Source organism: Ochlerotatus camptorhynchus, unplaced genomic scaffold (genome assembly GCF_037179485.1).
Source record: "Ochlerotatus camptorhynchus isolate MF236.1 unplaced genomic scaffold, CSIRO-AGI_Acam_v1.1 ptg000270l, whole genome shotgun sequence".
NCBI lineage: Eukaryota > Metazoa > Arthropoda > Insecta > Diptera > Culicidae > Ochlerotatus > Ochlerotatus camptorhynchus.
The window spans coordinates 1,259,518-1,360,880 of NW_027040759.1; the positions used below are offsets into that span (position 1 = coordinate 1,259,518).

The 101,363-nt window shown below is 38.6% G+C and overlaps 1 protein-coding gene across 1 annotated transcript; it reads left to right on the forward strand.

The window, feature by feature from the left end:
* Positions 1 to 2,316: 2,316 nt before the first annotated feature.
* LOC135705595 (juvenile hormone esterase-like) lies at positions 2,317 to 61,407 on the forward strand (the record flags this gene model as incomplete). Its single annotated transcript, XM_065227364.1, has 3 exons — positions 2,317 to 2,835; positions 60,490 to 61,182; positions 61,245 to 61,407. Coding segments are annotated over exons 1-3 (1,057 nt in total), but the record flags the coding sequence as incomplete, so codon positions are not given.
* Between the last annotated feature and the right edge of the window lie 39,956 nt (positions 61,408 to 101,363).

The window sequence follows — 101,363 nt, forward strand, 5'->3', positions numbered from 1 at the left end:
TGCAGCCTGTGAGTACTATAGACTGCAGTATTTCCTGAAATATGTCTGGTGCATTGCACAATCCGAATGGAAGCCTACAGTACCGGTAAACACCATCTCCAGTAAAAAGTTCGTAAGATGGCGGGAGCCTTCATCCAACTCTACGTGAAAAAAAGCGTTGGTTAAATCAATCGTAGAGAACCACTTGGCACTATGAAGTTCAAGGATAATAGAATCAAATCACAGTCAGGGTTTCCTTTTAGGTTTTGAGCACTCGACAAACTGTTGTTTTCGGCATCTTCAGCACTTTAGCCAGCTTGGAAACGGACCACTCCGGATTTTCCATGTGTTTGTGCACAATATTTTTTCTTCTTTCGAGTTCCATTTGACGTTATTTCTGAACGCGTTGGACTACCTTGATCAAACTTGCACCAGTTGTTCTCTATAGAAGTGTGAACAAACCACTGTCAAAGATTGTCGATTCAGAACACTAGATGCGTGCTAGAGGCGCGCGAGGGGTGTACCAATTTACTATTAGTCAGCCTTTAAAGTTTAGCTATGAACTTCTGATTTAATTTTATACGTTAGTCTGCCAATACATCTGAGTTTGTTGGTCATTAATTGTTGGTCAAGATCTTTCAGCAAGTTTGCTTTGATTAATTGCAAATGAAGGTCATTGAGGATATAGATAACTGATGTATGACTGAGTTCTATTTGTGTGTGTGTATAATGTTCTTAAGAGATGATTCATTTTGAAGAATTGACGTCACCGTCAATCTGAACTCGGGGTGGGAGGCTAACATTGTCTTCCCTAGAACCTGTTCCTTTCATATATTTTGTCTTTGATGCGTTGATGGCAAGTCCAATCCGCCTAGCTTCAGCCTTCAGTCTGATGTACGTTTCCGCCATCGTCTCAAAACTCCGTGCCATAATGTCGATGCCATCGGCGAAGTCAAGGAGCTGGATGGACTTCCTTAAAATCCTGCCATTATGCCAGCTATACTGATAACACCTTCTAATTCGATGTTGAACAGCAGACACGAAAGTCCATCACCTTGCCGTAACCCCCTTGGAGATTTAAAGGGACTCGAGAGTGTCCCCGATACTCGAACAACGCACATCACTCGATCCATCGTCGCCTTGACTAATCGCGTCAGTTTATCCGGAAATCTGTACTCGTGCATAGTCTGTCTTAGCTGATCTCGATCGATTGTGTCGTATGCGGATTTGAAATCGATGAACAAATGATGTGTGGGCACGTTGTATTTCTGTAAAACCTGCCGAATCGCGAAAATTTGGTCCGTGGTAGCGCGTGCACCCATGAATCCCGCCTAGTATTGCTCCACGAATCGTCTTGCAAATGGTGACAGGCGGCGGCATAGAATTTGGGAGAGTAACTTGTAGGCGGCGCTCAGCAGTGTGATCGCGCGGTAGTTGCAGCAATCCAACTTGTCGCCCTTTTTGTAGATTGGGTATACGACACCTTCCATCCACTCCTCCGGTAATACTAACACTCCCAAATCTTGGCAATTACCCAGATGAATACCCAGTATGAATACCAAAAGCCGTTTCAAACGTCGCGTTGCGCTGATCGTGTTGCAATTTCATTTTTGACAGTTTCAAATTTTAGAACTGTAGAAGAGATTGAAACAATTTTGAAACTCAGCATTCAAATGGTCGTGGTTCAAATGTTTGTGTGTGTACTGCAATCAAGATACATGGTTTTGCTGGAAACAGCTTTAAGCCAATTAATTTCCCACAACATTCGGTTTTTGACAGTGCGAACCAGTCCAGCAGCAACTCCGCACTGTACTCAACCAACTATCGCTTGAGGCAGGTTTGTAGAATTTCAACCCATCTAGATCGATGCCTCCGCGTTTTTTATAATCTACACATATGTGCAAACATCTCTGGCAAGCTTTAATTGGAGAGCAAACTCGTTTGCGGATATTTTGCAAATCACGACTGTAACAGAATTAGAACTCCTACATCAATTAGAAACCGAACTCGTAAGCCAGAATGATTGCAAATTATCAATTCGCTTTCATTCGGTACCCGTACGAGTCCACCCAGTGGTTGTAGATGAATGAACCTGTTTCTCAATGGGTTTGAAGTTGAAAACAAATCCTTAATCACAAGTTCTACCTTCTACCAGCATATGTTGATCGCTGCCAAAGCTCGAATCATCCCGCAAGTCATTTGCATCATTCAGGTATAAATCTCAGACTTCACCTAGAGACTTCGCTTATTTGTCACCGGTCGGTGTTGTCGAAGCCACCACTCATAAAACGTAGATCATAGCTAGCCGTATAAAACTAGCGAGCCGATCGCGTCGCGTTCGCAGTTCAGCTCGATCCGCTCGTGAGCTTGTCTATTTTCGACGATCGTTTCGGTTAAGCTGAGAGGTGCGTGTTTCCAGTTTTTGGGCTTTTCAGACAGTTAAAGAGCGTGATTAATTAGCGGGTAGACGTGTCAGTGGGGATATCGAAGCAAATTGTGTAATCTTCACACGGGCAGGCGGAGGCGACCTAGTGCCGCTCAGTTGCTCGGTGTCTGGACGAGCTGCGGAAGGAACCGGTTATATTGCGCGCATCGTGGAGCATGGTGATTTTTGCATCAAGAATTTAAGTCGCAAACTTTGAGACAGTGGTTAGAATGAGAGTGATCCTAGTGGTGTTGTTGGCGATCGGGTTCGGTGCCGTTGCGTATGGAAGAACTTCGGAGCGGCTCAAAGTGACGTTGCCCCACGGGGGATCGCTAGTCGGAAGGTATCTGACTTCGTTCAGTGGACGCGGAATTTTGGCGTTCCTGGGGGTACCGTATGCGAAGCCACCGATTGGAGAATTGAGATTCAAGGTGAGTCTGGTGAGGGTGAAGACATTCAGACATGAATGTAAAATTTATCACGAAAAATGCAACGATCTGTTTCTTCAGGATTTAGATAGCGAACAGGGACTTCAAATAGGAGGGTTAGATTCCCTGTCCGGTCGAGGAAATCGTTCGGGTTGAAACATTTCTTGACATACATGGGCAGATATGAATCATTGTGCTTGCCAAATAGGTGAATGGTAAAAGCGTCAAAGCCAGAGGTTTCTAAATTCGAAAATCCGCTATTACGACATCAATCATGTTTTTCTGTTGGTGTGTAAAGCTGTGTGAGTGTATACATTTTATCAACCTCAAGCCAGCCATGTTTATCATCAGCAATCTAAAGGTTTTGATTTGCATCGCAGAAACTGTAGTAGTTATGTAGTTATGGTGTAGAAAATCAAAGTCGGTCTCTCACTGTAAGTCTGGTTGTGGGATTCTTGTTTGTTCGACATTCAACTCTTTTGGGTTGAACAGCTTATGCAGATTGCTGCTACTCAAGATTTTTTTGTTATTGCATTTTTTGAAAGGTGTAAGCGTCTACTATATTGTGTTAAAATGGTTTTTCGATCCGCGCACAAGAAACGTTTCTACAGGCCATTGTTCGAAGCGGCGTACCGGCCACCATGGGACGCTTTAGGCACTAGACCTGTTGTGTTGTTGTTGTTCGCATTTCAAGCTTATTGCTTAGTGCTTATTAGCTTATTGCGTGCTCTCAACTTAGTGTTCTAAATGCACTTTCACAGTTATTAATTGAGAGCTTTCGATGCCTAGACCTGTGCGCCGATCAAAATATTTTCGGCGGCGGTGTGATATGTTATTTTCTGCCGGCGCCGGCCTCACGCCGTTTGCTTTCGGCGGCGGCGGCGTGGCGGCGTGGGTCGGCGTGAGTTTATTTTTAATGATTTCGAAAAAAATATTTTCCATTCGCACATGGACAAAATGTTCAGATTACTCAAAATCGCTAAAACGTAGGTCACTCATAGTTTGAGTAAATTTTCCGACACTTTCCCGGGTAAAACTTTTGATGATGACGATGATGATGATGATGATGATGATGATGATGATGATGATGATGACGACGATGATGATAATGATGATGGTCCCACCTCTTACCCCTACAAAGATTTGAGCTGGACGATTTATCATTAAGATAATTAAATATGACATTTTAACCAGGTTTGCAAACAAAATCGAACTTGTTACAGTTACAGATATAAATTCCCTGTAGAGCTTACAGTTGCTTCACAGCGATATAAATGTGGAAAAGCTCAGGCGTCCACCTATTAGTTCGCCTTTATGTCCACCTAAAATATTCATAAGTATTAAAAGCGATCAAGAGTTAATGAACAATCAACAGAGCATCCTATTACACTAGCAACCCCGAAATCTGATGCTATCATAATTTTCAGCAATGTCAGGAATGCTCACGAACCCCCGACATTTGCATGAAAACTTACTACTAACTCAAGGCATCTTCCAAATAAGCTTCAAAATTGCATTGGTTTTTATCAGATTTTAAATTCAGTCCTCTATATCCGTAATACAAGCGCGAGGCTCAACCCTTTGCAGATTACTTTTTTGACGTAGGACTTCGTCTTTCGGAAAGATGGGGGTACACTTTATAAAAACCGAAAAATGAAATTATGAAAGATTTTGAACGTTAATAACTTAGCTGCCCCTGGACCAATTTCAAAATTTTTATCACCAATCGATTAGAAACATTTCTACGCATCGATAAGATTGCTCTTGACTGTTGGATTTCAAATTGAAACTATTGAAAATGTGGTTAATTTCAAGCATTATCCAAAAGCTTCGAAATAACTAACAAATCCACCAATTACGTACATGCATATGCTGCTTCCCCAACACAGTCATCAGAGAATGGTTCCTAGATGAAACAAGTCGAAGTGACATTCGCCTCCGATTTTCGGGCGTGTACGAATAGGGAGGATGCAATTGCGGAACATGTTGCTGCCAATTCAGAACCACACGCCCCCAACGACCACACAAAATGCTCTCCGTTTCTTAAAGTAATATACACAATGTAATTAATGAAAATAATTTGACTCTTACTTTTGTAATAAGTACTATATTCGCACCCCTCGATTGTAATTGAATGATTGTTGCTGACCTTTTTCAACACTAGATGGTGCGTGAAGCAATATTTTGCGCGTCGCCATTGCAACAATTGGAAAAGGTATGAATGGATCATATTGTTAATATGATATATTGGGTGAGAGATTTTTTTTTTTTTTTTTTTAACTCTTCATTTGTTCCAAATGCAAAATAAATTACATTTCATTTTTAACCTAGGTGCTCCAGTTACTACAGTAACTTACCAGCCTTAATTGTTATGATATATATCTAAGTGTTTTTACATTGTTCCTGTCTTGGCAATTCAGTATTTTAAACAGGTTTTTTAAACCTGCATGTCAGTATAACAATTGATATCTTAAAACTAAATAACTAAAACTAAATCTTATCTAAGTATAAAGGGAATTAATCGTTGCAATTGAGGATTGTAACGATTTTTGCCGGAAATTATTAATTATTTTGTTGGACATTTGTGCTAAAGTCTCAACATTCGAAATTCTATGTACTTCGGTAGTACTGTACCAGGGAGGCAACTTCAAAATCATCTTCAGAATTTTGTTCTGAATCCTTTGAAGTGCTTTTTTCCTGGTAGTGCAACAACTAGACCATATTGGCACAGCATAAAGCATGGCCGGTCTAAAAACTTGTTTAAATATTAGAAGTTTATTCGTCAGGCAAAGTTTGGATTTCCTGTTAATAAGAGGATACAAACATTTTATATATTTGTTACATTTGGCTTGAATGCCCTCAATGTGATCTTCAAAAGTTAATTTATGGTCAAGTATTAATCCAAGATATTTCACTTGGTTTGACCAGGAAATTGGAACTCCGTTCATAGTGACTATGTGACTACTACTAGGTTTCAAAAAGGAAGCCCTGGGCTTATGTGGAAATATTATAAGTTGAGTTTTGGAAGCGTTGGGAGAAATCTTCCATTTTTGTAAATAAGAAGAGAAAATATCTAAACTTTTCTGAAGTCTGCTGCAAATAACACGAAGACTTCTTCCTTTAGCGGAAATGCCTGTGTCATCAGCGAACAAAGATTTGTGGCAACCCTGAGGCAAATCAGGGAGGTCCGAAGTGAAAATGTTATACAATATAGGCCCAAGAATGCTACCCTGAGGAACTCCTGCTCTAACAGGTAGTTGATTAGATTTTGAATTTTGATAATTTACCTGCAGAGTTCTGTCAGTTAAATAATTTTGAACTAATTTCATAATGTAAAGTGGAAAATTAAACTTTTTCAATTTAGCCATCAAACCTTCATGCCAAACACTGTCGAATGCTTTTTCTATGTCTAGAAGAGCAACTCCAGTTGAGTTGAAGGCCACTTTTGTTTGAACGAATTAAATTGGTAACTCTCAAGAGTTGATGAGTAGTTGAATGCCCATGGCGAAATCCAAACTGCTCATCTGCAAAAATTGAGTTCGTATTGATGTGAAGCATCATTCTATTCAAAATTATTTTTTCAAAAAGTTTACTTATTGAAGAAAGCAAACTTATTGGACGGTAGCTAGAAGCTTCAGCTGGATTTTTATCCGGCTTCAAAATTGGAACAACTTTTGCATTTTTTCATTTATCAGGAAAGTATGCCAAATGGAAACATCTGTTGAATAATTTTACCAAGAAAGACAAGGTACTCTCTGGGAGTTTTTTGATGAGGATATAGAAAATTCCATCATCACCTGGAGCTTTCATATTTTGAAATTTTTTAGTTATAGACCTTACTTCGTCCAAATCAGTCACCCAGGAATCATCAAAAATATTTTCCCGAGAGAAAATATTCAGAAAATCCCGAGCAACCTGAGGACTAGTAAGACCCAAACTGAAATTATGGGAACTCTCGAATTGCTTAGCAAGTTTCTGGGCTTTTTCCAAATTTGTGATCAAAATTTTACCACCTTCTTTAAGCGCTGGAATTGGTTTTTGAGGTTTTTTAAAATTTTTGTGAGTTTCCAAAAGGGTTTTGAACTCGGGTCTAATTTAGAAACATTATTTTCAAAAGTTTTGTTCCTCAGGGCAGAGAATCGCTTTTTAATTTGTTTTTGCAAATCCCGCCAGATAACTTTCATGGCAGGATCGCGTGTTCTTTGAAATTGTCTCCTACGGACATTTTTAAGACGGATCAAGAGCTGAAGATCATCGTCTATTATAATTGAATCGAATTTAACCTCGCATTTTGGTACTGAGACAGCTCTTGCTTCAACTATAGAAGTAGTCAGAGATTCAAGAGCATAATTAATTTCATCTTTGGTTTGCAAAGGAATGTTTGGATCGAAGTTATATTCCATAAATGTTCGATATTGCTCTCAATCAGCCCTATGGTAATTGAAAGTAGAGCTGTTGGGATTAGAAATTATTTCTTGAGATATTTCAAAAGTTACTGGAAGGTGATCAGAACCGAAGTCAGCATGGGTAACCAATTGGCTACAAAGTTGACATGAATCAGTTAAGACCAAATCAATAGTTGAGGGATTTCTTGCAGAAGAAAAGCATGTTGGACTGTTTGGATATTGAATAGTGCAATAACCTGCAGAACAATCATCAAACAGAATATTACCATTGGAATTGCTTTGAGCATTATTCCATGAGCGGTGTTTTGCATTAAAATCACCAATAATGAAGAATTTAGACCTATGACGGGTAAGTTTCTGGAGGTCACCCTTGAGAAAATTCTTTTGCTGGCCTACGCATTGGAATGGCAAATAGGCAGCTATGAACGTAAGTTGTCCAAATTTTGTTTCAACAGAAACTCCCAAAGTTTCAAAAACTTTGGTTTCAAATGAAGAAAGAATTTTATGTTTGATTCGTCTATGAATAATGATGGCAACGCCACCACAGGGTGCATCAAGACGATCATTATGAACTTTCAAAAAATTAAATAGCTCGTCTTCATTATCTTTAAGAGATCGAGCATTCCAATTTAAAATGTTTAATGCTTTAAAATCCATTACTGAATTTTAAAGTCATGACAATATTATTAGCAAATTTTACTCCAGTTTGAATAGCATCAAACATGGAGTTAGATTTAAGCATATCAGAAATCATGTCAATTAATGAATTCTTTAAAAAATCCAAAAAAATTATATAAATCCAGTAATGCTTCCTAAGTCAAAATTGTCAAAATTCCCGTTAGAATTACTTTGGTTAGTATTTTGATTTCTACCCGCTGCAATAGCAGCATAGGTAGCTCCATTAACTCGCTGAACATTGTTAGCAGCGAGGGGAGTAGGTACAGATGAAAAATTTGAAGCAGGGGTGATATTTCTACCTACGGGTACGAATGTAGAATTTCTTCCTCGCTGACCGTTGTTAACAGCAGAGGAATTTGTACCTGGTCGGAAACGTGGAGCGTTTCCTACCTGTCGGTTAGAACGAGATTGTAGGATCGCTTTGCGAGTCTTACATTCCCAAAAATTGGATTTGTGGTTTTCACCACAATTTGAACATTTAAATTTCTTAGGATCTTCCTTCACAGGACAGTCGTCCTTTGCGTGAGAGGAATCACCACAATTCATGCATTTAGCTGGCATGTAGCAATTTTTAGTTCCGTGACCCCATCCCTGGCACTTACGGCACTGAGTGAGGTTTTGGAAATTTCCTCCAGTCTTCCTGAAGTGTTCCCACTTCACTCGGACATGGAGCATAAGGCTAGCTTTTTCTAAGGCCTTAAGGTTGTTTAGATCACTAGACTTGAAGTGAACTAAATAAAAATCATTAGAAATCCCGTTGCGCGAATCGCCAGGACGGGATTTCATTTTCATTTTGATTACTTGGAGTGGCACAACTCCAAGTAATTTTGCCAGTTCATCTTTGATCTGATCCAGGGATTCACCACTGGGCAGTCCTTTCATGACAACCTTGAACACACGTTCAGTTTTGGTGTCGTAAGTAAAAAAATTGTGCTTCTTCTCAGTAAGATACTTGAGAAGACATTTAAATCCGTCCAAGGTTTCAGCCAATACACGGCATTCACCCCGACGTCCAATTTGTAGTGAAAACTTAACTTTCACGAAATTCAAAAGTTCCATGCGAAGAGCATGGAAATCGGTAGTGGTTATCACAATAGGGGGAATCTTTTCCTTCTTGGCATTAAGCCGGGAAAGTTTACTAGAATTTTTATTGGATGATGGATCATTCTCATCATCCGTGAGCAAATCAAATTGATTACTCAAATTAATTTCTTCAGAAGGGGGGTCAAGAGTTTGCCCCTTTCTTTTGCGTTTAGGCGCCATGGCGGCAGTAAATTTTTTATCCAAATCGACTTCCAAGCAGATTACTATAAGAATCTGAAGGATCGAAGAGGAATTTTCCAAATCGATATCCAAGAAGGATTACCTCGGGTAGGGTCCAAACAAGGATCGAAGAGGAATAAGAGGAGTTGAACAAGGTAGAAAATTTTTACAGGTTGAGCACTGAAAAGTGCTGTTTAAATTTGTTGTAGCTTTAGGTAGTAGTAACACTTCCTTAAGCAAAAAGCAAATAGATCCGCACGGCAAGAGAGCACGATGCGGACTGATTTGGTGAGAGGTAATTACGCTTACAACTACACCACCGGCGCCGCTGCTCTCCAGAGTTGTAATCTTGTAACCAAACTTGTAAGCAGGGGATACTCTATATAAATTCTATTCTAATTCTCTTCTCAAATGAACTTGGTGTCCCTGTCGCTTCAGAGTGTAGACAACATCCAGGGCCGTGATGGTTTTGCGCTTGGCGTGTTGAGTGTAGGTGACGGCATCACGGATCATAATTTCTATGGACACCTTCAGCACACCTCGGGTTTCCTCGTAGATCAGACCGGAAATACGCTTGACACCACCACGTCGAGCCAGACGAAAATCCACCACGTCCGAACCGTTAAATAATAAAGAGTGCGGAGAGTACAGACTTAGAGTACAGAGAGTACAAAAGGAGAGAAGCCAATGTCGCTACTTGATAGCAAACTACTCATGATGGGAGGAGTCTGTGTACTTTACCGGCATGTTAAAAAGAAAGGCAATCAAAATTTCATTTTGTGATTGTTTCCCAAACACAGACATCATATTCAAAGAGCATCGTGATTATGAATTGTAACATTCTTTGTTAATTCCAACTGGTACAGTAAATGCTTCAGTGTTTACACTCCGCGTTGGATAGAATCAATATTCGAAGCGAGACAAGTGTTTATTGAGAAATTCTGTGCAAATCTTCAAAATGTCTCAACACATGGCTGCTAAATATCTCCGCAATTATCGGAAGCGCGTGAGAGTCTAGGAGACAGGAAAACCTGCGAAACAGACGCGAACCGTTGCTGAAAGCGTTCGAATGTGTCGAGCCAACAAGAAAGCGGTCAAAGATAATGCGTCGCCAACTTTAAATTGGGACTCCGACAGTGTAATTTAGAAAATTGAACGCTAAAATTTATCCTAACATTTCTTTACGTTTTGCATTATATTTATGTGATTTTTATGTGCAACCCTCAGTTTAAAGAAGAAACATTTGATAGAATCTTATATTTTCTATGTTTATTGTTTCAAGAAAAGTTCGTTATAAAAGAATGACATTATTTGATACATTTATTCCTCTCTCAAATTGTATTTTTTGCCAATACTACATATCAATTAAGATACATTGTTGAAGATAAACATTTTTCTCCAAATCTCTTTCTTGTATTACAAATAAAGTATGCAATATTATTAATTTAATTTGATAAAACAGAGGAAAGTAGCAGTCCTCATTGAAGTGGTAAATTATCCGATAAAACAATACAACAACTTCAATTTGCAAAACGAAAGTTTTATCTTCCCAGCTGTAATTTGAACCAGTAAACAAATATAAGGTGATTAAAATATCGGAAGAAGTGTGATGTACACCAAATCACATGCATGAGGCATGTGTGTTGGTGAGTTCCTTGACGTTAATGTTCCCGCAAAGTTCACTATTTTGCTATAAGAAAATGCAAAACAAACACATTTATTGGCAGATTTGGGCAAATTTTGACCTGTTTCATGCCACCTGAAGGTATGCTGGTCACAAATGCCGTGTCAAACTGATTTCCTGAGCAAGTGATATGTATAAACGCGAATGAACACGAGGTCCAGTGATTAAAGCAAAGCTTGCCATAAAGAAACCATCACAGTTCAAGGCCACCACAACTTTCTACAAAAGAGTTGAGTTATGAAATTCACTTTGGAAATCCAAAATAATATCCGTAACAACAAACTTGAAAATCAAACAAAAATTTCGTAGTCGTACGTCAACAATACGGTCGTGTCTTGTACACCAACCCTCCAACTTTTGTTTTTAATTTATCTTCTATTAAATCAAATATTAAAAATCCATCATCACCATCGCGGCGAACAAAAATAGTTTTTGTAGTGCTACAATAATTATTAAAAAGTCATTATAATATATATGAGCTATCCATACAAAATAATCCGTTAGAGATAACTTCGTCAAGATACATAATTTACCACTTCATAAAAAAATCACTGGATAACTGATCAAAAGACAGTTTTAACGTGTGAAATGCAGTGTCTTTTAAATTATGTAAGTGTTGCTGAACGTTTGCTTAGTCTAGGCATCGAATTGAAAACATTGATTCCTTTAAAATATAATTAATTTTGTAAAGCACAAGTCAAGAACTGTGGTGTTCTTAATTCAACCGCGTTTATAGTATTATATCGATGAAAGTCACTTCCTCTTTCAATTCGATCACACAAATATCGAGGCAGTAAACCGTTAACTACTTTACAAATGAACACCATAGTCAAATATACTATTCTTTGCTTCACTGACAACCATTATGAGGCGTCTAGCATCAAAGTTGAGGAAGTGAATCCATTACATCTCAAAATCAAACGCATTATTTTTTTTCTGCAAGCGCTGTAATCTCGATATTTGTATTGCATTGGACAGAAATAAAATGGAAGGGCAAAAGTCAAGATGAGGATAGATGATTGATTTGTTTACATAGTTGTATTTTACTGGCAATAGCTAAATCGTTTTTCAGTCGACATAGAATTCCCTACTTCTTGGAAATTTTCTTGATGACATTGTCAATGTGAGAGTTGAACTTAAGTTGATGATAAGTTTAATCACGCCAAGATATTTAATCTCACGAACGCGATCAATAGTCTCATCATCAATTACAACAGAGACGTTCTCATTTACTCGATTCCGCGAGATTACCATAAATTTAGTTTAACTTGTATTCAATTTCAACTGCTTATACTTCAACCATCTACTTAGAGAACGCAAATCTTCATTCAAGTGTAAAACGGCATCATCTAAATCCTTAGCTGCAATGAATAACACAGTATCATCTGCAAAAAGATGAATGTCGCAAAATCGTTAAACACGTCGCAGGTCATTAATATACATAATAAATAACAGGGGCCCTAATACACTTCCCTGGGGCACTCCAAGGGTATTCCCCACGGGACTGGAAACAGAATCATTAAAAACAGTCCGTTGAGTTCTGTCAGACAAATAGCTTTCAAACCATTTATATGCAGTACTCGTATTTCCAAAGCGCTTGATTGATCTTAACAGTAAGGGCCTAGAAATTGTTTCAAAAGTGCGTTTTAAATCCAAAAATAAACAGAAACAATCGTATCTTTACACTCCAATTTATTTTTCCACTTCGCTAATACCAAATTCAACGCGGTTTCACTAGAATGGCCTTCCCGATATTCCGATTGTTGTGGTATCAACAAACTATTACTATTTAAATACTCCAAAAGCTGGCCTTTAACAACAAGTTCTAGAATTTTCTCTAATATGTGCAACATACTGATGGGACGAAACTCTTCGACTTTAATCGTTCCAGCAACTTTTTGAATAGGGACCACTAAGGATTCCTTCCAAATTTGTGACACATGTCCAGTTTGTAATGATTCATTAATAAGGTCCAGCAAGATGTGGCCAATGACATGAAAGCAATCTTGAACAACTCTAGCATTAACATTATCTACTCCAGCCGATTTTCCTAATGAAAAACAAATAACTCTAAGTTCATCTAATGTAATTGGGTGAAAAACTTCAAATCCAATGGATTAATTAATCAATGAAACACTGTCTACAAAAGAATCATTAAACTTATCTGCAATTACTTGTTCTGACTGTTCTAAAGTGCTATTAAAAGTTATGGACCGCGGTTTGCATTTACTAAGTTTTAATAAAGATTTCAAAATTTTCCATAACTCTTTGCTGTTGTTTTGATGCTGATCAATTTTCCTCTGGACATATTCACAACGAGTTTTCTTTATCGATTGTGAATACTTATTACGCGCAATTGTGTACCTATTCCAATGATTGTCATTATTTGATCTACAAAACTTTTTGTACCATTTGTCCCTTTTCCGTTTAAGGCGCAAAAGATCCAAATTGTACCAGCTGTTCGAGTTCTTCAAAGAAACAAACTTTTGCTCAACTAGTTGATTGGCACACGTTTTCAAAGCGTTAAGAACAGCTGTAGATTAATCTAAGTTACCGAATGCGAATGGAAAATCCACGCTCCTCTTAACGAGATTCGAAACAGCCTGATTCGAATATTTCCTACAGCACTTCAATTTTACGAATTCATCGTTGTTATTGATATTATCTAATACATTAATCAGTAAAGTCTCATGATCGGTTATTTTCAAATCAGTATCCGTAACTGAACAAATTGAATCACAATTAGAATAAACGTGGTCAATTAAAGTTCTGCTGTACCTGGAAATGCGCGTATAGTCAGCTTCCGTTTCCCCCTCTTTATTTCAGTGAATTTTAGCCATTGCCTTGTTCTTCACCTTGAAGGAAAAATATCAGAGGTATAAGGCCTGCCTTGGAAAAAAAAACACAGTTGAAATTTACAGAGTTTTAGTTGGACGACATTTAAAATTTGGCAGAAGAACAAACTAGACCATTGACATTGAGTTAACTTATTGACTAATCCGTACAAGGCAGAGCTTCACCGTAGAAAGCGGTTCCCCCGTCCAGTAGAGATGCCCCGAGGGCCGAAAGGAAGGAATCAAACATTGAAAAACAATCCAGCGTCCTTCAGGAAGGAGATCAGAGTAGCTAGGATCGAAGGTTCATCACCCAGCATGTCGCCGATATTCCCCGAAAGGCCGTAGTGTTGCCGCACGAGCTCGTACTTTGGACACACGCAGAGGGTATGCTCGACGGTGGCTGGAATATTACAGACGACGTAGGTCTTGCGGAAAACTCCTCCACCAAAATCGTGTGAGAGCCGGGTGTGACCTGTGCGAAGCCTGGAGATGACTCGTTGCTCCTTCAGGTTCCCAAGGTCCTTCCATGGACGCGTGCTCTCCTTGATTTTCCTTAGAAGCAGTCCTTGCTTTGCCAACCATTCTTCTTGCCACCTAGCCTGCATGGAAGTTTCGACCCATCGCTTGATGTCCGGAAGGGGAACTTCATCGGTGTACCTGGCACCAGATGGTCCCACCCCGGCCAGTCTGTCAGCGTCGGAGTTGCTAGTGATGCCACAATGCCTCCTGAATCGACGGATGAATGGGCATGTTGGACCGGAGAGCAGAAATTACGCTGTGTGAATCAGTGAGGATTAGGATTGGTCGGTCGGATGGTGTGATTGTTGCTTCGAAAATCGCGGTTGCCCCTGCAGAAAAAAAACAGAGCATTGTGGCAGTAGGCTCAAGCTCGTTGGCGAGATCTTTCCCGCAATGCCTATCCCAACTCCGTTGTGCGATTTCGACCCGTCTGTAAAACGGTGCGTATGCCTGGGGTACCCGGAGTTTAGCATCTCCGCGACGGAATGTCCGACTCCGCCGAGTTGTCTCCTGCCCTATGATGATGATGATGATGATAGTGGTTTACCACCCATTGCAGCACGGAAACTAAGTCCGACAGCAATGGGCTCGCTTCTCTATTTGTCTTGATCAAACTTAATAACCTCTGATTGTCCTCAACATGTCGCTGTGTGAAAAGCCAAAAACTGATTGGGTAGATCGATAGGCAAAGTCTCCTATACGCATCTACGGAACAATAAAGAATTCTTCCAGCAACTTGATCAGCCAATTGGTCAAAAAGACAAGCCCCCCAAACAGGAAGATGCCCCATTGAGTGGGGAGAAGAGCCCGCTTTTTATCCACGAAATGTTATCAACAGGGAGTTGGCATTCCCACTCTCCCCGTCCAAATCGTTTCAATCGGGTGCCCTGTTGGACCGTCCCTTCCCTTTTATATATGTATTTCAATGTACATATTGATTGTTATGATTATTGTCAATAATACTTACATTTCGATGAAGATCGTGCTACTTATTTTACCTTTTTGGTGATACCCATCATCACAGAAACCAATCTTGAATCGTAGACCAGGTCCATCAACGATACACTCGTTCCGAGACATGGCTCTGTGACAAAGCCATCTTCTTCTTCATGCAAACGAAAAAGAGAAACAACCAGGTTCAGTTTTGTTTTTTTTTTTATAAAGCAATAGTTAAGTAATAGTTTTATCCGAATACCCAAGTTACCATATTGTGTCTCAGTGACTTGTCTCACTCTGAAACCACATTCAAAGCTACTTTGTAGCTATTTGGTTACTTGGATACTCATATAAAATGTTGTGCAAGTACCACAAGTTCAACAACGCCCAACTATGGACAGCTCAATGTTTATCCCATCCATTCTTTGAATCAGCGAACACCAACTTGATTATCCGCTAGGAAACACCAAAGAATATATAGAGATACATCTCAAAAACGCAGTTTTAACTGATAGCACTTTATAAACATCAAGCCGTCCCCTATTGGTCCCTGCCAATCCACGGTGCCTGTAGGGTAATATGGACCATCAGAATGGTCCATCGGTTGCGAGTTGCAATATTTCCAAAACTACAGCGATACATCTCTCATTGTTTCAACTTTATCCTAACGTAATATTATCACCCATATGCCCGTAAAATAGCAACACCGCCAGTGTGTCTAGAATGTGATAAACAAGCAGCAACAACATATCCCGGAATACTATACTGATCAAAAGCTTCAGTTTCTACAATATGAGTTTCAGATAAAAATAACTAAAAGAGGACGTTTTTCCCCAACAATCTGAAGTAATGCTATGTAGTTTGTTGACAATCCCGCAATATTCAAATACAAACAAATTGAATATGGGGGAAAATTAAGAAAATTTTACACAGGTCAGAAGTGTACTAGTCAACATACTTAAACCACAGTTAGTTTTCCTCGGAATAGCGTCGAGTTACTTTCAATCGAAAATCATCAAGTGACGATGAAGCTGTCAACCATCACTTTCAAATGAAAGTCATTCTGTCTTCTCTTCGAGCAGATCCCCGCCAACATCAACAGAACCACTTTCGATCACTTTTCATGCAGTTTGTTTTGGCTTGACTCGTGTTCATTTTTTCTTTTATTGTCAATTGAACTTACTTTTCCATTGAAGCGAAGCTGTTCGATCCAAATTCGTGCAGTTTTATGAGTTTTGATGATTGTTCACTCGGTTCATTTAAGCGCATGTGCATAGATCTGTGCATGTGAATGTCAAATTTATTATTGTCGGGTGGTTTATTTACCCATCAATATGGATATATTTTTAATCGGGGTGACGTCCAGAGAATAAAAATTGATTTGTGATGCCATTTTGAAATCCAAGGTGACGGCTTTCAGTTTAAGAAAAAGTGTGAAATGCTGTCAAACACTTATCAATCAAGAATCAAGATATTTTTCGAATCGACGCCATTTTGGAATCGAAGATGGTGGCTTCCGATTTACGAATACGTGGAAATACAGTAATACACATCAAAATTGGTATTTTTGTAGTCGGTATGAAGTCTACAGATCGAAAATTGATATGCGACGCCATTTAAAAATCCAAAATGGTGGCTTCCGACTTCAGAACAAGTGGGAATTATTGTCAAATACCCATCAATATAGGTATTGGAATCTGGATGGTGTCTAGAGGCCGAAAAGCGATATCCGACGCCATTTTGTAATCCAAGACGGCGACTTCCGATTTGCGGAAAAGTGTCAAATAACCTAAAATATGTCGAAAATTGATGTCACGCCATATTTAAATCCAAAATGGCGGCTTTGGTACAGACAAACTGTGAAATACTGCAAAATACCTTGTGGGTTTTTTTAGGAATCGGGGTGACATCTAGAAGCCAGAAATCGATGCCCGACGCCATCTTGAAATTCAAGATGGTGGCTTCAGATTTCAGAAGAAGTGTCAAATAGCCTACGAATGGCATCGAATATCGATTTTCAGCATCTACGCGTCGTCCCCGTTCCAAAAAAACCCAGATCTTAGGGTATTTGACACTTTTTGTGAAACCCGATGGCCATATTATAGGGTATTTAACACTTTTTCTCACGCCCTGTGACCGCCGTATTGGAGTCCAACAGCATCGGATATGGATTTTCGGCAGCCACGCGTTGTCTCCGTTCCGAAAATACCCATATATTAGGGTTTTTGACACGTTTTATGAAACATGATGGCCACCATCTTGGATTCCAAAATGGCATCGAATATCGATTTTCGGCATCTACACCTGTGTTCAATTAATAATTCAATATAATAGCAGCGCATGCCGATTTCCATACAAAATGGTCATGCGCTGCAATTATATTGAACACAACTGTACGCGTCGTCCCCGTTCCGAAAATACCCATATTGTAGGATATTTGAATCCTGATGTCCGCCATATTGGATTCTAACATAGCGTCGGATATCGATTTTTGGCATCTACGCGTTGTTCCCGTTCCGAAAATACCCACATCTATTATCTAGGATATTTGACACTTCATAAAACCAATGGCCACTATCTTGAATTCCAAAATGCCGTCGGGTATCGATTTTTAGCATCCACGCGCCATCCCCGTTCCGAAAATACCCATATTGTAGGGTATTTGAGACTTTCCCTGACCCCGATGGCCGCCATCTTGGACTCCAGAATGGCCTCGTTAAATAAATTTTCGTTTAATATAAAATAATTTATTATTACTACATATAATCCGGATGCCATCCCTATGGGCAACCGATATTGTTCAGATACTATCCGGATACTATATGTTGATGCTTGCGTCGTCAGGTCGTGACAAGTCGAATGAACCCCGAATTGAAATGAAAGTGGAAAAAACGAAGGAAGCAGTTTTCGAGCCATTAATTGCGTCAATTGAAACAAGTTTTTGCTTCAAATGAACTGAACTGAAGCACTTGACGAATGAAACAAGCGATAGTCCAGTCATGTTTGAAAAGAGAAATGTTCATGGTGACTCGATAGCAAGAAACACGACGACTTACACGAACATGATATTGCTCGAAATGAAGCGATTCTGCGGAGAGTTCATTTTCTTTTCTCTGTTTCGAAAATGCAGAACCCTGAAACTTTCTCATTGGCCGTGCATGCGGAATTTGTTTAGAAAAGTATGTCAATTGTTGGTGGAGTCGTATGTCAAAGTGTTACAACTCTTTTATTAAGTACAAGAAAAGTAAGTTATCCACCCCTACGTAGTATTAAAAAGCAATCTGTTGCATTACGTTACATTTTAATAGACCCTAGGAATTCTTTTTTTCATTGAGCATTACACGTTATTAATATGTTGATAGCGATAAATGATATGCTTGTATTATTATTTTTTTATTATTATTATTATAGTCACTTTAACGTTCTTGGGTCATTCGTGACTTGTCTGGAGGTGAGATTTGAACTCGCGACTTTGGCGTGAGAGGTATGGATGCTACCCACTACGCCGGGGTCGCCCCCTGCTTGTATTATTCTGATACATATTCGAATGTACACGCATTGTAGTCCTGTAACTTTTTGTTTATGGATTGGCTATGTATTTCTGATACAGTAGAATCCCACGCAACTTGGACTTGTAAAAGATTAAAAAAAAGCTTAAATATCAACATGTTATTAATAATAGTCAATCATTCACCTTTATGTAAATCCGATTCAAATGATACATTCCTGTGTATATAGAGAATGTGCGACACAAATGTAAAAAACTAAATGACAACCGCTGCCGCTAAGTTCAACGCGTTCGAGATGCATTTTACCGAAAAGGTGCTACGGATTTTTCATTGGCGCCACCAATGCCATTTTCGGAAAGGTGAGAGAGGCCCTTACCCGATGATGTTGTTGGTTTGCGTGGGCGTACTTTGGTTCGCGTGCAAAGGACCGTACAAAGTTTGTTTACAAAAGCTTTTGTGTCGTTATGAAATGTTACGCCTGAAGTATAGTAGTCAAAATGCATGACATACATCAATTTTGCGTGATTCTACGTCATACTGCGGTCGTGTCTGGGACACAACACTTTAATTTTTTCTAACAAACCAACACGATTCAACAACACGCAAGTTTGGACTGATGCCACAACGTGGTTAATTTAGAAAGAGAAATAATGAGTACAGGGCATTGTTACCCTATCTTTGAAGTATACAATGCATGCATCCAGACTCTGTTTTGGCTTATTTTGAGGAATTCAGGCCAGCTAGCGTAGAACAAATACCCCTCCGTGCGTAGCTAACAATTTTTTATCACAGCATGAAGAAATGTTAGCAGCAAATAATAAAAGGAGTTGTTATTAAAAGAGATGCAAAACAACTCTTCCATAAAGATTGCTGACGTTTATCGTACGCACACTACGTCACGTATACGTATACGCAAATTGTTTTCATCGGGAAAAAAAACTTCATAGCGGAAAATTTTCCCAATGAAAACAATGATCAATTATTCAGATGACCTTCTACTGATCAACTATTCAATCAGATAATACCTCACATATTCCTTCACTATGTCAGCTAAATCAGAGATTATTCATATAACCGTATGACTTTATGACGATTAGCTAGTTTGAAGATCTCCAACTGATTGAAAGTGCAAGAAAACGACTCTACTTATCTAAAAAACCATACGAAACTCATGATATGTCTTGCCGAAAATTTCACGCTAAGGCAGCTTGCAGATGACGGCGTGGTCTCCGTTGTTGGGCCAAAGGCACCGGACCGGCAAGGACCATTGCAAGATACCTCGATACCTATTTTTAAAAAGCTGCTTGAGCGAAAGCCGCAGTCACGATTCATGAGCTTGTACTACGAGTACTTGACTCTGGAAATCAGTTGTTTACAAAGCCAATTACGCCCAAATATCGAACAGTTAACTTCGAAACTTCGATGATCAATTCTCTATACCGTGGACCGTGGACTCCTGGTAATCTGACCGTTCTTAATCTGAACACTTTTTAATTTGAACCCTGCTAACCTGCACGCCAGCGGCGCCGGTGGTGGTGCGTGATTGCCTCTCACCCCAGCAGGCCTGGGTTCAATCTCAGTCGGCGGCGCCGGGAATTGTGAAAAGCGAAATGGAACAATGCGGAACGGAACGTAGAATCAAATCAAACTCACTTTTCTGCTCGTCATAGGATTACTAGAAGTTCCAAATAAAAATGAAACCCGTTAATTTGCACGAAGTGTCGTTCGCGGTATCGGTTTTCTATTTGACAGTTAGGTGAAAATATTTTTTTTTCAAAGCTTTTTTACAGTAATCCTTAGGACAAAGTTAATAGAATCAAAAAAAAAAAATAAATGTAAAATCAGCCATGGTATCGGCCATTCGTGGATTCTATCTATTTTGTTCTTAAGGCTAGCAAAAAGAACAATAAAAGCACCGATATATTTTAAACCAAGCCGGGCAAAATTAACAAAACATGAAATCAATGAAGAGCTTTGAGCGTGTTGGTTTATTTCCTTTAAATTCCGTTATATTTGCTTATCTTTTGACAGATACGCGTATTTCGTCTACTACTTGCAGACTTCATCAGTGCCATCAAGTGCCTCCTTTGATTTTCCTTATGAAGAGGTCGCGGGAGTTAATCCAGTCCCTATTCCCGGCTTCTCAAGTGATGCTAAAAATTCACTTTTTGAGGTCTGCGCCAGGGACTTTAAATATGTCTACCGAGGGTTTAGAAGATTTAGAACTCACTCACTGCTGTAGCGGGATCTCCTACGGTGTCGCGACGCTGGCGTTGGCCAACACGGCTGCTCCTGCACTACCGTGTGACGGGATACTTGTAGCGCGGGCTGCAAACAGTGCTGGATTGGAAGAATGGTGGATATCCTTAACCATGAACGGCCCAGCAGGCGTTGTTGGCTCATTTGGATGGCAGGTCCAGGGTTCTGCATTTTCGAAACAAAGAAAAGAAAATGAACTCTCCGCAAAATCGCTATCATTTTCGTGTAAGTCATCGTGTTTCTTGTTATCGAGTCACGATGAACATCCCTCTTTTCAAACATGACAGGACTATCACTTGTTTCGTTTGTCGAGTGCTTCAGTTCATTTCATTTGAAGCAAAGACTTGTTTCAATTGACGCAATGAATGACTCGAAAACTGCTTTAAATTAACGAGGCCATTCTGGACTCCAAGATGGTAGCCATGGGGGTCAGGGAGAGCCTCAAATACTCCACAATATTGGTATTTTCGGAACGAAGACGAAGCTTAGGTGCGCAAAATCGATATTCGACGTTATTTTGGAATCCAAAATGGCGGCCATCAAGTTTCCTAAGACGTGTCAAATACCCTAAGATGTGGGTATTTTCGAAACGGAGACAACGCGTGGCTGCCGAAAATCGATATCCGATGCTATGTTGGACTCCAATATGGCGTCCATAGGGTTTCAGAAAAGGTGTCAAATACCCTACAATATGGTTAGTTTCAGAACAGGGACAACGCGTAGATGCGCAAAATCGATATCAGATACCACTTTGGAATCCAATATGGCGGCCATCAGGGTTCAGAAAGGGTCAAATACCCTACAATATGGGTATTTACGGAATGAGGACAACTTGTACATGCCAAAAATCAATATTCGATGCCATTTTGGAATCCAATATGGCGGCCATAGTGTTTCACAAAAGTGTCAAATACCCTAAGATCTGGGTATTTTCCGAACGGGGACCACGCGTAGATGCTGAAAATCGATATTCGATGCCATTTGTAGGCTATTTGATACTTCTTCTTAAATTTAATTTCAAGATGGCGTCGCACATCGATTTCTGGCTTCTAGATGTCAGCCCGAGTCCAAAAAAGTCCAATTTTTGGCATCTATGCCTTATCCCCATTCTGAAAATACCCACATTTTAGGGTATTTGACACTTTTCCGCAAATCGGAAGCCCTCGTTTGGATTACAAAACGGCGTCGGGTATCGATTCCCGGCTTCTAGACGTTACCCGGATTCTTAAAAAAAACCGTTTGTATGGGTATTTGATGGATTACAAAATGGCGTCGGATATTGTTTTCCAATCTCCAGACATCACCCCGATTCCAAAAATATCCATATTGATGGGATGGCATCAGCATTTCCCATTTTTTTCTGAAATAGGAAGCCGTCATATTGGATTTCAAAATAGCGTCGGATATCGATTTCCGGCCTCTAGACGTCATCGTGATTCCAAAAAATACCTATATTGATGGGTATTTGACAATATTTCCCACTTGTTCTGGAATCGAAAACCGCCATCTTGGATCTCGCATTGGCGTCGCATATCAATTTTCGATCTGTAGACTTCATACCGATTACAAAAATACCAATATTGATGAGTATATGACTGTATTTTCACTTTTTCGTAAATCGGAAGCCGCCATCTTCGATTTCAAAATGGCGTCGGGTATCGATTTTCATCCTCTAGACATTATGCCGATTAATAAAATACCGTTATTGATAAGTAATAGACAGCCTTTCTAACTTTTTCTTAAACTGGAAGCCACCATCTTGGATTTAAAAATGGCGTCGCATTTCAATTTTCGATTTCTAGACGTCACCCCGATTCAAAAAGTACCCATATTGATGGGTAAAAAAACCACCCAACAATGATAAATTTTACAACCACGTGTACAGATCTATGCGCACACGCTTAAATGAACCGAGTGAACAATCAACAAAAGTCATAAAAACAGGGCGAATTTGGATCAAACAGCTTCGCTTCAATGCAAAAGTAAGTTCATTTGACAATGAAAGAAGAAATGAACACGAGTCAAGCCAAAACAAACAGCATGAAAACCGATCGAAAGTGGTTCTGTTGATGTTGGCGGGGATCTGCTCGAAGAGAAGACAGAATGACTTTCAATTGAAATTGATGGTTGGGAGCTTCATCGTCACTTGAAGATTTTCGATTGAAAGTGACTTTTTGGGGCCCTGGGCAGGTCTTCCTTCGTTGGCGGAAATCGGCTGACCATGGCATGGCAACATTGGTCGAGCCGAGAAGGGGTCCTCCTTGACGATTAAGGCCAGTGGCCTGAGGGGTTCGGCCTTTAAGGACAACAAAGGTTTCTTTTGCAATTAGGCTCGGAAGGTACATGTAATAAAGGTCCTGAACGGAGGTAGGTTTTCCATCTGAAACCCCACAAAGGGGGTATGCGATTTGCACTGCTCTTTACAATTAAACTGGTCTTAATCACACGAACGCCTGATTACTTCATATGACAAGAAGACTTTTATTCTAGAAGATGGCCAGTCGCATGCCTTTTGCCAATCATTATGTTTATGCTCTGCTGGTATATAGGCAACCATTTTTGAGCCAGCAAGTCTTTCCTCCCTTCAACAATATTCTCGATGTATTGTAGTGGTACTCACCCTCTCGCTACCGTGTGTTCTACCACTGTTCTTAAAAGTCGTGTATTTTCTAAACAACAACAACTCATGACGAAATCCACGAATTGTATCCAACTGGTTACAAGTGAATTCCGTGACGATATTTTGTTTAGGGAAGTTTATTTAAAGAGTTACGTCTGTTTGTCTGTGCTAGAAGCCTATTCAAAATACTTGATACTATTACTCGATCGATAAACGTAATATTAATATGGCTGGTTTGGATAAAATTAATGACTGTAAAAGTTGACTTTAGTGCTCTCGATCAGAGTCAATGTTATAATAAGAGTTCCGCCAAGAGTGAAGCCAGAAGTACCTATCGAACTGTCAAGCGGGGTACCAAACAAGCCTAGTAAATAAACATTATTGTTCCCACAGCCAGTGAACTACACATATTGCATTCGTTGCTGACAATATTTTAGTAATTTTAGATGAAAAACATTACTTCGCTTTATAAGTTATACCAAGCACTTGTTTGAACATTTTTCAGGTTCTATAATTGTTTTTGTCTCCCAGAAGCTCTGTTATCGACATGAAATTTTTCTCTTCTGAATGAAAGTCATCCGATGCTAGCGCCTAAAATCTGGTTGCCATTTACTCTGACAAAAAATAAATCACAAACAGTGCTGCTTGTTCGCAACATATTCTCTTGGCGGGACTCTTATTATAACTTCGACTCTGCACTCGATGGGCCCCCACATATGTTTGACCCCTGACCCCCATTAAAGCGTAGATTAAGTAGCTATAGAAGTGGGAAATAGAACGGCACTGACACAGCACCGGGAGAGGGTTACCAACTGACTTCCAAGCGAAGTAATTTGCTTATACGACAGACATATTGCCCTTGTATGGAATGACTTCATTATCGTCTGTTCAATTGCATGTTTGCTATTCTCGTTAAACGTGTGAATAGTGTGCTTCACGCAATGACATTTTGTTTGCCACTGGTCAGGAATGCAGTTTCTTAAAGTATCACAGTTTAAGGTTCTTTTTTTTATGGTTCAATAAAAAATAAAGACATCGTCAATCATCTGCTGCCACGAACTTGTGCCCTGTAGGTTGTTTACTATTCTGAATTCTTCCCTTTGATGAACTAATTTAAGGTGAATAATACTGAACTACCAAGCAGTGAGTTTTACAATGTATGAGCAAGATCAAAATCACATTCAACAGTTGTGGGTGCAGATTTTTTTTCCGAAAAAAAAGAACCCTAAATCCCGTACGTATCCGTAGCTGCATGTAACCAAAGTTTGTGGCAGGGCTTTTCCCAACTTTCCAACTGTTTTTCACTTTCAAACGCGATAAAGGCGAGAATCTCTCTTCGTAATTCTCAGCTCAGACAGACAAGGGCTAAACTTCCACTCAGTAGGTGTCTGTGTACGTGTGGTTTCCCCTTCCACTGGGGCTGCGGCCGTCCCTGACTATACCGCAGGAAAATCCCCGTGGCCAACGAGTGAAACTTGTTTCTGGCGTTAATTAATTGAAACTAACCGCACTCTTGCCGCATGCTGCAGTCTACGGAGCAACATCGTATTTACACGCAAAGCAAATGGCATAAACATCAAATGTTAGAGTGGATCTCTGAATTCCTTCGTATGTTTTCTCACAACAAATGTAATGATAGTTCTTGCAATGGATTGGAGCATACAAGCAAGTTTTGCCAGAATATTTTCGTATAAAACCTTCGCAGATGATTTTCTATCCGCATTGCATTTGGAGCAGCGTTGCTTCCAAATGGTTTTTCAAAATAGTGAAATCATTAGATGTTACAAACATAACATTTAATAACGGCACAAAACCATTTGTAAACAAACTTTCTAAGGCCCTTTACATGCGAACCAAAGTACGCCCACGCAAACCACTACCACTTTCGGAAAGATGATAGTTGCCCCTATCCGATGATGTTGTTGGTTTGCGTGGGCGTACTTTGGTTCGCATGTAAAGGGCCTTAGAAAGTTTGTTTACAAATGCTTTTGTGCCGTTTTCAAATGTTATGCCTGAATTAGTACACTCCACCCTCTTCTTACGACATTTTTTTAGAAACACTTTTTACGACCATTATTTTAACGATCAAAAATTTGAATTACTTCTTCTTCTTCTTATTCCTTCTTCATTATTCTTCTTCTTTGCATTTCAAGCTTATTGCTTATCGCATATTAGCTAATTGCGTGCTCTCAACTTAGTGTTCTAGATGCACTTCCACAGTTATTAATTGAGAGCTTTCGATGTCTGTACCATTTTTGCATTAGTATAATTGTGTGGCAAGTACAATCATACTCTATGCTCAGGGAAGTCGATACATTTTCCAATCCGAAAAATTCCAAGACCGAACCGGGAATCGAACTCAGCCACTTCCAGCATGGTTTTGCTTTGTAACTGCGCCTTTACCGACTGAGCTGAGGGAAATTTGAATTACGAAATTTTCAACTACCCCTCTTAAATAGAATCAACCATTAATGTAGAGTACACTAGGCGATTTGTCGAGGAAATGTCATCCGAACCGTTAGTTTACAACACAATGACGATTTTCAAAACTCAAAATAATGGATATTGTATTGCACATGTTGCAAATTTCCGTCGAGATCAGTGTCTGGTTTTATCATTTACCATCACACGCAACGAGCTTCAACACAGTGTAGATTTTTTTTAACTAGTTCATTTATTTGGAAGGCTCAATCGCGTTAGCTTTACGGAGCCGTCAATCTAATCAAAAATAGGTAAAAGTGAACTGACCGCTGGGTACTTTTTTCTTACCGCGTACACTTATTCCGGCAAACCGACACCAGCATCTGAGAAATAATTTGCTCGACACGCTATTTCAAAACTACCCAAATTTGGGTAGATAGAATCCACCCAGAACGGTCAAAACTGAACCTACCCAAAAATTGGTAAACTATGTTGGGAGTGACAAGTTGACAAATGGACAACATCTACATGAATCCGATCGACTTTATTCATTTGTCAACTTGTCACTTCCAACATAGTTTACCCATTTTTTGGGTAGGTTCAGTTTTGACCGATCTGGGTGGATTCTACCAAAATTTGGGCAGTTTTTAAATAGCGTGTGTATCACACGCTATTCTGAATCTATCCAGTGACTGGGTAGATGGCACCCATTCTTGTGTCCAGTAAGGAGTTCAGCAGTTCCATTTCAAATGACGATTTTTTTTTAATTTTTTGATCGACCTTCTATGATTATGTTGAAACTTTGCACAGTTGTTTGTTATTGTCCAACATGCCATTTTACATATTTGGTTCCCTAGTTTTGTACACGACTAATACTTGAAAAGGGTTTATGCTAAAATGATACGCATCAATAGAAAAACATATATCTTGCGAACTATTTGTTTGATTGAGATGGTGTCTTGGAAGAAGTTGCGGACAAGTATTGTGCCTTTCAAGAAAAAATATACACTGTAAAAAATTATTTTTTTTTTTTATAAAAAAATCAAAATTATCAAAAAAATTAAAATTACTCAAAATGAATATTTTTTTTTTAATTATTTTTTTATATTTATTTTGTAGTTTAGAAAAAGCAATACCTACTGACACTGCGCATTTGCTGGGTAAATCATAAACAAAAAAGTTATGAATTATTGAAAAAAATATCTTAACTCATCCGTATTATTAAAAAACTGTGAACAGCAAAGTTTAAGGAAATTAATTGGGCTTTTTGTTAAATTTTTTTTTCAAGATTGAATACTCACGAAGAACATCTCAAAAGAGTGAAAATTGCTCAAATTATGCGATAAGTGAATTTTAACCTACGAGTATCTCGAAAATAAGAACTTTGGGCAATTTAAGCATTATGAGCTTTTTTGTTGTAAATTTAATGTGTTTTAGTATTAACACTATTTCAAAGATATTCGATAACTATCGGTAGTATTTTGGAAAATTCCTATTTTTTCAATAATTCATAACTTTTTTATTTATGATTTTCCCAGCAAATATACAGTGTCAATATGTATTTCTTTATCTAAGCTACAACATAAATATAAAAAAACTATTTTAAAAAGATATGCAATTTGAGTAAACCCAAGTAACATTGCAAGTTTTATCATGGTTTTATAGCATGCTACAAGTCTAATTCATAGTCTACAGAACCCTCATAAAACCCTAATTGTTACTTGGGAACATCTCAAAAGGGTGAACATATCTTAAAATATGCGATAAATGAATTTTAACCTACGAGTATCTCGAAAATAACAACTTTGGGTTATTTAAGCATTATAAGCTTTTTTGTTGTCAATTTAATGTGTTTTAATATTAACACTATTTTAAAGATATTGGATAACTGTAGGTGGTATTTTGGAAAATACTTATTTTTCAATAATTCATAACTTTTTTGTTTATGACTTGCCCAGCAAATGCGCAGTGTCAGTAGGTATTGCTTTACCTAAACTACAAAATAAATATAAAAAAAATAATTTAAAAAAAATATGCATTTTGAGTAATTTTAATTTTTTTTGATAATTTTGATTTTTTTAGTAAAAAAAAAAATTTACAGTGTATATTTTTTCTTGGAAGGCACAATACTTGTACGCAACTTCTTCCAAGACACCATCTCGATCAAACAAATCGTTCACGAGTTATATATTCTTCTATTGATGCGTATCATTTTTGCATAAGCCCTTTTCAAGTGTTAGTCGTGTGCAAAACTAGGGAACCATGCATGTAAAATGGCATGTTGGGCAATAACAAACAACTGTGCAAAGTTTCATCATAATCGTAGAAGGTCGATCCGAAACGATTTGCGAATCTGTGTGGAACTGCTCAGTTGTAAAAATCTGAGTAAACTAACTGATGAGTGAAATATACCCAGATTATTGGTAAATGGTTCTAACCGGAATTTTTCCAAAGTTAAAAATGTCTAACACGCTATTTAAAACCTACCAAAATTTGGGTAGAATTCACCTAGATCGGTCAAAACTGAACCCACCCTAAAATGGGTAAGCTATGTAGGTTCAGTTTTGACCGATCTGGGTGCATTCTACCTAAATTTGGGCAATTTTGAAATAGCATACAGATAAAAAAGGGAGATTGTTGCAATGGCCAGTGAAAGTTTTATTGTTCATAATATATAATTCTGCTAAAAACGTTACACCTACGGATATGTTTGGATGGCGCTAGCTACCAGCGCTCAGTTATAGCACAAACCAGAAACTGGCAAAGAAATCAATTAAAATAATGTAGTTCGCTGTAATATAATTTTCTTAGAAGCTTGTGCCACCAGATGGGCTAGTATTTATGATTTGATTTGAACAAAGTTGATTTTGTGTGCAATGATCTTTGACAGTATGCAAAGACTGTATCATTTTGTCATTTTTTGCACGCATTTCAGTTTTGAGTAGAGTGAAAGAGATAGAACCAAAACATTCTAGTACATTTGATGAAAATTATAGTACAATCCAGTAGTAGTGTTGCCATGTGGTACACCGAAAAATTGCAATACGCCTTTTCAATAGAAACTAAGCGATCGATTTAACCTCTGGTGGTGAATAGGAGAACGTTAAAAAGAGTATTGTGAACAGCGTTGCCAGGTCATTTTCAGTAAAAATCAGGACAAGGTAAAATATAGTATCTGGAAAAATCTGGAAAGCTCCAAAAAATCCTCTTTTTAACATAATGCTATTGAAATCTAAGTGATGTGCCACTCTCCCGTAAAAATAGGTCAGTATGATCATGTGGAATTTATTTAAAGCACTAGAATGGTTATAAATTACATGTTTAAAAAAAATTATGTAGAGCAAATAACTTGTTAGCATTGCTAAAATCATCCAAAAGTTGAAAAGTATTGACACGGTGTGCCCAAATAGTGCAAATATCGATTACGCAGCATTTCAAAAATTGAGTTAAATGTGGGTAGAAAACAACAGAAAATATGGTTAGAATTGTTTTTTAAACTGTTACATTGTTAAAAAGATTGAAAAGCAAAGAATCAAGGAAATTTGATGGGATGGATTTTTTGAACTAATAGTCGATGTAGTCCTTACTTTTTGATGCAGTACCAGAATTTAAAGATTTTATTAGTACTAAATAATTCTGAAATTACTCTGAGGTTGATCAGATTTACATTTAAATTCTTGACATCATACAACACACAACACCTAGCAGACCAGTAGGCAATTTTATGTTGAAGCAAAATTCACCGGGCTGAAGTGGGAATCAAAGCCTAACATCGTGGAACTCACAAACTGTTTACTTAAACTACGGGTAACTCCACTATTCGCATGACCATTATGCCAAAGAATAATTTTATTATATTACTAAAATGAAAATCTGATAGCTTCATTTTTGAATTTTCAGGATCTTGCAATGATTCTGAATTCCGGAATTTATATTTTTCCTGTGTCCCAGATCATGGATTTTTTTGTTAGTCTGAATTTACTTGGAACTCTTCACAGTAGGGGAATTTACGTATTCTCGGCAACCTAAGCAGCGACCTTCTTTCTATAGCCTTTTTCTCTAAGGAACGCACACATATGCAGTATTGGTTTGTTTACAATCTTTTGCTGCCAGCTGCTCTAACAATTTCAGTCGAAAAATGGTCAAAAATTGTTTTGAAACGCATTTACAAAGCTCCAATCTTCTCTAGTGAGAGCGAGTATTGTCGGCAACCAGTTTTTCTTCGGCAGCCGTTCCATTTGAACTGCATGTAAATCTGCTGTTCTATTATCGGCAACTCGAAATCAGCTACAATTTGTAGTGCGTGTGTTGCATTTCAAGAAAACCTTGCTAGATTGTTTTTTCTCAGTGGTAAAAATATAGTCAAATTGAAGCTGAAAGCATAAAGAATCGTTTGCATGCATTCAGCGAAGTGTTTTCGTAAGAAAATCCAGTGAAAATAGTGTTTCAATTAGGGTTGCCGAAAATAGTCTGTCATGCCGAAGCCGTCATTTCCCCTATATCTTCGCCTTTTTTTTAGTTCAATTTAAATCATCCTAGAATTCCATCATATTTCTTTTCTATATTCCCTTAAAATAATCTTGAAAATAACTAAACTTTTCCAGTAACATTACCTCTTGTAATCTCTTATATATCACTCTCCAATTACACAACTCCTTCAAATTGGTAATAGTTCCCAAGAATTGGCTCAATTTTGTGTCCACTTTTCTCTATGAAATTCTTAAAATATTCTTAACAATTTCCTTAGTACACTCTTCAGAATGACTGTCACACTCTTCTCAGACTTATCGATAATTCCCTTTAAACTGCTTTGTAGGTAAGGTCAGAATTGTTTTGAAATCCTTTTCAGTGTTACTTAAGTACTCAAGTACTTTGCCAAAATGGTTTTGAAAGTATCCCAGAAAATTTTGTATAAAAAATAATCTTCATAGAAACATTGGACAGAATTCCATTGAAATTATTCTCACAATTCGTATCAGCATACTCCTTAAGTTTCATCATAAGAATTTTCTATGATTTCTCTTCCGGAATGTATTTCCTTTATTGACAAAATCTCCATGAAATTGTCATCTGAGTTGGCAAGACAATTGACACCGTCTTCAACCAGAGGTCGCACAGACTGAATATTTAACACTGCAAAACGGACAACACACCACACCCATTAGACCAGTAGGGAAATTTTCAGGTTGCTAAAATTTGCTCCGTCTGGAGCAGGAATCGAACCCTCACTTCGTGGCACTCACAATACGCCTAAATGATAGGTGACACCGCACGACCCCGAAGCCCACAAAGATGGATGTAATTTTACTCAGAAGTAGCTTGAAATTCTCCTTTGATTTCACAAAGAATTCGCCTCACACTTAACTGTGAACTATTTTCCGAATTACCTTAAAATTCCAATATTGTCCAACGTTGATGGCCTTTAATAATTAAAGTAGCAAGTTTGGCTTTTTATTTTTTTTATTAGAGGATAAATCAATTGCATTGATATTTTTAAAGCAACATGTTTAAAATATCTGGGAAAATCTGGAACATGTTTAAAAAATCTGGAAATATACGTGATCTGTCTGTGTATCTGGCAAGACGACTAAAAATCTGGAAAATCCAGATAAATCTGGAATACTGGCAACGCTGATTGTGAGCGACATTTCTGCTGTGAGACATAGGAAGTGGTACACTTTTTTACTTTTCTTGATCCAAAACTTGATCTACAGTTGAAACATTTAATTCTGATTCGTTTTTGCAAGGATCCTGCTGGTGTTCAGGAATATATCTGTTTAGAAAAAATGAAAAATTAGAATAATGCCTTAGTGGTTATGTTCTTCCGGATTTCTTGTGTGTGAATAGTTTAGGAGCAAATCAGTTCAGAACTGCGTAAAATCGTAAAATAAGACAATTACCGGTGGAAATTGTCAGATGTTGAATAAAAAAATGCTTTAATTTGCAAAATCCTCATTCTGATGTAAACAAACGGTTTGGCTGACGTTTCCTCTTGAATTCACTCAGCGCACCCTACATTGATGGTGCATTAAAAAGGCCTGTAGCAGGTTCGTCACCAAAGTTTTCGAGCCGCTCCATCTGTCACTTCGTTTGTGGTTATAGTTAGTAAGTATATTGTTAGTTTCTGAACTTTGATCTTTCATAAAATTCTAGTTTCTCCAGAAATTCTGTGCTGCTTTTCTCGATACCAAATGTTTGGTGTCGTTACTAATTTACATAAATTATTATAAATCTCAATGAATGGTTAGAATCACAAACGAAGTGACAGACGAATAACTGGCGAAGAAATCAATCAAAATAATGTAGTTCGCTGTAATAGAATTTTCTTAGAAGCTTGTGCCATCAGCCACCAGAAGGGCTAGTATTTTTGTTTTGATTTGAACATAGTTGATTTTGTGTGCAATATGATCTTTGACAGTGTGCAAAGAGTGTATCATTTTGTCATTTTTTCATGCATTTCAGTTTAGAGTAGAGTGAAAGAGATAGAACCAAAATATTCTAGTACATTTAGTGTTGCCATGTGGTACAATCCATTAGTAGTGTTGCCATGTGGTACAATCCAGTAGTAGTGGTGTTGCCATGTGGTACACTGAAAAATTGCTATAGCAGGTGCGTTACCAAAGTTTTCGAGCAGCTCCGTCTGTCACTTCGTTTGTGGTTAGAATTGCACTCGTAACGATATTCTTATCTGGGGATTGCAATGTCGGCTAGAGGAGCCAGTCGGGTGAGGTTATGTTTGATAGTGCTACCATAGAGGTAACTCTAAGATCAGAAGATCCCGAAGAAACGTGCTCAACTTTTTGGCTCAGCTCTTGTACCAACCGGTGGATACTAACGATTTTAAATTGGCTCACTACTTGACTTACCTATAGGCCTTTTTAATTGAAACTAAACGATCGATTCAACCTCTGTTTGTGAATAGGAGAACGTCAAAAAGCGTGTTGTGAGCAGAAATTTTTGCCTTGAGACATAGGAAGCGGAACACTTTTATTCTTTTCCTGATAAATTGATTCATCTGAGATGCTCCAAAACTTATTCTACAGTTGAAAAATTTAATTCTGTAACGTTTTTGAAAAGATCCTGCTGGTGTTCAGGAATATTTTCGTTGAGGAAAATGGAAAATTAGAAAAGTGCCTTAGGGGTTATGATCTTCCGGATTTCTTGTGTGTGAATAGTTAAGGTGCAAATCAGTTCAGATTTGTGGAAAATCGTACAATAAGACAATTACCGATGCAAATTGGCAAGATTTTGAATGGAAAATGCTGTTATTTACGTTGGGGAAAATATTTATTCTGATGTAAACAAACGGTTTGGTTGACGTTTCTTCTCGAACTCGCGTGGCTAACTCTTCGTTGGTGGTGCATTAAAAAGGCCTATTGGTCCCGAGTACATCTATAAGCGTAGCCCATTCTAGTCAAAATTCTAGTACTACACTATGTTTGTTTTGATAAGCTATGAACTTTTGATAGATAAAATGAGGGGTTCGTGGATTTTGCTATATTTCGAGGGGTGCATCGATTAGCTTGGGACCGAAGATCACAATCAAAGTCCATAACCACATTTTTCCTAAAAACAAGATTTAACAATCTTTCAATAAACCTTTTGATCCAGTCCAGTCAAGTGGTTCAAAAGTTATGACTTTAAAAAATAATAGAAATGGGTTTTTTTTAGATTTTTCAGACCCCGCTAATGGCAAAATAAAAAAAAACGGATTTAATATTTATCGATACGGAACTAAATTATCAATGGATCACATCGTTCGGGCAGTTAAAAAAATCTTTCCTACCACTCAAAATTTACCAAGGAAATTCTATTTTATATAACATCGAGAAAATAGGGTTTTAATTATGCTGAACAAATCATAAATTTATTACCATATTTCCTTAAAATCTCTGGTAGAAGCTCGTGCCAAAACTGCTCGATCATATCATAGAGGTAACTCTAAGACAAGTAGGTCCCGAAGAAACGTGCTCAACTTTTTGGCTCACCTCTGGTACTATCTTCGGTCCCAAGCTTGTCGAATCACCCCTCGAAACATAGGAAAAACCAATAACCCCTCATTTTATCTGTCAAACTTTCATAGCGAATCAAAACAAACATTGCGTAGTTCTAGAATTTTGACTAGAATAGGGTACGTTAATCGTTTGCTTGGGACCAATAGGCTACTAAAGTGGTGAGCCAATTTAAAATCGTTAATTTCATATTGATTGTTGATCATACCCACTCTAACTGTTTTCCATGGAACTACTGGATTATCATTATAACGGCAAACATACCTTTGAATATAAAAACCAATAAATGATCCAGACAAATTTTTAAAACGCTTCTTAGAAACACCCAAATGATCCATAAAATCCTAGTGAAAATCCCTGAAAATGTGTGAATGATCCATAAAAAATATCGATATGATCCATATTTTCAGTAAAATTTAGCAACACAATTGTAAAAATGTACCGCTAAATTTATAATGAATGAGACTTGAAATTGTAAGAATTACCCATACACATATTGCAAATGATCCATCAAACATTCAGCAATGAACCTTAAACTCATGAAAATTATCCATAGAAAATCAAGTTTGCGCTCTTAAAAATATAGGCATGATCCATAAATTATACATATACTGTTCTTGTTTTGGACACTAACTTTATGATTTTGTTCCATAAACCTTGAAATGATGTTCCACTGTTTTTAAAATTAGAAGTGCGAAGCGACGGGTAAGCGTCTAGAATTAGCTTCCGTAAAAAGCTTCTATAATAATCTTCTTAACACTCTGAACACGATGCCTCTGGTAAAATGTGTAACGGCAAACTTGTAATGTTTGAAAAATCATAGCTCAGCTATTTACTGAAGAATTTCAAATCCATGGGCGTTACTTGAAGTTTAAGACTTTAAAGATTTATTCGGTATAAATAGGTTTAAAATCTATTGATAAATTGCTGAGTAATGATTTTTCAAACATTACCAATTTGCCGTTACACATTTTACCGGTTGTATCGTGTTCGGAGTGTTAAGAAGCATTCTAGGAAATATTTTTTAGAAGATGCTTATTCTAGATGCTCACCCATTCTTTAGAAATTTAGCGGTACATTTTTACAATTGTGTTGCTAAATTTTACATAAATTATGGATCATAGTATTATTTTTTAAGGATCATTCACACTTTTAAAGAGATTTCCTGCGGTGTTTTATGGATCATTTGGATGCTTTTTAAAGAACGTTTTTCAATATTTTATGGATCGTTTTATCAATTCTAAAGGTGCATACTTAGGGCTGCCCATTATAACATCTACTGATTTCACAATTCCGAATAACTTTTTTATACCAAGTGAATGGTTTTCGACAAAATAAACTTTTCGAAAATTTTGTAACAGAATCTAACATTTTCCGTTTTGGGTGTATATATAGGCTCCAACGCTTCAAGATGCACTCCAATGCAAGATGTTTGGATGAAGAATTGAAGTAGCACCGAGCCGCGACCAGCAGCAGCGGTTCTTTTCGTCCTTCGCGAGGATAATGTTTGTCCTGAAAGAGAGAAAACAAGTTAAATGTAGAGGCAAATTATATTAACATGGGCAGCACAAACGGGGCAACTTTCCACTCTTCATTAGCGAAACAGCGAAAAACAAGTTGAAAAGTAGTTTATTCTGATGAATGAAACAGGCAGCGGGTGGTAGAGCAGAAGAGCGCAAGGTGGGATGGGAGGCCATAAGAAAGTAGGAACGCCAAGTGCCATTTAGTTGGTCCTGGTCCTGATCCTTGCTCGCTGAGGCTGAACTTTGGAAAGCGGCCGGCAGTGTCATCGTCAACTGAACTGCTAGTGGAGTGTGGAATGGAATAAGTAATAGGAAGACTTAATTGCACTGTAATGAGCGCTGACGTTAGATTGTTTTATTAAACTTGGATAAGCTGCATGAGTAAAGCATAGCGAGATGTCAAGTTTTTGGTTTTGAGATATGATATAAAAATTTAAAGGAGGTTATAAATGGCTTTCCAAACACCGAGAAATGGAGAATCCTAGTTTTTTTTGGTATGAAATTTAGTTTCTGATTACCAGAATCCTGTTTGATAATTTTTTGAATATTTTGGTTCTGCAGAAAGAATTCCTTAAGAATTGTTGGAGTACGAAAGGATTCTGCCGATGATTAAAAGTCTCTTTAGGAAAGGAAAGCAAAGGAATACCTTGGAGGTCTACAAGCCTCCAGAGAAATCTTCTCGTTTAAACTTGTTGTTCAGGCTAGCTGCTAAGATATTGAGATTACTCATTTCAGTTTTAAAACCACATGTAGGAACCTTTGTTAATTATTATAATGTGTTTACGTGAGTCATACTCACTAACTCCTAAGCAGCGTTGTCAGTATTAAAGATTTATCTGACAAACACGATTACGTTTATTACCTGATTTTGTAAATAGTGTGGAGAACTAGTTCGGGCTAATCGCCCATTTTGGGCCTATCGAGCAGAAAACATCATATAAACCCACGATTTCGGCGTAAACAAGTCAGTTAGAAAAATGTTGATGATATATTCGAAAGTTTGAACTCACTTAAACAAAATGAGACTCAGTTTTGAATCTGCTTTCAAAAGTATTACCTCAATTAGGAATATCCTGAATCGCTTCTGATTTAGTCTCAATTTTAAACCAATTTTGAAAAGATTGGATTAAGCTCGGAAATTGTTTAATCACTGTAGAATAGAATTGGATCATTGAGGTTTGTAAGTTAAGGAATTTAGATCGAATGTAAAAACCAGGCGACTACGGTGGGCTGGGCAACATCGTAAACCAATGAAAATGGTTCTTGGTAGTGACCCAACTGGAACAAGACGAAGATGTGCGCAGCGATCAGATTGAAGGCGGCTTACCTAGTGAGTAGCCAAACAAGATTAGGAATGATGTTCGATGAAATCCGTTTTCAACAACTGAAAACGGCTGATCCGATTCCAAGGACATGGCATGCCGTATCGATCTAATACCAATATATGTAAAAATTCAGTAAAAGAACAAGGTTATATTCTACAACATAATAAAATCTAGCAAAGCGAGTATCAAAGGAACGATCCTGTTCTTTTTATCGTCTGATCCGTTTCCTAGACGAGTGTGTCGATGAGAAGCCAAATTGGAGCAGCTCCAGGAGTTCGTGATGTTCCGTGATATTGTCATACGACGCTTTCCGAACGCGAATATTGTTCTACCCAACTTGGTTACAAATAAAAGTTTGTAAACAACAACGTAACAACAATTAATCACTTTTGAATCTACACTTCAACACGAGATGCAAGAGTTAAAGCACGAGATCACACCTCCATGAAATGTTTCGACACTTTGTATAGCTGAATGACTGTTCTGTACTAAAGCCCTACAGTAAAAGTATGGACGTCTGTCAAAAGTTGTTACAATCGAACCGTCAAAATGCACCGCTTTGCTCGATTGGAACAGCTTTTTCAGTTTTGTGGTGACAGTCGTCCATACTTTTACTGTAGGGCTTTATTCTGTACGAGAATCGTTGAGCGTAAAGAGCCTGAATTTATAAAGAGACGACATCTCAAGAGCAAATTTTCATTATGTCGTAAGTAACATTCGCACCAATCCGAGAAAAATAAAGTTTTGTTTTGATGACCGAAAAGTTGTTCCTATCTTCAAGTAAACACATATAATCTCATAGTGATAGCAATGTTTAACATATTTAGCAGGGTTTTAATCATACAAATGCAAATCACTAGCTTTCATGCTAAAAAATACTGGTTTTTGAGTCAAAAGTTATTATACGTCGTTTGGTGGCCCCTATTGTTACTTAAGTCAAAGTGTATTTACCAGGATATTCGGGAGAATTATCAATTACGTCTCCTTACGTGCAGCCCATTCATCATTTTAGGACCACCGAAATCATCTTAGCAACAAACAGTTCGATTTATTCACTTTAATAATGAGAAAGCGAAACGACGAACGTACACTTTTCACGGGTTTCTCAGCGCTGTTACTTAAGTCAAACGGCATCTCCATAGAAATTGGGTGACTTAAGTAACATCGAAAACTATTTTGATCGGAAGGTGATTACGTCAAAAAGCAATTTGACTGGTAAATAAATTTAAAAATGGGATTTGATCCTATATTCGGACAGTATATAGTGTAACAGCAGGAGAATCGATTGACACTGATAGCTCGACTTTGTTTACCTTTGTTACATTCGACGTAATGAAAATTTGCTCTTGATCTTATCCATTTAACAGCCCTAATAAAAAATAACCATAAACGAACGATAACCCAAATTATTGAACTATTCCACAAATGGTTTGGATGATACCCAGAACACGTCGTTAAGCAAATTAACCATACAATTTTTATTAGGGAGGTCTTCTGCTCGATTAGAATTACTTTTCCTATGACTTTGACAGATAATCGATTGTGCCAATTAACGTTGCATGAAAACCTGGGGGGGGGGACGTGCTGTCAAATCAGCCTACTGACCATTCTTATATGAAACTGGTTCCAAACGTAAACAAACGCTATAGGTTTCTTATGGCTTGTTTACATTTGGAACCAGTTATGCGAGGTAGGCGACGTTTGTTCGTATTTGACAGTCACCTCCCCCCTTTGATGAAAACGCGCAAAAACGAATGACAGCGGACGCAGTGCTAAAATTATGGCAATAAAGGAACGAAAGTTTGTAAACCACCCTCAAGGGTGACAAATAAAAACTTGAGATTCCGGCCTTACGTAAAAAAAAAAAAAAACTTGACATGTTTTGGATTTTTCCGAGCATTCTAAATTTAACCAGATGTTATATTTTAACTGGATCGGATTTTGCTTAGACCGACCTGGCACCACTGCTCCTACGTAATACATTTTCTAAAGGAAACCGTCCATTTTCCAGCCGAAATCGTTATCATTGCCCTCTCATTCATCAACAACTGCCTGGTCGATAAACCGTGGGAAATTTACGCTTCCATTGAGCTTCCTTAATTAGCATTCAGCTGCCAGAAAGTCAAAACTATTCGCCCCAGCCAAATTGGGAGTAAATATGTTGTCATCAAAGCCGATGAGAGGCCGGAGAAGGCCGAGGACGACGGCGGTGGCGGGATGAAATCAATTAGGGAAGAAGCAATTAAACTTTTAAATGGAAATTTATGCTAAGTGTTAATGTTTAGGCGCAGAGGGCTGGAGTCGGCCTCCGCATCCGTCGATGATGCGAGACGAGTGAAATCAGAGACGAGACGCTTATTGAGTAAATTAATTCAAATAGGATTATTATTTTCGCTTTCGCCGCCAGGATTCAATTGGCGAGGGCTCTCGTAATGAAACGATAAATTTTCCGAATGTGTCTACGGTGGCCGAATGGGAATCTTCGGCGTCGGGTGCTACAACTCCAACTGGAAATGGTAAAATCATTCAAAGAAAATTATAAACTTGCGTGAATGAATTCCTCCCGCCAGAAAATTAATTTGAAACGGCAACAACCACTCGTTCCACTGTGCAATTTAAAAGTTTGACGCGGTTCTGCATGTGTATTGTGTCAGCCGTTTCCCCCACTAACCAATAATATGGGTGAATAGCACACAGCCGACAAACTTTTCACAAGAGGAAAAGTTCAAGAGCTTTTAAGATGTCATTTTTCTTCAACTCGCAGTTATTCCTGGAAGCGGAGGGTGGGAAGAAATTGCCGGTAGTGACGTAGCAAGGCTCGTTCTTTGATTCAGGAGCCATTTGTGGGGCATTAGGAATAACGGATCCAGGAAGTCCGGCACCATTTATTTGAGGCAGTGGTGCTACATGCGGCACGCCGAGTGATTTTGTGCGGCCCGTGGAATGCTTTCAGTCTTGATAATAGTAATTGTGCCCAGAAATAACTTTGAATTATCTAATGAGCTTCCAGTTAATTTTCTCAGTGTTTAATTTATTACGAACGCGAATTAAACTATTAAAACACTAATTAACTTTATTAAAATACAAAAGAAACATACTTCATCATGATAGAGCGAAATTGAAGATGACAGTTCGTGCTGACGTGGCATCTGTTGCAGTTACAACCCATGAATGTCATGAATGAGCCTAGCCGTAAAGCGAGGAGGCTGGCCGTCTGCTCGCCTCCTTCATAATCGATGGTACACATTGAACTGCGCAGGCATCCTTCGAGGACGCGAAGAACGTCGAGGCTGCTGTACCACAGGTGTGCTGGATAATGTTGATCCTATGTTCGAGGACACAGTTGATAGTGATTGAGTTGAGAGTTTCGGAAGGACTGTTGGACGAGAAACTTCTTCCAGCGACGGTGATAGAGATGGAAGTTTAGAGGCACTGCTGGATTTCGGCGAGGCTATTGGTTGGCTCTACTCTCGGAAACACCATTATTCAAGCAGAACATCCAGTGGTAGTGTATTGGGTTTTGCTGGCTCGCTTGATTCTGGCTTCTGATCAGGACTTGGCAATGAACGATCCCTCAACTGGTTCACATGCGACCGTACTAGATGACGGCGGTTAACCCATACATTATACATAACTTGCCCCAGCTCCTCAACGACAGTGCCTGGAACCCAACTCCAAGAATTTCTGCTGTATATCTTAACGTAGACTAGGGCCATTATTACCGATGTCACTTCACGGTGAAGTGACAACCTATCATTCACGGTGAAGTTATTCCCATTTGATGTACACGACAATCACTTCACTGTGAGTGTCAACTGTGTGAGGTACATGAATACGGGAATTAATATTCACAGATTCCTTTCCCCCACTAATGAAAGTGTTTGTGATACTTTCATACAATGTTGGTACGACTGATGTGGAACATTGGCAACACGGCACAAATGATGTGGCTACGAAAGCTCGTGCTTGGTCCATTGCATTCAGCAGCAGACTCTAGGAAAGGTAAGTCCTATTTTGTGAGCCAACCGAATTCCTGTGTCGAGTGATTTCACAGTAATAAGGTATACTGGCGATTGCATCAATTCACGGAATTCTTTGGGTATTTACAAACTGGTCACTTCACTTCGTTTTCACCGTGAAGTGACACCCGTAATAAGGGCCCAGGTCATTCCGGTTGTTGCTCTTGATCTTGCTGACATGGCATTGGTGGTCGTAGAAGCTCGAGGTTTGTCCGAATCCGTCTACCGAGCATGGCTTCCGATGGCGATTGTTATATTCAGAAAATAAACTGGCAGCACGGGCCGTAGTGGAAGGGAGAAAAACAAGAACTGATATGGAAGGTTAGAGGATAATAAACAGTCAATCAGAGAGGTCGCATTTGCATTTATTTAATTCGTTTCCGAAACCTATTTACGGAGGTAACTGCGATGATCCTTACGATGCGGATGGGTTAGGTGTGATCCTATACGTCAACAACAGAAGGTCTAATGCTTTTTGCATAGAGCCCTTCCCTTCACGAATCTTCTTCATAGCCCTCTTGAACGTGTCAACAAAACGTTCTACCTGCCCGTTGGATTGGGGCTGAAATGGTGCCGTGGTGATGTGCAGAATGCCGTATGTACTACAAAACTCGGCAAATTCGGCACTCGTAAATTGGGTACCGTTGTCGGAGATGACTGTTTTCGGCATCCCATCCTCGTCGCCACTGTTGAATTCGCGTCCATGAAGATGCGGCCGTGATCTTATCCACGTAATTTATAACGAACGCGAATCAAACTATTAAAACACTAATTAACTTTATTAAAATCTAAGAGGAAGAGGTGACAATTGCCTTCTTCCTCTTTTATTTCCATCTCTATCTCTATCTCTATCTCTATCTAACGCACATGAAATCGGCTAATCAGGAGCTGGTTCACGTTTGACAGAAAAGTGGTTCATTTTCGCCATCGTATTGTCACCTCTTCTCTTAAATTAAAATACTAAAGAAACATATGTACTTCATCATTCAGATGACAGTTCGTGCTGATGTGGCATCTGTTGCAGTTACAGCCCACCTGTCATGAATGAACCAAGCCGTAAAGCGAGGAGACTGACCGTCTGAGGCCGTGCTCCCAGATCTGCTCTATTTACCTGAACACTCAGTATTTATTAAGTACTCTGTCTAAATTCGGTGGAAATACTCTTTAATATTCTATTGGAATTTTTAATTATTTCAATAAGCTTATTTTCGAAAATTTGAAATGTTTCCAGAAGTTCTTAGATATTCTTCCAAGTCTCTTGGAATCCCACAAGAAACTAACCTCTAAATTGGAATTTGCATTAGAATTCCGTTGAAACTATTATCATATTGAGATTCACTTGGATTTATTGTCAGAATTTTTAGGAACTCTTTACATGATGTACTTGGAGTTTACGACAGGATTTTTTTGAAATAAAGACTGGAACGCGCAAAAATTAGTTGACAAAAAATCGTTTATTTCATTCATATCACAAAAATCTTCTTATTTTTCTTTTTGTAGTTCAATTCATATATTTCAAGGAAAAAATGTTAACGGCGTCGGTGGTGTAGTGGTAAGCGTGATTACCTCTCACCCCAGCAGGCCTGGGTTCAATCCCAGTCGGCGGCGCCGGGATGTTCTGAGGCATAACATCTCTGATCACGCCTTCCTTCGGATGGGAAGTAAAGCCGTTGGTCCCCGGTTCATGAGTTGATGGGTCGATAGGTAGGGTCCAGGTGTGGGAGCTGCCTTCCTGGCACGTCGGTAGCATTGGTGCTCAGCACGGAAAACAAGATCGACGGAAAAAACAAACCAAAGGAAAAAAAAAAAAAAAAAAAAGGAAAAAATTTTCGTTTATTCATTTGGTTTGCCAAATCCGAACTGCCGTGCCTTCCGCTTAACCCCTTCCATTACTTTTTGCACAGTAGTCTCATCGACCTTATTCGCCGCCGAACGCCAGTTAGATTTATACTGCTGCTCGTTTTCCATGGATTTATTAGTTTTTTTTTAAGATTTCGTTTGACCAAGGCCCAATACCGTTCGATAGGGCGGAGTTCTGGGCTGTTGGGAGGGTTGTGGTCTTTGGGTACCACAGCCACGTTGTTCGCATCGTACCACTCGATTGCCTTTTTCCCATAGTGGCAGTTCGCCAAGTCCGGCCAGAACTGCACAGGTCTATTATGTTGCTTTAAGAATGGTAGCAGCCGCTTTTCCAGGCACTCTAGGCCTCCACTCCTTTGTGAGCAGATTCGTATACAGCTTTCGGGACCGCTGCTTTGCCGACGTGTTTTGTTTGTAATCTCGGTTCGCCACCTTCACCTTCTTAAACGTCGACAACCTGGCTTGTTTCTTGGCCCGCTGCACAGTGGCATGGGAGACATTGAGCTTGCCAGCGACCTCCCGGATGGAGAGGTTAGGTTTCCGCTTATATTTCACTGCCACCTTCTTCGTCGTCGCTGCCACGTCCGGATTACGATTGCCGCCTCTTCCAGGCTTCCTGGCGGTTGACAGACGCTCCCCGAACACTTTTAAAACGTTTGTCACGGTCGATTTGGCCACATCCAGGAATTTTGCCAACTTGGCGTGTGAGAACGTCGGATTCTATTGCTGCGCGAGCAAAATTTTGACATGCTGCTCCTCTTGCTTGGACGTCATTTTGAAAACTGGAGAGTAAACGGTGAAAACTCATCATAGCGACGATTGTATATACACTCAACTTCCAAATGGTGTTTTTTATGCATTTTTAACAGAAATACACCAATTTGAAGTTGACCAACTTTTGCGGCGCGTTACAGACTTAACTCATCAGAACATCTTCTTTTTCATCCTCAGAATTATTTTAAGAATTCGCTCGGGGTTTTTTATGTTTCTCTCGAATTTTTCATGGTTACGTTATAATTTGTATCGCATTTTCCAAAATCCCATTATACAATTTTTTTATTCTGTTGGACTCTCCTCAAAACTTACTTACCACGATCCTCATATGAATCGGCTCCCGCCTTTAGTTTTAAGTAATTTTGTAAAACAAAAACTGGCTTCGTGAAGCTACTGCGAATGAGCCTTGACAAATAAACAAACTTAAAAATAAAATATCCCTAGATGTTATGAGTTTGAATTTCCATGTAATGTAAATCAACTACTGCTAAATAACCTAGGGGGTAAGTCACTCTGCCACCTTGTGTTAAAACCCACAAAAACACACTGTGACACACTCCAAACACCTTGTCATGCAGACTGCCACCCGATAATGTTTCATCAATTCTGGCACCACTTCCAAGAATGTTTACATCATGTGTTGTTTATAATAGACCAATTCATGATCTGATTTCATCATTAACCTTTGACAGTATGATCTGTTTGTTGTTGTTGTTCTGAACCTCTTTAATGAGTAAACAAACCAATCTAACTTGTCAAATTTGAAAATATTTAAAATGATTGGTTTATGTATATGAGCCAGGGCATCAGCTAGTGTTCAAATTTAAAATAATGCAAGTGATCTGGATAAACGTAGCTAGCAGGATTGATGTTTAGACTTTATCTGTTTTTGTTGGCATACTCCAACAGACAGTACATTGGATTGAGCACCTCATGCAAACCATTCTCGAGAAACGCCACCGTAATCCAGACCTTCTTCCCCTCGGAAGATGATGTACAGCCTTTGTCGTAGTTCGTAAGCTGATAGGTGCTTGAGTTTGTGATAGGAGTCTTCAAACAAAGTTTTTCGGGCCATGCGAGGTGCTGAGCTTCCATCATAAGAACCGTTCGTAGGCTCGTAGAACTCCGTAGACAGCTTTTCTACCCTTTAGTGCACCAGACCGTGGGTCTTAAAATGTGTCAGTTTTCGTTGAATCCGTTTTCCCAAAGATTTGTTCCGTATATTGGTGATGATGTCACCGTCAAAACATCGTGTCTTCTTGCAAAGATTGACAGTTTCTTATGGGAATTTTCGTTGCAGTGAAAGCATAGTACTCAGTCCACCATGTATCTCACACAGTCTGATGTTTGCTTACTGGATTTTACCATGGGAGTAAAGAGCTACAGAGTCTCCGTCAACGTCAATAAACAACTGTCATTTGCAGCGTTGTGGAAATCATGGTTGCCAGTAAACATTGTATGGTGCCGCTTAACGTTTTGACAGCTCGTTCGACACAGAAACACCCTGAAACACCCAAAAACACACAAGAAACACTATCAGCACAGTCACAAGGTGGCAGAGTGACTTACCTCCTGATATTACCTCTTCTTGACGTTATGGAAAATAATAAAAGCTCCATAGGATTCGATTGGAATCGAATCAACTTCAAATTTCATTCGAATTCTTATCACAATAATATTGAATTTAACGTCAGAATTCCTCAACTGTTCTTGTCAGTATTTTTTGGAACTCTTGTCAGAAATTGCTTGGAGTTGTGGAGTTTTTGATATTTTTTGGAATTATCCTCAGTTCTTCTCAAATATTGTTTAAAAATGTCTTGGACATTTCCACACAATCCCCTTGGAATTTTCTCCAGAATTACTATGTAATTCTGCTTATAACTTCATTTAAATTATTCAAAAACTTTACCTGAAGCATTCCACACAAAGACTTTGAATTTTTCGTTCAAAAATAGGTTCTAGTCTCCTCGGAATTCCTGAAGTATACTAACCATAACTATCCAAGAGTTCTAAAGGGTGTCCACGATGAAATTGCCACACTATGAAATTGCTCTAACTTTTTAACCGTTGGGTAGAATTTAATGAAAATTTGGGTGGATTTAGTTCATAGTGCATTATTTACATCCTGCAAGTTTTAAAGTCCTGTGATCAAAACTCGCGGAAATGGAGTCGAAAGAACAGCTCGTGCGTGATAAAATCTTGCGCATTCATCACGAGAACAAGGATCTCTCGCATCGTTCCATCGCTAAAACGTTGGGAATCGCGAATTCCACGGTGTCGCGAGTGATTAAGCGGTTCGAGGAACGGTTGACCACCGATCGGAAGCCCAAAAGTGAAGGAAAAAGTATTCCAAACAATACCAAAAATCACAACCGCGTAGTTGGGGCCTTCAACCGAAATCCGAACGCCGCCGTTAGGGATATGGCTAAGAAGCTGCACCTAAGCCGAAGTTTTGTCCAGAAGGCCAAAACTAAGGCTGGGCTTCGAACGTTCAAGGTACAAAAGGCCCCTAATCGCGACGAGAAGCAGAACAAGTCCGCCAAAACCCGTGCCAGGAAGTTGTACCCCAACATGCTGACGAAAGTTGAATGCTGCATCATGGACGACGAAACATATGTGAAGGCCGACTTCAAACAGATCCCCGGCAACCTGTTTTTCACGGTCAAGGATAAGTTCAGCGTTCCGGAGCATGTCCGCACTCAGAAGATGTCCAAATTTGCGAAGAAATTCCTGGTTTGGCAAGCCATCTGCACGTGCGGGAAGCGGAGTGCACCTTTCGTGACCCAGGACACGATGAACGGACAGGTACATAAAAGAGTGCCTCCAGAAGCGGCTGCTTCCTCTCCTGAAGGCCCACAACGTCCCAACAATCTTCTGGCCGGATTTGGCCTCATGCCACTACTCCAAGGACGTGCTGAAGTGGTATGCGGACAATAAGGTAAATTTCGTGCCGAAAATGTTCAACCCTCCCAACACTCCGGAGCTCCGCCCCATCGAGAAGTACTGGGCGATTATGAAGCAGCACCTTCTTAAACGACCTAAGGTAGTGAAGACAGTCGAGGAACTGAAGAAAGTATGGGTTTACATTCAAAAAACGGTTGATTCACAGGTTGTGCAGAATCTTATGGCCGGGGTTAAGGCCAAGATGCGGGCATTTGCGTATGGACTGTAAATAAAATACGAGTAAAATGGTAAAATGAAGTTTAATAGTTATTTCTCAATCCCTGAAAATTTGATGGCAATCGGATGAAAACTCGAATTTTGCGAATCAATTTTGTGTGTGGCAATTTCATCGTGGACACCCTAACCTTTGAATTATGCCAATTCCTTTGTAATATTTCTCTGTAAATTCAAAGTTTTCTTTCCTGCTCAGATCTGAAGTTTTTTTTTCAAGATCAAGGTTTCTTAAATTATTTCTTACTACAATCTGTCTTTCTCAAAAATTCAACCTTGTTACAGCAAACATATTTTTATATAATTAGTGAAATTATTTTTTATCAAGGTCTAAAGGAATTGATGGAAAGTTTTTCAATAGAAAATCGTTGAATACATCCCCATATTTGAGGAATCGAAAACCCACTCACGCCACCGTAAACCTCGGTGATTGTTTCATACTCGCAAAGAAATATGAGACTGACTACCGGCCGACTGACGGGAACGGAGCGCGGAAAAATCCAAAAAGCAAAGCAGAAAGGAAAAGTTATTTTAACATTCCAAAAGTACACATCCCCCCGCCCGACGGAGCTTCCGGAGATTTTTCTCCAAACGCGCGCTTTCCAAGTCTATGACAATGCCGAAAACGAAACTTCACAATGGAATGATGAGCGTGAGAAGGTTGCGGGTCGTGAGACGTGACCCCCCGGGGGCTAATGGTGCAGCGGTGAGAGTGAACGTCATTCTGCGGATTTTTTTTTGTTCTTTCAAGAAATAACAAAAAGACAACTAGTAACGAGGCAAAGCATTTTCAGCACGATATGAATGTCTGGTGCATAACTTTATCTTTAAAAAAAAAATTCGGGTAAATCTTTGCATCATCTTCTGGGAATGCGAGTACGGCTTTTTGCCCGTTTCTGCGGGGTTGGAACTTTTGGTTCTTAAGAGGCAGTAGGACAAGTTTTCGTCATAGAAAATAATCGAAACTTCTTTGGCTCATATATCAGATGAATTTCAGCATTTGTCAACTCATTTTTTGTTTACTTTATGGAAAGCAGAAGGCTTCATTTTGAAAAAGAAACGAGGGGAACGAAAGTCCCAGATTTATTTAAATTTTGCCAAAAATTACTCAAAAGATTGATTTATTGATTTATGGTCGGAGAAAGTCAGTCAGCTGGCACTGAAAACTCCAACAGTAGGCGAGACAACAGCTCACTTTAATATATTACAGATGACATTGCGGTCCTTGCTGGGGGCCCTTACGCAAAAGGACTGGGTTTAATTCATCAAACAGCTCAGTACTACTACTAAGCTGTTAGAAGAAATTCACGTTCTTCTCTATATCACTGCTAGTTCCTGAAAGTCTCCCATGTCATTTCTGATGTGATCCACGATATATTGACGTCCACATTTTTAGTGTGATGATCTTGAGTTCTTAGTTACGTCTTATAAAACCGTAACACGAGCATCATTCCATTTTCGTATCGCATGTGCTTAATTTTGCGGCTCTCCTTATATTTTTACTTTGTCGACTCCATGGTACCGGAAAAGATATAGATATATACATTATTAGCAATGATGTGATATAACTACTACGGGATGACCGTTCAGGATGGATCAACGGATGTGAAATGATGGAAAATTTAAATTCAACACGATTTAAAGTATTTTAATGCAACATTACATTTGTTCACTGACAATTAACACATTTTTCAACTTGTTATCTTAACTTATTTCTCGAAGAATTTACTAGTGTTTTACACAATTAGTATCCATCATATCGTATCTTCAAGTGAGTTTCGCAAGCACCACATTTCGTTCAGGCTCTTTGGAACTACATGTGATAAAAAATGAAACGCACCTTTTAAAGTGAATTGCACATAACAATGCACAGTGGTCCTGAATGCAGATTTAGGTGGAATGATATGTTTTGAGCCTGAAATTGAAACTTTCTAAAAGTTTCTTCTACAAAGTTGTTCCTTATAGTTAGGCCCTTATTTTTATGACAATGAATTCTAGGGTCGCTCTTATTAGCATTAAAATAAAAAATCTAACTTTTTTGTTTGAATAAATTAAGGTATACATTCTTGGACAAAGTTATAACTGAGCTAATTTCAAGCAACTTTGTTGAAATCAACTTTTTTGTATCTCTTAAATTGGCCGATTTAGAGCTATTTTCTTGAATTGAGTTAGGGTGACGCTAAAAAAAATGAAATAAGAAAACTAGAGCAAAATAACTGTTTTTTTAGCGTCACCCTAACTCAATTCAAGAAAATAGCTCTAAATTGGCCAATTTAAGAGATACAACAAAGTTGATTTCAACAAATTTGCTTGAAATAAGCTCAACTATAACTTTGCCGAAAAATATATACCTTAATTTATTCAAACAAAACAGTTAGATTTTTGATTTTAATGATAATAATAAGCACCCTAGAATTCATTGTCATAAAAATAAGGGCCTAACTATAAGGAACAACTTTGTAGAAGAGACTTTTAGTCTAAAGTTTCAACTTCAGTCTCGAAACATATTATTCCACCTAAATCTGCATTCTGGACCACTGTGCAATGTTCATCACTCACTCACACATGAAATCTGCCTCGACTAACTTTAACCAAACTTCAACTTAACTTTAACTTTAACATAACCTTAAATCATCTTTTACATAACTTTACCTTACTTTTAACATAACTTAAACATAACTTTAAAGTACCTTTAACATAACATTAATTTAAAATTAACCTAACTGTTGCTGTCAGAGGCTACTTTGAACTCCGGTTAGGGAGATCAGTTTTCACGACTAGTCAGCGGGGAAGGGGATTACTTCGAGTAGCTACTTGGATCTCTTTATTAGGAAGATCACTTTCACTGGTTTAAACAAAAGGAAGCAAAAATTGGTTTCAAGTTACTTTGAACTCTCTATTAGGAGATCAGCTTTCACTTTACTGCTAAAATGAAGGGTATTCGGATTTATACGAAGACCACGGAGTTGAGTTAGAACTTGTTTATTGATACAAATATTACAAAATTTATCTTGATCCTACATATTAGTCTATCGATGCGTAATTATGTAAAACTCTTATCTGTATATTTTATACTTTTACATATCCCTTTGAAGACCGGGTTTTCTAATTGATTTCCTTACTTTCTAGCTTGAGTATGTTCTAGGATTTGAAGGGTTATTTTCGTATTCTTCAGGCCCTTCCTTCCTTATATACTTTATCCTGTTCAGATCTGGTGTTTCGGATAATTTTCGTTTATTTGTAGTATTTTAAGAACCAGATCTGAGAAGGATCCTATCCATACATTGGCTTACATTTGTAGTGTTTTGCCTATCTTAACTAGGATAAACAGAGAAAGAATATAGGAAGGATATTGCACCATCCATGCGTGGGCGTGTCCCTTATACGTTAATCCTAGCTTATCCGTCATTGGATTTATGATACCTTGCCTTATGTAGATTCTATCCTCGCACTTATGCTCTCCTTTTCATTTTATTTTGTGTCCGTATCTTAACACCGGATCGACTGCGATCCTCGCTGCGACCGACTGTCTGGTTTTGCTCTCGGCAATATGGCTGCAGCCGTTGGTACTTATTTTCTAGGAATAGGTTTGAAAATTAAAATTAACTTGCTTGCAGCGATTTGGCTGCAGTTTTTGGTTTAGATCTTGAACTCCCACAAAGTTGAGAATTGTAATTAATTTGCTCGCGGCGATACTAACATTAGCTTTAAAATAACTTTAACTTAACTTAAACTTAACTTTAACATAAAATATACTTTAACTTAACCTAATTTTAAATGCAACTTACCTTCAACTTAACTTAACTTTAACATAACTTGATCTAACCTTTAATATAATTTTAACTTAACATTAACTTTAATTATGCTTTATCTTTAACATATATATTAGACCTGTTTATTTTAATTGAAATGTTCGGAATGTAACGGGTCAACCGTGATTACTGTTCGTCATGTTAATTTGAACTTTTGTGCAAATTTTCAGCAAAATCGGTGTTGATTTAGAGGTGCTTCTAGTTAATTTTATGTTTTCAAGGTAATTTACGGCTTATAATATTTGTATCTCGAGACTGAAACAACGAAAGCTGCTGTAACAACTTTCATAGCAAAGCTTAATGTGTTATCTACCAACTTTGTGGTCAAAGGTTGACTATTCGAAGTGAGTTTATTGAATTTTCACTTAGTTTCATGCTCGAAGATATCTTAAAATGTGAAGAATTTTAAAGTATTTGTTCTACGAATTTTCCACCCGTATGATATACAAATGTGTAGTGTACGGCATAATGTTCCTCATATTGTTCTAGAAGTTTCATTCCAACATAGTTTTCGTGTTTATTTCATAGATTGAGAGATAAAAATCAGAAAAGAAGCCGTTTTAGCTAAAATTCACAAGACAACAGAACCAATAAAAGTCAATTAGATTGACAGAACATAGTTGCATTGCTTTTCAATGACGACCGATGACTGTTTCATTAATATATGATTTTTTCATAAATATGAATCCTCAGTAGACGTGTTTTTTTTTATCAAAGGCAAGTGTCACTCGAGCCATTCAAATGTTCGTTATTTTATAAATTGCTGTTATGGTTCGAGTGACACTTGCCTTTGATAAAAAACACGTCTACTGAGGATTCATATTTATGAAAAAATCATATATCAATGAAACAGTCATCGGTCGTCATTGAAAAGCAATGCAACTATGTTCTGTCAATCTAATTGACTTTTATTGGTTCTGTTGTCTTGTGAATTTTAGCTAAAACGGCCTCTTTTCTGATTTTTATCTCTCAATCTATGAAATAAACACGAAAACTATGTTGGAATGAAACTTCTAGAACAATATGAGGAACATTATGCCGTACACTACACATTTTTATATCATACGGGTGGAAAATTCGTAGAACAAATACTTTAAAATTCTTCACATTTTAAGATATCTTCGAGCATGAAACTAAGTCAAAATTCAATAAAATCACTTCGAATAGTCAACCTTTGGTCACAAAGCTGATACATGACACATTAAACTTTGCTATGAAAGTTGTTACAGCAGTTTTCGTTATTTCAGTCTCGAGATACAAATATTGTAAGCCGTAAATTACCTTAAAAACATAAAATTAACTTGAAGCACCTCAAAATCATCACCGATTTTGCTGAAAATTTACACAGAAGTACAAATTAACATGACGAACAGTAATCACGGTTGACCCGTTACATTCCGAACATTTCGTTTAAAATGAACAGGTCTAATATATATAACCAAGGGGCAAGACAGCTTTTGATCATGAGTAAAATCAGAGCGAATTTCTAGCAACTCTGAATAGCTCACGTTAATCTACATCAAATACACATAGCAACCTGTTTTTGTGTTGAAATCTGTCATCATCGGTGGGCTGAAGCCGATAGACATATTTTTCAACAGTAATTTCATAAGCAACTGAAAACTGGCGCTGAAGTTCTTGCGGATGTGATACTTGTGGTGCTGTTGCGGAATATGCTGGATTGTATAATTCTGTCCGGGATATCAGTGTTACAGAATGTATGGATACGATGATTCAAGACCACCACTAGGTCTGAGTCATCGGATACTATCACCGAAAGGGTAGTAAAGTAGTTAGCAGTGGTGAGAGGAACACTTTGCTATTAGTAGCATGAGGAATTGAGTCCACCAATGAAGGATCTGTAGCTGACGAAAATGAGAGTGCCCGGAACTATTGTTCAAACTAACATTTTGTTTTATTTATTATAGAGATTTTTAGCCGAATTCAAACTAACAGAAAAAGTTTTGCACTGAGCTCTCCTGGGATTCTCCAGAATTCCTATTGAAACAAACTGCGTTTTAGCTCAAGACCAAATAGTGTCCATACGTCAACATCATTGACTTATACACTGTATATTGAACAGAAACGTCATAGTGTCATTAAGAAGGGCTAGGATTGTCCTACCTGCCAACAAACGAATATCTCGTGGTACAAGCTGAGCAAAGTCAGCCTCAGCATGGCGTTACAAACTACTCAGAAAAACGACGACCATGTGCTACAACAACAGCAGTTCAAAAGGCTTTTATCGATAAGATGTTTGTCACTTTCGATCAACTGCCAACGAACAATCCGTCTGAAATTATTCCTTGGTTCGAGGAGCGCTACAAGTCACACCTTCTATAGCCTATGAAATATCGTAAATCGTAGCCTGGGGGGAATCGCGACCACCTTTGCTGCTCAATCTAACAGTATAGGGCAGGAAAACAAGACAGAATGGATATGCGTTTGAGTCTACCTTCGTTTCAATAGTTTTGTTAATTGGAGTGTTTTATAAAGTTAAAAGCACATTTAGATTAACACATTTTTTAATGTAGGTCTTTGTTTAATTAGTTCAACAATCCAAACCTTATCTATAGCTATTTCTTTTTCTGCGAAATTTTTTAGTCCTACCGTAAACGCATTCTAATCTAATCTAACACCAACACAGCCAGTTCTTGAAAGCATCATGGAAAATGATATATATATGCCTACATCATTTTCTTGTCTATTTGATATATGTTTCACATCGAAGATGCGTCACACATATTAAAACGGCCAGGCCTACTGTGTAGTATTTAAGGGGCAAGATGATTCAGAAAATATTGGGTGTGTTTAAATCGAAGTACGTTCCGATTTTGGTAATTATATGATTGGTTGGTCGTTGGAAGCATCAAAGCTAGAAAGGTTAAGTGATGCTCCATTTTCTTCTGACGGTTGGGGCATGAGCACTAACTCTTGTCCTAGCCTTTTATGACTTATGGTTTTAGCGCCATTACTCGCTTTCTGAAAAGAAAAAAGGGAAAGGAAAAGGAGAAGGACAAAGGGGAAAGGATTATGTGAAATCTATGAACATAAACAATATTTGTGATTTGAAATATACAATATAGAAATTCATAACAGCGGTGGTCACTACCTGATTCTTGTCACTATTATCAAGTCAATTCGGAATATGCTCTTCACCATGCAAACTTGAAAATCACTTATGCAGTTTGACACAAATTTAAAAATCAGTTAAATTACTCATTTGACCTAGTGACCCCTTGGGCCTAGTTACATTCGGCTTAATAGCGCCTGTTGACATCAGGCCATGTGGAACTTGTCTACGCCCTTGCCATCAGGCTATGTTGCCACTCCTCCTCAATGGTGGGTCTTCCCATCTCCTGGTATCTCCCTTAATCCTCCGGAAGAAATGATTTCCTGACTGTAAGCTTTCCGCATTTTCAGCAGTTTAATATTGTGGTCACGAGCCAATGATGTAGATCCAGGGCAGGGACCTCCCAGGTGTAGCAGCTTGCTAGTCTGCCAAAGGCTGCAACATATGCTGTTTCCTCGTTTTCATTTACTCCGATGTGTCCTAGGGATCCATACAAAATAATATACTTCTGAATTCCTTTGATACAGGGTTATTTGACCATGTCGAACAGGAATTTGATTAGTACGCTAGCAGAATCACTTCTTCCTGGGGTCATACACATTCATCCGCAATGTGTAAAAACAGCAGATCTAATACCTGGCCGTGTCCGAATGCAGGTCAAATAGGGAATGGGAAGGAATGTGTTGACATGACACTCGCTGTGAAGGAAAGCCAGAAGTCCTCTGCGAGAAATTACTGGGATATTGAATGTGGGGAAAGGTTTGCAGCATGGATCGCTTTGGTAAACTAATGCTGATTGTAGCGTACACAGGTGACTATAAACACATATGATATTTGTTTGTTTATGTGTTTGCAGTTAAATCAAATAAGTGGAAAGCTCTCATTAATGGAAAGCTTATTCTGCAACTGTTTCTGGCTGTTCAACGCTGTGGACGATCATCATCAAGGGAATTAATTAATAGGAACGAACTCACCAAATGAATCCATGAGTAATGTCAATGATGAAATTGCATGGCGCTGCTGGTCCATCTTTCTTGCTTGAATCAGAATAATATCCACCCTTGACCGCTTCCTCCACCTCGTACTGATGATACTTTTTAACTGAAATAACATGTTGCCTCTCCTTGAATACACCTTGATCCATGGTGATTTCTTTTAATCTGGGGAATTTTCTGTCTGTATATGTGCTTAAAGGAGTCTCCAGGATCACCACTTGTGTGTCGCTTCTCCGTGACGTCGTCGCAAACGAAAGAACGTCGGGGGTTCAGTGGGGGAGTTTGTTTTCAGAACTCCTTCTTGACTCTTTGCTTATCGGCTTCTGGACCGGTGTGATGGCTGGTTTTTTTATACTGTTATAAAAATATGACGACATATATTTTCCTATTTTTTACTCGTCAGATAAACAGCGGAGAAAATGCACGTCAAACTTGTTCCTTAGTCCTACCGTAAACGCATTCTGGTTTAAATATCGTACGTATCCTACCACTTCTAGCACACGGGTACACTTCCTTCCAATCTCCTCAACTGACAAATTTTCGCCAACCCATTCTTGATGGCAGCCCCGACCTCGTACATTCAATGCTAGTGGCTAGTTTCGGAACCGCAAATCGCCGACTGATCATTTTTACGAAATCTTGATGATCAATCTGTTATCAGATATGAGCCGTCTTGCAAGTGATCTTATACAATTTCAACGGTTAGTAAATTTAAAAAATGCATAATTTCATCTCCAATAAATTAAATGTCGGTGGCTAGATGACGTCTGTACGGATTTTTCATTGTAGGTTTGTATTTTTTGAAAAAAAGCGAGACTACTTTGATCAATTTTGAGTAATTATGAGTTGCTCAAATTTACTCCCTGCGAAACTATTCGCTCTGAGTACAGCTGACTTGCCCCTTGTATTTAACTTAAATTTAACTTATATTCAACGTAACTTTAACATAACTTTAACATCGCTTTAACTTTAACATAACTTTAACTTAATTTTAACTTAACATAACTGAACTTTAACTTAACTGTAACTAAACTTTAACGTATCCTTAACTTAATTTTAACTTAAATTTAACATAACTTTAACCTAACATTAAATTAACTTTACATTAGCTTAAGCATAAACCTAACTCTAACTTAATTTTTCCATAACTTTAACTCAATTTTAACTTAGCTTTCAATAACTTTACCTTGAACATTACTTTAACTTTCAAATTATTTTAACTTTATCTTTAACTTCACTGTAACATAACTTTAACTTATCTTTTATTTAACTTTAACAAAACTTTAACTTATCTTTAACTTTGACAAAACTTTAACTTAATTTAAACTTAACTGATAACTATACGGTCACATGTAAATATCTGTAAATATCACCCAACATTTGTAAATATTTAGCATTAAGTCACATTGAATTCAAACCAAAACAAACTAAAGTAGTTAAGCCTAACACAAATTTAAATAACAGAAAACAGATTTAAATCACCAACCGTCACCACAATAATACACTACACTGTTCAATCGACCCACAAGCTATTGTACATGCAAAACCCATTCAATGAAAACAAAGTTACACAATCCCATCAGTACAAAATATAAAGCCAAAGCAACCGGTAGCAAACTCAAGTCGTTCTCTTTATTCCGAGCAAATAAGGCAAACCCCCCCTCAGTGCAGTAAATTCGAGTGATCTTTCAAAATCCGAAACTGATCTCAATGGTGGCCAAAGGTGGTAATAAATCGATCACGGAATCGATTGAGTGCGTATGTTTCGTGCGTGATAATCACAGTGAGTGATTCGTGTAGAACAAACCCCACAACGGTCATTTAAGATAGTGCGATAGTGAAGTGTGCTATAGTGGCGAATTACCCTTTCCTGTGGTTTGGTGTACCGCTTTTTGAAATAGCGGGTAGTAATACCTCCGGTGGCCGGTAGTTAGATCTCCACGATCGAACATTGGTTTTGCTGATTTTTTACTTAACATTAAATAAACTTTAACATAACCTTAATAAAATTTTAACTTAAATTTAACATAACTTTAACTAAACTTTAACCTAAAATCAACTTAACATATATTTAACTTAACTTTAACTTTTACATAACTTTAACTTAACTTTAGCATATTTTGTTTTCCTAGATAACACGGGTTGATATAGGGAAAATGGCTGTAATGTTGGCCTATGGATCTAAGATTGGGCACATCGCTAAAAGTCTGCTATTCACAAGGGGTAAGTCACTCAGCACAGTATGCCGAGAGTTGATTCGGCACAGCTTGGGCACATCCGTCCACAGACCTTCGGCACAATCTGTTTGTTTATTGAATCTGATCTGTTAATTAAATAAAATGGGAGCACTGCTGGACAGCTGTCATTGAAGTTTGACTGCGTATTTCAGAAAAATACTCTAACTATATATACTAGAGGAATTCAGACTAGCAATTCACTTCTCGGTTCACATTTAAATTCTAAATGTAGGCTTCCGAGGGCTGTCGATTGCTATCGATGCCGGTCACAAGTCTTTCAGCTACTACGCAAATGGAGTGTACTACGAACCGGAATGCATGAATAATTTGGATGGATTAGATCATGCAGTGGTGGCGATTGGCTAATCAAGAACTCCTGGTCCAACTCCTGCGGCAACGATGGATATGCTTTGATGGCGGTGAAGGGTAACAACTGTTTCGTTACCACCGATTCGACGTATGTAAATTTGAAGTAAGATTTCTGTTTAAATTAGAATTAAGTAAAAGAGTAGTTTCATTTTCGGATATGTGCCATCTTATACGAGATGAAATAAATGGTTTTCCAATTTCGTAAAATGAAACAAAATTTGTAAGTTAATTAGGTTGAGTGGAAGCAATGAAAATTCCGTGTGATTGTGCCGTGAAAAACTAGTTTGGTATTGTTCAAGTGAGTTTTGTTTGGTAGATGACCAACTAACCGAGTGCTGTTGATTTGCTGCTCAAAAGTAGGGTCGTTACAAGGCCGAACTACTTTTCACGGCACAATCACACGGAATTGTTATTGCTTCCACTCAACCTAATTAACTTACAACATACTCGAATTCTCCCGGAAAGCCAACCCGATGGCAAAACCGAACATCTTCGCTTGGATCCTCCTTCTTGGCATAATCCATTCCGACGTCGAAAACCTCCGAGAGCTTTTCTTGCCCGGAATCATCACCTTCAGCAGTTCCTCTTCCAGATTGAGCAGAAAGGTCTAGTGCTTCTGAATCGTTTCCGTATGATTCATCAGCAACGTTTGGGCGACATTGCATCAGTAGGACTTGTAACGCGCACCCAGAGCACAGATGATCGATCCGAAGTGCAGATAGTTCTTGTCGCTGAATGTACTGAACTTCAAGCTCTAATTGCCACCCGTTTGGATAATCACCGGGCACATGTCCAACTAGTTGGTATCGGAGACGAACCTTTTGTTCGTCAGAGCCTGCTCGACACCCTCCGACAGTTTGGCATATTTTACTTTTTTATCAGCATCGATAATCTTCATGATGTGATCCTTGAGGTACTTGTTGAATACGTCTCCCATAACTAGGCAGGCCTTGATGGTGATAACCTCGGAGTCCTCCTTAGAGCACATGATGTACCCGATTGGGACGCTGATGTCCACCGTGTTGAAGCTCTTGTTCTTGACGAAGGCTCGTCACGATTCACATAATTCACCCGGGAAGTTCTCCTTGATCTCCAGCAGCTTTTCAAAATTGGCCTTGTCTTTGTCGTTCTTATCCCAAACCAGCAGCTTTACCGACGGAATGCCCTCCTCACCGTCCTTCTCGAGCTGCTTCAAGAAGTAGAGTTATGTCCCAGCCTGCCTAAGATCACATCTTATGTGCCAGTCAACCTTACATCGTAGCTCCCACGGCAGGCAAGCCATTCAACCAGCCTACTCATCATTTCCAGGAACAACATCGTCGTTCCTACGTAGCGCCTGCAATAGACCAGACTCAGCCCGAATAACTTCATCGAATACAACCTGAATCCCGGTACGTGACTATTCTATGGAGGACATCGTGGCGACATGGACTGTTCCCAGCTGACCTCAGCAGTTTAACAGTATAGTTAGGTTGTTAGATGGTCGTAAGTAGAACAGGCACTCAGTTCTTAGTTGACTCCCAAAGTGATCGGTTGGTAGTTTTAGTTTGATGAAGTTAATACAAGTGATGTTAGATTAGTTAGATGAAAACGTTTTTTTTAAGTCCTGATGACAATCAGTACATAAGTTTAGATCTTCTAACTGGTCAGGAAAAAGATGGACTTTTCGTACAGCACCTTAATCGTATCGGTCAGCTCGTATCCCAGAAGCGCAGGTGGATTTACTGTAATGGTTTCCTCGACTACGCCAACCGCCGTCAGATTGCAATCCGCCTTCTGCAGCGAATCATCATGGGAAAACTCTGGTTCCTTCCAGTTGGCGTAGAGGCGTTTTATTCGTCGGTAGAAAAAATCCTTATCGAGCGCGATAATCGAAATTTTCGGTGCCGTTGTGAATGCAAACCAAACATTCAAGCTGTCAAATATTCCGGGTTGCCAAAGATACCTTAATATTTGTATTTTACAAAAAATCACAGCTTGCTCTATGACCGGCACTGCCGGCAAAATTGGTACACCTGCGGCACACTTGCTGCACACTGAGAAAAATGGTGACCCAAGATTGGTGTGCGGAGTGACCTACCCCTTGGCTATTCATCAATATTATCTAGATGAACGCGTCATTGGGACGGTAGTAATGGATATTTTTGGTCGCTATTGAAAATTTAGTCGATTGCTGAATTTATGTGTGGGCCCAAATTAGGGGAATTAAGGCCGACATTACATCCATTTCCCCTATATTTATATGAATGGGAGCGATATCCTACGCAGGTGTGGAAGCTGCTTTCCTGCACATTCGATTGCTGTCAATGGATGGCAATCGATGTCCGTCGGTGATTGGCACTAGATTGCGGAACAGAGACCGACGTTAAATAAAGGAAAGAAGATCATTTCCACCATGCGGAAAGTGTCAAAACTATTCGTTTGAAACAAATTCAATATTTTTTGTCGGCACCCTGGATTACATTCCCCCTTTTCCTGCAAACAACAATAAAAACTGACAGCTACATATCTCTGCGGGTGGGTGAAGTATTTTCACGCTGTCGCTCCATGTCAGAAGCTAAAGTAAAATCGCTCATTGGGGAGAAATTCTGAAAACAACTTCGCACGTAGCACCATTGTACAGGGCATTAGCAGTTTCGGTTCGCTTTATTAAACAGAATCGTGGAGCGTGCAGCTGATGGGTGTTTTGTTTGCAGATTCACTAGAATTCTCTCACCATTCCAACTCGTTTGCATTCATTCATTCATTCTCGCGGGAGTACGAGTTGTACAGTTTTATTCGGCATTCTTGACTTGTGTGCTAAACCGGCTGAATGAGCACGGAAAATTAGTTACAGCCATGACGACGACGACGACGACGATGATAACGATGAAGGCGAAAAGTTGCGTGGAATTTGAACAAGCAGGTGGAAATTCGCGTGGTTCGCCTTTACCCACCCCCTTGTGAGATGCTATCTGCGGAGAATAATGAATGGTGCACAAGCTTCACTGAGCACTCCGCCGAAGCGCGCCGGCTCGGTACTCGCTTAGCTAATTCATTAAATTTAATTGCTGGCTAAGTGCTTTCGTCGGATGGAAGCTGAAAATGGTAGCTGATTCTCAAATCTGAGCTAATTTTCGGTGGGTTGGTTGGTTTTCTTTTTCATTAGGACAAGTTTAGCGAAGCTTCATCTGCTCCAGCACTTGGCATTTGAAGGGACAACAATCTCATCATTCTGAAGCATTGTCGATTTGAAAATTTAACTCCTGCTTGCAGAGTTCACAGCATCGTACATTCAATAGAATTTAAACTCTTGCCCCATCCCAGCACAACGCCTATGTAACACTTTCCGGATTTCTCTCTTTCTCCTTAGGCACCTCTTCCATTCGACTCGTGGGTCGGCGAACGGCTCGCCACTGCCGATGCCCCCCTTTGCACCCAACGGGACCCGTACCGGAGGGACGAAGAAGTTTCCGGTGTCGAGGATTGCCTACAGTTGAATGTGTACGTTCCGGAACGACCGGCCCAGGAGGGACCGCTGCCGGTGATGGTGTTCTTCCATGGAGGCGGCTGGCAGTGCGGATCCGGCATGAGAGGCTTCTACGGACCGGACTTTTTGCTCGATCACGACGTAATCTACATTGGAGCCAACTTCCGGTTGGGTCCCCTTGGCTTTCTGAGCACCGAACAGGAAGACTGCCCGGGAAATAATGGACTGAAGGATCAGAGTTTTGTGTTGAAGTGGATTCAGGAGAATATTGCTTCGTTCGGAGGGGATCCCGGTTCGGTGACGATGTTTGGCGAGAGTGCGGGAGGAGCCAGTGGCACCTATCATATGATGTCTCCGATGTCGAAAGGCCTATTCCACCGGGTAATATCGCAGTCCGGAGTGAATCTGGACGCGTGGGCTCAACCGGCACATACGGGAGTTGCTCGGAAGCGATCCGTTCAGTTGGGTGACATGCTGGGATGTCATCAGGGACGAGACGGGAAGTTCCGGGAGATGATGGATTGCTTGCGCAAGGTCTCCGGGGAGGATGTGACGAAGGCGTTCTATGGGTTTTTCGTAAGTAGTGACGGGAGCTACTGATGGTGTGAACATAGTATTGTGATGGTATTTGTTTTTAGACTTGGGACACTGATCCGATGATTCCGTTTCCACCGGTCGTTGAACCGGACCTACCAGGGGCCTTCATCACCAAACATCCCCGGGATGAGTACGAACCGCATGCGCTTGCCCTGCCCTGGATGACCGGCTTGACAATGGACGAGGGAGCTCTGAAGAGTGCTTGTAAGTAATTCTAGACATTTTTTTAGCTTTTTACGGTTGCAGTATACATATATTGACGAATTACGACGAAAAGGATTTAGGCATTGTAGCGTATTTTGGGATCTCGGAAATAGAGAATACAACCACGAATACTGTTTAAAACTTATATTGTCCGGTTATCATAGTCGAACCGACTAAAACGAATAAAACGATTACCGACGAAAAGGTGATACTATATTTTATATAAATCGATATAAAGGTTTGGGAAGTCCACCGGCCGACAAATGAAGGTTTTTGAAATATTTTAAACTGGAAAATTTTGGTATGAAAATTTCGAGCATCTGAACACCCCCCAAATCGCGATTAGAGCCTTAATTAAGGAGATAAATCGATTTAAAGGTTTGGGAAGCCCACCGGCCGACAAATAAAGGATTTTGGTATATTTTATACTGGGAAATTTGGGTATGAAAATTTCGAGCATCTGAACACCCCCCAAATCGCGATTAGAGCCATAATTAAGGAGATAAATCGATTTAAAGGTTTGGGAAGCCCACCGGCGGACAAATAAAGGATTTTGGTATATTTTATACTGGGAAATTTTGGTATGAAAATTTCGAGCATCTGAACACCCCCCAAATCGCGATTAGAGCCTTAATTAAGGAGATAAATCGATTTAAAGGTTTGGGAAGCCCACCGGCCGACAAATAAAGGATTTTGGTATATTTTATACTGGGAAATTTTGGTATGAAAATTTCGAGCATCTGAACACCCCCCAAATCGCGATTAGAGCCTCAATTAAGGAGATAAATCGATTTAAAGGTTTGGGAAGCCCACCAGCTGACAAATAAAGGTTTTTGGAATATTTTATACTGGGAAATTTTGGTATGAAAATTTCGAGCATCTGAACACCCTCCAAATCGTGATTAGACCCTTAATTAAGGAGATAAATCGATTTAAAGGTTTGGGAAATCCACCGGCCGACAAATAAAGGATTTTGGTATATTTTATACTGGGAAATTTTGGTATGAAAATTTCGAGCATCTGAACACCCCCCAAATCGCGATTAGAGCCTTAATTAAGGAGATAAATCGATTTAAAGGTTTGGGAAGCCCACCGGCCGACAAATAAAGGATTTTGGTATATTTTATACTGGGAAATTTTGGTATGAAAATTTCGAGCATCTGAACACCCCCCAAATCGCGATTAGAGCCTTAATTAAGGAGATAAATCGATTTAAAGGTTTGGGAAGCCCACCGGCCGACAAATAAAGGATTTTGGTATATTTTATACTGGGAAATTTTGGTATGAAAATTTCGAGCATCTGAACACCCCCCAAATCGCGATTAGAGCCTTAATTAAGGAGATAAATCGATTTAAAGTTTGGGAAGCCCACCGGCCGACAAATAAAGGATTTTGGTATATTTTATACTGGGAAATTTTGGTATGAAAATTTCGAGCATCTGAACACCCCCCAAATCGCGATTAGAGCCTTAATTAAGGAGATAAATCGATTTAAAGGTTTGGGAAGCCCACTGGCCGACAAATAAAAGATTTTGAAATATTTTATACTGGGAAATATTGGTATGAAAATTTTGAGCATCTGAACACCCCCCAAATCGCGATTAGAGCCATAATTAAGGAGATAAATCGATTTAAAGGTTTGGGAAGCCCACCGGCGGACAAATAAAGGATTTTGGTATATTTTATACTGGGAAATTTTGGTATGAAAATTTCGAGCATCTGAACACCCCCCAAATCGCGATTAGAGCCATAATTAAGGAGATAAATCGATTTAAAGGTTTGGGAAGCCCACCGGCGGACAAATAAAGGATTTTGGTATATTTTATACTGGGAAATTTTGGTATGAAAATTTCGAGCATCTGAACACCCCCCAAATCGCGATTAGAGCCTTAATTAAGGAGATAAATCGATTTAAAGGTTTGGGAAGCCCACCGGCCGACAAATAAAGGATTTTGGTATATTTTATACTGGGAAATTTTGGTATGAAAATTTCGAGCATCTGAACACCCCCCAAATCGCGATTAGAGCCTCAATTAAGGAGATAAATCGATTTAAAGGTTTGGGAAGCCCACCAGCTGACAAATAAAGGTTTTTGGAATATTTTATACTGGGAAATTTTGGTATGAAAATTTCGAGCATCTGAACACCCTCCAAATCGTGATTAGACCCTTAATTAAGGAGATAAATCGATTTAAAGGTTTGGGAAATCCACCGGCCGACAAATAAAGGATTTTGGTATATTTTATACTGGGAAATTTTGGTATGAAAATTTCGAGCATCTGAACACCCCCCAAATCGCGATTAGAGCCTTAATTAAGGAGATAAATCGATTTAAAGGTTTGGGAAGCCCACCGGCCGACAAATAAAGGATTTTGGTATATTTTATACTGGGAAATTTTGGTATGAAAATTTCGAGCATCTGAACACCCCCCAAATCGCGATTAGAGCCTTAATTAAGGAGATAAATCGATTTAAAGGTTTGGGAAGCCCACCGGCCGACAAATAAAGGATTTTGGTATATTTTATACTGGGAAATTTTGGTATGAAAATTTCGAGCATCTGAACACCCCCCAAATCGCGATTAGAGCCTTAATTAAGGAGATAAATCGATTTAAAGTTTGGGAAGCCCACCGGCCGACAAATAAAGGATTTTGGTATATTTTATACTGGGAAATTTTGGTATGAAAATTTCGAGCATCTGAACACCCCCCAAATCGCGATTAGAGCCTTAATTAAGGAGATAAATCGATTTAAAGGTTTGGGAAGCCCACTGGCCGACAAATAAAAGATTTTGAAATATTTTATACTGGGAAATATTGGTATGAAAATTTTGAGCATCTGAACACCCCCCAAATCGCGATTAGAGCCATAATTAAGGAGATAAATCGATTTAAAGGTTTGGGAAGCCCACCAGCCGACAAATAAAGGTTTTTGGAATATTTTATACTGGGAAATTTTGGTATGAAAATTTCGAGCATCTGAACACCCCCCAAATCGCGATTAGAGCCTTAATTAAGGAGATAAATCGATTTAAAGTTTGGGAAGCCCACCGGCCGACAAATAAAGGATTTTGGTATATTTTATACTGGGAAATTTTGGTATGAAAATTTCGAGCATCTGAACACCCCCCAAATCGCGATTAGAGCCTTAATTAAGGAGATAAATCGATTTAAAGGTTTGGGAAGCCCACCGGCCGACAAATAAAGGATTTTGGTATATTTTATACTGGGAAATTTTGGTATGAAAATTTCGAGCATCTGAACACCCCCCAAATCGCGATTAGAGCCTTAATTAAGGAGATAAATCGATTTAAAGGTTTGGGAAGCCCACCGGCCGACAAATAAAGGATTTTGGTATATTTTATACTGGGAAATTTTGGTATGAAAATTTCGAGCATCTGAACACCCCCCAAATCGCGATTAGAGCCTTAATTAAGGAGATAAATCGATTTAAAGTTTGGGAAGCCCACCGGCCGACAAATAAAGGATTTTGGTATATTTTATACTGGGAAATTTTGGTATGAAAATTTCGAGCATCTGAACACCCCCCAAATCGCGATTAGAGCCTTAATTAAGGAGATAAATCGATTTAAAGGTTTGGGAAGCCCACTGGCCGACAAATAAAAGATTTTGAAATATTTTATACTGGGAAATATTGGTATGAAAATTTTGAGCATCTGAACACCCCCCAAATCGCGATTAGAGCCATAATTAAGGAGATAAATCGATTTAAAGGTTTGGGAAGCCCACCGGCCGACAAATAAAGGTTTTTGGAATATTTTATACTGGGAAATTTTGGTATGAAAATTTCGAGCATCTGAACACCCCCCAAATCGCGATTAGAGCCTTAATTAAGGAGATAAATCGATTTAAAGGTGTGGGAAGCCCACCGGCCGACAAATAAAGGTTTTTGGAATATTTTACACTGGGAAATTTTGGTATGAAAATTTCGAGCATCTGAACACCCCCCAAATCGCGATTAGAGCCTTAATTAAGGAGATAAATCGATTTAAAGGTTTGGGAAGCCCACCGGCCGACAAATAAAGGATTTTGGTATATTTTATACTGGGAAATTTGGGTATGAAAATTTCGAGCATCTGAACACCCCCCAAATCGCGATTAGAGCCTTAATTAAGGAGATAAATCGATTTAAAGGTTTGGGAAGCCCACCGGCCGACAAATAAAGGATTTTGGTATATTTTATACTGGGAAATTTGGGTATGAAAATTTCGAGCATCTGAACACCCCCCAAATCGCGATTAGAGCCATAATTAAGGAGATAAATCGATTTAAAGGTTTGGGAAGCCCACCGGCGGACAAATAAAGGATTTTGGTATATTTTATACTGGGAAATTTTGGTATGAAAATTTCGAGCATCTGAACACCCCCCAAATCGCGATTAGAGCCTTAATTAAGGAGATAAATCGATTTAAAGGTTTGGGAAGCCCACCAGCTGACAAATAAAGGTTTTTGGAATATTTTATACTGGGAAATTTTGGTATGAAAATTTCGAGCATCTGAACACCCTCCAAATCGTGATTAGACCCTTAATTAAGGAGATAAATCGATTTAAAGGTTTGGGAAATCCACCGGCCGACAAATAAAGGATTTTGGTATATTTTATACTGGGAAATTTTGGTATGAAAATTTCGAGCATCTGAACACCCCCCAAATCGCGATTAGAGCCTTAATTAAGGAGATAAATCGATTTAAAGGTTTGGGAAGCCCACCGGCCGACAAATAAAGGATTTTGGTATATTTTATACTGGGAAATTTTGGTATGAAAATTTCGAGCATCTGAACACCCCCCAAATCGCGATTAGAGCCTTAATTAAGGAGATAAATCGATTTAAAGGTTTGGGAAGCCCACCGGCCGACAAATAAAGGATTTTGGTATATTTTATACTGAGAAATTTTGGTATGAAAATTTCGAGCATCTGAACACCCCCCAAATCGCGATTAGAGCCTTAATTAAGGAGATAAATCGATTTAAAGTTTGGGAAGCCCACCGGCCGACAAATAAAGGATTTTGGTATATTTTATACTGGGAAATTTTGGTATGAAAATTTCGAGCATCTGAACACCCCCCAAATCGCGATTAGAGCCTTAATTAAGGAGATAAATCGATTTAAAGGTTTGGGAAGCCCACTGGCCGACAAATAAAAGATTTTGAAATATTTTATACTGGGAAATATTGGTATGAAAATTTTGAGCATCTGAACACCCCCCAAATCGCGATTAGAGCCATAATTAAGGAGATAAATCGATTTATAGGTTTGGGAAGCCCACCGGCCGACAAATAAAGGTTTTTGGAATATTTTATACTGGGAAATTTTGGTATGAAAATTTCGAGCATCTGAACACCCCCCAAATCGCGATTAGAGCCTTAATTAAGGAGATAAATCGATTTAAAGGTGTGGGAAGCCCACCGGCCGACAAATAAAGGTTTTTGGAATATTTTACACTGGGAAATTTTGGTATGAAAATTTCGAGCATCTGAACACCCCCCAAATCGCGATTAGAGCCTTAATTAAGGAGATAAATCGATTTAAAGGTTTGGGTAGCCCACTGGCCGACAAATAAAGGATTTTGGTATATTTTATACTCGGAAATTTTGGTATGAAAATTTCGAGCATCTGAACACCCCCCAAATCGCGATTAGAGCCTTAATTAAGGAGATAAATCGATTTAAAGGTTTGGGAAGCCCACCGGCCGACAAATAAAGGATTTTGGTATATTTTATACTGGGAAATTTTGGTATGAAAATTTCAAGCATCTGAACACCCCCCAAATCGCGATTAGAGCCTTAATTAAGGAGATAAATCGATTTAAAGGTTTGGGAAGTCCACCGGCCGACAAATAAAGGTTTTTGGAATATTTTATACTGGGAAATTTTGGTATGAAAATTTCGAGCATCTGAACACCCCCCAAATCGCGATTAGAGCCTTAATTAAGGAGATAAATCGATTTAAAGGTTTGGGAAGCCCACCGGCCGACAAATAAAGGATTTTGGTATATTTTATACTGGGAAATTTTGGTATGAAAATTTCAAGCATCTGAACACCCCCCAAATCGCGATTAGAGCCTTAATTAAGGAGATAAATCGATTTAAAGGTTTGGGAAGCCCACCGGCCGACAAATAAAGGTTTTTGGAATATTTTACACTGGGAAATTTTGGTATGAAAATTTTGAGCATCTGAACACCCCCCAAATCGCGATTAGAGCCTTAATTAAGGAGATAAATCGATTTAAAGGTTTGGGTAGCCCACTGGCCGACAAATAAAGGATTTTGGTATATTTTATACTGGGAAATTTTGGTATAAAAATTTCGAGCATCTGAACACCCCCCAAATCGCGATTAGAGCCTTAATTAAGGAGATAAATCGATTTAAAGGTTTGGGAAGTCCACCGGCCGACAAATAAAGGTTTTTGGAATATTTTATACTGGGAAATTTTGGTATGAAAATTTCGAGCATCTGAACACCCCCCAAATCGCGATTAGAGCCTTAATTAAGGAGATAAATCGATTTAAAGGTTTGGGAAGTCCACCGGCCGACAAATAAAGGATTTTGGTATATTTTATACTGGGAAATTTGGGTATGAAAATTTCGAGCATCTGAACACCCCCCAAATCGCGATTAGAGCCTTAATTAAGGAGATAAATCGATTTAAAGGTTTGGGAAGTCCACCGGCCGACAAATAAAGGTTTTTGGAATATTTTACACTGGGAAATTTTGGTATGAAAATTTTGAGCATCTGAACACCCCCAAAATCGCGATTAGAGCCTTAATTAAGGAGATAAATCGATTTAAAGGTTTGGGTAGCCCACTGGCCGACAAATAAAGGATTTTGGTATATTTTATACTGGGAAATTTTGGTATAAAAATTTCGAGCATCTGAACACCCCCCAAATCGCGATTAGAGCCTTAATAAGGGAGATAAATCGATTTAAAGGTTTGGGAAGTCCACCGGCCGACAAATAAAGGTTTTTGGAATATTTTACACTGGGAAATTTTGGTATGAAAATTTTGAGCATCTGAACACCCCCCAAATCGCGATTAGAGCCTTAATTAAGGAGATAAATCGATTTAAAGGTTTGGGTAGCCCACTGGCCGACAAATAAAGGATTTTGGTATATTTTATACTGGGAAATTTTGGTATAAAAATTTCGAGCATCTGAACACCCCCCAAATCGCGATTAGAGCCTTAATAAGGGAGATAAATCGATTTAAAGGTTTGGGAAGTCCACCGGCCGACAAATAAAGGTTTTTGGAATATTTTATACTGGGAAATTTTGGTATGAAAATTTCGAGCATCTGAACACCCCCCAAATCGCGATTAGAGCCTTAATTAAGGAGATAAATCGATTTAAAGGTTTGGGAAGTCCACCGGCCGACAAATAAAGGATTTTGGTATATTTTATACTGGGAAATTTGGGTATGAAAATTTCGAGCATCTGAACACCCCCCAAATCGCGATTAGAGCCTTAATTAAGGAGATAAATCGATTTAAAGGTTTGGGAAGTCCACCGGCCGACAAATAAAGGTTTTTGGAATCTTTTATACTGGGAAATTTTGGTATGAAAATTTCGAGCATCTGAACACCCCCCAAATCGCGATTAGAGCCTTAATTAAGGAGATAAATCGATTTAAAGGTTTGGGTAGCCCACCGGCCGACAAATAAAGGTTTTTGGAATATTTTACACTGGGAAATTTTGGTATGAAAATTTCGAGCATCTGAACACCCCCCAAATCGCGATTAGAGCCTTAATTAAGGAGATAAATCGATTTAAAGGTTTGGGAAGCCCACCGGCCGACAAATAAAGGATTTTGGTATATTTTATACTGGGAAATTTTGGTATGAAAATTTCGAGCATCTGAACACCCCCCAAATCGCGATTAGAGCCTTAATTAAGGAGATAAATCGATTTAAAGGTTTGGGAAGTCCACCGGCCGACAAATAAAGGTTTTTGGAATCTTTTATACTGGGAAATTTTGGTATGAAAATTTCGAGCATCTGAACACCCCCAAAATCGCGATTAGAGCCTTAATTAAGGAGATAAATCGATTTAAAGGTTTGGGAAGTCCACCGGCCGACAAATAAAGGTTTTTGGAATATTTTATACTGGGAAATTTTGGTATGAAAATTTCGAGCATCTGAACACCCCCCAAATCGCGATTAGAGCCTTAATTAAGGAGATAAATCGATTTAAAGGTTTGGGAAGCCCACCGGCCGACAAATAAAGGTTTTTGGAATATTTTACACTGCGAAATTTGGGTATGAAAATTTCGAGCATCTGAACACCCCCCAAATCGCGATTAGAGCCTTAATTAAGGAGATAAATCGATTTAAAGGTTTGGGAAGTCCACCGGCCGACAAATAAAGGATTTTGGTATATTTTATACTGGGAAATTTTGGTATGAAAATTTCGAGCATCTGAACACCCCCCAAATCGCGATTAGAGCCTTAATTAAGGAGATAAATCGATTTAAAGGTTTGGGAAGTCCACCGGCCGACAAATAAAGGATTTTGGAATCTTTTATACTGGGAAATTTTGGTATGAAAATTTCGAGCATCTGAACACCCCCCAAATCGCGATTAGAGCCTTAATTAAGGAGATAAATCGATTTAAAGGTTTGGGAAGTCCACCGGCCGACAAATAAAGGATTTTGGTATATTTTATACTGTGAAATTTGGGTATGAAAATTTCGAGCATCTGAACACCCCCCAAATCGCGATTAGAGCCTTAATTAAGGAGATAAATCGATTTAAAGGTTTGGGAAGTCCACCGGCAGACAAATAAAGGATTTTGGAATCTTTTATACTGGGAAATTTTGGTATGAAAATTTCGAGCATCTGAACACCCCCCAAATCGCGATTAGAGCCTTAATTAAGGAGATAAATCGATTTAAAGGTTTGGGAAGTCCACCGGCCGACAAATAAAGGATTTTGGTATATTTTATACTGGGAAATTTTGGTATGAAAATTTCGAGCATCTGAACACCCCCCAAATCGCGATTAGAGCCTTAATTAAGGAGATAAATCGATTTAAAGGTTTGGGAAGTCCACCGGCCGACAAATAAAGGATTTTGGAATCTTTTATACTGGGAAATTTTGGTATGAAAATTTCGAGCATCTGAACACCCCCCAAATCGCGATTAGAGCCTTAATTAAGGAGATAAATCGATTTAAAGGTTTGGGAAGTCCACCGGCCGACAAATAAAGGATTTTGGAATCTTTTATACTGGGAAATTTTGGTATGAAAATTTCGAGCATCTGAACACCCCCCAAATCGCGATTAGAGCCTTAATTAAGGAGATAAATCGATTTAAAGGTTTGGGAAGTCCACCGGCCGACAAATAAAGGATTTTGGTATATTTTATACTGGGAAATTTTGGTATGAAAATTTCGAGCATCTGAACACCCCCCAAATCGCGATTAGAGCCTTAATTAAGGAGATAAATCGATTTAAAGGTTTGGGAAGTCCACCGGCCGACAAATAAAGGATTTTGGAATCTTTTATACTGGGAAATTTTGGTATGAAAATTTCGAGCATCTGAACACCCCCCAAATCGCGATTAGAGCCTTAATTAAGGAGATAAATCGATTTAAAGGTTTGGGAAGTCCACCGGCCGACAAATAAAGGATTTTGGTATATTTTATACTGGGAAATTTTGGTATGAAAATTTCGAGCATCTGAACACCCCCCAAATCGCGATTAGAGCCTTAATTAAGGAGATAAATCGATTTAAAGGTTTGGGAAGTCCACCGGCCGACAAATAAAGGATTTTGGAATCTTTTATACTGGGAAATTTTGGTATGAAAATTTCGAGCATCTGAACACCCCCCAAATCGCGATTAGAGCCTTAATTAAGGAGATAAATCGATTTAAAGGTTTGGGAAGTCCACCGGCCGACAAATAAAGGATTTTGGTATATTTTATACTGGGAAATTTTGGTATGAAAATTTCGAGCATCTGAACACCCCCCAAATCGCGATTAGAGCCTTAATTAAGGAGATAAATCGATTTAAAGGTTTGGGAAGTCCACCGGCCGACAAATAAAGGATTTTGGAATGTTTTATACTGGGAAATTTTGGTATGAAAATTTCGAGCATCTGAACACCCCCCAAATCGCGATTAGAGCCTTAATTAAGGAGATAAATCGATTTAAAGGTTTGGGAAGTCCACCGGCCGACAAATAAAGGATTTTGGTATATTTTATACTGGGAAATTTTGGTATGAAAATTTCGAGCATCTGAACACCCCCCAAATCGCGATTAGAGCCTTAATTAAGGAGATAAATCGATTTAAAGGTTTGGGAAGTCAACCGGCCGACAAATAAAGGATTTTGGTATATTTTATACTGGGAAATTTTGGTATGAAAATTTCGAGCATCTGAACACCCCCCAAATCGCGATTAGAGCCTTAATTAAGGAGATAAATCGATTTAAAGGTTTGGGAAGTCCACCGGCCGACAAATAAAGGATTTTGGAATCTTTAATACTGGGAAATTTTGGTATGAAAATTTCGAGCATCTGAACACCCCCCAAATCGCGATTAGAGCCTTAATTAAGGAGATAAATCGATTTAAAGGTTTGGGAAGTCCACCGGCCGACAAATAAAGGATTTTGGTATATTTTATACTGGGAAATTTTGGTATGAAAATTTCGAGCATCTGAACACCCCCCAAATCGCGATTAGAGCCTTAATTAAGGAGATAAATCGATTTAAAGGTTTGGGAAGTCCACCGGCCGACAAATAAAGGATTTTGGAATCTTTTATACTGGGAAATTTTGGTATGAAAATTTCGAGCATCTGAACACCCCCCAAATCGCGATTAGAGCCTTAATTAAGGAGATAAATCGATTTAAAGGTTTGGGAAGTCCACCGGCCGACAAATAAAGGATTTTGGTATATTTTATACTGGGAAATTTTGGTATGAAAATTTCGAGCATCTGAACACCCCCCAAATCGCGATTAGAGCCTTAATTAAGGAGATAAATCGATTTAAAGGTTTGGGAAGTCCACCGGCCGACAAATAAAGGATTTTGGTATATTTTATACTGGGAAATTTTGGTATGAAAATTTCGAGCATCTGAACACCCCCCAAATCGCGATTAGAGCCTTAATTAAGGAGATAAATCGATTTAAAGGTTTGGGAAGTCCACCGGCCGACAAATAAAGGATTTTGGTATATTTTATACTGGGAAATTTTGGTATGAAAATTTCGAGCATCTGAACACCCCCCAAATCGCGATTAGAGCCTTAATTAAGGAGATAAATCGATTTAAAGGTTTGGGAAGTCCACCGGCCGACAAATAAAGGATTTTGGAATGTTTTATACTGGGAAATTTTGGTATGAAAATTTCGAGCATCTGAACACCCCCCAAATCGCGATTAGAGCCTTAATTAAGGAGATAAATCGATTTAAAGGTTTGGGAAGTCCACCGGCCGACAAATAAAGGATTTTGGTATATTTTATACTGGGAAATTTTGGTATGAAAATTTCGAGCATCTGAACACCCCCCAAATCGCGATTAGAGCCTTAATTAAGGAGATAAATCGATTTAAAGGTTTGGGAAGTCAACCGGCCGACAAATAAAGGATTTTGGTATATTTTATACTGGGAAATTTTGGTATGAAAATTTCGAGCATCTGAACACCCCCCAAATCGCGATTAGAGCCTTAATTAAGGAGATAAATCGATTTAAAGGTTTGGGAAGTCCACCGGCCGACAAATAAAGGATTTTGGAATCTTTAATACTGGGAAATTTTGGTATGAAAATTTCGAGCATCTGAACACCCCCCAAATCGCGATTAGAGCCTTAATTAAGGAGATAAATCGATTTAAAGGTTTGGGAAGTCCACCGGCCGACAAATAAAGGATTTTGGTATATTTTATACTGGGAAATTTTGGTATGAAAATTTCGAGCATCTGAACACCCCCCAAATCGCGATTAGAGCCTTAATTAAGGAGATAAATCGATTTAAAGGTTTGGGAAGTCCACCGGCCGACAAATAAAGGATTTTGGAATCTTTTATACTGGGAAATTTTGGTATGAAAATTTCGAGCATCTGAACACCCCCCAAATCGCGATTAGAGCCTTAATTAAGGAGATAAATCGATTTAAAGGTTTGGGAAGTCCACCGGCCGACAAATAAAGGATTTTGGTATATTTTATACTGGGAAATTTTGGTATGAAAATTTCGAGCATCTGAACACCCCCCAAATCGCGATTAGAGCCTTAATTAAGGAGATAAATCGATTTAAAGGTTTGGGAAGTCCACCGGCCGACAAATAAAGGATTTTGGTATATTTTATACTGGGAAATTTTGGTATGAAAATTTCGAGCATCTGAACACCCCCCAAATCGCGATTAGAGCCTTAATTAAGGAGATAAATCGATTTAAAGGTTTGGGAAGTCCACCGGCCGACAAATAAAGGATTTTGGTATATTTTATACTGGGAAATTTTGGTATGAAAATTTCGAGCATCTGAACACCCCCCAAATCGCGATTAGAGCCATAATTAAGGAGATAAATCGATTTAAAGGTTTGGGAAGTCCACCGGCCGACAAATAAAGGTTTTTGGAATATTTTATACTGGAAAATTTTGGTATGAAAATTTTGAGCATCTGAACACCCCCCAAATCGCGATTAGAGCCATAATTAAGGAGATAAATCGATTTAAAGGTTTGGGAAGCCCACCGGCCGACAAATAAAGGTTTTTAGATTATTTTATACTGGGAAATTTTGGTATGAAAATTTCGAGCATCTGAACACCCCCCAAATCGCGATTAGAGCCTTAATTAAGGAGATAAATCGATTTAAAGGTTTGGGAAGTCCACCGGCCGACAAATAAAGGTTTTTGGAATATTTTATACTGGAAAATTTTGGTATGAAAATTTTGAGCATCTGAACACCCCCCAAATCGCGATTAGAGCCATAATTAAGGAGATAAATCGATTTAAAGGTTTGGGAAGCCCACCGGCCGACAAATAAAGGTTTTTAGATTATTTTATACTGGGAAATTTTGGTATGAAAATTTCGAGCATCTGAACACCCCCCAAATCGCGATTAGAGCCTTAATTAAGGAGATAAATCGATTTAAAGGTTTGGGAAGTCCACCGGCCGACAAATAAAGGTTTTTGGAATATTTTATACTGGAAAATTTTGGTATGAAAATTTTGAGCATCTGAACACCCCCCAAATCGTGATTAGAGCCATAATTAAGGAGATAAATCGATTTAAAGGTTTGGGAAGCCCACCGGCCGACAAATAAAGGTTTTTAGATTATTTTATACTGGGAAATTTTGGTATGAAAATTTCGAGCATCTGAACACCCCCCAAATCGCGATTAGAGCCATAATTAAGGAGATAAATCGATTTAAAGGTTTGGGAAGCCCACCGGCCGACAAATAAAGGTTTTTAGATTATTTTATACTGGGAAATTTTGGTATGAAAATTTCGAGCATCTGAACACCCCCCAAATCGCGATTAGAGCCTTAATTAAGGAGATAAATCGATTTAAAGGTTTGGGAAGTCCACCGGCCGACAAATAAAGGATTTTGGTATATTTTATACTGGGAAATTTTGGTATGAAAATTTCGAGCATCTGAACACCCCCCAAATCGCGATTAGAGCCTTAATTAAGGAGATAAATCGATTTAAAGGTTTGGGAAGTCCACCGGCCGACAAATAAAGGATTTTGGAATCTTTAATACTGGGAAATTTTGGTATGAAAATTTCGAGCATCTGAACACCCCCCAAATCGCGATTAGAGCCTTAATTAAGGAGATAAATCGATTTAAAGGTTTGGGAAGTCCACCGGCCGACAAATAAAGGATTTTGGTATATTTTATACTGGGAAATTTTGGTATGAAAATTTCGAGCATCTGAACACCCCCCAAATCGCGATTAGAGCCTTAATTAAGGAGATAAATCGATTTAAAGGTTTGGGAAGTCCACCGGCCGACAAATAAAGGATTTTGGAATCTTTTATACTGGGAAATTTTGGTATGAAAATTTCGAGCATCTGAACACCCCCCAAATCGCGATTAGAGCCTTAATTAAGGAGATAAATCGATTTAAAGGTTTGGGAAGTCCACCGGCCGACAAATAAAGGATTTTGGTATATTTTATACTGGGAAATTTTGGTATGAAAATTTCGAGCATCTGAACACCCCCCAAATCGCGATTAGAGCCTTAATTAAGGAGATAAATCGATTTAAAGGTTTGGGAAGTCCACCGGCCGACAAATAAAGGATTTTGGTATATTTTATACTGGGAAATTTTGGTATGAAAATTTCGAGCATCTGAACACCCCCCAAATCGCGATTAGAGCCTTAATTAAGGAGATAAATCGATTTAAAGGTTTGGGAAGTCCACCGGCCGACAAATAAAGGATTTTGGTATATTTTATACTGGGAAATTTTGGTATGAAAATTTCGAGCATCTGAACACCCCCCAAATCGCGATTAGAGCCATAATTAAGGAGATAAATCGATTTAAAGGTTTGGGAAGTCCACCGGCCGACAAATAAAGGTTTTTGGAATATTTTATACTGGAAAATTTTGGTATGAAAATTTTGAGCATCTGAACACCCCCCAAATCGCGATTAGAGCCATAATTAAGGAGATAAATCGATTTAAAGGTTTGGGAAGCCCACCGGCCGACAAATAAAGGTTTTTAGATTATTTTATACTGGGAAATTTTGGTATGAAAATTTCGAGCATCTGAACACCCCCCAAATCGCGATTAGAGCCTTAATTAAGGAGATAAATCGATTTAAAGGTTTGGGAAGTCCACCGGCCGACAAATAAAGGTTTTTGGAATATTTTATACTGGAAAATTTTGGTATGAAAATTTTGAGCATCTGAACACCCCCCAAATCGCGATTAGAGCCATAATTAAGGAGATAAATCGATTTAAAGGTTTGGGAAGCCCACCGGCCGACAAATAAAGGTTTTTAGATTATTTTATACTGGGAAATTTTGGTATGAAAATTTCGAGCATCTGAACACCCCCCAAATCGCGATTAGAGCCTTAATTAAGGAGATAAATCGATTTAAAGGTTTGGGAAGTCCACCGGCCGACAAATAAAGGTTTTTGGAATATTTTATACTGGAAAATTTTGGTATGAAAATTTTGAGCATCTGAACACCCCCCAAATCGCGATTAGAGCCATAATTAAGGAGATAAATCGATTTAAAGGTTTGGGAAGCCCACCGGCCGACAAATAAAGGTTTTTAGATTATTTTATACTGGGAAATTTTGGTATGAAAATTTCGAGCATCTGAACACCCCCCAAATCGCGATTAGAGCCTTAATTAAGGAGATAAATCGATTTAAAGGTTTGGGAAGTCCACCGGCCGACAAATAAAGGTTTTTGGAATATTTTATACTGGAAAATTTTGGTATGAAAATTTTGAGCATCTGAACACCCCCCAAATCGCGATTAGAGCCATAATTAAGGAGATAAATCGATTTAAAGGTTTGGGAAGCCCACCGGCCGACAAATAAAGGTTTTTAGATTATTTTATACTGGGAAATTTTGGTATGAAAATTTCGAGCATCTGAACACCCCCCAAATCGCGATTAGAGCCTTAATTAAGGAGATAAATCGATTTAAAGGTTTGGGAAGTCCACCGGCCGACAAATAAAGGATTTTGGTATATTTTATACTGGGAAATTTTGGTATGAAAATTTCGAGCATCTGAACACCCCCCAAATCGCGATTAGAGCCTTAATTAAGGAGATAAATCGATTTAAAGGTTTGGGAAGTCCACCGGCCGACAAATAAAGGTTTTTGGAATGTTTTATACTGGGAAATTTTGGTATGAAAATTTCGAGCATCTGAACACCCCCCAAATCGCGATTAGAGCCTTAATTAAGGAGATAAATCGATTTAAAGGTTTGGGAAGTCCACCGGCCGACAAATAAAGGTTTTTGGAATGTTTTATACTGGGAAATTTTGGTATGAAAATTTCGAGCATCTGAACACCCCCCAAATCGCGATTAGAGCCTTAATTAAGGAGATAAATCGATTTAAAGGTTTGGGAAGTCCACCGGCCGACAAATAAAGGTTTTTGGAATGTTTTATACTGGGAAATTTTGGTATGAAAATTTCGAGCATCTGAACACCCCCCAAATCGCGATTAGAGCCTTAATTAAGGAGATAAATCGATTTAAAGGTTTGGGAAGTCCACCGGCCGACAAATAAAGGTTTTTGGAATGTTTTATACTGGGAAATTTCGGTATGAAAATTTCGAGCATCTGAACATCCCCCAAATCGCGATTAGAGCCTTAATTAAGGAGATAAATCGATTTAAAGGTTTGGGAAGTCCACCGGCCGACAAATAAAGGTTTTTGGAATGTTTTATACTGGGAAATTTTGGTATGAAAATTTCGAGCATCTGAACACCCCCCAAATCGCGATTAGAGCCTTAATTAAGGAGATAAATCGATTTAAAGGTTTGGGAAGTCCACCGGCCGACAAATAAAGGTTTTTGGAATGTTTTATACTGGGAAATTTTGGTATGAAAATTTCGAGCATCTGAACACCCCCCAAATCGCGATTAGAGCCTTAATTAAGGAGATAAATCGATTTAAAGGTTTGGGAAGTCCACCGGCCGACAAATAAAGGTTTTTGGTATATTTTATGCTGGGAAATTTTGGTATGAAAATTTCGAGCATCTGAACACCCCCCAAATCGCGATTAGAGCCTTAATTAAGGAGATAAATCGATTTAAAGGTTTGGGAAGTCCACCGGCCGACAAATAAAGGTTTTTAGATTATTTTATACTGGGAAATTTTGGTATGAAAATTTCGAGCATCTGAACACCCCCCAAATCGCGATTAGAGCCTTAATTAAGGAGATAAATCGATTTAAAGGTTTGGGAAGTCCACCGGCCGACAAATAAAGGATTTTGGAATCTCTTATACTGGGAAATTTTGGTATGAAAATTTCGAGCATCTGAACACCCCCCAAATCGCGATTAGAGCCTTAATTAAGGAGATAAATCGATTTAAAGGTTTGGGAAGTCCACCGGCCGACAAATAAAGGATTTTGGAATCTTTTATACTGGGAAATTTTGGTATGAAAATTTCGAGCATCTGAACACCCCCCAAATCGCGATTAGAGCCTTAATTAAGGAGATAAATCGATTTAAAGGTTTGGGAAGTCCACCGGCCGACAAATAAAGGATTTTGGAATCTCTTATACTGGGAAATTTTGGTATGAAAATTTCGAGCATCTGAACACCCCCCAAATCGCGATTAGAGCCTTAATTAAGGAGATAAATCGATTTAAAGGTTTGGGAAGTCCACCGGCCGACAAATAAAGGATTTTGGAATCTTTTATACTGGGAAATTTTGGTATGAAAATTTCGAGCATCTGAACACCCCCCAAATCGCGATTAGAGCCTTAATTAAGGAGATAAATCGATTTAAAGGTTTGGGAAGTCCACCGGCCGACAAATAAAGGTTTTTGGAATGTTTTATACTGGGAAATTTTGGTATGAAAATTTCGAGCATCTGAACACCCCCCAAATCACGATTAGAGCCTTAATTAAGGAGATAAATCGATTTAAAGGTTTGGGAAGTCCACCGGCCGACAAATAAAGGTTTTTGGAATGTTTTATACTGGGAAATTTCGGTATGAAAATTTCGAGCATCTGAACATCCCCCAAATCGCGATTAGAGCCTTAATTAAGGAGATAAATCGATTTAAAGGTTTGGGAAGTCCACCGGCCGACAAATAAAGGTTTTTGGAATGTTTTATACTGGGAAATTTTGGTATGAAAATTTCGAGCATCTGAACACCCCCCAAATCGCGATTAGAGCCTTAATTAAGGAGATAAATCGATTTAAAGGTTTGGGAAGTCCACCGGCCGACAAATAAAGGTTTTTGGAATGTTTTATACTGGGAAATTTTGGTATGAAAATTTCGAGCATCTGAACACCCCCCAAATCGCGATTAGAGCCTTAATTAAGGAGATAAATCGATTTAAAGGTTTGGGAAGTCCACCGGCCGACAAATAAAGGTTTTTGGAATGTTTTATACTGGGAAATTTTGGTATGAAAATTTCGAGCATCTGAACACCCCCCAAATCGCGATTAGAGCCTTAATTAAGGAGATAAATCGATTTAAAGGTTTGGGAAGTCCACCGGCCGACAAATAAAGGTTTTTGGAATGTTTTATACTGGGAAATTTCGGTATGAAAATTTCGAGCATCTGAACATCCCCCAAATCGCGATTAGAGCCTTAATTAAGGAGATAAATCGATTTAAAGGTTTGGGAAGTCCACCGGCCGACAAATAAAGGTTTTTGGAATGTTTTATACTGGGAAATTTTGGTATGAAAATTTCGAGCATCTGAACACCCCCCAAATCGCGATTAGAGCCTTAATTAAGGAGATAAATCGATTTAAAGGTTTGGGAAGTCCACCGGCCGACAAATAAAGGTTTTTGGAATCTCTTATACTGGGAAATTTTGGTATGAAAATTTCGAGCATCTGAACACCCCCCAAATCGCGATTAGAGCCTTAATTAAGGAGATAAATCGATTTAAAGGTTTGGGAAGTCCACCGGCCGACAAATAAAGGTTTTTGGAATGTTTTATACTGGGAAATTTCGGTATGAAAATTTCGAGCATCTGAACATCCCCCAAATCGCGATTAGAGCCTTAATTAAGGAGATAAATCGATTTAAAGGTTTGGGAAGTCCACCGGCCGACAAATAAAGGTTTTTGGAATATTTTATACTGGGAAATTTTGGTATGAAAATTTCGAGCATCTGAACACCCCCCAAATCGCGATTAGAGCCTTAATTAAGGAGATAAATCGATTTAAAGGTTTGGGAAGTCCACCGGCCGACAAATAAAGGTTTTTGGAATGTTTTATACTGGGAAATTTTGGTATGAAAATTTCGAGCATCTGAACACCCCCCAAATCGCGATTAGAGCCTTAATTAAGGAGATAAATCGATTTAAAGGTTTGGGAAGTCCACCGGCCGACAAATAAAGGTTTTTGGAATGTTTTATACTGGGAAATTTTGGTATGAAAATTTCGAGCATCTGAACACCCCCCAAATCGCGATTAGAGCCTTAATTAAGGAGATAAATCGATTTAAAGGTTTGGGAAGTCCACCGGCCGACAAATAAAGGTTTTTGGAATGTTTTATACTGGGAAATTTTGGTATGAAAATTTCGAGCATCTGAACACCCCCCAAATCGCGATTAGAGCCTTAATTAAGGAGATAAATCGATTTAAAGGTTTGGGAAGTCCACCGGCCGACAAATAAAGGTTTTTGGAATGTTTTATACTGAGAAATTTTGGTATGAAAATTTCGAGCATCTGAACACCCCCCAAATCGCGATTAGAGCCTTAATTAAGGAGATAAATCGATTTAAAGGTTTGGGAAGTCCACCGGCCGACAAATAAAGGTTTTTGGAATGTTTTATACTGGGAAATTTTGGTATGAAAATTTCGAGCATCTGAACACCCCCCAAATCGCGATTAGAGCCTTAATTAAGGAGATAAATCGATTTAAAGGTTTGGGAAGTCCACCGGCCGACAAATAAAGGATTTTGGTATATTTTATACTGGGAAATTTTGGTATGAAAATTTCGAGCATCTGAACACCCCCCAAATCGCGATTAGAGCCTTAATTAAGGAGATAAATCGATTTAAAGGTTTGGGAAGTCCACCGGCCGACAAATAAAGGTTTTTGGAATGTTTTATACTGGGAAATTTTGGTATGAAAATTTCGAGCATCTGAACACCCCCCAAATCGCGATTAGAGCCTTAATTAAGGAGATAAATCGATTTAAAGGTTTGGGAAGTCCACCGGCCGACAAATAAAGGTTTTTGGAATGTTTTATACTGGGAAATTTTGGTATGAAAATTTCGAGCATCTGAACACCCCCCAAATCGCGATTAGAGCCTTAATTAAGGAGATAAATCGATTTAAAGGTTTGGGAAGTCCACCGGCCGACAAATAAAGGTTTTTGGAATGTTTTATACTGGGAAATTTTGGTATGAAAATTTCGAGCATCTGAACACCCCCCAAATCGCGATTAGAGCCTTAATTAAGGAGATAAATCGATTTAAAGGTTTGGGAAGTCCACCGGCCGACAAATAAAGGTTTTTGGAATGTTTTATACTGAGAAATTTTGGTATGAAAATTTCGAGCATCTGAACACCCCCCAAATCGCGATTAGAGCCTTAATTAAGGAGATAAATCGATTTAAAGGTTTGGGAAGTCCACCGGCCGACAAATAAAGGATTTTGGTATATTTTATACTGGGAAATTTTGGTATGAAAATTTCGAGCATCTGAACACCCCCCAAATCGCGATTAGAGCCTTAATTAAGGAGATAAATCGATTTAAAGGTTTGGGAAGTCCACCGGCCGACAAATAAAGGTTTTTGGAATGTTTTATACTGGGAAATTTTGGTATGAAAATTTCGAGCATCTGAACACCCCCCAAATCGCGATTAGAGCCTTAATTAAGGAGATAAATCGATTTAAAGGTTTGGGAAGTCCACCGGCCGACAAATAAAGGTTTTTGGAATGTTTTATACTGGGAAATTTTGGTATGAAAATTTCGAGCATCTGAACACCCCCCAAATCGCGATTAGAGCCTTAATTAAGGAGATAAATCGATTTAAAGGTTTGGGAAGTCCACCGGCCGACAAATAAAGGTTTTTGGAATGTTTTATACTGGGAAATTTTGGTATGAAAATTTCGAGCATCTGAACACCCCCCAAATCGCGATTAGAGCCTTAATTAAGGAGATAAATCGATTTAAAGGTTTGGGAAGTCCACCGGCCGACAAATAAAGGTTTTTGGAATGTTTTATACTGAGAAATTTTGGTATGAAAATTTCGAGCATCTGAACACCCCCCAAATCGCGATTAGAGCCTTAATTAAGGAGATAAATCGATTTAAAGGTTTGGGAAGTCCACCGGCCGACAAATAAAGGATTTTGGTATATTTTATACTGGGAAATTTTGGTATGAAAATTTCGAGCATCTGAACACCCCCCAAATCGCGATTAGAGCCTTAATTAAGGAGATAAATCGATTTAAAGGTTTGGGAAGTCCACCGGCCGACAAATAAAGGTTTTTGGAATGTTTTATACTGAGAAATTTTGGTATGAAAATTTCGAGCATCTGAACACCCCCCAAATCGCGATTAGAGCCTTAATTAAGGAGATAAATCGATTTAAAGGTTTGGGAAGTCCACCGGCCGACAAATAAAGGTTTTTGGAATGTTTTATACTGGGAAATTTTGGTATGAAAATTTCGAGCATCTGAACACCCCCCAAATCGCGATTAGAGCCTTAATTAAGGAGATAAATCGATTTAAAGGTTTGGGAAGTCCACCGGCCGACAAATAAAGGTTTTTGGAATGTTTTATACTGGGAAATTTTGGTATGAAAATTTCGAGCATCTGAACACCCCCCAAATCGCGATTAGAGCCTTAATTAAGGAGATAAATCGATTTAAAGGTTTGGGAAGTCCACCGGCCGACAAATAAAGGTTTTTGGAATGTTTTATACTGGGAAATTTTGGTATGAAAATTTCGAGCATCTGAACACCCCCCAAATCGCGATTAGAGCCTTAATTAAGGAGATAAATCGATTTAAAGGTTTGGGAAGTCCACCGGCCGACAAATAAAGGTTTTTGGAATGTTTTATACTGGGAAATTTTGGTATGAAAATTTCGAGCATCTGAACACCCCCCAAATCGCGATTAGAGCCTTAATTAAGGAGATAAATCGATTTAAAGGTTTGGGAAGTCCACCGGCCGACAAATAAAGGTTTTTGGAATGTTTTATACTGAGAAATTTTGGTATGAAAATTTCGAGCATCTGAACACCCCCCAAATCGCGATTAGAGCCTTAATTAAGGAGATAAATCGATTTAAAGGTTTGGGAAGTCCACCGGCCGACAAATAAAGGATTTTGGTATATTTTATACTGGGAAATTTTGGTATGAAAATTTCGAGCATCTGAACACCCCCCAAATCGCGATTAGAGCCTTAATTAAGGAGATAAATCGATTTAAAGGTTTGGGAAGTCCACCGGCCGACAAATAAAGGTTTTTAGATTATTTTATACTGGGAAATTTTGGTATGAAAATTTCGAGCATCTGAACACCCCCCAAATCGCGATTAGAGCCTTAATTAAGGAGATAAATCGATTTAAAGGTTTGGGAAGTCCACCGGCCGACAAATAAAGGATTTTGGAATCTCTTATACTGGGAAATTTTGGTATGAAAATTTCGAGCATCTGAACACCCCCCAAATCGCGATTAGAGCCTTAATTAAGGAGATAAATCGATTTAAAGGTTTGGGAAGTCCACCGGCCGACAAATAAAGGTTTTTGGAATATTTTATACTGGGAAATTTTGGTATGAAAATTTCGAGCATCTGAACACCCCCCAAATCGCGATTAGAGCCTTAATTAAGGAGATAAATCGATTTAAAGGTTTGGGAAGTCCACCGGCCGACAAATAAAGGTTTTTGGAATGTTTTATACTGGGAAATTTTGGTATGAAAATTTCGAGCATCTGAACACCCCCCAAATCGCGATTAGAGCCTTAATTAAGGAGATAAATCGATTTAAAGGTTTGGGAAGTCCACCGGCCGACAAATAAAGGTTTTTGGAATATTTTATACTGGGAAATTTTGGTATGAAAATTTCGAGCATCTGAACACCCCCCAAATCGCGATTAGAGCCTTAATTAAGGAGATAAATCGATTTAAAGGTTTGGGAAGTCCACCGGCCGACAAATAAAGGTTTTTGGAATGTTTTATACTGGGAAATTTTGGTATGAAAATTTCGAGCATCTGAACACCCCCCAAATCGCGATTAGAGCCTTAATTAAGGAGATAAATCGATTTAAAGGTTTGGGAAGTCCACCGGCCGACAAATAAAGGTTTTTGGAATGTTTTATACTGGGAAATTTTGGTATGAAAATTTCGAGCATCTGAACACCCCCCAAATCGCGATTAGAGCCTTAATTAAGGAGATAAATCGATTTAAAGGTTTGGGAAGTCCACCGGCCGACAAATAAAGGTTTTTGGAATGTTTTATACTGGGAAATTTTGGTATGAAAATTTCGAGCATCTGAACACCCCCCAAATCGCGATTAGAGCCTTAATTAAGGAGATAAATCGATTTAAAGGTTTGGGAAGTCCACCGGCCGACAAATAAAGGATTTTGGTATATTTTATACTGGGAAATTTTGGTATGAAAATTTCGAGCATCTGAACACCCCCCAAATCGCGATTAGAGCCTTAATTAAGGAGATAAATCGATTTAAAGGTTTGGGAAGTCCACCGGCCGACAAATAAAGGTTTTTGGAATGTTTTATACTGGGAAATTTTGGTATGAAAATTTCGAGCATCTGAACACCCCCCAAATCGCGATTAGAGCCTTAATTAAGGAGATAAATCGATTTAAAGGTTTGGGAAGTCCACCGGCCGACAAATAAAGGTTTTTGGAATGTTTTATACTGGGAAATTTTGGTATGAAAATTTCGAGCATCTGAACACCCCCCAAATCGCGATTAGAGCCTTAATTAAGGAGATAAATCGATTTAAAGGTTTGGGAAGTCCACCGGCCGACAAATAAAGGATTTTGGTATATTTTATACTGGGAAATTTTGGTATGAAAATTTCGAGCATCTGAACACCCCCCAAATCGCGATTAGAGCCTTAATTAAGGAGATAAATCGATTTAAAGGTTTGGGAAGTCCACCGGCCGACAAATAAAGGTTTTTGGAATGTTTTATACTGGGAAATTTTGGTATGAAAATTTCGAGCATCTGAACACCCCCCAAATCGCGATTAGAGCCTTAATTAAGGAGATAAATCGATTTAAAGGTTTGGGAAGTCCACCGGCCGACAAATAAAGGTTTTTGGAATGTTTTATACTGGGAAATTTTGGTATGAAAATTTCGAGCATCTGAACACCCCCCAAATCGCGATTAGAGCCTTAATTAAGGAGATAAATCGATTTAAAGGTTTGGGAAGTCCACCGGCCGACAAATAAAGGTTTTTGGAATGTTTTATACTGGGAAATTTTGGTATGAAAATTTCGAGCATCTGAACACCCCCCAAATCGCGATTAGAGCCTTAATTAAGGAGATAAATCGATTTAAAGGTTTGGGAAGTCCACCGGCCGACAAATAAAGGTTTTTGGAATGTTTTATACTGAGAAATTTTGGTATGAAAATTTCGAGCATCTGAACACCCCCCAAATCGCGATTAGAGCCTTAATTAAGGAGATAAATCGATTTAAAGGTTTGGGAAGTCCACCGGCCGACAAATAAAGGATTTTGGTATATTTTATACTGGGAAATTTTGGTATGAAAATTTCGAGCATCTGAACACCCCCCAAATCGCGATTAGAGCCTTAATTAAGGAGATAAATCGATTTAAAGGTTTGGGAAGTCCACCGGCCGACAAATAAAGGTTTTTGGAATGTTTTATACTGGGAAATTTTGGTATGAAAATTTCGAGCATCTGAACACCCCCCAAATCGCGATTAGAGCCTTAATTAAGGAGATAAATCGATTTAAAGGTTTGGGAAGTCCACCGGCCGACAAATAAAGGTTTTTGGAATGTTTTATACTGGGAAATTTTGGTATGAAAATTTCGAGCATCTGAACACCCCCCAAATCGCGATTAGAGCCTTAATTAAGGAGATAAATCGATTTAAAGGTTTGGGAAGTCCACCGGCCGACAAATAAAGGTTTTTGGAATGTTTTATACTGGGAAATTTTGGTATGAAAATTTCGAGCATCTGAACACCCCCCAAATCGCGATTAGAGCCTTAATTAAGGAGATAAATCGATTTAAAGGTTTGGGAAGTCCACCGGCCGACAAATAAAGGTTTTTGGAATGTTTTATACTGAGAAATTTTGGTATGAAAATTTCGAGCATCTGAACACCCCCCAAATCGCGATTAGAGCCTTAATTAAGGAGATAAATCGATTTAAAGGTTTGGGAAGTCCACCGGCCGACAAATAAAGGATTTTGGTATATTTTATACTGGGAAATTTTGGTATGAAAATTTCGAGCATCTGAACACCCCCCAAATCGCGATTAGAGCCTTAATTAAGGAGATAAATCGATTTAAAGGTTTGGGAAGTCCACCGGCCGACAAATAAAGGTTTTTGGAATGTTTTATACTGAGAAATTTTGGTATGAAAATTTCGAGCATCTGAACACCCCCCAAATCGCGATTAGAGCCTTAATTAAGGAGATAAATCGATTTAAAGGTTTGGGAAGTCCACCGGCCGACAAATAAAGGTTTTTGGAATGTTTTATACTGGGAAATTTTGGTATGAAAATTTCGAGCATCTGAACACCCCCCAAATCGCGATTAGAGCCTTAATTAAGGAGATAAATCGATTTAAAGGTTTGGGAAGTCCACCGGCCGACAAATAAAGGTTTTTGGAATGTTTTATACTGGGAAATTTTGGTATGAAAATTTCGAGCATCTGAACACCCCCCCAAATCGCGATTAGAGCCTTAATTAAGGAGATAAATCGATTTAAAGGTTTGGGAAGTCCACCGGCCGACAAATAAAGGTTTTTGGAATGTTTTATACTGGGAAATTTTGGTATGAAAATTTCGAGCATCTGAACACCCCCCAAATCGCGATTAGAGCCTTAATTAAGGAGATAAATCGATTTAAAGGTTTGGGAAGTCCACCGGCCGACAAATAAAGGTTTTTGGAATGTTTTATACTGGGAAATTTTGGTATGAAAATTTCGAGCATCTGAACACCCCCCAAATCGCGATTAGAGCCTTAATTAAGGAGATAAATCGATTTAAAGGTTTGGGAAGTCCACCGGCCGACAAATAAAGGTTTTTGGAATGTTTTATACTGGGAAATTTTGGTATGAAAATTTCGAGCATCTGAACACCCCCCAAATCGCGATTAGAGCCTTAATTAAGGAGATAAATCGATTTAAAGGTTTGGGAAGTCCACCGGCCGACAAATAAAGGTTTTTGAATGTTTTATACTGGGAAATTTTGGTATGAAAATTTCGAGCATCTGAACACCCCCCAAATCGCGATTAGAGCCTTAATTAAGGAGATAAATCGATTTAAAGGTTTGGGAAGTCCACCGGCCGACAAATAAAGGTTTTTGGAATGTTTTATACTGGGAAATTTTGGTATGAAAATTTCGAGCATCTGAACACCCCCCAAATCGCGATTAGAGCCTTAATTAAGGAGATAAATCGATTTAAAGGTTTGGGAAGTCCACCGGCCGACAAATAAAGGTTTTTGGAATGTTTTATACTGGGAAATTTTGGTATGAAAATTTCGAGCATCTGAACACCCCCCAAATCGCGATTAGAGCCTTAATTAAGGAGATAAATCGATTTAAAGGTTTGGGAAGTCCACCGGCCGACAAATAAAGGTTTTTGGAATGTTTTATACTGGGAAATTTTGGTATGAAAATTTCGAGCATCTGAACACCCCCCAAATCGCGATTAGAGCCTTAATTAAGGAGATAAATCGATTTAAAGGTTTGGGAAGTCCACCGGCCGACAAATAAAGGTTTTTGGAATGTTTTATACTGGGAAATTTTGGTATGAAAATTTCGAGCATCTGAACACCCCCCAAATCGCGATTAGAGCCTTAATTAAGGAGATAAATCGATTTAAAGGTTTGGGAAGTCCACCGGCCGACAAATAAAGGTTTTTGGAATGTTTTATACTGGGAAATTTTGGTATGAAAATTTCGAGCATCTGAACACCCCCCAAATCGCGATTAGAGCCTTAATTAAGGAGATAAATCGATTTAAAGGTTTGGGAAGTCCACCGGCCGACAAATAAAGGTTTTTGGAATGTTTTATACTGGGAAATTTTGGTATGAAAATTTCGAGCATCTGAACACCCCCCAAATCGCGATTAGAGCCTTAATTAAGGAGATAAATCGATTTAAAGGTTTGGGAAGTCCACCGGCCGACAAATAAAGGTTTTTGGAATGTTTTATACTGGGAAATTTTGGTATGAAAATTTCGAGCATCTGAACACCCCCCAAATCGCGATTAGAGCCTTAATTAAGGAGATAAATCGATTTAAAGGTTTGGGAAGTCCACCGGCCGACAAATAAAGGTTTTTGGAATGTTTTATACTGGGAAATTTTGGTATGAAAATTTCGAGCATCTGAACACCCCCCAAATCGCGATTAGAGCCTTAATTAAGGAGATAAATCGATTTAAAGGTTTGGGAAGTCCACCGGCCGACAAATAAAGGTTTTTGGAATGTTTTATACTGGGAAATTTTGGTATGAAAATTTCGAGCATCTGAACACCCCCCAAATCGCGATTAGAGCCTTAATTAAGGAGATAAATCGATTTAAAGGTTTGGGAAGTCCACCGGCCGACAAATAAAGGTTTTTGGAATGTTTTATACTGGGAAATTTTGGTATGAAAATTTCGAGCATCTGAACACCCCCCAAATCGCGATTAGAGCCTTAATTAAGGAGATAAATCGATTTAAAGGTTTGGGAAGTCCACCGGCCGACAAATAAAGGTTTTTGGAATGTTTTATACTGGGAAATTTTGGTATGAAAATTTCGAGCATCTGAACACCCCCCAAATCGCGATTAGAGCCTTAATTAAGGAGATAAATCGATTTAAAGGTTTGGGAAGTCCACCGGCCGACAAATAAAGGTTTTTGGAATGTTTTATACTGGGAAATTTTGGTATGAAAATTTCGAGCATCTGAACACCCCCCAAATCGCGATTAGAGCCTTAATTAAGGAGATAAATCGATTTAAAGGTTTGGGAAGTCCACCGGCCGACAAATAAAGGTTTTTGGAATGTTTTATACTGGGAAATTTTGGTATGAAAATTTCGAGCATCTGAACACCCCCCAAATCGCGATTAGAGCCTTAATTAAGGAGATAAATCGATTTAAAGGTTTGGGAAGTCCACCGGCCGACAAATAAAGGTTTTTGGAATGTTTTATACTGGGAAATTTTGGTATGAAAATTTCGAGCATCTGAACACCCCCCAAATCGCGATTAGAGCCTTAATTAAGGAGATAAATCGATTTAAAGGTTTGGGAAGTCCACCGGCCGACAAATAAAGGTTTTTGGAATGTTTTATACTGGGAAATTTTGGTATGAAAATTTCGAGCATCTGAACACCCCCCAAATCGCGATTAGAGCCTTAATTAAGGAGATAAATCGATTTAAAGGTTTGGGAAGTCCACCGGCCGACAAATAAAGGTTTTTGGAATGTTTTATACTGGGAAATTTTGGTATGAAAATTTCGAGCATCTGAACACCCCCCAAATCGCGATTAGAGCCTTAATTAAGGAGATAAATCGATTTAAAGGTTTGGGAAGTCCACCGGCCGACAAATAAAGGTTTTTGGAATGTTTTATACTGGGAAATTTTGGTATGAAAATTTCGAGCATCTGAACATCCCCCAAATCGCGATTAGAGCCTTAATTAAGGAGATAAATCGATTTAAAGGTTTGGGAAGTCCACCGGCCGACAAATAAAGGTTTTTGGAATGTTTTATACTGGGAAATTTTGGTATGAAAATTTCGAGCATCTGAACACCCCCCAAATCGCGATTAGAGCCTTAATTAAGGAGATAAATCGATTTAAAGGTTTGGGAAGTCCACCGGCCGACAAATAAAGGTTTTTGGAATGTTTTATACTGGGAAATTTTGGTATGAAAATTTCGAGCATCTGAACACCCCCCAAATCGCGATTAGAGCCTTAATTAAGGAGATAAATCGATTTAAAGGTTTGGGAAGTCCACCGGCCGACAAATAAAGGTTTTTGGAATGTTTTATACTGGGAAATTTTGGTATGAAAATTTCGAGCATCTGAACACCCCCCAAATCGCGATTAGAGCCTTAATTAAGGAGATAAATCGATTTAAAGGTTTGGGAAGTCCACCGGCCGACAAATAAAGGTTTTTGGAATGTTTTATACTGGGAAATTTTGGTATGAAAATTTCGAGCATCTGAACACCCCCCAAATCGCGATTAGAGCCTTAATTAAGGAGATAAATCGATTTAAAGGTTTGGGAAGTCCACCGGCCGACAAATAAAGGTTTTTGGAATGTTTTATACTGGGAAATTTTGGTATGAAAATTTCGAGCATCTGAACACCCCCCAAATCGCGATTAGAGCCTTAATTAAGGAGATAAATCGATTTAAAGGTTTGGGAAGTCCACCGGCCGACAAATAAAGGTTTTTGGAATGTTTTATACTGGGAAATTTTGGTATGAAAATTTCGAGCATCTGAACACCCCCCAAATCGCGATTAGAGCCTTAATTAAGGAGATAAATCGATTTAAAGGTTTGGGAAGTCCACCGGCCGACAAATAAAGGTTTTTGGAATGTTTTATACTGGGAAATTTTGGTATGAAAATTTCGAGCATCTGAACACCCCCCAAATCGCGATTAGAGCCTTAATTAAGGAGATAAATCGATTTAAAGGTTTGGGAAGTCCACCGGCCGACAAATAAAGGTTTTTGGAATGTTTTATACTGGGAAATTTTGGTATGAAAATTTCGAGCATCTGAACACCCCCCAAATCGCGATTAGAGCCTTAATTAAGGAGATAAATCGATTTAAAGGTTTGGGAAGTCCACCGGCCGACAAATAAAGGTTTTTGGAATGTTTTATACTGGGAAATTTTGGTATGAAAATTTCGAGCATCTGAACACCCCCCAAATCGCGATTAGAGCCTTAATTAAGGAGATAAATCGATTTAAAGGTTTGGGAAGTCCACCGGCCGACAAATAAAGGTTTTTGGAATGTTTTATACTGGGAAATTTTGGTATGAAAATTTCGAGCATCTGAACACCCCCCAAATCGCGATTAGAGCCTTAATTAAGGAGATAAATCGATTTAAAGGTTTGGGAAGTCCACCGGCCGACAAATAAAGGTTTTTGGAATGTTTTATACTGGGAAATTTTGGTATGAAAATTTCGAGCATCTGAACACCCCCCAAATCGCGATTAGAGCCTTAATTAAGGAGATAAATCGATTTAAAGGTTTGGGAAGTCCACCGGCCGACAAATAAAGGTTTTTGGAATGTTTTATACTGGGAAATTTTGGTATGAAAATTTCGAGCATCTGAACACCCCCCAAATCGCGATTAGAGCCTTAATTAAGGAGATAAATCGATTTAAAGGTTTGGGAAGTCCACCGGCCGACAAATAAAGGTTTTTGGAATGTTTTATACTGGGAAATTTTGGTATGAAAATTTCGAGCATCTGAACACCCCCCAAATCGCGATTAGAGCCTTAATTAAGGAGATAAATCGATTTAAAGGTTTGGGAAGTCCACCGGCCGACAAATAAAGGTTTTTGGAATGTTTTATACTGGGAAATTTTGGTATGAAAATTTCGAGCATCTGAACACCCCCCAAATCGCGATTAGAGCCTTAATTAAGGAGATAAATCGATTTAAAGGTTTGGGAAGTCCACCGGCCGACAAATAAAGGTTTTTGGAATGTTTTATACTGGGAAATTTTGGTATGAAAATTTCGAGCATCTGAACACCCCCCAAATCGCGATTAGAGCCTTAATTAAGGAGATAAATCGATTTAAAGGTTTGGGAAGTCCACCGGCCGACAAATAAAGGTTTTTGGAATGTTTTATACTGGGAAATTTTGGTATGAAAATTTCGAGCATCTGAACACCCCCCAAATCGCGATTAGAGCCTTAATTAAGGAGATAAATCGATTTAAAGGTTTGGGAAGTCCACCGGCCGACAAATAAAGGTTTTTGGAATGTTTTATACTGGGAAATTTTGGTATGAAAATTTCGAGCATCTGAACACCCCCCAAATCGCGATTAGAGCCTTAATTAAGGAGATAAATCGATTTAAAGGTTTGGGAAGTCCACCGGCCGACAAATAAAGGTTTTTGGAATGTTTTATACTGGGAAATTTTGGTATGAAAATTTCGAGCATCTGAACACCCCCCAAATCGCGATTAGAGCCTTAATTAAGGAGATAAATCGATTTAAAGGTTTGGGAAGTCCACCGGCCGACAAATAAAGGTTTTTGGAATGTTTTATACTGGGAAATTTTGGTATGAAAATTTCGAGCATCTGAACACCCCCCAAATCGCGATTAGAGCCTTAATTAAGGAGATAAATCGATTTAAAGGTTTGGGAAGTCCACCGGCCGACAAATAAAGGTTTTTGGAATGTTTTATACTGGGAAATTTTGGTATGAAAATTTCGAGCATCTGAACACCCCCCAAATCGCGATTAGAGCCTTAATTAAGGAGATAAATCGATTTAAAGGTTTGGGAAGTCCACCGGCCGACAAATAAAGGTTTTTGGAATGTTTTATACTGGGAAATTTTGGTATGAAAATTTCGAGCATCTGAACACCCCCCAAATCGCGATTAGAGCCTTAATTAAGGAGATAAATCGATTTAAAGGTTTGGGAAGTCCACCGGCCGACAAATAAAGGTTTTTGGAATGTTTTATACTGGGAAATTTTGGTATGAAAATTTCGAGCATCTGAACACCCCCCAAATCGCGATTAGAGCCTTAATTAAGGAGATAAATCGATTTAAAGGTTTGGGAAGTCCACCGGCCGACAAATAAAGGTTTTTGGAATGTTTTATACTGGGAAATTTTGGTATGAAAATTTCGAGCATCTGAACACCCCCCAAATCGCGATTAGAGCCTTAATTAAGGAGATAAATCGATTTAAAGGTTTGGGAAGTCCACCGGCCGACAAATAAAGGTTTTTGGAATGTTTTATACTGGGAAATTTTGGTATGAAAATTTCGAGCATCTGAACACCCCCCAAATCGCGATTAGAGCCTTAATTAAGGAGATAAATCGATTTAAAGGTTTGGGAAGTCCACCGGCCGACAAATAAAGGTTTTTGGAATGTTTTATACTGGGAAATTTTGGTATGAAAATTTCGAGCATCTGAACACCCCCCAAATCGCGATTAGAGCCTTAATTAAGGAGATAAATCGATTTAAAGGTTTGGGAAGTCCACCGGCCGACAAATAAAGGTTTTTGGAATGTTTTATACTGGGAAATTTTGGTATGAAAATTTCGAGCATCTGAACACCCCCCAAATCGCGATTAGAGCCTTAATTAAGGAGATAAATCGATTTAAAGGTTTGGGAAGTCCACCGGCCGACAAATAAAGGTTTTTGGAATGTTTTATACTGGGAAATTTTGGTATGAAAATTTCGAGCATCTGAACACCCCCCAAATCGCGATTAGAGCCTTAATTAAGGAGATAAATCGATTTAAAGGTTTGGGAAGTCCACCGGCCGACAAATAAAGGTTTTTGGAATGTTTTATACTGGGAAATTTTGGTATGAAAATTTCGAGCATCTGAACACCCCCCAAATCGCGATTAGAGCCTTAATTAAGGAGATAAATCGATTTAAAGGTTTGGGAAGTCCACCGGCCGACAAATAAAGGTTTTTGGAATGTTTTATACTGGGAAATTTTGGTATGAAAATTTCGAGCATCTGAACACCCCCCAAATCGCGATTAGAGCCTTAATTAAGGAGATAAATCGATTTAAAGGTTTGGGAAGTCCACCGGCCGACAAATAAAGGTTTTTGGAATGTTTTATACTGGGAAATTTTGGTATGAAAATTTCGAGCATCTGAACACCCCCCAAATCGCGATTAGAGCCTTAATTAAGGAGATAAATCGATTTAAAGGTTTGGGAAGTCCACCGGCCGACAAATAAAGGTTTTTGGAATGTTTTATACTGGGAAATTTTGGTATGAAAATTTCGAGCATCTGAACACCCCCCAAATCGCGATTAGAGCCTTAATTAAGGAGATAAATCGATTTAAAGGTTTGGGAAGTCCACCGGCCGACAAATAAAGGTTTTTGGAATGTTTTATACTGGGAAATTTTGGTATGAAAATTTCGAGCATCTGAACACCCCCCAAATCGCGATTAGAGCCTTAATTAAGGAGATAAATCGATTTAAAGGTTTGGGAAGTCCACCGGCCGACAAATAAAGGTTTTTGGAATGTTTTATACTGGGAAATTTTGGTATGAAAATTTCGAGCATCTGAACACCCCCCAAATCGCGATTAGAGCCTTAATTAAGGAGATAAATCGATTTAAAGGTTTGGGAAGTCCACCGGCCGACAAATAAAGGTTTTTGGAATGTTTTATACTGGGAAATTTTGGTATGAAAATTTCGAGCATCTGAACACCCCCCAAATCGCGATTAGAGCCTTAATTAAGGAGATAAATCGATTTAAAGGTTTGGGAAGTCCACCGGCCGACAAATAAAGGTTTTTGGAATGTTTTATACTGGGAAATTTTGGTATGAAAATTTCGAGCATCTGAACACCCCCCAAATCGCGATTAGAGCCTTAATTAAGGAGATAAATCGATTTAAAGGTTTGGGAAGTCCACCGGCCGACAAATAAAGGTTTTTGGAATGTTTTATACTGGGAAATTTTGGTATGAAAATTTCGAGCATCTGAACACCCCCCAAATCGCGATTAGAGCCTTAATTAAGGAGATAAATCGATTTAAAGGTTTGGGAAGTCCACCGGCCGACAAATAAAGGTTTTTGGAATGTTTTATACTGGGAAATTTTGGTATGAAAATTTCGAGCATCTGAACACCCCCCAAATCGCGATTAGAGCCTTAATTAAGGAGATAAATCGATTTAAAGGTTTGGGAAGTCCACCGGCCGACAAATAAAGGTTTTTGGAATGTTTTATACTGGGAAATTTTGGTATGAAAATTTCGAGCATCTGAACACCCCCCAAATCGCGATTAGAGCCTTAATTAAGGAGATAAATCGATTTAAAGGTTTGGGAAGTCCACCGGCCGACAAATAAAGGTTTTTGGAATGTTTTATACTGGGAAATTTTGGTATGAAAATTTCGAGCATCTGAACACCCCCCAAATCGCGATTAGAGCCTTAATTAAGGAGATAAATCGATTTAAAGGTTTGGGAAGTCCACCGGCCGACAAATAAAGGTTTTTGGAATGTTTTATACTGGGAAATTTTGGTATGAAAATTTCGAGCATCTGAACACCCCCCAAATCGCGATTAGAGCCTTAATTAAGGAGATAAATCGATTTAAAGGTTTGGGAAGTCCACCGGCCGACAAATAAAGGTTTTTGGAATGTTTTATACTGGGAAATTTTGGTATGAAAATTTCGAGCATCTGAACACCCCCCAAATCGCGATTAGAGCCTTAATTAAGGAGATAAATCGATTTAAAGGTTTGGGAAGTCCACCGGCCGACAAATAAAGGTTTTTGGAATGTTTTATACTGGGAAATTTTGGTATGAAAATTTCGAGCATCTGAACACCCCCCAAATCGCGATTAGAGCCTTAATTAAGGAGATAAATCGATTTAAAGGTTTGGGAAGTCCACCGGCCGACAAATAAAGGTTTTTGGAATGTTTTATACTGGGAAATTTTGGTATGAAAATTTCGAGCATCTGAACACCCCCCAAATCGCGATTAGAGCCTTAATTAAGGAGATAAATCGATTTAAAGGTTTGGGAAGTCCACCGGCCGACAAATAAAGGTTTTTGGAATGTTTTATACTGGGAAATTTTGGTATGAAAATTTCGAGCATCTGAACACCCCCCAAATCGCGATTAGAGCCTTAATTAAGGAGATAAATCGATTTAAAGGTTTGGGAAGTCCACCGGCCGACAAATAAAGGTTTTTGGAATGTTTTATACTGGGAAATTTTGGTATGAAAATTTCGAGCATCTGAACACCCCCCAAATCGCGATTAGAGCCTTAATTAAGGAGATAAATCGATTTAAAGGTTTGGGAAGTCCACCGGCCGACAAATAAAGGTTTTTGGAATGTTTTATACTGGGAAATTTTGGTATGAAAATTTCGAGCATCTGAACACCCCCCAAATCGCGATTAGAGCCTTAATTAAGGAGATAAATCGATTTAAAGGTTTGGGAAGTCCACCGGCCGACAAATAAAGGTTTTTGGAATGTTTTATACTGGGAAATTTTGGTATGAAAATTTCGAGCATCTGAACACCCCCCAAATCGCGATTAGAGCCTTAATTAAGGAGATAAATCGATTTAAAGGTTTGGGAAGTCCACCGGCCGACAAATAAAGGTTTTTGGAATGTTTTATACTGGGAAATTTTGGTATGAAAATTTCGAGCATCTGAACACCCCCCAAATCGCGATTAGAGCCTTAATTAAGGAGATAAATCGATTTAAAGGTTTGGGAAGTCCACCGGCCGACAAATAAAGGTTTTTGGAATGTTTTATACTGGGAAATTTTGGTATGAAAATTTCGAGCATCTGAACACCCCCCAAATCGCGATTAGAGCCTTAATTAAGGAGATAAATCGATTTAAAGGTTTGGGAAGTCCACCGGCCGACAAATAAAGGTTTTTGGAATGTTTTATACTGGGAAATTTTGGTATGAAAATTTCGAGCATCTGAACACCCCCCAAATCGCGATTAGAGCCTTAATTAAGGAGATAAATCGATTTAAAGGTTTGGGAAGTCCACCGGCCGACAAATAAAGGTTTTTGGAATGTTTTATACTGGGAAATTTTGGTATGAAAATTTCGAGCATCTGAACACCCCCCAAATCGCGATTAGAGCCTTAATTAAGGAGATAAATCGATTTAAAGGTTTGCGAAGTCCACCGGCCGACAAATAAAGGTTTTTGGAATGTTTTATACTGGGAAATTTTGGTATGAAAATTTCGAGCATCTGAACACCCCCCAAATCGCGATTAGAGCCTTAATTAAGGAGATAAATCGATTTAAAGGTTTGGGAAGTCCACCGGCCGACAAATAAAGGTTTTTGGAATGTTTTATACTGGGAAATTTTGGTATGAAAATTTCGAGCATCTGAACACCCCCCAAATCGCGATTAGAGCCTTAATTAAGGAGATAAATCGATTTAAAGGTTTGGGAAGTCCACCGGCCGACAAATAAAGGTTTTTGGAATGTTTTATACTGGGAAATTTTGGTATGAAAATTTCGAGCATCTGAACACCCCCCAAATCGCGATTAGAGCCTTAATTAAGGAGATAAATCGATTTAAAGGTTTGGGAAGTCCACCGGCCGACAAATAAAGGTTTTTGGAATGTTTTATACTGGGAAATTTTGGTATGAAAATTTCGAGCATCTGAACACCCCCCAAATCGCGATTAGAGCCTTAATTAAGGAGATAAATCGATTTAAAGGTTTGGGAAGTCCACCGGCCGACAAATAAAGGTTTTTGGAATGTTTTATACTGGGAAATTTTGGTATGAAAATTTCGAGCATCTGAACACCCCCCAAATCGCGATTAGAGCCTTAATTAAGGAGATAAATCGATTTAAAGGTTTGGGAAGTCCACCGGCCGACAAATAAAGGTTTTTGGAATGTTTTATACTGGGAAATTTTGGTATGAAAATTTCGAGCATCTGAACACCCCCCAAATCGCGATTAGAGCCTTAATTAAGGAGATAAATCGATTTAAAGGTTTGGGAAGTCCACCGGCCGACAAATAAAGGTTTTTGGAATGTTTTATACTGGGAAATTTTGGTATGAAAATTTCGAGCATCTGAACACCCCCCAAATCGCGATTAGAGCCTTAATTAAGGAGATAAATCGATTTAAAGGTTTGCGAAGTCCACCGGCCGACAAATAAAGGTTTTTGGAATGTTTTATACTGGGAAATTTTGGTATGAAAATTTCGAGCATCTGAACACCCTCCAAATCGCGATTAGAGCCTTAATTAAGGAGATAAATCGATTTAAAGGTTTGGGAAGTCCACCGGCCGACAAATAAAGGTTTTTGGAATGTTTTATACTGGGAAATTTTGGTATGAAAATTTCGAGCATCTGAACACCCCCCAAATCGCGATTAGAGCCTTAATTAAGGAGATAAATCGATTTAAAGGTTTGGGAAGTCCACCGGCCGACAAATAAAGGTTTTTGGAATGTTTTATACTGTGAAATTTTGGTATGAAAATTTCGAGCATCTGAACACCCCCCAAATCGCGATTAGAGCCTTAATTAAGGAGATAAATCGATTTAAAGGTTTGCGAAGTCCACCGGCCGACAAATAAAGGTTTTTGGAATGTTTTATACTGGGAAATTTTGGTATGAAAATTTCGAGCATCTGAACACCCCCCAAATCGCGATTAGAGCCTTAATTAAGGAGATAAATCGATTTAAAGGTTTGGGAAGTCCACCGGCCGACAAATAAAGGTTTTTGGAATGTTTTATACTGTGAAATTTTGGTATGAAAATTTCGAGCATCTGAACACCCCCCAAATCGCGATTAGAGCCTTAATTAAGGAGATAAATCGATTTAAAGGTTTGCGAAGTCCACCGGCCGACAAATAAAGGTTTTTGGAATGTTTTATACTGGGAAATTTTGGTATGAAAATTTCGAGCATCTGAACACCCCCCAAATCGCGATTAGAGCCTTAATTAAGGAGATAAATCGATTTAAAGGTTTGGGAAGTCCACCGGCCGACAAATAAAGGTTTTTGGAATGTTTTATACTGGGAAATTTTGGTATGAAAATTTCGAGCATCTGAACACCCCCCAAATCGCGATTAGAGCCTTAATTAAGGAGATAAATCGATTTAAAGGTTTGGGAAGTCCACCGGCCGACAAATAAAGGTTTTTGGAATGTTTTATACTGGGAAATTTTGGTATGAAAATTTCGAGCATCTGAACACCCCCCAAATCGCGATTAGAGCCTTAATTAAGGAGATAAATCGATTTAAAGGTTTGGGAAGTCCACCGGCCGACAAATAAAGGTTTTTGGAATGTTTTATACTGGGAAATTTTGGTATGAAAATTTCGAGCATCTGAACACCCCCCAAATCGCGATTAGAGCCTTAATTAAGGAGATAAATCGATTTAAAGGTTTGGGAAGTCCACCGGCCGACAAATAAAGGTTTTTGGAATGTTTTATACTGGGAAATTTTGGTATGAAAATTTCGAGCATCTGAACACCCCCCAAATCGCGATTAGAGCCTTAATTAAGGAGATAAATCGATTTAAAGGTTTGGGAAGTCCACCGGCCGACAAATAAAGGTTTTTGGAATGTTTTATACTGGGAAATTTTGGTATGAAAATTTCGAGCATCTGAACACCCCCCAAATCGCGATTAGAGCCTTAATTAAGGAGATAAATCGATTTAAAGGTTTGGGAAGTCCACCGGCCGACAAATAAAGGTTTTTGGAATGTTTTATACTGGGAAATTTTGGTATGAAAATTTCGAGCATCTGAACACCCCCCAAATCGCGATTAGAGCCTTAATTAAGGAGATAAATCGATTTAAAGGTTTGGGAAGTCCACCGGCCGACAAATAAAGGTTTTTGGAATGTTTTATACTGGGAAATTTTGGTATGAAAATTTCGAGCATCTGAACACCCCCCAAATCGCGATTAGAGCCTTAATTAAGGAGATAAATCGATTTAAAGGTTTGGGAAGTCCACCGGCCGACAAATAAAGGTTTTTGGAATGTTTTATACTGGGAAATTTTGGTATGAAAATTTCGAGCATCTGAACACCCCCCAAATCGCGATTAGAGCCTTAATTAAGGAGATAAATCGATTTAAAGGTTTGCGAAGTCCACCGGCCGACAAATAAAGGTTTTTGGAATGTTTTATACTGGGAAATTTTGGTATGAAAATTTCGAGCATCTGAACACCCCCCACATCGCGATTAGAGCCTTAATTAAGGAGATAAATCGATTTAAAGGTTTGGGAAGTCCACCGGCCGACAAATAAAGGTTTTTGGAATGTTTTATACTGGGAAATTTTGGTATGAAAATTTCGAGCATCTGAACACCCCCCAAATCGCGATTAGAGCCTTAATTAAGGAGATAAATCGATTTAAAGGTTTGGGAAGTCCACCGGCCGACAAATAAAGGTTTTTGGAATGTTTTATACTGTGAAATTTTGGTATGAAAATTTCGAGCATCTGAACACCCCCCAAATCGCGATTAGAGCCTTAATTAAGGAGATAAATCGATTTAAAGGTTTGCGAAGTCCACCGGCCGACAAATAAAGGTTTTTGGAATGTTTTATACTGGGAAATTTTGGTATGAAAATTTCGAGCATCTGAACACCCCCCAAATCGCGATTAGAGCCTTAATTAAGGAGATAAATCGATTTAAAGGTTAGAACTTGCGTGAAGTCCACCGGCCGACAAATAAAGGTTTTTGGAATATTTTATACTGGGAAATTTTGGTATGAAAATTTCGAGCATCTGAACACCCCCCAAATCGCGATTAGAGCCTTAATTAAGGAGATAAATCGATTTAAAGGTTTGGGAAGTCCACCGGCCGACAAATAAAGGTTTTTGGAATGTTTTATACTGTGAAATTTTGGTATGAAAATTTCGAGCATCTGAACACCCCCCAAATCGCGATTAGAGCCTTAATTAAGGAGATAAATCGATTTAAAGGTTTGCGAAGTCCACCGGCCGACAAATAAAGGTTTTTGGAATGTTTTATACTGGGAAATTTTGGTATGAAAATTTCGAGCATCTGAACACCCCCCAAATCGCGATTAGAGCCTTAATTAAGGAGATAAATCGATTTAAAGGTTTGGGAAGTCCACCGGCCGACAAATAAAGGTTTTTGGAATGTTTTATACTGTGAAATTTTGGTATGAAAATTTCGAGCATCTGAACACCCCCAAATCGCGATTAGAGCCTTAATTAAGGAGATAAATCGATTTAAAGGTTTGCGAAGTCCACCGGCCGACAAATAAAGGTTTTTGGAATGTTTATACTGGGAAATTTTGGTATGAAAATTTCGAGCATCTGAACACCCCCACATCGCGATTAGAGCCTTAATTAAGGAGATAAATCGATTTAAAGGTTTGGGAAGTCCACCTGCCGACAAATAAAGGTTTTTGGAATGTTTTATACTGGGAAATTTTGGTATGAAATTTCGAGCATCTGAACACCCCCCAAAT